General features: G+C 51.2%; 3 protein-coding genes across 14 annotated transcripts; 2 read left to right on the top strand and 1 right to left on the bottom strand.

The window, feature by feature from the left end:
- Positions 1-46,173: 46,173 nt before the first annotated feature.
- On the top strand, positions 46,174-54,016 carry PRICKLE1 (prickle planar cell polarity protein 1). The gene is made up of 7 exons (XM_040978909.1): positions 46,174-46,412; positions 47,348-47,461; positions 48,226-48,363; positions 48,704-48,907; positions 49,706-49,892; positions 50,986-51,849; positions 52,742-54,016. Exons 1-7 carry the CDS (start codon positions 46,281-46,283, stop codon positions 53,593-53,595), a joined length of 2,493 nt encoding a protein of 830 aa, XP_040834843.1. The 5' UTR covers positions 46,174-46,280; the 3' UTR covers positions 53,596-54,016.
- Positions 54,017-57,957: 3,941 nt separating this feature from the next.
- PPHLN1 (periphilin 1) lies at positions 57,958-125,136 on the bottom strand. 11 transcript variants are annotated; one of them, XM_040978897.1, is made up of 11 exons: positions 125,073-125,136; positions 114,455-114,543; positions 106,340-106,501; positions 103,991-104,052; positions 96,762-96,836; positions 88,774-88,985; positions 83,565-83,621; positions 81,379-81,458; positions 77,544-77,675; positions 68,754-68,876; positions 57,958-59,704 (listed from the first exon to the last, which is right to left on the bottom strand). In XM_040978897.1, exons 2-11 carry the CDS (start codon positions 114,527-114,529, stop codon positions 59,510-59,512), a joined length of 1,173 nt encoding a protein of 390 aa, XP_040834831.1. In that variant the 5' UTR covers positions 114,530-114,543; positions 125,073-125,136; the 3' UTR covers positions 57,958-59,509. The 11 variants fall into 11 exon arrangements, with proteins under 11 accessions (XP_040834831.1, XP_040834832.1, XP_040834836.1 ...); XM_040978898.1 differs by having other exon boundaries at positions 125,077-125,106; XM_040978902.1 differs by lacking the exon at positions 77,544-77,675.
- A 108-nt stretch (positions 125,137-125,244) lies between these two features.
- ZCRB1 (zinc finger CCHC-type and RNA binding motif containing 1) lies at positions 125,245-135,803 on the top strand. Of its 2 annotated transcripts, XM_040978895.1 has the most exons (8): positions 125,245-125,337; positions 126,222-126,307; positions 128,897-128,925; positions 131,592-131,703; positions 131,939-132,046; positions 134,864-134,976; positions 135,063-135,138; positions 135,626-135,803. In XM_040978895.1, the coding sequence occupies exons 2-8, from the start codon at positions 126,224-126,226 to the stop codon at positions 135,755-135,757; spliced, it is 654 nt and encodes a 217-aa protein (XP_040834829.1). In that variant the 5' UTR covers positions 125,245-125,337; positions 126,222-126,223; the 3' UTR covers positions 135,758-135,803. The 2 variants fall into 2 exon arrangements, with proteins under 2 accessions (XP_040834829.1, XP_040834830.1); XM_040978896.1 differs by lacking the exon at positions 125,245-125,337 and having other exon boundaries at positions 125,799-126,307.
- Positions 135,804-141,466: the final 5,663 nt, after the last annotated feature.

The raw sequence follows: 141,466 nt of genomic DNA, 5'->3' as shown, positions 1-141,466 counted from the left end.
GGGCAACCCTCCGTGGGACTGGAGGGCAGGACTTCAGCACACAAAGTGTGGAGGTCTCGGTTCTCCCAAGGGCATCATGAAAGAGAACGGGCTCGGGGTGAGTACAGCAGTCAGGACATCACTCAGGAGGCCCGTATTTATGTTAGAGCTCCTTGATGCAAGCCCTGGCTCCTTTCCTGATGTTGTCTTCCTGCCAGGCACTACCTGGGAGACCCAGAGTGAATTCTGGGACCCCAGCTTCAGCCTGGCTAGTCTCAGCTACTTTGAGTGTGTGGAGATCAAGCCAGCAAATGGAAGATCTGTCTCTTGTCAGTCAAAAAGCAAAGATGAATATTTTTACCAAAGATTTAAATGAGAAGAAATTGCCAAAGTGAATCAATTCATTTGTAAAAGGCATGAGACTGTCAGTTTGGAAAGACAAAACCCCATAAAAGAAGACACAAACCCCACAATCAACAAGAATGTTGTTTCAGATCTGTGGGGCTTGGCACAAAGGCCGCTGGTGAGGAGCAGGCGTGTGACAGCATGGCACCATACCTGCCTCCCAGTGCCTGGCGTTCCGTCTTCCCAAGCTGAGGCAGGGACTGCTACCCTGACTTACGCCAGCAAGGTCGACACATCACCCAGCCTCCATCTGGGAGGAGGTGGTCCTGAGACTGGAGGCTAGACTGCTCTGACCACGAACCATCATGTGCACCTGCATGCAAGTCCCGGGTGAAGCCTGCTTGGCCAAGTTGACACAAGGTCCAGAAGCTGCTTGGTGGCGCACAGCCCAGGGAGGCACTGAGCCCCAGCAGGGAACAGCTGCCTCTTACCTGCAGCACCGCCATGCTTGTTCAACCCAGAAAACAGGGGCAGGCACTAAGAAGATGCTCAAGATATGCACATTCCACGTTAGGGGGCCTGCTTTCTTTTTAAAGATTTATTTTATTTTTACTGGAAAGTCAGATATACAAAGAGGAGGAGAGACAGAGAGGAAGATCTTCCCTCCGTTGATTCATTTCCCAAGTGACCGCAACGGCTAGAGCTGAGCTGATCCGAAGCCAGGGCCCAGAGACTTTTCTGGGTCTCCCACGCGGGTGCAGGGTCCCAAGGCTTTGAGCCGTCCTTGACTGCTTTCCCAGGCCACAGGCAGGGAGCAGGATGGGAGGCAGGACCGCTGGGATTAGAAGCAGCACCCATTTGGGATCCAGGTGCTTGCAAGGCGAGGACTTTAGCCACTAGGCTGCCGTGCCTGGCCTTACTCTGCTTTCAAATCCGCTTGCTGCAACCCACATGGAAACCCAGATGAAGTTCCTGGCTCCTCCTTGCTTCAGTGTAGCCTAGCTCCAGCTGTGGCAAGCATTGGGGGAGGGCAGGGGGGGGGATGCTGTGTGCAGGAGCTCTGTCTTCCATGACTGCCTTTCAAATACAATCACAGCAGGAAAATAAAGGCTTAGGACAGGCATCCTACAGCCACATGCTTGTGTTATCAGGCCCATTTCTTACCCCAAGACAGTGCTGCTGCCTCAAATATCCTCTCCCTGGGCTCCTCCCACCCAATTCTGCCTCCACAGCCACCTCCTGGCTCACTGAGCAGGCCTCCACCTGCTGGGAGATTGTGCTAGAGTGAAGGCCCCAAGATGTGCCCACAGTGGACAATGTACCCTTAGAAGTGCTCAATTTCAGGGTCCAGTGCAGTAGCCTAGTGGCTAAAGTCCTTTCCTTGCACGTGCCTGGATCCCACATGGGTACCCCTTCTTATCCCATGGCGCTGCTTCCCATCCGGCCGTCTGCCTATGCACCTGCACAGGAGATCCCTGAAGAAATTCCTGGCTCCTGGCTCTGGATCAGCTGCGCTCAGGCCATTGTGGCCACTTGGGGAGTGAATCATCAGAGGGAAGATCTTCCTGTGTCTCTCCTCCTCTTTGTTTATCTGACTTCCCAATAAAAATAAAATAAAATAAAAAGTGCTCATTTTCCCTAACTGTGCCAATGGGATCTTTTTTCTTGAGCAATGCTGGAAGTTCAACAGAGGCAAAAAGTTTCTAGTTTAATAGATAGTGCCATATCGGGATGAACAGACACGCTAAGGCCAACCCGAAGAAAGCGAGAGGAGCAAGCCTTCTTTCCCGACCTGCATCAGTCGCTGGCACGGGTGCATTTCTAGGCAACTGTCCCCCTTTCCTGATGTCCCCTGAGGGGGGCTGGCAGCTGCTAGCGGGTGCCTGGCAGGGAGTGGAGGGTAGGGGGCTTCCTGGTGCCAAGAGGGTCCTGGCTTTGACCCCTAAACTCCCGTACCTCTGCGCCGGCCCTTCTCATCCTCTGTGTCACAGTCCTGTTTTATTTCTGCCAGAATGCTCCCTGTTTTTAGACCCGGTGAAAATAGAAGACTCCCCGGGCTCTACAAAAGACAGGAGCCGGCAGCTCGGATTTTTCTTAACGGGATAACAATTGCGTCATCCACACCTCCCCCTCCGAGTCCCCGAAGCAGATACAGCCTGGTCATCCTGGAAGCCTCAGGCCCTTCCAAGGCACGAGAAGGGGAGGCTGGGGACGGGGGTGGGGGGCTGCCGAGAGGTTCTCCAGGCACCAGGCTCCACAGACACCTGTCCAGGTGGGGTCGCCAGCTGCCGCCCCCGAGCCACGCGGCTGGGCCAGCCCGCACCAGCAGCGGCTTCGGAGGCAGGAGGGGACCGGGCTGGGTCCAAGTTCGCCCCGGGCCAAGGTGTCTGCCCAACCCTGGGAACTGGGCAGCCGGAAAACGTGGAGAGCCCTTGGCCAGTGTGGCCCGCGGCGATGCTGCGCCCCCCGCGCTGTTGCATTTGGGACGACCAGAGCTGACAAGGAGGGAAGGGCCCAGGGCCGTGGCCATTTGGGGCTCTGGATTGTAAACATCAGCCCTTTGTCGCCGACGCAGACCCAGACCCAGACCCAGACCCAGACAGGCGTGGGGGAGGACGCGAGACAGGGTTGAGGCCGGAAGGGTGCGGGCGAATCGAACTTCACAGAACACCTGGCTCTCCACACAGCCGAAAGCACGGGAACCCAGGGCGCAATCCCGCAGTCGGGGGAGCCCAGGAAAACGGCCCGTGGGTCTGCCCGTCCGTCCCCACCCCCGCCCCGGCTCCGCGCCTCCTGCCCTCCGGTCCACCGGGACTGCCGGTTAAAAAACGGAGAAAAGCCTAAAACGGGGGCGGGGCGGGGGCGGCACCCGCGCAGCACCCGAAGACTTGGGCCGAGCGGGCGAACTTGCCCGCGCCCCACCCCGTGCGGCAGCTCCTGGGCGCGACTGAGCGGGCCCTGCGTCTCTCGGCCCTCCTGCTCGCCCGCACGCCGCGCCCCGCGCCCGTCTCGCCAGCGGCGCCGAGCAGGGCCGCGCGTGGGCGCGCCGGGCGGCCCGGATCCGCGTGCGCGCGCAGGGGCGTCCGCGCTCCGCGTTTTCGCTCGCGCCGGGCCGGGGCCGGGCCGGGGGCGGGGCGCGGGGCCCGAGCGTCTCCGCCGCAGCCCGCAGCCCGCAGCCCGCGCCTCCCGGACGCCGCGCCGCCCGGCGGCTCTCGGGCTCTCCGCGGTCCGCGCCGCCGACGCCGGGACTGCAGCCTGCCGAGCGCCCGCGGTGAGTCCTGCGGGGCCGGGACGGCGGCCGCGGCCGGGCGCGAGGCCGAGGGCCCCGGGGGCCGCGCGGGTCCCAGGCTGCGGTAACGGGCTCCCGAGAGGCGCCCGCAGCCCGGCCGGACTCTGCGCTCCCGCGCGCACTGCCGTCGGGCCCGGGCCGGGGCCGCCTTTCGGAAGCCCGCGGACGCCCAGGGAAGGGGCTGGGTAGTGCTGGCCCGGGAGGCCGCGCGCTTTTGGGCGGGGGGCGCACTCGACTCCCGCGCGTCCCGGCGCTGCGGCTTGCAGAGGGCAGTGCGGACAGGGAGAGAAGGCGGGTGCCTCCTCCCCAGGGCAGAAAAAGTTGGAGAAGCCGGGCGTGTTGGTGACCGCCGGGCGGGGGGAGCGGGATGCCGCGGCAGCGATTCCTAGACCACCACTGCCCTCTAAGGCGAGCGCACGGCGCCGCCCCTGGCTGCCGGCAGGGCCGTGCTATCGGGGGCACTTTGCGAAAATTGTCTCCCGGGGTGACTCCGGGAGGCTGGGAAGGGGCCGGGTGGCTGGCTCCGCTGGGTCCCCCGGCCGCCTGGGGAGGTTGCGGGGCGCGCGCGGGCCGGAGACGCCGCTTCGCCGAGGCGCAGACAGGAGGCCGCTGAGGGTCCAGCCTCTCCTGGCACAGCCGCGACGCGTGCATCCCGGGGGTGGGAAGGAGCCGGCGCCCCTGGGCGTGCAGTGCGCCGGGGCCGGGTGGAGCGTTTTGGTGCCCGCGCCGGCTTGCCTGCCGCACAGCAGACTGCGTTTGCGGCGAATGTTATGTAAGGGCCACGGTGTGCCATCGCATGCCCCACACGCACCCCCTGGAGTCCAGGGACTGCCCGTCTGTGCTGCAGACAGCCCCCAGGTGTGGGCGGCCGAGGGCTGCTCGCGTCTGCCCCCCTCCAGCTCCAGATGTGAGCTCAGCGGTTGCCTGTCAGGGAGGTGATAAGTGGTCTTTTCCCACCGAGCCTGGGGTGGGGGCGGTGGGGGTGGCGGCCTTGCGTGGCCAGCCCTAACTGCAAGTCTGTTTCCAGATTCGGTGAAGGAAAAAATTCCCTGGAGAGCGAGATGGATACATTTTGAGTCGAACACCAACTTAATCCCCAAATTCTGCTTTCATTTAGACAGCGCTGTGAGGATGACGCAGTGTCTGTCCAACCTGTTTTCCCATAGCGATGTTCGCTCCCACCAGGGTATTTTAAACTTAAACAGGAACCATTTATCTTGTGGCCTCAGCCTAGGCGGCAGGACCTAGCCTGGGACAGGAATCTGTCATTGTAGCCCGGCTGGAGGCTGAAGAAAGCAAAATACAGCACCTGCTGGTGCCCCCAGGGTTTCCTCAGGCCTTCAGCCGGCGGGGAACCAGGGGCCAGGGGGCATATTTTACCAGCTCCCCCAGAGCTGTTGATACAAAGGATTTCAAGGTTAGCTATGCATGCGCTCACACATGAAAACTGAGAGGCACTGTACGGCGGTGGGTGTCACCCCACAGCTTGGGGTTAGTGCCCTTGCCAGTAAAGTCCAGCACTTCTTAACTTACAGCAACACAGTGGCGCGCCCACCCAAGTCTGAGGAGGTGGACAGATGCCTGGGCCGGAGGGGGTGGAGTCTGTAAGCTTTGCCGTCTTTTACTTGGTACTGGTTGCTGAGTTGTTCGTCAAAGAGCTGGGTGGTTCCTAACAGAAGGGGCTCCTGTTGGACTCCAGTGTCTGCCTGAGTGCCTGGGCAGCCTAGCAAGTTGGCTGCCTTTTTGTCATCAAGATGTGTACGTCGTTATTTGCATGATTCTGGCGGTGCCATGAGTCAACTGGGGCAATCACGCTGTGGCCGGGGCAGCTGGGGCAGCCGCACCAAGGCCGGGGCAGCCACACCAAGGCCAGGGCAGCTGGGGCAGCCACACCAAGGCCGGGGCAGCCGCGCTGAGGCCAGGGCAGCTGGAGAGAAGGACTCTAAGCCTTCAGCTTACCTCCTGCTTCGGGCACTCTGTCCTGTGGTGCCTGGAAAGGGAAATAAAAAGTTAATATCTCTGGTTTCTTTAGGGATTTTATAAAAGTAAATGGCGTCATCACCCTACAGTTACTTGAAAGGGAGATACTGAGTTGAATACTGGGGCTGTCGTTGATGTTCACGGAAAGAGGGTCTCTGTGTGGTCTCTGCTGATGAGGCCCCTCGCAGCGGTGCACCCCTGGGTCAGGGGTTGCAGGGTCTTGGAAGAGACCTGGAGGAAAGAGTCTTGCGCCTCTGTGTTCTTGCTGCGCTGAATTTCCTGGCTGGAGGGGTGGACTGAGTCCGTTTTCCTTGTAAGAAATCGGGGTGGCTCCCGTCTGCCTGCGGACAGGCTGTGCCTGACCGGGAGAGACTCCTCCCCTTGCAAAAAGAGCTCTCTGTTTTCTCTGTGCTGTTTAAAATACCAGCAGTTATTGAAGCACCAGAATAATAAAGTCGCTGTGGCTGTGTGTGACTGCTGCACACGAGAGGCAGAGAGGGAGCAGGCTTTGCGTTTCGGCTTCCAGGGTGGCTGTCCAGGGACCGCCCAGGCTGCTCTGTTCTCGCCACACTCGCAGCTTCAGGAGGTCAGAAGAACCTGCACTTGTCTGGTGCCACGATGTGCACTGTGGGAGTTCCTCGACCCCGTGGGCAGCATAGGTGAGTGCCAGGAATCAGGATGCCGCCGGAGGAGTACAACTACCCCGGCTGGTGCACTTCTCTGCCTCCTGTGCATCCCAGCCATCTGCACCCAGCTTCCCTGGGGACGTGGCTCCCATGAGCGGCTGGGTGAACACAGGGTGGCAGGGATGTGCCTGTAAGCCTTTGTCACTCTGGCTCCCTGTCCCAAAGGAGGGATGGGCCATGCAGAGACTTGCTGATGTGTCTGGCACAGGACAGGATAATCGTATCACTCCTCTGTGTGCCAGGATGACACGGTTTTTCCAAGCGTGGCTCCTGCCTTGGCGCACTGGCTCTGCCTGCCCCCCCCCGCCCCCCCCCGTGTCTGGAGTGGGGGAGGGGGAGTTGGGCTGTGCAGAGAGAAAGGAGCCGTTTTTCTCAGGCCTGTGCTTGGTCACATTGGAAGGGACTTCTCCTGGAACAAGAATGATTGTCTGAGCTCAGGACACCACTCCAGGCCCATTCCCCTACCCCAGGAGATTTTCACGTTGAAAGTAAAAGTGCCAGCAAGGCAGAAGCCAATGTCAACATTTTAAAACTCAGAGCTGTAAACGATTGAGCTGCTGTCACTTAGCTTTATTTGACTTTCTCCACCCGCCTTGAAGTCGGTCCTGAGTGATCCTGAGATGAACCAACCGGTTACCCTGCAGCTGCGCGTGTCTGTCCAGGAGAACTCTGGGAAGAGACGCTTGCAGGAAAGTTAGCTGTGTCGTCTGGCTTGTCTCGGCCCCAGTTGCCCAGGCCCCTCGGGGCTCCTGAGGGACAGATTTGTCTGTGATGCAGTGAGAATGCTCTGCTTCCACGGGGGCCCCTGAGCAGACAGCTGGGGAGTTGGACTCCAGCTCCCAGCCCTGGTCTCTGACTTGGTAACAGTCCTGTTTGAAATGTTTCCAATTACACACGATTTTGGCGGCGCGTGGCAGCTGTGTGCCAAACAGGGTATCCAAGTGAGTTCCAAGAACCTGGCTGTTATAGTTTTTAGTTTAAAGAACGGCTGTTTGGTTTCCTGTGGTGCTGTTTTGTAACCACCTTTCCCGCCATGTTTGCTGCCCACGGGGTGCGGTGGGGGATGGCCCTGCTTCTTCAGGGTGGCTGTTGACTTTGATGTTGAAAAGAAGCGTTGTGGGGCGGTGGAACTGGGACCGTGGAACAACAACCCAGAATTCGGGGTGAGACAGGGAGTAGGGAAGCGGGGAGGGGTTGCCTGAGAACATCCGTAAGGTGCTCAGACTAGGAGCTCCCTTCCTCCTTAGGGAGGTAGGTGCTAGTTATCTCTGTGGGGGCCACAGGTGCCCCTTGGGCTTCAGATTTCTTCTGTTAATTTTTGCTTATGTGTGAGGAGGTATGGGAAAAAGAGGATGGAAATGGGTTAATGAGAATGTTCTTTCTGTGTGTGTGTGTTTTAAATAAATGGCTGCAGTGGCCAGAGCTGGACTGAGCCAAAGGCATGCACCCTACCTGGGTCTCCCACATGGACCTAGGGGACCATGGCAGGGGACCAAATTCTGGGTCATCTTCCTGCTACCTTCCCAGGTGCACTAGAGGGTGCTGTATCAGAAGTGGAGCAACTAGGACTTGAACCAGCATCCAAGTGGGATGCTGGCACTATAGGCTGTGACTTGATGCCCTGTGCAACAATTCCAGCTGCCATGAGACCATTCCTCAGACAGGGAAGGGATCAGCCAAGGACTTCCCCTCTACGGGAATGAAGCCCTCCTGGTCCGCTTCATCCAAAACCACTGAGTACTGAAGTCTTTTAAAACTATGGTGGTTTAAATCTTTTAATAGCTCTCAGATAATGTTTGATTAAAGCCAAGAATGAAAAAACACACACTTGGGGCCTGGGAGAGAGTGGAGTGATGCCAGGCCTATGGGGTTGTGTTTCCAGCAATTGTCTGACACACTCCAGACATGGCACCTGAGCAGGAAAGGACCCCTTGGCGAGGTGTAGGGACAGACCTCGTGGCTGTGGACTCACGTGGGCCTTTTGAGTCATGGCAGATGCATCCCATTGAATAGAGTGCTGCTTTGGGTGGTGGCAGCCTAAGCGCTGGCAACTCTTCGGATGCTTTTGGAAAGCTTCCACAGTGTCGCAAACAGCACCATGTGATCCAGGTTGGAAAATGCCACGGCCCATGAAGCTCCTGCAGGAGGCAGCTGAAGGTAACACGGGGTGCTGGGGTTGCCACCACCTGGGAGGTTGGGCGACTGCTGCTCCATGGTGCTGCCAGTGTCCGGCAGTGGTCAAGTCAAGGGCAGGGTGTGAGGTCACTGCCCTGTGCTTACGGGTGGCCTTGGAGCCTCTTTGAATTCAGCAGCCCTGCTTGGAGGAAGGGTGCCCAGCACCAGGTTCAATGAGCTGTGTGTGACTTGTGATGGCTCAGCGCCCAGCCCCACTGCCAAAGTGACTAAGTGTGCACACCGGAAATGCTGGAGAATCGGTGGGAACCATTTCTTGAACTGGCCAGCTTGTCTGCCTTGGTTAAAATGCTGCCCGCTGGACACACACACACACACACACACTTTCCATCCGGTAGTAAACCGACTTAAACCACATTGCAGTTTCTGCATTATATGTTTCCTGTATCTCTCTGATGCCCCTGATAAGGAAATGCTATGCTAATCTGCAGCAGGAGCTCCACGGCCGGTCCCTGCCGCTGCTGCTTCCAAGTGCCCTGTGCGTGCTTGGACAGTCCCACTTCCCTCTTTAGGGTCTTCAGCGGCTGGAGGCAGTGCTGTTTTCTTTGGCCAGCCCGTTCTGGGAGCATTTGGATTTTCTGTAAGAAGACTCCTTTGTACCCTAGCCTTGTATCTGTTGTACTGTGTGTGCAAAGGAGATGACATTCGGAATTCTTCTGTGACTAGGTAATTAATAAGTACGTTCAGTACTTGAAATGTATGCACATTACTTAATCTTGAGAAAGATAAAGTGAGGGCTGGGGTGCACTGGACAGTTCCAGATGTTTCTCGTAAGAGACTCCCTGGGTTTGCTGGGAATTTGGAGCTGCTTGCCAGTGCTTTCTTCTTTTTTTTTTTTAACTAATTAATTTTTTAAATTGGTAAGTCAGATATACTTAGAGGAGGAGAGACAGAGAAGACAATGTTCCATTTGTTGATTCACTTCCCAAGTGGCCACAACGGCCAGAGCTGAGCTGATCCAAAGCCAGGAGCCCGAAGCCTCTTCCCAGTCTCCCACGCGGGTGCAGGGTCCCAAGAGTTTGGGCCATCCTTGACTGCTTTCGCAGGCCACAGGCAGGGAGCTGGATAAGAAGCGGGCCTCTGGGTTAGAGCCGGGTGCTTGGCGGTGCTTTGGGTTGTCCTCGATGCTTTCCCAGGCCATGGACAGGGAGCAGGATGGGAAGTGGGGCTGTCGGGTTAGAGCTGGGCCCTTGGGGTGCTTTCTTCCTCACAAGCTTCATGTGGGCAGTCTCGCTGAGCGCTCTTGGTTCTGGGCCTCCGGAACAGGGCTAGAGGGGTCAGAATGTGCCCCCTACCCCCTCACTGTCAGTTGCCTTGTGTGTTTCTGTGCGTGTGAAGTCGGGGAGAAATCGACTGTAAGAGGATGCTTGTGTTTAACTTGGCCGTCTAGGACCCCGACGTGGGCCTGTCCTGGGCGGCGTGGGTTTGCCAGGCTGATAGGCAACCATGTGCCCTCAACATGGTGACAAGCAGACCAGAGCTTTGCCAGAGCGAGGTGTTGTAAATGGATTTTTTAACCTTCTGGATTTTAAGGAACAATCCAGAAAAAAATCTCTCTTTTCCCCCACTTCCTCACCTAAGGAAATCTAAATTATTGTACATGGGCAGGGAGAGAGGATTGGATGTTGACACTCGTGTGTGGGGATGGGGAGGGGGGACCGCGCATGCTGGGGTGTGTGTGTGGGGATGGGGCGGGGGGACCGCGCATGCTGGGGTGTGCGTGAGCGACAGTCCCATCCTGGCTCACTCAGTCTGAGCAGGCCGCTCGGATGGTCCTGGTGCGTGGCTGTGGGTGAGTCTCTAACTTTCTGGTGGCCTAGTTCTCTTCTTCTGAAATGTTGGTGTCTGAAGCCACAAAGCCACACTGCTCCCCAGCCTGCCTGCCTCGTGGGTCCGCTGATTGCTTCTCAGTGTGACATAGAGCACCACAGCTCTCTTTGGACCCAGCTTAGGGGGGTGTGGGTGGGATACCTGTGAGCAGGCAGTGAATGGCACCAGGGAGGAGTCGGGGCTGTGTCCACTGCTGCCTCCTCCTGCCTGGCACAGTGCCTGCCACACAGTTGATGTGCAGAGAATCCACATTTTCCAAATGTTAGCTGTGTTCCCAGTTGCTAGCCTCTTGTCATTGTCCCAGTCAAGCACCCACAGACTGAGAAGGATGCAAGTAGCCATCCGCCTGAAGGGCAGCGTGGTAAAGACAACAGTTTCCTTCTGTTTCAAGACTTTGGGCATGTTCCATGGCGTGCTTAGGGTGTTTTCCGCACTTGGAGGCACCTCCCCTGGAAACACAGCTGAGGAGTGTCAGCCCAAGACTTCGAAGAGCTCCATGTCTGACTCTTCTTGGGGCCTGTGGGTGTGGCCCAGTGGGAGAAGCTGTGACATCAGCCCCCCATGGCGAGTCCTGGCTACTCACTTGTCCAGCTCCCTGCTGCTGCTTCTGGGGACACAGTGGAGGATCTCTCCAGTGCTGGGACCTCCAGCACCCGTTTGGGACACCAGGATGGAGCCCCTGGTGTCAGCCTGGCCCAGTCTTGGTTATTGCAGCCATTTGGGGAATGAGACAGTGGTTGGCAAAGATCTCTGTCTGCCTTTCAAGTAAGCAAATACATTTTTAAAAATGCCCACATCCCATGTTGGAGTGCCTGGGTGCGGTCCTGGTCCACTTCCAGGTCCAGCTTTGTGCGCTCTGGAAGGCAACAGGTCATGGCCAAGGCCTTGCATCCCTACCGTCCACGTGCAAGACCCAGACTGAGGTCCAGGCTCCTGGCTCTGGCCTGGCCCAACTCTCACTGTGGTGGGCATTTGCCAAGTGAACCAATGGATAGAAAAATCTCTGTCTCTGCTTTTTCACACGGAAAATGCAAATAAAATTATATAAAGGATAGTGAGCCTGTTATAAAAAAAATATAGTTAGCCTTTGTAGAAACACATGTTTGTTTCATGTCTCCTCACTTGTACAGTTTGCGTATTAGGTCGGTCAATGACATGGGGTTTTCTATGGTCATGCAGTATGTGTCTTAAGGAACGTAACCCAGATGCATACATTGCCATAAAGGCTTCAAAGCTCACCTGACAAGTTTACACCGTTCTTATAAGGAGAAGTTCCATTTTAAAATTAGATCCCAGAGACTAGAAACTTTAAATAAATCATTATTAACACAGATAATATGTGTGCTCTCTGGTCTGTGCGGGCACTGCCAGCTGTCAGTCCACTGTGTACATTCTGTCTGTGCCAGGAAGACCCTTGACGCTTGCAGCCATGGAAATGCCACGTTGCCTTTTCAGCACCAGTGACACACTGTAAGCTAACTAATTACAGTTGTTTGGTAGAGCTTGCAATCACTGCGAGCCTTTTGCAAACATGATGCCTCTCCTGAGAGATGAGGCACTTTATAACTCTGTCCCTGCCGTACAGGGGTTTGCAACCAGGGTCTGTATAATGTTTTTTTTTACTCAAGATAGAATCAGGGAACTCAGTGGTGCAGCATACACACAGTTTTTCTGGTAATGGTAGTACCTGGACATTTTATTATCATGCATGAAGACATTCTTGGAAATACAGTTTTGTGAAATTGGTTACAAGAATTATTCCTTTGCTTTTTTTTAATCTTTGAAAGTGCTAGGATTTCTTCTTGCTATTGTTGTTGGCAGTGGCTGCTTTACTTCACATCCAGCACTAGCCTTGACCTGACCCAGCCCCAGCTGCAGCATTGGGGGAGTGAACCAGCAGATGAAAGATTTCTCACTGCACTTCCATTTCTTATGTTCCCTCCCTCTTTCCTCACCCCCCTTATCTGTTTTCTGCCTTTTAAACAATAATAAATCTTATTGAAAAAATAATTACAGGCAAATGGAAGCTAATCTTTTGTTGTTGCCTGAGTTAAGATGTCCAGAAATGGGCTTGGATTTTTGTTGTGAGTTCTGGAGTGCTCGGTTAGTTTTGCACTGACCATTCTGAGCTGGTTCTCCCTTTGCTGTGTAGCCAAGCCAGACAGGCACGATGGGGTGGGCGCAGACGCCGAGCCCAAGCCAGCCTCCTTCCCTGCAGCTCAGGGTGGCAGAGGATGCCCTGTGCAGGGAAGGGTTGTCTCCACAAGGAAGCCATAGGAAGCCCTCACAGGGCCACTCTGTGACCTTTTTTTTTTTAAAAAAGATTTATTTTTTTCTTTTGCAAAGTCAGATATACAGAGAGGAGGAGAGACAGAGAGGAAGATCTTCCATCCAATGATTCATGCCCCAAGTGAGCACAGTGGCTGGAGCTGAGCCAGTCCGAAGCCAGGAGCCGGGAACTTCCTCCAGCTTTCCCATCTGGGTGCAGGGTCTCAAGGCTTTGGGCCGTTCTTGACTGCTTTCCTAGGCCACAAGCAGGGAGCTAGACGGGAAGCAGGGCTGCTGGGATTAGAACTAGCACCCATATGGGATCCAGGTGCATTCAAGGCGAGGACTTTCAGCTGCTAGGCCACCTCACCAGGCCCTGCTCTGTGGCCTCTTAGGGGTAGATGGGCTGTATGCTGCCGTGTGTGGGTGAAAACCTGGGTGACAGCCTGTTCTGCCCTCTTGGGATCCCCACATCTGAATTCTGGGGGTGTCAGTTGGCTTGCTAGGAGATCCAGTAACTGGAAATCATTGCTTCATGGTCAGTGCAGGACCTGTGTGGCACTGAGCCATCTTTCTCTTGCAGAGGCTGAGCCAGGTGGGTGTGCAAGGGGATAAAACATGCCCATGACGCCCAGCGTCCTGAGGGGTGTCAGTCCTGGTGCTCCGTCCGTGCTCCATGCTCCTCCTGGGGAAGCAGTGAAGGATGGCTCAAGAGTTTGGTGTGCTGCCATCCATATAGGAGACCCAGATGAAACTCCCGTCTTTGATCTGGGCCAGCCACGCTGATCAGGCTTCTGGGGGAGAGAACCAATGGATGGAAGATCTCTTCTCAGTCCCGCCCTGTCTCTCTCTAACTTTGCCTTCCAAATCTGCTTTAAAAAAAAAATTATTTCTATTGAAAGGAGAGAGAGAGAGAGAGAGAGGGGATGCTGGCTCACTTTCCAAATGGTCACCACAGCCGGAGCTGAGCAGTTCAAGGCCAGGAGCCAGAATGACTTGCAGGTCTCCCATGTGGGTGTGGCGGCCCAAGCACCTGGCCGCCCTCTGCTGCTTTCCCACGCCGTAGGTGGGGAACTGGTTGGGAAGTAGAGTAGCTGGGACACCAGCCAGTTCCCATATGTGATGCTGGTACTTTGCAGGTAGAGGTTAGCCTGTGGAGCCACCACGCTGGCCCCATGCCTTTCAAATCTTAGGAGTGACCATGCTCTCTTGCTTGGGGCCAAATGCCCACCTCAACAGCTATGTTTTAAAGACCCAAGAGAATATACACTTACGTGATTGCAGGTCTGGCAGGTTAGCTTGATGTGCGTGTGGTGTTGGGGAACAGGTCGCTGACCGGCACGGTTACAGCAGTGACGTTGAGCTTGCACTGGACGTTACACATGTGAGGACCGTGTCTGCAGGGGCGTGTGGGAAATTAGCCAGGAGAGCTCGCAGTGATGCGGTCACTTAGGTAATCACATAGTGAATACGGCAGACCAAATTGGAATTAAATCTTAGAAAGTTTAGAAATGTTTACTGGGAAGAACAGTAACTCAGCATGCATTCTAGTTGCATTCCTATTTTAAAGCATGCACGCATCAGCATGCGTTCTAGTTGCGTTCCTATTTTAAAGCATGCACGCGTTTACTTGCAAGGCGCAGTGACAAGGAAGAGGTGAGAGCTTCCCTCCGCTGGTCCCTTGCCGTATCACTGTCGCAGCTGGGTCTGTCTGCCACGTGGATGACGGGGTCTCAAGTCCTTGAGACAATGTGCCCAGCAGGAAGTGCGGAGTGACCAGGCGTTCTCACCCAGAGCAGCAGCCTGGCCTGCTGGGTCACAGTGCCTAGCTCCCCCAAACGCTTTTGTCTGCTTCAGGTTTTGGTGGATGCCCACACTGCCCAGATAGAAGCCGGTCTAACTGTAGTGTGTGCTGACACTCCTATATGACCTCAAAGCTGGCTGTACGCCTTTTAGAGTGGCATTGTATCCATTAAACCGTGAACTCTGCGGCAAGTGCTTGGTTCGGGAGATCTTACTCATGAACATGGCGAGGCAGCGCAGCCACCAGGAAGTTTCTCGCTGTCCATGCTGTAGCTGAGAAGATGGCACCTCTGCCTGGATGGTAGAGCTGTCCACAGACGTGCTGTGCCCACGTCCAGGGCTCGGGCACGGGACACTAATCACCACAGTGTGAATCTGGGTCATTCGGTGACTCAGATCAAACGCACGCAGACAGTAATGAGGGTGTTGGAAGGCTCCGCTTTCTAATGATGCCTTGGCCGCCTTCTCAGCCCGCCTGAAGGGTGGAGCAGCCAGGAGGCCGCCCCGCCCCTCCCTCTGGGCAGGCAGTGGTGCCTGGGGAGTCACTGGGCAAGATTTGGCTGCTGGGGCTCCATCAGTAGATCCTCACAGCCGCTCGTCTCCTGCCCCTCTTCCTGACCACGCAGCTGCTTCACACACCTGTTCTTTTCTGTCCTCCAAAAAGTGAGGGTCCAGCGTGTTTGCTGGCCATTATGTGCTGCAGTTTCTTGCATTAGTTCCACTAGGGGGCATTGCTTTCCTTTCAGCACGCCTGCTCTGAGCACCCATGGGTGGCTAGGCCTGGCATGAGGCTCTGAAAGTACCAGCACTGCTTAGTAGTGATTCTGGGCCAGCGTGGCCTAGCACTTAAGATGCCAGTTAAGATATCTGTGTCTCAGGCCTGGCGCAGTAGCCTAGTGGCTAAAATTCTCACCTTGTATGCACCAGGATCCCATATGGGCGCTGGGAATGGCTACTCCACTTCCCATTCAGCTCCCTCCTTGTGGCCAGGGAAAGCAGTTAAGGACAGTCCAAAGCCTTGGGACCCTGCACCCACATGGGAGACCCGGAGGAGCTCCTGGCTTCTGGCTTCGGATCAGCTCAGCTCTGGCCATTGCGGCCACTTGGGAAGTAAACTAGTAGATGGAAGATCAATCTCTCTGTATCTCCCTTTCTCTGTATACCTGCCTTGCCAATAAATAAATAATAAATAAATAAATATATCATTTTTTAAAAACGTACCTGCGTCTCATGTTCGAGTACAGGGGTTCTGTACTCTTCCTGGTGGTGGGCACTCTGGGAGGTGGGGTGATGGCCACGTCACTTGCGTCCCTACCACCCACATGGGCAGCCTGGCTTCAGCCTGACCCAGGCCTAGCAGTCACTTGGGGAGTAAACCAGTGGATGGGTGATCTTTCTGCTTCTTGAGAAGATAAGAGATTTTTGGTGTTGTCTTTTTTTTTTTTAAGTATTTTTAGTTTTATTTTAAAGTCAGGTACACAGAGAGAAGAGGAGAGACAGAGAGGAAGATCCTGCATCCGATGATCACTCCCCAAATGACCTCAACGGCGGGAGCTTTGCCGATCCAAAGCCAGGAGCCAGGAGCTCCTCCCAGACTCCAACGTGGGTGCAGGGTCCCAAGGTCTTGGGCCATCCTCAACTGCTTTCCCAGGCCACAAGCAGGGAGCTGGATGGGAAGCAGGGCTGCCAGGATTAGAACCAGCGCCCATATGGGATCCCAGCACGCTCAAAGCGAGGACTTTAGCCACTAAGCCATGGCGCCGGGCCCTGGTGTCTTCTTTTTAAGAGCTCACTGCCAGGTAAGGAAGGCATCTTATGGAGAGGGATGTCTGTCGCACAGGTGTGAGCAGTCAGTAGCACAGTGGGGACGTGAGCAGAAGCCCCCGGAGGGGCCTGTGCGAGGGAGGTGGCAAACCCTGGGGACTGGTGGGTGGGCTGAACCTGCTCACTCCACAGTTCCCCTGCAGGGTTTGCACCTCAGCCTGAAGCGTCCGGGCAACGGAGTGAGAGTTCTCATCTCAGGCATCACTTCAGTGAGCGTGAGAGCTCTCCCGTGGGAGCCAGTGGGAGCCCGTGGGAGCCTGTGAGAGCCCGTGGGAGCCTGTGAGAGCCCGTGGGAGCCCTTGGGAGACTGTGGGAGCCCATGGGAGCCCGTGGGAGCACGTGGGAGCCTGTAGGAGCCTGTAGGAGCCCGTGGGAGCCCGTGGGAGCCCGTAGCCTCATGCCCCCACACAGCCTCCAGATGTGTTCTGCTATCTGCTTTGCTTCCATAAAACCAGTTTTACTCTTAAAAAAAAACCTCACCAAGCAGAAGAGCAGACAATGGAGTCAGAGGTCCGAGGGGACTATTTTCTTCATTTCCTGACTTGATTCTTCTTGAACTCTTGTCCAACAGTGATTCAGCCAGAAAAAAAGTATGGAACAAAATGAAGTGCTGTCCTTTGAGAAGGAAAAAAAAAAAAAAAGAAGAGCGAGAATGAGAGGCTGTTCTTTTTTCCCAAGGGGACAGCTTAGATCGGAAGGTTCTGCACCATTTTCACGTGTGGTTCTTGAGAGTGGTAATACAGACATGGCGGTTCAAGGCCTTTTGGAGTCCTTGCCATTTAGTTGTTCACTGAGCAATCAGGATGTCTTCAGGCAGTCTGGCATGTGATAAATATTTTGTGGCATATGTGGCTGAACATGCCAATTTCAAAGAGCTTTGCAAGGCTTAATTAATTTTCACAACAACCAGATGCGCTTTGCTGGTGGAAAGCCACAGACAGTGGGGTGCAGAGTTTGCCGGCATCTTGCAGCCGTGCGGCCCTCAGACTCTGCTTGGCCAAGCGGGCGGTTCCCATACACATGAGATGGTCCGGAGCCTTTGCACGCACAGCGGGCCGTTCTCATAAGGAGGTGGAAAGCTCACTACAAGGCCTGCGTGCTTATACACAAACACCAAGGCACCCAGGCAGGAGACCCGGTTCTGCTTGAATTCCTAGTAAACAGTGAGTAGGTTTTGGGGATAAGCATGTCCCTAATAAAGTGTCAGCTCTCTCTGGGGTTCAGACTCGAGTGTCATCTCATGTTTAAGCCGTCGCGCTGGCTGTTACACTTTCATCGTCATTATCTCCTTGTAGCCAGGTGTGCCTCCCCATTCCTTGAGCTCAGTTTGGAAGCTGTGGATGGGAGCCGTCTGTACGTGCGGAGCAGGAGCCCTCATGTGCTTGTCAGCCCCTCGTTTGGGGAACAGCATCACTTCCCTGACAGCACTGTAGGCCGTGAGACTGAGTACCTGCCACTCTTGGAATGGCTGCGTTGGCCTTGCCTCCTCCTCCCTGCCCTCTCTCCGCCAAGCCTTCAGGACCAGCATCTGGTCAGGGCCCACCTCGGGACACCTGAGCAGGGAGAACGGACGCCTGATGGACAGGTGGCCAGGTGCCGTCTGGAAGCAGGGCTGGGACAGGAGGCTGTGAGGCAGCCAGGGGGAGGTGCCTCTCGCGGGCTTGGCCGTGTCCTCTGGTCTAGTTGGCAGGTGCCCCATGAATGCTCTTGGCTTCGTGACCGTGCCCGCTGCAATCCTTCCGTTGTTTAGCTGCAGCGTTTGAAAGCAGCTCTTGGATGTTACTCTCATTTATCGAGCCAACTCCTCCTCGAAGGACTTTTATTTATCGGGTCGTCCGTTTCTCCATGTGAGCACGGTCTGATTAGCAGTCAGAAGTCACCAAGTTTGCAGAGGACAAACCAGCCCTGGGTGCCCAGGGCACTCCTTATATGAACTGATGTTTAAGAGTCTTTTTTTAAAACTAGGACAGTCAGGGCTACTTGTCCCAGATCTGAGGAGACATGGGTGCCTGGGGTTGTGGGCTTGTATGCCTGCAAGATGCGAATGGTGTTTGTACCCTTCTGGATTTACGTGCTGTAAGGGTGATGTTAGTTGTAAAGTAAGAACACACGTTGGCAGTATGTGCGAGCAGTGGCTTACGTTTTGCCTCCTGGTTAAGACACTTACTTCTCACCTTGAAGCATCTGGGTTTCAGTTCTGGTTCTGGCTCCTGCCATTGCCAACCCTGGGAGGGCGGCAAGGTCAGGTGGTTGGGTTTCTGTCGCCCTCAGGAGAGTTCTAGATGGAGCTCGTGGCTCCCACCTTCAACTCAGGCCAGCCCTGCTGTGGCCATCAGTTAGGAAGTGAACCTGTGCGTCAGAGCACATTCTCTTTTTCCCTATTGTTCTGCCCCTCAAATGAAAAAGTAAATAGTTATTGTAAGAAAGAGATACACAAATACTTGTAACAGTTCATGAAAAACAAATGAAAGGGTTGGGTGCGATGGCCTAGCGGCTAAAGTCCTTCCCTTGGATGTGCCAGGATCCCAAACGGGAGCTAGTTAGTGTCCTGGCTGCTCCACTTCCCAAGCAGCTCCCTGCTTGCGTCCTGGGAAAGCAGTCGAGGATGCCCAAGGCCTTGGGACCATGCACCCGCGTGGGAGACCTGGAAGAAGCTCCTGGCTCTGGCTTTGGATCGGCTCAGCTGCAGCCATTGTGGCCATCTGGGGAGTGAACCAGCAGATGGAAGAGCTTTCTCCCTATATCTCTTTCTCTCTGTATATCTGACTTTTCCATAAAAATAATTTTTTTTGAAAAAACTGAAATGAAAAAGGAAGTGTATTTGGCTGCAAACAATGTTGAAATCCATGCATAATGTTCCCCAGAAACTTTTAGAGGATCCTTCATGTTTTAAACCACATTTCTCTGTCTGAATGTTCCAAAATACCGAGGAAGATCATCTGAGATACAGAGTGTTTTCTAACTGGCAAATGCTTACACATTTTTGAGATAATTTGTCATGTGATAGTTACCCAAATTGCTTCGACTTCGAGATTTAGCTCTCATCCATCGATGTATTGAACTGGGACTTGTTGGGAAGCGTGGTACAGACGGGGGTGAGTGGGCAGGAGAAACCGGCCAGACACGACAGCTCTGCGGCCTGTGCTGGGCAGCCTTCCCTCCCTGCCGCCTTCAGGGGCTACACTGTCATCATGTGGGCTCCATGAGCCTTTTTTTTTTTTTTTTTAATGATTTGTTGTTTTTCTGAAAGGCAGATTTCAGAAAGAATCATCCATCTGCTAGTTTACTCAGTAAATGACCACAGTAGTCAGGGCTCGGCCGGGCCACAGCCAGGCCAGAGCCATGATTTTCTTTTGTCTCCCATGTGGGTGCCAGGGACCTAACAACTTGGGGCAACTTCTGATGCTTTCCCAGGCTATTCTCAGGGAGCTGAATTGGAAGCATCACAGCTAGAATGCAAACTGGCACCAGACTGGATGCTGGCACTGTAGATAATGGCTTCACCTACTTTGCATGATGCTGGTCCCAGGGTCTTTCTCTTCTCTTAATTTCATTTTTCAAAAGATTTATTTATTTGAAAGGCAAAGTTATGGCGGGAGGGGTGATGGTGAGAGGGGCAAAGGAGAGGAAGAGAATGCTGATCAATATTCCTTTTACTGGTTCACCCCTCAGATGGCCTTGTCGGTCCGAAGCTGGGAGCTTCCTCTGGGTGTCCCGTGTGGCTCAGGGCCCAGGCACTTGGGGGATCCTGTGCATGACGCAGGCCATGGGCTGAGAGCTGGATTGGAAGTGCAGCAGCTGCGGCTTGAACTGCATCCATAAGGGTTGCAGGTGGCATTTTAACTCGCTGTGCCCACTGGGCCTTTTCTTTTTCTGTTAACCTGTTATGTTCTCAACTCTATAACCCGAACTAGAACTGTAATATGAAGAAGCTCAAAATATTTGCATTTTTTCTTTGTCATATAACCTCTGGATCATGTTCAGTTCCTTTCACACTTCTATATTTTACTCTTTCTCAGGAGCTGAACGGAGAACTTGATGGGCAGTTTGAGTAGATTTGTGTGATGGAGCCTAGGAAATTACTCTTTATATTTGCTAAGGCAACCTTTGGAGTCCAAGTTAAATCCACATGAGCTGTTGCATTTAAACTGGCCTCTTGTTGCCACAGTGCGAGGTGCTTATGTGGGAAGTGGAATTAAAAGAGAAGTTAATTCTGTGTAGAAAATTTTGAAATCTGTGGATACAAGGAAGTTCATGGAAAAATGCTTGTTATTAAAAAAAAAAAACCCACTATGCGTGGATTCCCAGGTTGTTTGGTTTGATTTCCCAGGCAGCAAATAAGTTTGCCTTTTTATTACATTTTCCCGTGAAGTGCTTGAAGTCACGTCACGTGTAAATAACTGGGAGAGTGATCCCCTAGGTACACAAAGCCGTTGATTTCAAATAAGACTAAGTATCTTCTTCTTTGTACTGATGTGTGATCAGTATTGTGTAGTAGCTTTGAGGAACTGAACTAAGGAACTCTTTCCTTGTTTTGGAAGCGTTTTCTTGGAGGATTTGTTTTATGAAGGGGCCGGTTGTTTTCTGCAAACCAGCTAGCCTCGTCAGCGCTCTGTGCGCGTGGCATCCAGGGAGCTGCCGTGTGCAGTGCTATCTGCAGCCAGGCTGGCGTCTTCCACACCTGAGGACGCCTCCCGTGAACTTCCCAGGAGACCACGTCATTCCTCTCGGATGACAGCCACCCAGACCTGAATATGACAGTTGTTGAACAGCACTTAGTGGAAGTCGTGTACGGTGCTGGGAGGGGAACCGGGTCTGCTTGAGAGGTCCAGGGGACCAGGCAAGTGGACACAGCCACCCAGGTGTCTTGGCACTGTCCGGCAGGCACTGGCTAATGTGCTCATGCAAAGCTCTGCCCATAGCTGCTTTCGGCTTGCCCCGCAGCACCGTGCTGGGATGCCACTTCCACCTGCGTTCTCTCGGCAGTGACTTAAGTCAAGCAGTGACACCTGCTCAGTCCCAGATGTCCTCTGAAAAACTCTGTGGTTTCAGAATCAGAGCCATTCAGCTTTGCCACCAAACCCTGCACATTTTAAGTGTGTGGCAACAGCGGCTCGTTCCCCTCATTTAGTCCTGTGTCCCAGGGACTCATTTGTCTTGTGTTAGGGGTCATGGCTAGTGGTGTGAGCCAGTGAGAGGATGCACTGCTTTTATCCTCCGCAGCCCCCTCAGGCACACAGCGGGAGCTGTAAGAATGGCGCCCTGGTGGGAGAAGGTGGCTGCTGCCTGAAACCAGAGCAAACAGGCCAGTAAAGGCTGAATACCCTACACTGCTGTCCTGCACATTTGCTCTCACTGGCAGTGGGCAGGAAAGTGGCACAGGAGGGCAGCATTAACCCAGATGCCGGCAGCTGTTCCTGCAGCCCCCCAGGAGGCACAAGAGAGCCTCTTGCCCCAGGCAGGCGGCCACTTCTGTTGCTGTAGAGGCTGGACTTGAACTCTGCTCCATAGAAAGTCAGGTGCAAGTGTTCCTGAGCTTAATGGCACAATATAGAACTTTGAAAACAACTCCTGATTTTATTTGATGAGTTTTTAAAATGGCTCTTTTAACTTTTTTTTTAAAGGTCTACTTATTTTCATTTGTTTGAGTGGCAGAGAAACAGAGGGATTTGTAGAAAGATCTTCCACTCTTTGAAAGCCCACGAGTGCCAAGGCTGGACCAGGACAAAGCCGGGAGCCAGGCATGCCCTCTGGATCTCCCATGTGGCAGGCAGGGACTTCCCACCTGAGCTGGCACCGGCTGTCTCTCAGGAAGCTGTGTTGGAATTGGGTTAGCAGGACTGGCATCTAGCAGTCCTATACAGGGAGCCGGCAGGAGTAGAAGCTTAACCATGGTGCTGCAATACCTTGTCCTCACTTGACAGTGCAAAGTAAAAAATTACACAGTAATGTAAAAGTACTATGGAAAGGTACTGAGTGGGAGAGGTTATAGGCTGGTCCAGAGGTGCAGTCTGGGGGGACCTGTGTTTGTGTTTGCCTTGGTCAGCACAGCATCAATCTGCAAAGCCAGCTGCAGGTGGCAGAGCAGTTGTAGAGCTCCCGGCTTCCTCGGGGCAGTCATGGCTCTTCCTTCGGCCCCGTTAGGCGCCAGGACCCAGGGCTTAGCACTGGCTCAGAAGGAATAAGAGAGAGTAAAGACGTGGTGTTTAGTACAGTGACTTAAGTCCTTGCATGGATACCCACATTTTCTACAGGAAGTTTGAGTCCAAGTTGATTCACTTCTGATCCAGACTCCTACCTTTCAATAAAATGAAAATTTTGAAAAATTAAAAAGCAAAAGATGGAGAAGCTGCTGTGAGTGAAAAGCAATCAGGAAACAAAGCACTTGGGGCTGGCCCTGTGCTGGCACGGGCTAAAGTGACCCCGCAGTGACAGCATCCCATGTGGGCGTTTCTTCGAGTCCTGGCAATTCCATTTCCAATCCAGCTCCCTGCTAATGCACAACCCAGGGGCAGAAGTTGGCCCAGGTACTTAGTTCCTTCCACCCACGTGGGAGACCCAGCTGGAGTCTCTGCCTTGCTTTGTCCCTTTAGATCTCACTATCTTTGCCATGTTTGACTGCACCACCTTGGCTGGTCAAAAGTGGTGGTTCCAAGACGTCAGTAATGGAGCTTTTCCGGACTGCTTCCATTTAGTTCGTTGGTGCTGTGTTCTTTCCCAAGTGTGTAAAAATCAGGGTACTCCAAAGAGATGTGGGTGTGGGGTACCAGTGTTGGGCAAAGCCATGGATCCATTGCTGGCATCCTGTGTAGTGCCGATTCATGTCCTGACTGCTTTTCCTGTGCGCCAGCTCCCTGCTAACTGCTTAAGGAAGGCAGTGGAGGGTTGGAAGTGTTTGGACCCTGACATCCACTTGGGAGGCTAGATGAAGCTGTTGGCTCTTGGCCCTTTGCGGCCATTTTGGTGGTGAACCAGTGGGTAGATCTGTCTTTCTCTCCAATAAATCTTATTTGAAAATGCTGATTTTCATACAGAGGAATTGAAATCAATGCACAGTTTTTCATTATACTGATTTTTCATGAACTTTCTTTTTCTTTTTAGAAGAGACAGAATCATCTTTGATTTGGAAGTAGGGACTCCCAATGAAACTGTTAAATCTATCTTGACAATAAGATGCTGGACTCTGCCGTTGTCTATGCCTGCAATGTCAGGCTGCACTTAAATAACAGAACGATAGACTTATGATTGTTTATGAAGGAATATGTTACTAAGTTGTAACGATATCAGAAAAACACTAAGGGAGTGGGGGCCTGAGGAGGGGGGAGGAGAAATCCCTGAGCCTATGGAACTGTATCGTAAAATAATAATAATAAAGAAATGTAAGGAAAAAAACAAAGAATGAGAAAAATAGCTATCTGGAGCACATTTCGAAAACTCTATTTCTTCTTTCGTCTTCATTAATTCCTTGTGAAATGAACTGCATATAGTATCCTCAAGCTCTTAATTAAATGATTTATGGTTATTTACTAAAAAAATAAAAAAGAGAGAGAGACAGAATCAGACTGGAGAACACGCCTGTCATCTGGCTCACATCCTGGATGCCCGCAGCTATGGCTGGACCAGGCCCGAGGCAGCAGCAGGGACACCCAGCCCAGGTCTCCATCCCCGTGGTGTGTGCGGGAAGCTGGAGCAGGGGACTCCAGCCAGGAACCACACCCAGCTGCTCCCTGGGAGCCTGCAGCCTTAGCCGCCAGGCTGAGCCCAAACCCCCTTATAACCGCCAGTCACACGTAGGCTCTCTCTTCGGCAGCTCCGGGATTATTATTGTTTGCCACCATTGCAGTGCAGCCACACAGCTGGATGCTGGACTGGGAGCTATTCTTTTGCTTTTGTTTACATTCCTCTAGGACTGTGGAATCTAAACAATTCTGAAATCCTCCACCTCCCCGACTTCCCCCAATCCTTCTGCAACTGAGCCTTCCAGAGACATGCTTCTTCCAGACGTGCGTTAGTGGCGTGTGGGAGATGTTGTCCCTAGGTCTTAAAATTATGCCCTGAAGAAAGATTTCCTTTGTATTTTAGAAAGAGATGTTTCTTCGAAGTGGGAGAAGGACGCTGTGGTATGTCATGCTTTCCAGATGTCATTTCGCGTGAGAAGTTGCTGCATTCTCAGGTGATGGGGTACACGCTCCCTAATTCTTAGTCACGCTGCGGTACCTTCCGAGTGTCCCAGGATGCATGAGAAATTACATGTCTTCCCTATCTAGATTTAATATAATCTAGACTTCACTTTATGTTTAAGCCTTGCAGAAAAGTGTTGGAAAATTTTACGGGACTTTTTAAAACTGCAGTGTTCACATACTTGGCGATCAGAGTCATTGTTGATCTTCCCATGCTGCTGGGACTCTGCTGGCCACGGGTCACTTCCTGGGTGTGGTGGCCCTGTGGGATTGTGGGTCTTGCTTGCAGTTGAAGGTTTTCGATTGGGCCAGGTCTTTGTTGGTGATGCTGCGTTTCTGGGCAGGGGTCTCCAACAGCCTCAGTGGGACGCTTCTCGCGCTTTCGTTGTGCCACAGGGTGTTGTTGCTGCTGCTAGCATGTGTGGGGAAGTTGGTTAGGTTAATTCCAGGGTGTTGGGGAGGTAGGGAAGCCGGTGTCTACGCGTTTCCTCCGGGGACTTGTCTGCAGGTCCTGTCTTCCTCTCCCTCGTCCACGTCTGTTCCTGAATTCCCACATCGTTGTTTGCTCCTGGGGCCGTCTCGGCCAGTGTTCACTGCTCATCCGCTGCCAGGAATCTTCCAGAGACGCTTTCTTTCAGGATTTGCTACTTTTCTGTGCTGATTTCAGGTGCATTACAAATACATTCAGGGTGGATTTCCTTGTCTGCCCAAGGTCACCATTCCAGTTCCCCTGCCCAGGCTAGCCTTTCCCTTGGTAATATGGCCATGTTTGCATTTGTGCTGTAATCCTCTATCACAAAGAGTAAGATGTTTCCTTTCAGCTGCTGGAGAGATGGGCAAGGCAGCCCATTTTCACCTGTGCTCGTTCAGTGGCCACTCGATGGTCTCTCGTGACCTTGGGGTGATATCTGAAACACTCCGTGGCCCTGCAGAGATGTGACCTTACACAGATGCGGTACATGACCACTGAGTCGTTGTCATGGCAGAGACGTTTCAATTGGAAAGTACATTGAGGTTCATTCCACCTGCTGATATAGTCTCTAGTGAGAATTTGCCATGTGCATGTTAGCTTATACTTAAAAACTGTCTGGAGCCTTCTGAAAATAGGACTTTTAATTTTTAAGGTTTTATTTATTTTTATTTGAAAGACAGATCTTCCATTGGCTGGTTCGCTGGTTCACTCCCTAAATAGCTGTTAATGGCCAGAGCTTAAGCTGGTCTAAAGCCAGGAGCCAGGAGCCTCCTCTAACTCTCCCATGTAGGTAGAGGGACCCAAGGACTTGGGCCTTCTTCCACTATTTTCCTAGGTGCGTTACCAGAGACCTGTGTTGAAAATGGAGAAGCCAGGACATGAACTGGTGCTCATGTGGAATACCAGTGCCGTAGGTGGAAGCCTAACGTATTATACCATGCACCAGTCCCAACATTTGAGCTTAAACCAAATTGTTGTTCATTGAAGCCTAGAAGGGACTGAGTTCACTTGTGCAGTAAGTAGCCGATTGGAAAACACATGCCTGTCGGTAAGCTATGTGACTGCAGCGCAGTGGAGACTTTGGGAGCAGAAGCGATGGGGAGTGCTTAGGAGGGCGTGGCGATGTGAACAGTTCTCATGGGCATCCTTCCCTTGGAGCACACAGAACAAAAGGAAGGCCGTGGAAAGAATATGACTGCACCGAGAGCCAGGCCGGACCCAGCGTCTGCCATGCTGCCGGGAAGTGCCGCTTGCTATTAGCAGTAGGCATGGAAGGATGTCGGTTTGATAAAGTGTCAGCCGGAAGCCACTTCCCTCCCATGAGCCTGCCGACATGCGGGCAAGTTTCTGAGGCTTATCTCATTCTCTTCTGGCACTGTGACAAATGCCTCAGGGAAGCGGGAAGGTTATAACCTGTCTTGAGAGATTTATAGCATTTCATGTATCATCCGGCCTTTGAGACATTTTTGTTCTTTTTGAAGACAAGGTTCTATTAATATTTTTTTGCATTATCAATCCAAGTTAGCAGATGATCAGAACTTGTATGACAGTGGGATTTTGATCTGCCCAGGTTAAAGGGCCAGCCACATCCTTGACATAGGGCTGCCCTGTGTGAGCCGAGTGTCAGGGCCTGGCGGCACAAGGTGGCAGAGAAGGAACTCTAACCACCTCACCCAGAACAGCTCCAAGGGACCCTCCCTCTCCCTCAGCCTTATTCCCACACTACCCTACGAGTGGACGCACACCATGGCAGTGCTGTATGCTTCAATACTGGAACCTGTGTAGGGACCCGGTGACCTGGGGCCCCTCACACTTCCTCCTGCACCTTGCATTTGGAAACCATGGAGCCATGAGAATGGCGGGGTGGGGGGTGTTCATTTTGTGCAATCTTGTTCAAGGGTAGAGTTGCATTTACCTATGATTTGTGTATTGAGACCTGTAGTGTGGGTGCCCAACTACACACACACCTGGAACGTGACATCCCTGCCCTGGGAGCGTGGCAGTTGAGTGACTCGCCGGTGGCCAGCCTGATTCTGAGGAAAGAATGAAGAACTTCCCTTAGCGTGGGAAACCTTCCTTGGGCTTCTTTTGGGGGAGGGGAGCATGTTTGTAAGGCCGCGCAAAAGGGTTAAGTAAATACATAGTGTTGCCTGAAAGCTCAAAGACACAGTTAGAAATGAGATACGAGGCTGGCGTTAGGGTACAATGGGTTAAGCATTATGGCATAGCAAGTCAAGTCATGCCTGCTGTGCCAGCATCCCATATGGATGCCAGTTTGAGTCCTGGCTGCTCCACCTCCACTCCAGCTCCCTGCTGATGGAGCTGGGAAAGCAGCAACAGATGGCCCAAGGGTGCTTGGGGCTCCTCCACCTGTGCGGGAGACGTAGTTGGAGTTCTGCATGTTAGCCTGGTCCTGCCCTGGATGGTGAGGTCATTTAGGATGTGAGCCAGTGGGTGCATAAACTTTCCTTCTCACACTCATCTCTCCCTCGCTCTTGCTCTGACTCTGCCTTTCAAGCTATACATGTCTGACACATCAAGACATCAAGGTGTTGGCAACGCTGAACACAGTGGCTTACCCAGTCTGTTCCACACGGAGCTCTGTGCCCAGCCTGCTTGGTGTTCTGCTGGCTGGCAGGAGCGGTCCTCTGTCTAAGGCCTCTGTGCCCTCCACTTAGGAATTTTGAACTTGGCAGTGTAAATGGCAGTCTGCAAGCTGGGGCCTCCTGCCCACGAGGAGCGACTGTGCAGTCCGTCGTAGCTCCAGGCCACCTGGTTAGTGCCACGTCCCTCTTGTGATTCCCCTGCCTGTCCACTGACCAAGCCTGAGGAAAATTAATCCTGTGCATGCGCCCTTTCCGCTGCGCCTTTGCTTGCTTGCTGTAGCACCATCGGGCTCGAGCGTACGCCATGTCAAGCAGCTCATGGGGGAAAAAAACAAGAATGAAAAGGTTAGTTTATTCGGGTAGGAAAAAAAATGAAAAATTTGTGCCTGCTTTTCCTGGAGTATGTGTTTTCCTTTAACTTGCTTTGAAGACCCACTCCTTGTGGATCAGCTCCAGACGCTGTGTCGGGAAAACCAAGTCCTTTGGAAGAAAATAAGGCCGTAAAAGCCCAGTTGCAGCCCTTGGACGCCTTCTGCAGGAAGGCTTCCACACACAGCACGCCTTTGTAGTTGAGTAACCCAGAGGCCACGGCCAGGCGAGCCCCAGTGCGCGTGCTCGGCGCCACCTCCTGGCTGGCCTCTCACGGCCTGGACCACAGCTGGCCGGGGACCCAGACAAGCTGTGTCCTGTTGGAAACCCTCACTGCGTTTTCCACAACTACTCTGGAATTTTCCTACGGCACTTTCACATCTGGAAATTTAAAGAATACCCTTCCATAAAAAGGTAGTAAATCTTATGAAGCATTGTGCCTTTTCTGCTCTAATTAGCCTGCCACTGCTGTGTGGGCAGTTGTCCCCTCCCGTTTTCACAGAGAGAGCAGCATAGAAAGATGTTCCATGTGCTGGTTTACTCCCTAGTTAGAGCGGAGCCATGCTCAATTCCATCTGGGTCTTTCACGTGGGAGCTTTCCCAGGTACCTTAGCAGGAAACAGGACTGGAAGTGGAACAACCAGGACTCAAACTGGGGCTCCTATCTGATACTGGCATCGCTTGTGGTGGCTGGACCCACTCTGCCACAGTGCCAGCCACCACAAGCAACATTTCCAAACTGTCTCTTCCCAGCATCCACATTGTGCTGCTACTCAAGTGTTTTTCATAAGAAATGAAAAGTTTTAGATCTGTTTTGTTTTATTCAAACTAGAGGGATTTTCATATTAGTGCCAAATGCCTTAGGGAGAGATCTGGCAGAGTGAACTTTTGCATCTGTTTTAGCAATAAAGTTCAATGCCTTAGTTATTTCCACGATTTTACTTTGAGAGGCAAAGCGAGCTCTCCTTTGCTGGTCCATTCCTAGAGCGTCCCAAGTCTGTGCCGGAGCATGTCCCCTACATGGGTGACAGGAACCCGAGCGTTTGAAACTCCCATCTCTACTGCCTCCCAGGACGGGCTCTGCCGGGAGCTGGAGCTGGGAGGAGCTAGGCCTCAACCAGGGACACTCCTGTGTGGATTGCACAGGAGAGACTCCTATCCCCCCCCCCCCCAGGGTCCTTTAGTTTATCTCCTGTGTTTATTTGAGAGGGCGGGAGAACTTCCACCTACTGGTTCACTCCCCAAATGATAGAAGAGCTGGGGCTGAGCCAGGAGTTCCCAAGCCCTTGGGCCACATCTGCTGCTTCCCAGGGAACACAAGAACAAGCTGCTCACAAGCCAAGCAGGCTGGACACCAAGGCCCCGAGCCGTGGGGTGGCCGTGGCCTGCCAGTGACGCTTCATCTTGTCCGAGTGAGAGTTGCCTTATGCCAAACCTCCACTTCTCCAGTGGGAAATCACCCAGGCTCCAATCGCACATTTGCTGTTCCTCCTCTGAGTGTCCCGGGCACTGGAGGCACGGGCCTCAGCTGCCACCTCGGCCACATGCCAGGATCCCGTTCCAGGCTGCTTTTCCAGAGTTAGGACCATAGCCACCATGGTTCCTCCTGTTCAGGGACCTTCTCTGGCCCCAGATTTGATCACTGATAGGCCGTGCTCAGTGCTGGTAGACCTGTCTTTAGAGCTCTAGGACCCCTCACTTCTGCCTTGCTCCTTGTGTCTCCTTACCCATGTGCCGGAGGAGTCCCAGGCGCTGGGTCCCTGGTGGCGCACAGGTGTCGTCTGCCCATTTGGTAAACCGTGTGAGTTAGTCCTGAGACCTTCTCGGGCGTCCACTTACTCAGGGACAGAGGAAGATGATTCGCACGTTGGGTCCCTGTCTACCTGAAACTCCACATGTCTGCCAGCAGGGTGTAGTGTGAATGGCACGGAGCTGGGGACCCGTTTCTGACGTGGTTTGCCAGCAGTATGCATGGCTGCCTTCCTGCAGGCCGGAAAAGGCCGCATGTGGGTCTTAGGTGGAACGCAGCCGCCAGGCTCCCTGCGGACGGCCATTTCTCGCTCTCTGCTCCCACGATAGTCTCGCTGCTCGACCACAGCGAGGCTGTGATCACAGCCATCCGTCCTGCAATTATAGTTATTTCGCCTGCTCTAAGTGCAGAGTGGAGGCTTGCAGACTTGCACATTAACCAACGTGGTGATGACAGATAGCAAGTAGAGGCCGCTGATCACACCAGCGTCTTGAATTAGTGAGGCGATTGGCTTTCATTATTTTTTTTTTAAAAAGTACATGTGTCTAGCAGGCTTCCTCAAGAAGGCGTTGTACACTGACAGCCACGCATTTTTCCCTCTCAATTATTGCAGCGCTCAGCTTTGTCATTAGGCAGATGGTCTCTGTTAATTTCCTCAGAAAGTGAACCAGTGCCATTAGCCATGGACTCAAACCTAAGCGTGTGTAGGGTTCAGTCCGTGTGTGCCAGGCAGGAACACGGAGCCACCTGCCTTGTCCATTCAGCTTTGCAAGCAAGGAGACTTCCGATGGTTTCCCATCGTGTCCCACTTGATGGCTGGGCTCTGAAGGTGCTCACAAGGTTCTGAGAGCTGAGTTAGAGCCACAGTGACACTGCCTTGCTGGCCTACGTGCAGTTTGCTCGTTGTCGGCCTGGACATATGCTGGCTGTGTGTTCCTACGGGGCTGTGCGGGTCAGATACAAACCCCACTGTGGCTGTGTGTCCCTGGGGTGCTGCATGGCTACATCAGAGTCAAAGACAGGGTCCAGAGGGGGCGGTTCCCGTGCAGGTGCCTGCTGCAGAGTCAGTGCCTCGCCTCTAACCAGAGGCTGTGCTCCTCGCCTTTGCACATTTCCCCAGTTTTGTTTGGGTGGTTGCTCTGGGCTGGAGGACAGTGGGTAGACAAGGATTTGACACTGCTTTCTGGGGGCTGACAGGGTGGCCCAGCGTTGGGCACCCTAGCTGGAGGTGCTCTGGGAACACAACAGAGCTGAGACTTGGATCTGTTGGGGGGTGGGGCAGGGCTAGGAACTTGGGGCCCATTGAGTAATTAACTGTTTCCATGATACAGACTTCAAGGCAAATATGTTGGCAGCTCAGCTGAGACTGAAGACTGGGCGACGTAATGATGCCCTCTGAGGCTTTGTTGAGAGCTCCAATTTTATCCTGCAGATGCTGCTCTTGGGGGGGTGGTGTGGCTGGGGGAAGGGGGGACCAGGGCTGGCTCCTGCAGGTCCAGGTGGAACGGCCTATGTGGGCTGGGCAGGCCAGGCCAGACCGGAAGCAGAGGTGCGGTCTGCGATCGGCCCTGCCTGTGGCCGCTGCTCTTGGCTCAGGCTCTTGGCCTAGGGCTCCCGGCCCAGGGCTCCTCCAGCTGTGTCCAGGGCCGCACCCCTACTGCTTTAACTCTCTGCTTCTGAGGCCTCTGAGCAGTGTCAGGCCCTGCGGCCTGGGAAGTGAGGGGCGCACACAGCAGGTGGTGCTCTGTACCGCTGACTTGTTTATCGTGGGGGGGGGGTGTCCTCTACATTGTCACCTTTGGGTCTCCCCTCTTTGTTTTCTATGCTAGTTTATGCACGGGAAAAGCATGATAAAAAAACCTTTGCATCAGCATGCCAGAGGATGCAGAGATGGAAAACTCTTCTGCTTCAGCCCTGTGGTTCACCTTCCCCTCTCAGTGTAAACCTGCCTGCCTTTACTAGCCATGCTTTAACCCATCCAGGAACCTGGGAAGTGGGTTGCCTAAATCGCCTGATGAAAATTGCTCCCAGGTCCTGAGTGTGGGGTGTGTGATTGTATCTGGGCTTCAGAAGCGACATTGTGAGTTAGTGGGACCCTTCCGGAAAAGTCTCCCTCCCTTGACACCAGACTGAGGAGGCACTGTGGGGACAGGGGCCGCGGGCCCACTTCCATGCCACGTGGCGAGGATTTTGCACTTCTTGGGCATCTGGCCTGGCACCTGATCTTCGCCATACCTGCAGCTAGCCTCGCTCACAGATGGATGATGCTTAGCACGCAGCCGAGGCCCCTAGGTCTGGGGGCTCCCGGCTCGTCCTTTTCGGGCCGGATGCCGCTGCGTCCGTCAGCGCTGGGTGCAGCGCCACCGGACGGCTCGGCAGGACTGGGGGCTCCAGGAGCTGGATTGGACAGGAGCCGGCGACCTCAGAACCTGCCACCACAGCTGTCTCTGTCTTCAAAATTGTTAGCAGGCAAGCAAAACAGCCAGCATGAATTTCTCTTTACTCTTCTTGTAAAATAGCTGATATGGGAAAAGAAAGGCCCACAGGCAGACAACAACAGCCAAACTGGAGAAAGTTAGTTCTTGGAAAATCCATAAAACGACATCATTCATCCAGCCAGTAAATGTAGGACACCCCGGGAAGTCCGCTCTGGAAGCCGGCTTGAGAAGCTTCCACGAGGCTGAGTCGGTCGTGCGGGCTGGGGGTGCCGGTGAGGCCTGGTCAGGCCGAAGGCCCTTCCCTCACACAGACCTCTTGCTGTTCTACGTGGGTTTGTATTGCTCAGGCCGTTTGTGTCCCCAGAGCTTAACTTGGTTGGTTACCTTGCATTTGGCTGCCGTGTAATCACTTCTGCACGCGTGTGGTGGGTGCCTTCTCGGCGTGTCCCTCGCCTGCACAGGGCCTCGGCCTGGGGCCTGAGCTCGCCCCAGAGCAGGGGCCGCAGCCCTACCTCTCTGGGCAGCTTTGCTGATCGATGTTCATGCTCCCTTACATCTCAATTTCTCATTTCTGTTAAGCTAATTTTTAAAAACTGGGAAAACTGTCTATTAACCATAGACTTTTTTTTTTAATCAAGTCTTTTAGATTTGTGTCAGGATCATCTTTGTAGAAAACATATTTTAAGGTATTGGGATTCAGAGTTATCCAAAATCATGTGCAGGTAAGATGTGACTGATGCCGTGCCTGTGGCCGGATGGACAGGCCAGCCACCCCGCTTTGTGCATCCAGCTGCTGGCTCCTGGCTTTAGTCAGGCCATTTGGAGAGTGAACCAGCAGATGGAAGAGCTCTTTCTCCGTCTCTCTCCCTAACTCTTTCAAAGAAAATGTATCTTAAAAAGCCCTTAGGTCTAACCAACAGTAAGTGGCATCCAAGGCAGGCTTTCTGGCTCAGGGTTCAAACCATCAGTAGACACAAGCATCTAGAGGGTCTGGGCTTAAGTTACGATTTTGCTCCCAATTCTGTTTTCCTAATTTGCACTTTGAGAGGCAGTGGTAGAGGCTCAAGGAGTTGGGTCCCTAGCACCACGTGGGAGACCTGCATGGCGGTCCTGGTTCCAGCTTCATTTGAGGAGCACACCAGCAGAGAGAAGCTTTCTCTGTCCATCTGTCTCTTTGTTCTTTGCCTTTCAAATAAACACATAGACACAGAGGCATGCATGTGCCTGTACAATGATTTATGCACAGGGAGCACATCCATTTAAGTATGCATACATACCTAAGTATAGGCTTTTGGTTGAAACGTCCTGAGCACTCCTTGTCTGCTGCGTTCAGCACCATGCGGTCAGCCTAGCCTGAAGCGCTTCCAGCAGCCCTGCTTGTGCTTCAGTGTTAGGGCTGCGTGTCCTGAGGCCCACAAGGGCAGGAGGCTGAGTGGGACATTTGTGTCAGGTGCAGGCCATGCCCGGGGCTGGGGGAAGCTGTGGGGAGTTTTCTGAGGCTCCTGCTGTGGAACAAAGGCCACGATCCTTCCACCAGGGAGTGGAGGCTGCAGCAGTCCCAGCACAGACTCACTGGCCCGTGCCATGTGTCAGATACAACACTGTCTCCTTCATTCCTGAAGAATGAAGAATCATGTGTGCAGGCACATGCATGTCTCTGTGTCTCCCTGGGGGTCGGGCATGAGCAGGCCCAGGACCCGGGAGTGAGGCAGGCCCTGGGCAGTGTGGTCACAGAAGGACTCTGTGTTGCGGTCATTCTAGTCAGTGGTACCAGCTGGGCCAGATGCTGCGCTTTCTGCGGCACCTTCCCTCTTTGCTGCTGCTCTAACTCCCTCTGAAGTCCACAGTGAAAACCAGAACCTAGCATACATCTCTTCCGTCCCGTGTACTCAGAATGCATCTTCTCTGAAACGCCGTTCAGGGACTCTTGCATGAGGAGAAATGCATAAATATGTGGCTTTATAAAATGCAAAAATGGCTGACCTTCTAAACTTAGCTGCAGGTTCTTGATAACTGCTTACCAGCAGTGGTCATGGAAACGTCTAGGAAAAACTGGAACTTGCCAGTGGGAAGCTGTCGTAGGAATTTAAGAGGCCCCTGCTGATACTGAGACCCCAGCCAGCTGTCCATTTCAGATAGATGGCTCTATTTTCAGGACAAGATGCAAGGTCTCAGTAATGTGAAGAAACAGATTAAGTTTCTGATGTATTATTTCTGTTACTATTTTAACCATCTAACTTTAAGACAGAAGTTTGATGTCCAATTGTTGGTGCTTTTGCATGAAACTTTGTAGCATTGTAAACAGATTTCAGAGTGACAGCTCTGGTTTTAAAGGGCTGGCTATCTTCCACAATGTAAAAGAAAAGCAACGCTCAACCTGCCATTGATTCTGTGTAATTCTGTAGATGTGTCTGCGTGTGGTGCCGCAGGGCAGACAGCCTGCGTCTGAGCAGCAGACAAAACAGCACAGTGACACGGGGAGGGGCCAGGGATCGTCTTCATGCATCCTCAGGAAGGGTGATACCCCAGGAGCCGTGATTTCAGCTGTTATGATATCTGTAAAGACAGACTTTAAAATGTTGCCACCACTGGGGCCACACGAGTGCCCGTTCCAACTGCTGGCCACCCCGTGCAGAATCCAGCCACAAGCAGGGAGCTGGGTGGGAAGTAGAGCTACCGGGATTAGAACTGGCGCCCATATGGGATCCCAGCGCATTCAAAGTGAGGACACTATCTGCTAGGCCACGCCACCAGGCCCCAGATAATTGATATTTTAAAGGCACAAAGACAGAAACAGAAATTTCCAATCTGCTTGTTCACCTCCCCCAAGTCCCTCTGATACTCAGGTCAGGGCTGGGCCAGGCAGACGCGGGGAGCCAATACTTCATCAGGGTTTCCTGTGTTGGAGGCAGGAACTGCAACTCCTTGGGCCAACACCTGCTGGATCCTGCACGGGGTGGCCAGTACTTGGAACGGGCACTCGTGTGGCCCTAGTGGTGGCATCACTAGCTAACTGCTGTACCAAGCGCTGCCCTCTCAGGGGACAGCCTTGGAGCACTGACAAGGAACATAGTAAATGGAGTCTGATGTAATATGAAAATTTCAGATGATTGAAATTTTTAGTACAAAGTTTCAGCTTTTTTGTCCCTTACTTAGTAAGTAAAGTGGTTTTATGTTATTGTCTTTTAAGAACCATAATGCCTTCTTATGAATGGCATTTTGAGACTCATGTAGAACCAGGCTATCGCTATTATTTGTTCTTTTTAAATGAAGACTTCTTGCAGATGTAGTTTTTCTAGAATCAAAAGTCTCCTTAAACAAAATTTCCATTTGGCCACAGAAAGAATTCCAGATACAGCTTTCCAATGTGAGTGTAAGAATGCCTGTACTTCAGCTTTGGTTGTCCGAATGCTTTACAGAAAGAAAAGGTTGGGTATGCCATAGCAAGAGGAGTTCGTCAGGCTAAGCCAGGAGCACCTGAGTGCCTTAACCACTGCGCCACCGCGCCGGGCCCAGGAGCACCTGAGTGATGGCTCAGTTACCGCATGGGGGTGTGGGGAGCCGGGGGGTCAGTGCTTTCCATTCGCATCTTGCTTCAAGATTTTTCCCCGTTTTGTCCCTTACATTCTCATCTCTGATTTTGACTGTCAGCACACACTCCCACATTGTGACAATTTGTCTGGCTCAGATTGTAGCCATTGCAAGGCCTCACTGTATTGTTAATTGTACACATGCAGCCATTTGATGTCCCACCTACTTTATTATTATTTTTAACCTAAAGCCTCTGTAGGACCCAGCAAGTTAAGATGCTGCCTGCACCCCTGGCATCCCACCTCACGGCCTCGTTTGAGTCAGGGTTCCTGCTCATGTGCCTGGAAGGCAGCTTGGAGAATGGGCAGGCACTGGGACTGCTGCCACCCACCGTGGATGCCAGGATGGAGTTCTACAGCTTGGCATGTGGGGATGAACTCTTGGGTGAAACAGCATGCGTTCTCTTTCTCTCGTCTTTCAAATAAATAATGTCTATTAAAAGGGTTTGTAATTGGCAGCCTATTGATGTAGAAAATGCATGAATCAAGGAGTGGCCTAGTCTGTTGAAAACCACAGGCCCCACCAGCTGTGTGGCATCAATGTAGCTCCCACCACACCGGGCACCCTCCCTGTGTCATGATCATGCTTAGCGCACTCAGGATTCTTGGAGTCCACAGCTCCATTTCCCTTGCGTCGTTAGAACGGCGAGACTCGGGGAGAGTGACGTGATTTCCCCCAATGTAAGGTTCCTGGCTCAAGTTCCATTGCAGTGAAGGGCTCGATGCTCAGACCCCATGGGTACCGATGCCCGGGGCCTGCACCTGTTGCTGCCGCTTCATGGGTTACATTTAAAAGCCCAGAGGGAGAGGTCATCACAGCATGAGGTGAGGTGGAACCTGTTTCGTCTTCCAGGGTCAATTCTACGTCATGGTTAGCCCTCTGTGACCCCCGTGGAAACTGGGTGTCCTGGTAACTGATTCTGCAGACCCAGATATGAGGAGTATAGAGTGACACTCGGTGGTCTTACCCAGGGAGGAGGTGCAGGCTGGGGGTCTTCCACATGGAAGAGGACATACGACGAGGCTGGAGGAGCAGAATGGAAAACCGAGAGGAGTGAAGCAGTGACCTGGGGGCAGCAGGGAACAGCTGGTAGAAGTGGCCCACCCTGGGCAACAGTCACACAGAGGGACAGGACTCGAGTGGGTCTGCCCTTGAAGGCATTCCAGAATGCAAAATAAACATGGAATGAAGACACTGCCCACCAGCCCCCGCAGCGCCGTGCTGAGCCACCCACCCTCGCCTACCCGTTAGCCTCCTGCGGTCTCCTGGCGGTCGGTCAGCTCGTCAGCCACCAGGAACTGAGCAGTGCAGGTGACAGTCTTGCTGCGGGTGAAGCGGAGGAAGAGGCTGCTGTCCCTTCCCCAGAGGTGTGCTGCACCAGGAAGGTGTGCGGTGTTGGCTGTCTGCTCCAAGCCATGCTTGATGCTGGCAGTTGAGGCGATCCTGGGGAGCTGCCAGGGAAATCCTGCCCTAGAGAGAATCCCTGTGAGGCACCAAGTGGACCAAGTGGACTGTGATGGTTCAGAGTGAGGTCCTGGACCGAGTAGGGCAACTGAGGGCCTGTTTGTGGTGCTGGTGGGCTCCTGAGCCAGGCTGTGCTTCCTGGTTACTCCCGCTGGGAGTTACTGCCACAAGGCCAGCCTGGCCTTGGCCCTCAGCCTGTGCTGCCGCCACCTGGCTGATAAGTGCAGCCTGCAGGCCATGGGGATGGATGGCATTGCTGGTGTGCCCATGCCAGCTCCTGCCAAGGGACTCTCTGGGTCATGTGGCTGGATGTTCATGTTGAGTGTTGATGGCAGCAAAACTTCTGTCTGGGCAAATTCAAAAGTGGGAGACAGATGCAAAGGACAAACAGAAAATTCAGGCCCACAGAATTTTTGACTCTCAAATTAAGCTGCAGCTGTTGGGAGTGTCAGACCTTAAATAGCTTCCTTTGTTAAAAATAGCAATAAGCCCACAACATATGGATTTCAGCAAGTTGTGTGTTTATGGTTTGTACTTATTAGGGGAAAGCACTTGAGTTGGACAAATAAATTCTTCAGGGCGTAAGAGTGCGTCCTTGCTAGCAGACCAGTGGTCATGGTCACGGTGAGGTTCCGGGCCTCAGGAGCTTCTGACGTAACCAGCGTGCTGCTGACGGGTGAAGGCGCTGCGTTAGACTGGCTTTTACACTGTGTAAACTCAGCTCCAGGAGGGGCGTCAGAGGGACCTTCTAATTCCCAGCTTGAACCCCCAGGCGTTTGTGCCTATCTGGGGTGCAGAACGATACCATTTGGCATCCTCCTGCAGAGGCCAGGGCAGCAGGGCAGGTCCTGCATGCCGCAGCCAGGGCACAGCTGAGCCGTGCCTGAAGTTGAAACAAGCACGTCCCTGTTGGTGGCCCCTGGGCATTCTGGCAGGTAAGCATGTTGTGCTTGGGCTGTGGCCCCTGAGAAGGTTCCCGGTGCCTTTGTGCTGTACCCAGGTCCCCCGCCCCTTCCCAGCTCTGTGCTTTGCACAAACAGTAAAACCACTCAAGTGTCTTCTCACTGTGGCCTCTTGAGATGGTTGACTTGGCTCAAGCCCCGCAGCGGCAGGCTAGGTGAATAGCCGTCAGCATCTATGCTGGTGAGACTCGTGCAGGCTCGGGGTTGTCACATACTTCTGTGTGTCCACAGGCAAGTCCTAAGCCCTGCCTGTGGCCCTCCTGCCGTCACGCTGCTGGTCAGCTCAGTTTGGTCTTCCCAGAGTGGCCACTGTCACCGTGCGCCTCTATTCCTGGGTGCTGTGGCTTGGTCAATGTCTGTGGACATCGCTTAGAGCCTGCTGTCTGCTTGGTGCCATCCGCGCAGCCCGTGTGATGGTGCCGGGGCACGTTGGGGGTTTTGCCAGCACAGCAGCCCCAGGTCCTCCCAGTTATTGGGGTATCAGCAGCTCTGGAAACCGTGCAGTAAAATTGGAAGGGGCCTTGGGTTGAGTCACCCTGTGTAACAGCATAATCAACTGTGTGTGAGTCCTGTGGGCCTGCTGATACACCTGGGAAAAGCAGCAGCGAGGGCCCCGGCGCGTGGCCCCTGACACTCGCGTGGAAGCCAGCTTGGAGTCCCCATACCCTGGCTCAGCGTTGCCCAGCCCTGGCTGCTGTAACCATCTGGGAAGGGGACCATTGGGTAGATCTCTTTCTTTAAGTATTTCTTATTTTAACTGTGTCTTTCAAATATTTTTTAAAAAGTCTTTTTTATAAAAAAACAAAAAAATTAGAAAACCCAACAAGAGAAAAGGTATACAGCTAATGCAAGAAGGCCAGGAAAGTAACTTTAAGAACAAGGCAGTGCAGGAGGCACCATTGTGAGCAGGTAGAGCCACCCGTCAGTGGACAGTGGACAACGGGGAGGCCGGGCCTGGCCCTCCGAGACGGGCCGGCCCAGTGAGTTAGTGGAGCTCACTACGAGGACTCTGGCCCTTCCTCAGCTGGGCCTGCAGCCACTCAGCTCGGTCTGCCCAGCACCTGTAGCAGGTGTCTCTGTCCCCCCAGAAGACCTGGGATGCTGGGGGGGGACCATCACTGAGCTCTTCTGCCTCTGTGAGGCGCAAGGCTTGGATGGCAAATGTTTTCCGGTAGTAGGTGTTTATTTGCCTGACTGCATTAAAAAAAAAAAAAAGCAGAAAACCTCCGATTCACACAAGCTGTTGTTAGAAGTCAGTGGGATGCGATCTTGACGGTCTGGAAGGGAAGGTCGCCTTCAAGATGGTTGAGGAAGCCGGAAGCGGTCCTGCGTGAGCGCGACTGCGTCTTCCCCCTCCACTTACAGAGACAATCTCGCCTTGTCCTCCAGTTCCTTCAAAGACACAGGCGCCTGTTCACGCCCCAGGGACTTGCTATGTCAGTGGTCTATGCCTTCCCCCACGGCTCTCACCTCCTAGACTCCGGAAGGTGGGGAGAGGCATTCCTGAGCTGCCCGGAATCTTGCTGGAAGCTGCAGAAAGGAAAGCTGATGGACAGCTGCAGGTTGATGAGTCACCGTGTGTCTGGCCCGTGGTGTAAGCTGCAGCCTGAGGCACCAGAGCTGGTGCTGAGGGTGTCTGGTCTGCAAGCCCAGGTGATGTGGGCGCCATTACTGTCACCTGAGTGTGTCGTGACTTTTTCTTGGTTGTCTTAGTGGCAGAATCGCCCAGAAACGCTGCTGGACACACTGTAAATACTCTTGCACATCTCCCACCCCCTTTTGCTGCAGCTAAACCAAGGGCTCTACCCCAGACACCCCGATGAGGGATGCAGGGCCCCCTTACCCCACCAGGTGCCCTGCTTGCAGTCTCGCTTCCTGCTGAGCCTTGGGGCTGGTCCCTGCAGTCCCTGCACTGCCCGAGTCTCGTTGTAGCTCTCCTGTCACCTTTCCTTGGATTTGTCTTGAAAATGATCCCTTACTTAGTGGACAGCAGGCCTCTGACACCCTGACTGTACCGTACGGTTCTGGGGTCTTGGACCCGGGTTGCCGACTGCCCTGTAGCTTTGGGTGCGCTAACCCCCGTTACACAGGCAGCTTGCTGCATCAGGGCGATGGCACCGGGCACTATAGTGGCAGAGGGGGCCAGGCCCTGGCCTTGGGCTCTTTTTAGTCTACACAGAGCCACGATGAAATCCCGACATGAAGAGGGATATTGTGTGTGGTTCAGCCTGCCTAGTTGTTAACTGGGTGGCCACATGTCCACTGCTTAGGAAGAGGTTGGTAGAGGGAGAATAGGAGCCCAGGGCACCACTGGCAGTAGGAGAGGGAACACTGGGAGGCCCGTGCCTTCCCCAGATGCTACTGCAGGTGCTGACTGAGGCTGGGCGTTTGGGCATCCCATGGGGCGTGGTGTCTCCTGGCATGGGAATGGCCCCAGAGAGGATGGAAGGAGCCGAGTCTCAGCGGTGGGGCTGTGAGGTGGGCGGGCACCTGCAGACCCAGGGGAGGCCACCAGCAGGGGCAGTGAGGCAGGCACACTGCTGGGCCTTGTACAACCCAGGGATCCCAGGAGCTGAACATTACCTATAGGCAATGAGAGTTCTTCCAGTAAGTTGACTCTGTGACACTTTGACAAACTTGGTTTGAAAGGCAGAGACAAGAGCCAGGCAGAGATGTGCCGCGTTCACATCCACTCCATGAGTGCCCGCCCCCCCCCCCCCCCGACAGGGCTGGGCCAGGCTGTAGCCAGGAGTCTGGGGCCCAGGCACCTGAGCCACATCCCCATGCATCCTGGGATGCTTTAGCAGGAAGCTGGCTGAGAAGCAGCACAGACAGGCCCCCAGTCAGGTCCCCTGATGGGCCGTGTGTCACAGAGCAGTGTCCCAGCTACGCCCAGTGTTCCCGAGTGTGGCTTTGCTTGTTTTTAAGCTTGATAATACTGGAATCAGTGGATAAAAAGTGAAGATAGGAGTAAACATGTGTGGTAAGTTCAGGGTCCCCAGTCAGCTTCTGTGGAGATGGTTGAACACAGTCACCCACTACTCAGCAGGTGCTGGGGACAGCCTGCTGGGCACCAAGCCAAGGGTCAGGCGCTGAATGGAGTAGTCATGCCGGTCCCACCCAACCCCCTGCCCTGCATTGCTGGAGGGAGGAGACGGAAGCTTCCAGCATAAAAGAGAAAGTCAGTATTTGGAGCTTGGTGCAAACACAACCCCTTATCTCTCAGAGCAGCAAAACAATTTGCATTCCAAACCTTGGCCCCATTGATCTAATTAAAGCTTGTAAGCCTCCCGCAAAATCACCTCCTTGGAATGCCCGTGGTTGCAGAAAGGGCCTTGGGATCTCAGATAAGATAACTAGTGCAAAGCTTAGCTGATCTCTTTCCTCCTGGCAGGAGGCCCCTGCCTGGTGGACCTGGTCCCTGTGGACTAGATGCTGGGCTGGCACCCTTGATGTTGGCTGCCCTGCCACTACCCCCTTCCCCACATCCAGTGCTTCCAGCCCCAGCCATGTTGGTCCCATCCCAACATCCCTTCTGACATGAATTGCTGAATCAACACTTTCTCCTTTCCCTGTGAGGATTCTAGCCAACCCTTGGTCTCAGCATGATTAGTGTGCATGGAGCCTGGCCTGCTGTGGGTGGAGCCTGGCCTGCTGTGGGTGGAGCCTGGCCTGCTGTGCGTGGCCAGAACCAGTCACAGGTCTTGCCCACAGCTCGTGTCTTCTGATCTGACTTTCTTGGGTGGCAAATGACGTGTGGAAACTGGCAGTCTTGAGCCAGGGAAGGTTTGGGTGGAGTGAGAGGGACAGTCCTTTCCCACAGTAACGTTGAGGTGTCTTCCCTGAGTAGACTGGGGGTTGGGGTGAGGGTCTTGGGGCGGGGGCACAGCCAGGATGGCTGTAGTAGTATTTTGGCCATAGCAGTTAGGGTTTAAGCTGGGGATATGAATTTTTGCTTTCACAATTTCCCTCCTTATGTTAATATTTTTAATGTCCCTTAAGTTAATAATCTCTGTTGTTTCTTAAACAGTTATTAATGGTTTCTGCATGAAGAGAAGGTTTACTGAGAGCAAAATGCGGTTATTTAATAAATATTTTCAAATGCTAGTTTTTAACAGTGTCCAGAAGCCGTGACTGGTGTAGAACTTCCATGGCCCGCGGTTCTGCCTTGCGCACACCGAGTGAGCTGAGCAGATTCTGCTTTCTGACAGTGTGACTCAACTGTACACTGGGTTTTGTTTCTTAATATATCTTGGATATCTTTCCTTGAGAGAGCCCTCAAAAGTTATTAGAAGATTATGCATGGTTTCTAAAATCTGGCTCTGAAAGTTGGCATGGGATCAAAGATTTATAAGAGAATAGAAAGGTACAGAACCCAAGGTGACCTACTTAGTTCCATGAGCACATGCATGACTATCCATGAGAACTGCTACATGCTCTCTAGGATGTTCACACCTGGCCTGTGAGTTCACACCTGGCCGGTGTGCTCTCCCAGCCCTCACCCTGCTCACACCTGACATGTTCTTCCTCTTTGGCTGCAGAGTGAACATCGCAACTGTAAACGTATTCCAGTCAATATTGTTATAACCTGCCACTAAGTTTTCAGAGTCTAAAACAGTGGAAAAGGGAGGGCCCTGGGACGGTGCTTGCAGACGGAGGAGGCGTGGGCCCTTTCGCTGTGCACACACCATGGGGGAAGGGAGGGTCAGCCTGCAACTTGGCTTTGCTCTGTGCACTGTTATCTCTGGCTGCCAGGCCAGACATAGCCCGCTGCCACTGGACGAAGGCCACAGCTGTCTGCTCTTGGCGTGGTTCTGATTTTCCAGTGGGACGCCCCGACCCCCTGGTCCAGGAGGGCCTGGGAATGGGAAGCTTTGAGCACCCAGCATTCACTGTGCCCTAAAACCTTGAACTTGGCAGTCCTGGGGAAAGCTGACTGTGTCACTGAACACAGCTGCAGAGCCTAACACCCAAGGGCACCAGAAAGGTGATGGGAGCTGGATTCTGGTGCACACATTCTGAAAACCTGCTGTTCTTTCTTTTTAAAATGTAATCGGCTCTTAAAAGAACTTGCAAAACCCGTGTCTAGGGGCAGGAAGGCCAGGGGCTGGCAGGGGGAGGAGGTTGAGTGCTGTTTGGGGGTGACTCTGGAGCAGACAGCAGGGTGCAGCCCAGGAAATGTGCCCCATGGTGAATTTCTCAGTTGCCTCCTCCCAGTCTGCCTGCAAGTGCGAAGGGCAGAGATGCTGTGAATACCCCACCTGGCTGACACAAAGGCAGGGGGCAGGGGGCAGAGGGCCGGGCCGGGGCTGCTCTGCATTCTACATAATTCACCGGAGGCTCGGAAGGCAGGCTGCAGTCCTTCAATAGAAGGCAGCTGGGAAGTTTCCTCCCCCCAAAACAGCCGGCCAGGGTGGACTGCAGAGCCACAGGTCCGTGACCCGGGACACGCGTGGCTCCCAGGGCTCAGCCCCAGCGTGTGTCCACAGGCAGCCTGGTGACTGTTCCACGGGGAAGGAACCGGGGTCCAGCCTTCCCTAGCCCGAGGGCAGGGCACTTCTGGGACAGAAATCCTCTCCAGAGCCTGACTTTTATGCTTGTGTCTACCACTTTAAGAAAGAAAGGAGGGGAACAACGTTTAGAAAAAAAAGGCTGCATTTCAGCTGCTTAGCTTTGCTGGGGGAGATAAGAGAGTCTGGCCCGTTGTTGACTTCGCCCCTGATCTATTTATGGCAGCCCGCCTGGGTATTTTTGCATCCCGGGTTTCCACTGGCTATTGTTCCAGGCCGCTGTGGGAACCCCGCTGCCAGGAACCAATCCAATGTAGGTCACAGCGGGGCTGTGTAAAAGTTGCCTTTGTTTACTAGAAGTTTCTGCATATCCCCCCTGCCAAGGTGCGCAGAGGTGGAGGTGTGGATCCGCCCCCCCAGGTCCTGCTGCCCCTCAGGGGGTCTTCCGTGCACTCTGGAAGCCGGGACAGCCAGCGGGCCGCTGGGAAAGGTGAGGTGCCTGGCCATGGGGCTTGGGGCTTGGGGCTTGGGTCCGGCTGTCAGACTTGGGCTGAGCAGTGGGGACTGGAAGCCTTGAGGGATTCGCTAGGGAGCAAACCGTGCCTGTCTGTGCGTGCACCTGCGGAGAGGTGGTGCCTGGGCACGGGGGCTCGGGCTAACCCCGCGAGGCCCCTGGCAGCAGCAGGGCTGTCCCAGCTGACCACGGGCGGCTTGCCGGGCGGGGAGGGCGTGTTCTCAGGCCCTCTTGGCGGCCCTGCCATGCCCCGCCCCACGGGCTCCTCCGGAAGGGGTGGGCGAGGATGGCCCGGGTCTACCAGCTGGGCTGCGGTGGCAGGGGCAGGGACACCGCGCAGGAGGACCAGGTGGGAACCCTCAGTGGAACACCGTGCGGAGCACTCACCCTGAGGCCGGTAAGGGGACCAAGTCAGCTACCCTCCTTTGCGTCTCCTTTGGGGGAGTCGGCCCGAGGCGACCCCTCGCGGCCGAGATAGAGTCTCCTATAAAGTGCCAGAACGAGGGAGAGGGTGAGGGCGGGGGACGGGGCCTCTGTGCGTCCCTGGCAGGATTCTGGGGTTCGGGAGTCTGCGAAGCTTGTGTTGGCAGGCACTGGATTGGCCCTGGTGACGGGGTGCAGGATTCGCTCTGAAGCAAACGTGGCAGGCGGGGGGCTCGGGGAGACCGCAGCTCCGTGTGTTTGCAGAACAGTTTGGACCTGCAGTAGTTCCCCTACCCCTGGTTTTATTGCTGGTTTGTGTGCTCTGGGGAGCAGTGAAAGCTGCGGCTTGGGCCCTGGGAGGCCTGGCTGTAGCCACGCTGGAATCCCCCTGCGCATTGGGCTGCCTGTCCCCAGCTCTGCCTCGCTGGTTTGTGGCTCACAGGGTGGCTTCTGGCACCCAGGCCCTTCTGCACGTGGGAACGGGAGGAGTTGAGCGGCTCTCGGGGCTCAGGGACAGGCACTGGGCACCTGTGTTTGACGTCTACATGATTTTGAGGTGGTCTGGTGACTTGGTCTAAGGAAATGACAGATGGGACCTCACCCCGCACCCGCCTGCACCTGCTCTCTGAGCTTCCCGCTCGCTGAGCCGGTGTCTGACCCAGCCTCCCGGTTTAGACCAGTCCCCTCGGCTTCTCCAGCCTCCAGGTGGGAGGGTTTTACTAGCGGCGCTGGGTTTCCACCCACACCACCATGCCAGCCTTCCAGGGCAGGAGTCCCTGGGCACATCCAGAAGCAGGAAGGGAGTAAAGGCCTGGGTGGGCAAGGGGTCTCAGGACTGGGGAGTAGCCCTGTCTGTTAGGGCTGCCACTGCCTCAGCACGAACAGAGCAGCCACAGCTGAGCGATTTGGACTTTTTTGTCTGTTCACCTCAAGCATGTAAGCACTGAGTTTTTAAAAAGGGATTTATTTATTTGAAAGCTGGCTCACTCTCCCAGCTGGGGCTGGGCCAAGGCAAAGCAGGAGGCTGTAGCCCAGCCAGGTCTTCCATGCGGGTGCAGGGAACTGCATGGAAGGGAAGCAGCCAGGGCTTGCCCCGGCGCCCGTGTGGGATGCCGGACCAGGATGGGGAGACAAGGGCAGCACTTGGAAGGGCTGTGGGAGGTGTGGCTCAGCCCCGTGCTGGTCTTCACAGACACTCTGTAATTCAGCAGAGATCAGGGAAGACGATGCAGAAGGAATGTTTTTTCGCTTTGTCATTTTGAAGCAAGCATGCTTTGATGGCATCAAACCTGAGTCAGCCGGGGGCGAGGGGGCATTTTGCAAATCACACAGACCTGGCCATCTTGTCAGTTTTTGCTCAAGACTTACTTTTATTTGAAAGGCAAGTTCCCTACCCCTCAGCCCCAGGAGAAAACTTCCACCCACTGTCTCACTCCACACACAGCCAGAGCTGAGCTGACCTGAAGCCAGGAGGTTCCTCTGGGTCTCCCACGTGGGGTAGAGCCCGGGGGCTTGGGCCAGCATCCACTGCTTTCCCAGGCTGTCAGCCGGGAGCTGTTGAGAAGTGGAGCAGTCTCCAAGTGGTGGCCATGTGGAGTGCGAGTGCCACAGGTGACGGCTTTCCCTGCTACGCCACAGCGAAGGCCATCGTGCTCTCAGGCCTGGAGCCTTCTGTGTAACAAGCACTCTAGAATGTTCTTGGGGCGAGAGGAAGACATTCGGATGTTACTGTGGTGTTGTTTGTGCACAGCACCTGCCGGCGGATGCCCCGAGCCTGAGGAAGCCGTGCACTGACGCCCTCGTCATGCCTTTGGAGATGGAGCCCAAGATGGGCGTGCTCGCCTTCGGGTGCCAGCGGAGCTCCGCCTCTGACGACGACTCGGGCTGCGCGCTGGAGGAGTACGCCTGGGTGCCCCCGGGCCTGCGGCCCGAGCAGGTGGGCACCAGTGGGGGCTCTTCTCTCTTGGGGCCCTGTTGCTCTGATTGGAGCGCCACACGGAGGCTACCTTGAGTTGTGCAGAGCAGATGGGACACATGTGGTTTGTCACATGGACTTCTGATGAGCCCATTTCACACAGTATCAATGATAACAAAACAGCAGGAAGCAGCGAAGGGCCATTCGCAGCAGCCCCTGGGCAGTGCACTGCTTGGAGAGCGAGGCAGAGCTGTGTGTCCATCATGGTTAGCCCGGAGGTAGGACAGGTGGTCTCCCCACACATGGGGGACAGCTGTCATTTCAAGGCCAAGGAGCATGGTCTGTGCACCGACTGCACTTGACCAGTGGCCTGACAGGAGGGCTTCGGCTGCAGGCACCCCGGGGCCCAACACAGACACCAGTGGTCACTGCATGGTCGGAAAAGGCTGTGCGTGTGCAGCTGCTGTCAGGACAGCCCATGCCCAGGGCTGGGCGGCCATGGCAGAGCTGCCCAGGGAGCCTGCCTGCAGGACAACAGCAAACAAACCTGACTTCTCCAACCTGCCTCACAGGAACACAGCCCCACGGAGGCAGAGAGGCTGATGAGAGGGTGTGCCACATTGGACAAAACAGCTTTTGTCTTTGTACAATGCAGAAACTAAGCATGTGCATGTGTGTGTGCAGTGGCCAGGCCTCGGACGGTGTCACCCAGCCCCTGCAGCCGTGTGCACACCCACCTGGCACTGCCGCTTTTGGCTGGCCTTGCCAGGGCTGCACAGTAACACCAGAGTGCCTGCCAGCTGGAACCCCTCGGGAACGCTCGGGAACCCCTCGTTGCCATTGTGGCCATGATGCAGTGGCAGGCTGCTGGCATCCAGGCTCCGTCTGCCCGGTGGGCTCGACGGCCGAGGCCTGAGCGCGCACCGCCCACTGACCACACTGCCTGCCCTGTGTAGGTCCAGCTCTACTTCGCGTGCCTGCCAGAGGACAAGGTCCCCTACGTCAACAGCCCCGGGGAGAAGCATCGCATCAAACAGCTTCTGTACCAGCTGCCCCCGCACGACAATGAGGTAAAGACACACAAGAGGGCCCAGCTCGCTGCACGGCTTGCAGGAAAGCGGCAACTAGCAGTGTGCCCCCGAACCCCTCACGAACCCCACTTTTCTCCAGTTTGGACTGTGTCGTTGCACACAGGTCTTCCTTCCCCGAGACACTTGTCTGTGCCAGGAAGGTAGCCGGGCCAGCTCTGCAGTGTCTGCAGCTGTCCAGGCCGTCAGCAGCCTGAGACCTGGTTCCCCACTGCTCCCAGTAGCGAGGCTGCCAGTAAGCAGGCCTGGCGTGTCTGCACTGCCAGGGAAGTATAGCAAGTGGCAGCTCACAAGTTCCAACATTTTCCAGAAAGGCTGATTGAGCTTCGTTGAGCATCTCTGCTGACAAGGTTTAAATGTTTCTGGGCTGAACCGTATCCCATTGTAGCACAGATTCAGTCCCCGCCACACTACTCCCAGGCCAGCTCTGTGTCCTGAGGGGAGGCAGATGAGGGCCTGTGATGGCAGCTCCCTGCTACCATGTGGGAGACCAGGTGGAGCTCCTGGCTTCAGCCTGGCCAGCCCCTGCTGCTGTAGGCACACGGGAGGAGACAAGTGGATCTTAGAGCTCTCCTCTCTCTCTCAGCCTTTTAAGTAGACGAAAATAAATATTCCCCAGCAGAAAACTTCCAAAGACTTCCTCCAGATTCCCCTTTGACACGGGGATGGGGAGGCAGGCCGGCCCCGCCTGCGCTTCCCACCCAGGATACGGCGCCTGCACATCAGCCACCTGTCGGTTTTCGCAGGTGCGCTACTGCCAGTCTCTGAGTGAAGAGGAGAAAAAGGAGCTGCAGGTGTTCAGTGCCCAGCGCAAGAAAGAAGCCCTGGGCAGAGGAGCCATCAAGCTGCTGTCGCGAGCCGTGCTGCACGCCGTGTGCGAGCAGGTAGCCTGGGTGGGCTGGGCCCTAGCGGCCTTCCCAGGACTAGAACCCCTCACTTCCTGTCGGCACACATCCACAGTGGGCTTCACCACTGTGTCCGATGGGGGAAGCCATCTGGTGGATACCAGGCTCTGCCAGCACACAGGGAGGGGCGGGGCCACACCTGGAACTCACACGACACGATGGACAGTCACTTCCTCCCAGCAGCCCTCAGGACTGCAAGCAGCTTGGGCTGTGCCAAGCAGCTTTTCTTATAGATCCGGGGGTGGATGGCGGAGGCTGGGGGCACAGTCACTCCCTGACAGGGCACTGCTGTGCGGTCACACCAATCTGTCCATTGCAGTGTGGACTGAAGATCAACGGCGGCGAGGTGGCCGTGTTTGCCTCCCGTGCTGGCCCCGGCGTGTGCTGGCACCCGTCCTGTTTTGTCTGTTTCACGTGCAACGAGCTGCTGGTCGACCTCATCTATTTTTATCAGGATGGAAAGATCCACTGTGGTCGGCACCACGCCGAACTGCTCAAGCCCCGGTGCTCGGCATGTGATGAGGTGAACATGGTGGGAGGGAGGCTTAGAGGAGGCTGGCGTCCCAGGGTTCTCAGCGATGTCAGTACCTCCTGGTTTGGTCCTGCGCAGGCGTTTTCAGAACCTGCTCCCTGTTCCGATGGTCTAACGGGTGCTTCTGCTTTGTTGCAGGGGCTCTGAGAAACAGTTCTAGGACAGAGTATAGCAGATGATCTTGCTTTAAAAAATACTTATGTATGTGAAAGTCAGATCTACAGACGGAAAGGGAGACACTCCCCATACAACCACAACATGGGGCTCGGCCAGGCAGAAGTCACGACCCACGAGCTTCTCCCGGCTCTCCCACGTGGGTGCAGAGACCCCAAGCACTTGGGTCATCTTTCTCTGCCTTTCTAGATGCATCCGTGGGGAGCTGGATTGGAAGTGAAGCATCCAGGATTCAAGCAGTGACCGTATGGGGTGCTGGTGTTGCAGGCTACACCATCATGCCAGCCCCCGGTCCTGCTTTTTAGTTTCTGAAAGGCAAAGACAAGGAGACAGAGATCTGGCATCTGCAGGCTTACTGTCAGCCGGGGCTGGGACGGGCCAAGCGCCCAGACCTCCACCCAGGTCTCCCTGGTGGGTGGGACAGGCCCAAGCCCCTGGGCCATCATTGCTGCCTTCCAGGGTGCAGTGTCAGCAGGACACTAGAGCCAGGAGCTACCCCCGGGGGACCACAGCAGCGTCTGCAAACAGCATGTGAGCCCCTGTGCCAGACACCCAGCGGTCGCCCGGCTGCCCTGTGCCATGGTTCAGCATGCTCCCCTCCCCCTCGCCCTGCAGATCATCTTTGCCGACGAGTGCACGGAGGCCGAGGGCCGCCACTGGCACATGAAGCACTTCTGTTGCCTGGAGTGCGAGGCCGCCCTGGGCGGGCAGAGGTACATCATGAAGGACGGCCGCCCCTTCTGCTGCGGCTGCTTCGAGTCGCTCTACGCCGAGTACTGCGAGACTTGCGGGGAGCACATCGGTGAGTCCCGAGTGCGCATGCGCCCCGCCTGCAGACGGAGGCGCCCGTGTGCGTGCCGGAGGCGCCCGTGTGCGTGCCAGATGCACAGAGCCGCCGTGCTTCGGGTTGATGAGTTAGGGCTGGGGGGGGTCCGCTATGGGTTTGCGCTGTTCATGGTAGTAAGGTTTTGTCCAGTGGCTGTGAACTTGAACTTGGACACATTGCCCTGCTGCTGGGGAGGTCGGGGGAAAGACACTGAGCTTCCTAGGACCACCCCCTACCCAGAGCATGCTTCACACGTGTTCTGGCTGGAAGTTGGCGCTGACCCCCCAGCTTAGTGACCACGGGCAGCACCGCAGTGTCACACTGGGGAGCCCTCACCTTTAGTGCCAGTTCAAGTCCTGCTGCCCCCACTTCCCATCCAGCTCCCTGCTAATGGCCTGGGAAAGCAGTGGAGGATGGCCCACATGCTTGGGCCCCCACCTCCATTTGGGAGACTGGGCAGAAGCACCTGGCTTTGGACCAACCCAGCTCCGGCCATGTGGGGAGTGAAGTGAAGATCTGCAGGCATCTCTCCCCTCAAACAAAACTAAATAAATGTTTTAGAGAGAAAGACCGTCCACCTGCGGGTTCCCTCCCAAGATGGCCGCATGGCTAGGGCTGGGCCAGGGTGAGGCGGGGTGCCAGGAGCCGCATCAGCTCTCCGAGTGAGCGGCAGGGCCACTCGGTGCCATCCTCTGCTGCTTTTCCCAGGCACATTAACAACAAACTGGGTTGGAAGTAGAGCAACTGGCACATGAATCAGGCAGCAGCTATACCCACTGTGCCACATCACCCCCTGGGGAGCCAGTGCCCAAAAAACCACAACAAGCTCACACTGCAAACACCACAGGTAGCTGAGAACAAGGGCAGAGGTGGCGTGCCCTGGCCTCAGCTGGCAGTTCCACCGTTCCACACCCTGGCAGACACCTGAGTGCCTCTACTTGGGGATTTCAGGCAAATTCACAGACCACACAGGTGTCAGGAGCCGTGCCTGGACCCCCTCGCCCCTCCCTTGCCCGTCTGCCTGCCCTCCCATCTCTTCCTGACCTGGGGCCATCTTCCTCCCGGGCAGGTGTGGACCACGCGCAGATGGCTTACGATGGGCAGCACTGGCACGCCACAGAGGCCTGCTTCTCGTGTGCTCACTGCAAGGCCTCACTGCTGGGGTGCCCCTTCCTGCCCAAGCAGGGGCAGATCTACTGCTCCAAAACCTGCAGCCTGGGCGAGGACGTTCACGCCTCCGACTCCTCCGACTCGGCCTTCCAGTCGGCACGCTCCAGGGACTCGCGCCGGAGCGTGCGCATGGGCAAGAGCAGCCGGTCGGCAGAGCAGTGCCGCCAGTCGCTGCTCCTGTCCCCGGCCCTCAACTACAAGTTCCCCGGCCTCGCGGGCGCCACCGCCGACACCCTCTCACGCAAGCTGGACGGCCTGAGTCTCTCGGCGCAAGGGGCAGGTCTTGCTGGCGAGGACTTCTGGAAGGGCCGGGTGGAGCAGGAGACCACCGAGGACCCCGAAGAGTGGGCCGAGCACGAAGACTACATGACGCAGCTACTGCTCAAGTTTGGGGACCAGAGCCTCTTCCAGCAGTCACCCAGCGAGCTGGACGTGCGGGCTGGCGACCCCTGGATTTCAGACAGCGTGGTCAAGGCCAAGAGCGAGCTGCAGCAGAACCACCCGAGCCTGGCCAGCAAGAAGTACCAGGCCGACATGTACTGGACTCAGTCCCAGGATGGGCTGGGTGACTCGGCCTACGGCAGCCACCCAGGCCCCGCCAGCAGCAGACGGCTGCAGGAGCTGGACCTGGAGCCTGGGGCAACGGGCTACGACCACGATCCAGCCCCGTGGTACGAGGGCTCCCTGGAGTGTCTGTCTGACCTGAAGCCAGAGCCCAGCATGCGTGATTCCATGGACTCCCTGGCCTTGTCCAACATCACAGGTGCGTACCCCAGGCACGGGGGACACTGGCCACTGCAGCATGGATCTAAAAACTGACATGATGTGACGCCTGTAGGGCTCTCGTCCTTGAAAACTGGGCAGCCTCACAAGACGCTGTGTGCTTCACGTGCCCGAGCGGCATGGATGTGTGTGTCGTAGAGTGGGAGCAGGGACAGGCCCTGCCCTGGTTTAGAGCAGAAACTGTTGGCAGGGGGAGACGGTGCGGGACCACTGCTCCAGGTCGTGCTGTGTGGACTTGATGGTGTTCAAATCGCCCTCTGAGCATTTCGCTCACTCACTCTTTGCCAAGAGGGAGGCTTCCCAGATTCCAGAAAGTTCATCATAGTCCTAGCCACATTTACTTCTGCAGCACAGTCCAAGGCCTATGGAGCTGGGGAAACTGGGCGTGTCAGGAAGCCAATGCCCCACGCTGGGTGGGTCCGAGGGCATGGGGTGCTGAGGGTGGCGGTGTGATGGCCAGGCCCCGTGCTGGGGTCTGTGATGTTTGCAGACACACCCTGGTACTGGTGTCACTGCTGGGGCTGTGCCCGCCGCCTCTGGAGGTGACCCAGGATGTGAGAGCGATTCGGGTTTGGGTCATTTTAAGTAGCCAGCCTCGTGAATAAGGCAGACAGCTGGCTGGAGGCGCAGGGCAGGGCTGGGGAAGACTCCCTGCTCATCAAGGACTGGGTGGTACAGGAGGGTCCCTGCAGGATGCGGCTCCTGGCAGCACTAAGGCAGCTTTGTCCTTGGTGGTGGCCATGTCAGGGCAGGGCACAGCACCCTTGCCTGCCCGGGCCTAGAGCTGTGGGTCGCATGCGCTTTCCTGGAGTGGCCGTCCTGGCACCCGTGCTGCTGGGAGCCACCCTGACTTCTTACTGCTTCTCTCGCAGGGGCCTCGGTGGATGGAGAGGGCAAGCCCAGGCCGCCGCTGTACTCGCTGCAGGACCTGGAGGTGGAAGACTGCGACAAGATGAGCAACATGGGCACGCTCAACTCGTCGCAGCTGCACCGGAGCACCGAGTCCCTCAAGAGCCTGGGCTCGGAGCTGTGCCCCGACAGGACCCTGGCCACCGAGCAGCCCCGGCACCTGCCGGCGCTCCGCAGGTCCAAGTCCCAGTCCCGGCCCCAGCAGGTCAAGTTCTCGGATGACGTCATCGACCGCGGCAGCTACGAGCACGTGGAGGTCCGGCAGGCGCCCATGAGCGAGCGGACACGCAGACGGGTCTACCACTTCGATGAGAGGGGGTCGCGGCCGCACCAGCACCACCACCGGCGCCGGCGGAGCAGGAAGTCGCGCTCTGACAACGCCCTCAATCTCATGGCGGAGAGGAGGTCCCCTTCCAAGGACAGGCTGCGGCTCTGCCCGCCCGACAGCTACGAGAAGTTCCTGCAGCAGCGGGGCGCGTGGGAGATGGGCGCGCGGCTGCCAGGCGCGGAGCCCTATGGCCGCTACCCGCATGCCACGTCCGACTACGCGCTGCAGACCCCGCGCGGGGCGCGCTTCCTGGGCCTCTATGATGACGAGGACGACTCGTGGTGCTCGTCGTCCTCCTCCTCCGACTCCGAGGAGGAGGGCTACTTCTTGGGGCAGCCCATCCCACAGCCCCGGCCGCAGAGACACGCCTACTACACGGACGAGCTGGCCAGCCCCTCGGCTGCATTGCCCACGCCCCAATTTGGTCAGAGGACCACAAGATCCAAGAAGAAACGGGGGCACAAAGGCAAAAACTGCATCATTTCCTAACGTGCAGCAGCGAGGGCACGCTGCAAGCTGGCTGCCCCGCATGTCTGGCTGCTGGTCGCCCCCAGTGCGCGTGGGGCCCCGGCTGCTGTCCACGGGCTCAGGCCATGCCACGGGGGCCTCCGCCAGTGGGGGGTGTGGATGCTGGCACACGGGCGCATTGCAGCCACTTTCGAAAAGTCGTTACCTGGGCCAGGATGTCTGAGGAGGCATGCCCCTGGTCACGGGCCAACTCTGTGAGGCCCACGTGCCCCCTGCGAGCCCGTCAGCCGGTCGGCACTGCATTGAATCAGCTCCAGCCAGTTACACATTGGGGAAAAGAAAACAAAAATAAGTACATTGCTATTTATGATGTATTTCATAGACTAAGTGTATTCCTAATTTAACGGTGCAAATACTAATGTGTATACTGTACAGTTGAGATTTAAAGCTGATATTTTTATATCCCTGCATCACAAGACGTTTGCTGCGGCGCAGTGCCGAGTCCGTCAGGGAACAGTGGTGGCGGCGGGCGGCGCTGGCTTGCATTCAGTCTAGACAGATTTATACTGCCGAGTAATGGAAAGTTTGGGTTCTTTTTTGCTTTCTCAATATTAAAAAGGCTCTGTATGCATGGTGGGGCTGTGTAAATACTCTTAACTATGGCCCTGTTTAAACTTACGAGTGTTATTTATGGGTCAAGCAATGTAAACTGTATAAATGTTAAAAAAAAAAAAAAAAAACTACCAAAACCAAGACCCCACACGCGGATCTACAGCGAATGGGGTGGGCCCCGCCAGACGCGGCGAGGTGCAGCTGACCTCGGGTGGGGGCACGGAACGAGAGCCCACTGGAGGTACGCATACAGCTTGACCTGGGGGAGCAGCCACTCCTTCCCTTCGAGCTGGCGCACTTGCTGGTCTCCAACAGCAAGTTTGCGTTAGAGGAACTGGGCATCCCGGGGAGGGTCCAGCTGGGGGAGTCAACGCTGGGCTGAAGGAATGAACCGCGCTCTCCACGGGTCCTGTTCCTGCATCCACAGCTCCGTCCTGCCTGGAAGGGCCCGGAAGCGTCTAGGAGCTTCAGGGAGGTATTTAATAAACACCTAATAAATGACTTGCTGCTTTGAGTACACATTTCTGTGCGTCCCCTGGGCGTGGTGTAGGCTGCAGCCTTGCCAGGCACTGCCCCTTCCTCCCCTGCACACAGGTCTAAGAAGAACCACCAGCCAGACAGGGCACACCAGGCTCTGAGCCTGCTGCCCAGTGATGGCACAGGCTTGGCACGTTCAACAGTTCCCTGAAAGCAGCAAGGGCCTGCCCACGCAGTTCGCTGGCACAGAAGGGCGAGGAGTTCCTCCTTCTGCCAGGGCCCAGCGTGCCCTTGGTCCCACCTCTGACCAGGTGATGCACTTGGCTTCCTCCCGCCAGGCTGCCCTCAGTGGCACACGTGCACAGAGTCAGCGGGCAGAGTGCATGAATGTTACAGCTGCCAGGTGACAGTACTGGGCTGCTCCAGGCAGCGCGTGCGGGAGCGCCCCACGCGGAGTGCCACATGCCCATGCAGCAAATTGCTCCATTTTTCTTCCCCACTGCATTTCTAAAACTCTTCAAGTGAGAGTCTTACCACCATCTTCCCACTTTGAAGACAGTTACAGACCCCACGCTGGCGCGGCAGGTGCACCCTGGGGCAGAAGGCTACGATAGAGTGGAGGGTCCGCAGAGCGTGAAGCTGCTGCTCGGACCACCTGCATTCCCTCATGGGAACATGGATCGAGTCCTAACTCCACTGCTGACACAGACCCGAGGTATCAGCTGTGGATGACGCGAGTGGGCAGAGGCCGGCCACTTGGGGGCCACTCCCACGTTCTTAACGGCAGCCAGCCGCTGCAGGCATTGGAGGAATGATCCAGAATCAAAGACCTACCTGTCTGCCTGCCTTCCAAATAAGATGAAAATGCTTAAATAAAAACGGCGTAAAGAAGAAAGGATGGGTGGAGCCTGTGAATGGGACACAGGCCTGTCCTCAGAACCACCCTTGTCCCTGGCACACTCACCCTAGTCCTCACTTGTGTCTACATTACACATCGGGCAGCACGGTGGCACGGCAAGCTAAGCCTCCACCTGCAGCACCAGCATCCCATTTCATGTCCCAGCTTCTATACTTCTCTGCTTGAGGCCTGGGAAAGCAGTAGAGGATGGCCAAAGTCACCCATGTAGGAGACTGAGAAGTAGCTCCTGGCTCTGGACCAGCGTAACCTAGGCAGTTGTGGCCATTTAGGGAGTGAAGCAGCAGACGGAAGATCTGTCTCTTTCTGTAACTGACTCCAATGCACACCAGCCAAGGCTCAGAGCCAGGAAGCGGGGCCCATGCTCACCTGGAGCCTAGCAGCAGGACTGTGCACGGGCTGGGCTTCGGGGGAAGGCAGGGAAGCCACTACAAGGAAAACTGGAGTTTCTTCCAGGTCTCCCGAGTAGGTGCAGGGTCCTAAGACCTTGGGCCGCCCTCGACTGCTTTCCCAGGCCATGGACAGGGAGCTGCATGGCAAGCGGGGCCGCCAGGATTAGAACCAGCACCCATATGGGATCCTGGTGTGCGCAAAGTGAGGACTTTAGCCACTAGGCCACCGTGCTAGACCCCTGACTTCCTTTCTTACAAAGTCATCTCTACTTGGGCCAACCTGGAAAGTGCCCCGCGCCCTTAGCTCTCCCACTGAGTAACTACAGCCGTTGAAGCACAAACCCTCCTAGATCCAAGTGATGGTGTGAGCCACAAACAGGGTTGTCCAACCCTGCGCAGGAAGGGATGGTCCCACTCAATTCCACACACCAGTCAGCGAGTTAAACCGCCAGTGTTACACGCCACGTCCAGTACGGTATCCTGGATTCTACTGAAGACCAGAATGCAGCTTCAAGAAAACTCGAAAACCTTGGGCAACGTTAGTCACAATGACCCAGCAATAGAGTACTGCACAGAGCACAAGTGAGGGGACGTGGCCCAAGTGTCCTGAGCTGCTCACAAGGCAAGCTGAGGTGGCCCTGTCCAACCAGCCAAGGTGGGCGATCACAGTGCAGACACGGGACAGGCACTGGTGGAGGCCAACCCCATGGCCACTGGGGCGTCCCACCAGCTCAGCACGCCAGGTCATGCAGTCTGCAAAGCTGTGGCTGCCACCTTGCAAAAGGATCCAACAGCGTGCAGAGACACTCGCACACTCTAGGGTCCCAGCTTGGATAACGGAGGACCTCCCACTCAAGGTGCGACAGCGGCAGTCCCGGGAAGGCAGCTGTGGGACTCCTGGAAACCACCAGCCACCGGTCCACACCCACGCCAGCAATTCCTGCTCACTGCCTGGGTGACCCTGGAGTTTTCTGGACCGTGGGTGGGCTACACCGCCCCCCCCGCCCGCCTGCCCTCCCACAGCAGCTGTCAGCCAGGGACTCCGGGTGAGTGTGCCCTCACATGGCAGGTGTGACCCTCCGGGGAAGCCAGAGCAAGCAGCCCACCACCAATATCTGAGCAGGCCAGTACGCCATCTTCCAAGCCATGGCCCAAAAACTGGGAGAGCCTACCTTAGCGCCCAGCGTCCAGGAGCGAGCAGTGCCTTCTGAAGCTTCTAGATCTGTAGATGGGTTCAGGGTAAGAAAGTGGCTGAGAAATCAGTATTTTGGGCAAGAATACCACTTCCAGAGCTTGCTAATCCCGATGTTTCCGAGAAAGGCTAAGGCCGCACCATTCCATCCCCTTAAGCGGAGTGGCTAACCCTGCCCTCAGCCTTCTCCACTCACACTACAGCACAGCAGCACTCAGCAGTGCCTGGAGGAAGAAGCGACAGAACCAAGGTCAAACAGAGCTGGGCTTCTGTGCAGGGAAACTGCTGGGCAGACCCATTGGCTCCAGAGGCCGTGAGCGGTCTACACCCGGCTTCAGGGGCACGAGGAGGCAGGGAACTCTAGAGGGGCCATGTCCTAGGAGTCTGCACTGCTCCGAGGCAGGCCAAGCAAAGGCAGAGGGCCCCTCCACGCCAACTGCTGCGTACCAGCCCCTCATCTGCTGTAAATACCCTGCTCGCCATTCCCACATGCTCTGCACCAAGATCAGCTCCCCCAGGCCCTCCTTCACATCACCCGTCCTCCTGAACCGCTTCCACAATTGTCCCTGTGCCTCCAGGACAAAGTCTGTGCCTTTGTGAAGCCAGCTCAAGTGGACAAACACGAGCACCGGTGACCTTGTGACCAGCACTGGAGTGGAGCAGCCTCGATTCAAACCAGCAGCAACATGCGATGCTTCCATTTCAGGCGGCGGCGGCTTAACCCGCTGCCCCGTAACACTGGCCCCAAGGCCTGCCACTCAGACTTGGCAAAGCAGCACAAACGACGTCATTACTTAAACTTAGTTGCTTTATTTGCAATTTCAAAATGAACAAAGCATCTTACAGAATGGGGTTTTCCTGTTGACCACTGAAGGCTTCAAAGTCAAATCAAATAACAATTTTTGTAACTGGGCCTACTAAAAATGACAGTGTAAAAGCAAATCTCTTTAACCCAGACTATTCTGCAAAGTACATTCCCAGGTACATACTGAACTGTGCTATCCTACGATTAGACTGGAAAGGCGGCTCCAACCCCCGAGGGATTTAACACTGCAAAGCCCACAGGACTAGGCGCAGAGCAGGCTATTGTGGCCATGTTGGAGAGAGCAGGCATGGAAGTGAAGCCGGGGGTGGTGGGGGGAGCAGGAGGAAGAGGAGGAGGAGGAGGAAGAGGAGGAGGAGGACTGCTGGCCCTGCACTGGCACCATGTGCAACGGAGACTCTCTGTCAGGGTTGCGTTCTCACGTTTCCTTGCAAAGTTGCAACACCTGAAGTACCAGAACACAGTGCTGGACTAGGCAGAAGCAGACCCAGGGCCGCAGGGGCAGCACATGGAGGCCGGGCCAACAGTTCTTGGCCTTTATAATACACACGACAAAACCTGTGACATCAGGGCACAGTGCCAGAGGTGCCTTCATGCCAGTTAGGTCGGCGTAGCATTCGGACGGTGACAGCCCACGGAGCAGTGTTCGTCGCTGCCCTCAACCAGGTTTGAAACTGACCGACGGGGCACCATGCATCTGGAGGCACCCGTCATAGATGGGTCACATTATTCACATTACATTCACTCTGGAGTTGCTCTTTTGACACTTTCAACAAACGTTATCCCCAAACTGGCCATGTTGGAGGAGGGGAGACAGGAGGCTGGATAAGGCCTGGAGAGGAGGCAGCCCGAGTCCTGGGACCGCCTCGCTCTCTGTTGGGATGCCCATGGGCGCAGCCAGTGCCCCAGGAGACCAAGCGGACCTGCAGCACACGGAGGGCAGGGCTGAGAACACCTGCCCTGCCCTGGCACACCCCAGGAACCCTGGGTAACCTGCACATGCTTTAACTGTGGGCATTTTATCAGCCATTTTCTCAAGTGAGAAAGATAGCCTATATAGAAAAATTTAAATTAGACTTCGGGATATTTCAAACATATTTAATGTTCAGGAATTCCCAACTTTAAACCCGAGGCCATCCCCGCGGGGGCCTGCTGGACACCCAGTGCTCCCATGCCCACGTGGCCCATTGATCAGGACACTGCACTCAAACACAGATGAAATGGAATGTCTGGCACTGGGCCTCCAACGCTGCTGCCAAACAGAAACTCCCACAGGAAGGATACACGGGGAGGCCAGCACGTGGCTCTCGGGCACGGACAATCAGCTGCCCACGGCCCCTGCTGGGGGAGAGTGCACACAGCACCCTGCAGGGCGGACGGTTCCACCCGAGAGAGCGGCTGCAGGAGCTTTATTTGACATGGAAAGGTGGTCACCTACCACAAAGGACTTCCATCTATGAAGGACTTACACAGCCCAGGGTTCAGGGCATCTAGAAACACTTTCCTGCTGAGCGAGGAAGCTCCTAGAGCGGCTCTCCGAGCGCAGGAGTGGCAGTGTCATATTCGGCGATGAAGCGTTTCAGCTCCCCCACACAGCGCTCGCCCAGTTCGTGTAAGTTCTGCCGCAGGGCAGGCTGGATGGCCTTGGCCAAGGAAGGGTCCTTCTCCACCAGCATCTTCACAACCAGCCCGAACGTTTCACAGTCTTGCCGGTAAACCTACAGCAGAGAAGCGAGTGCGTCAGCAGGGCGGGGCTGGCAGAAGGCAGCAAGCCAACGGAGCCTTCCTGATGAGCTTGGCTGACCCAGAGGGGGCACAGCCCTCATGGCACCTGCAGGCCCAAAGTGCCCGCTGCTGCCACGGGCATCAAGGAGCCAAAGGAAAGTACAGCCATAGTCCGGCTGGTGCATTCCTGTGAAACAAAGAAGTTTCTGGGTCCCTTAGTGATAATTCCTCCCCTCAGATTGTAGTCAGATCACAAATATGAAGTTCCGCGTAGCACACAACAACCCCCTTCCCGAGTGAAACTGAGCCATACACAATCACACCTTACACACAGGCCCTGGCACGCACACATCTATCTGCACGGACAAGCACACCGACGTTATCTTGCACGTTCCACTTCAACCTACACCTGTCTTCCACTTCAGTAAAGTGTGTGCGCAAACACTGCTGCTTCCTCCACAATGAAAGTCTCTTAGTTTGAACTCACAAGACAAACTTTCACATTGTTCTTCATGCTTTGGCCCCAGGGAGAGCGAGGAGAAGCTGCTGGCTCCTGGCTTTGGATCAGCTCAGCTCTGGCTGCTGCAGCCACTGGGAGAGTGAACCAGCGACCAAAGACCTAACTCTTTCCCTCTCTAATACTTCCAAGCACAATAAGTAAATGTTTTCTAGAAACTGCTCAATTTCTCTTCCCCCCCTTGAAATAAAGAGTAATGTGCAAGTGTTGGTTCTCTAACACAGGCCTGCACTCATTTTGAAAACCTTCACAGATCAGCGACTACAGCACTGCTCACTTCCTGACCGTGTACGCTCCAAGTGCAGTGACAGCAACTGCGATTTAGTACGCATCTCTAATGTTTGCTTTGAATGCTTAAAAATGCCTAAAGAACCCACAATTTTCTACATTGTGACAGAATTTCCTCATACTGTTAAGTTTACTTCATAAATTTAGGTAATTTACTCACTCCAGCACCTGCTGAGGTTCACATTACCCAGAACTGATATTAGCATTGTGAGAAATTGAGAAATGAACCCAGCAACCAGGGCATGGTGCACGGGCGTCCCAAGGACGGCCCCGGCAAGCGGTGCACACACCTGCTCTACCGGGGCTAACGTGCACCACACGTCAAGGGGATGCACGGGGCGGGGGGCAGCCAGGACACAGAACAAGGACGCTTCAGTCCCAGGGGGCGCCTTCCTCACCCAGCCAGCCAGCCCACATACCAACAGCTCCTGCACCACCGAGGCCTCCGCAGGCCACTCCGTGGGTGGTCCGAGCTGCACAGGCTCAGTGAAGTTACACTGAAAATTAACCTGCCAATTCCTTTATGGAAGACTGCTTTTTACCTTACTTTAGGCTACTTACAGAACTTAACTATGTTATAGATTTGCATGTAAAATATGGAACTGCATTAAATGTTTATATATCTATTTAAACGGAAAATGATTACCCTAGCAACAAAACACTCTAAGTGTTAGAAGTTTACACTTTGTTGTCAGTCTGAAAGCATGCTGACAACTCTGTGGGAATGGGTATGCATTCTACATTGTCTGGCAAGAAAACCTAGGTCCAAGTGACGCACCCGACCATGCAGCAGAGAGCATGCGTCTCCCACACAGGGCAGAGTGCGCTGCTGCCGTCAGACAGGAAAGAACTGGTGTTAAAGAAGACCTCACCCTTCAGCACGTGGAACACAACGCACATTTCCGAAATCTGTTCCATGGCAAATCCAAACCCCCGACAGGAAGGGTGTAGTTCCGGGCAGGGGCTTGTGGGCGACAGTCCTGGCTGCAGACCCCGGCCACCTTCACATGTGCCATTCAGAGCCACGCAGGGCTGCCCTTGCCAGGCCTAGTACTCCTGAAAACGCAGGAAGCTGCAGCCCAGGCAGGGGCCACACACAGCTCAGCATGCCTGCTCGGAGTGCCAGCAGAGCAGCAAGCCAAGGCCACGGTCACACACAGTCCTTCCACGCAGCAGCCGGGTCACGGCCCACACAGTCCTTCCACGCAGCAGCCGGGTCACGGCCCACACAGTCCTTCCACGCAGCAGCCGGGTCACGGCCCACACAGTCCTTCCACGCAGCAGCCGGGTCACGGCCCACACAGTCCTTCCACGCAGCAGCCGGGTCACGGCCCACACAGTCCTTCCACGCAGCAGCCGGGTCACGGCCCACACAGTCCTTCCACGCAGCAGCCGGGTCACGGCCCACACAGTCCTTCCACGCAGCAGCACGGCCCACACAGTCCTTCCACGCAGCAGCCGGGTCACGGCCCACACAGTCCTTCCACGCAGCAGCCGGGTCACGGCCCACACAGTCCTTCCACGCAGCAGCCGGGTCACGGCCCACACAGTCCTTCCACGCAGCAGCCGGGTCATGCCTGCACTTGGGCAGAGTACTTGGAATACAACCAGCTAAGCTACCAAGGCCTTGGGCTGATCAATGATGAAAGGAAAAGGAATATCTGCCAAATCCAAATTCAACAGCAAATCTACCCAATGGGAAGCAGCTTACAATGACAAAAGGCACTCCTTGCAAGCACTATTTTAAAAGAGAAATGAAGGTGGCCTTAGCTGCCAGAACACTACACATTCAACTAAAGGGCGTCCAGCACGTGCAGCCCAATTCAGGAAGGGCAGCCGGACAGCCTGTCATCAATCATGAAGGCCACCTGTTTCGGGGGGCTCTGTACCCAAGGGACTTCAGAAAGCCCAAGGAAAAGGAATTAGAAGTGGCTGATATTTTCAGCAGTGCATTAAGAAATCTTGCAGTCCATGCCGTTGTTTCATTGTATGAACTTTCCATGAACTTGCTTCAAGCTCTCATATATATTCACTGGACAATATATGTAATATCTACATATTCATATAAAATTTATGTTACTATTACAAGATAACTAGCCAGCTGCAGAAAGCAAAGCACCACAGCTTCAAGCAGCTGGGAACCAAATGAGAACCCAGTTCTTTCTCTATTTCTAATTCTTGATGATTTCATATCATTTCCTTTATCTCAACAACTCATTTGGTTCAAGTGCCATTATGTCCTGTTCCAGGACATCACCCCTGCACAGAGCCTTAAAAATGCAGCAAGAGCTGCAGAAAGCTTAGGGCGGGTAGCCTAGTGGTTAAAGTCCCCGCCTTCCCGCCTTGCATGTGCCGGGATCCCATTAGATCCCATTAGAGCACTGGTCCATATTCCAGCTGCTCCACTCCCTTCCAGCTAGCAGGTAAAGCCAAGTGTCCCAGCAGAGCACCGTGAGACCCAGAGACGGTGCAGCCCCCGGCAAGGCACCATGAGACCCAGAGACGGTGCAGTCCCCGGCAAGGCACCGTGAGACCCAGAGACGGTGCAGTCCCCGGCAAGGCACCGTGAGACCCAGAGACGGTGCAGTCCCCGGCAAGGCACCGTGAGACCCAGAGACGGTGCAGTCCCCGGCAGAGCAGACGGTGCTGCGATGACTGGCAGCTACATGAAGACTTCTTCTCATTGGCAAGAATTTCTGTGGATGACAACATACGCGCCCCACAGAGATTCCATCTCCACCAGCGGCCTTCCCTGTGCAGGAGAAACGACCACAGCCACATGAGACAACCGCAAAATCCACAAGAGAAGGTGGGAAATGCGGAGCCTCAGCCAGCCCTGGTGTGGAATCTCACATACACACACAGACCGATTCACAAATCTATAGGATTCCAACATGGAATAATTGATCACAATTCTGGTTACCCACTTAAGCTTATTTAACCATAATAAACTAAACAAGTATCAAACATACAACATAATTCACTGATGCTAAAAACTAGATTACCACAGAGCAGTGAGAGGCAGAGGGCAACACAGCAAGCTCCCTCCACTGGGTCGCTTCCCAGTCGCTGGCAGCAGAACCGAGCACTTGGCTTTACCTGCTAGATGCTGAGGGTGGGCTTCACAATTGCTGGGGTCCGTGCAGTAGATGCGGGGCACCCAAAGGTGTGAAGAGTGTTGTTCTCATTGCAGGCAGGGCCGCAAGGAACTTCCGGCTGCACGGCAGGGCCCTGAGGATGTCTCTACAGCCACCTGAATACGGAAGAACTCTAATCCATTCAGGCATCGTTTGCTGCTGTGGGGTTGGTTTTTACTATCAATGTGAGCTTGGAGGTTAATGTCACTATTATTCATGCTGTCTCGGCTGTCCCCAAGGACCTTATGCTAATCAAGGGACCTGTGTTTAGGGTCTCATTCTTTCCTTGATATTTAGGTTCTCCTTTTCTTTGTGATACATTTCTTCCCTTAACTGATTCAAGATTGAGTTGTAGAATAAGAATTGCAGTAGGAACTTCTATTCGGCTTTTAGGTGAAACAAAAGGCAGAATTATTCTTGGATACACCCACTTGACCATGACCTCAAAAGTATGTACCAGAGCTCGTGAGGGTTTCTGTACAAAAAAGGGGACAGCTTTCTTGCATTTGTCCATTGTGATCATGAAATCGCAGTGGTCCATCTCTTTCCTTTTCTATTCCGCACACCCTTCTGGAGTTCCGAACTCAGCTGGAGCTGGCCTCCAGCACACAGTGAAAGTGTTCACACACCGAGAGCACGGAGGCCTGCTCCGAGGACAGAAGGATGTCCGCTGACCCCTAGGCCAAGCTGCCAGCCGGCAGAGTGATGGGACAGGAAGGCCAAGGCAGTGGCTCAGATCTGTCTCCTCTTGGATGTAACTGCAAATTCATCCAAGATGCCTTACAACCCTTCATCTCACACAGATCAAGCCAGACTATAATTTCCCACGATGAAAGCTCAACAGTTACCAGCCCTTGGGGGACAGACTTCACCACCCCCCACAGGAGAAAGCTGTACTGTATCTGATTTCAGTTTATAACATGCAAATGAAGGAAACAGTCAACTTAATCACTCATCTGCCAGAGCAGAAATGTTTCAATGACAGAACATACTGTGAGTGCTTCTACAGTGGAGTCTTCAGCCCAGAACAAAGAATTACACACGAGTTAATGTGACAGGCACAGCTGCGGTTCAGCAAGGGCCTCAGCATCAGCCATGCCAAAAGCAGCTAAAATCCATCAGGGTTTAAAATCATTCATTTGACTTTTCTCTCTAAAGATGTCACGCACACCGTGAACCCAGGTGGTGGGTGCCCCCGGGAGGGGGATCTGGTGGGGTCTGGGTCGTCTGAATTTGGCCCTTAGACCCACCTGTGAGAATTGATCCTCCTCAGTAGTAAAGTTGGAGTAGTGGACGGATGGCTCAGATCCACATAGGGGACACTACAGCCCATGGTGGCCTGCAGAGGACATCTGCTACCATAGCAGGGGAAGAAGAACAGAACAAACTGGACAACTACCCCAGCCCAACGGTGACAGCAAACATCTGGGCGAACGGAGACCCTAAGGTGGACTATGTCAGCCGATGGACGTTCAAAGTGATCCCTCATCCTTGGATTGGTGAGCTGGGCGTTTCAAAACTATCACAACCACCTGAGCATAACCCTCCGTGCGTGTGCCACATCAGGACCCTGGGTTGACATCGGGTGGCTGCTCCCATCCCTGGGTGCTGGAGTGGGTGGGAGGCTGGGGGTGGCTTCTCCCGTCTCTCCCCTCCCCTCAGATACAGGAAAAATAGAAAACTTGGAAAAATGATCACACCCACTTTTCCACGACCTTTGATCCTTCCCACCCTGATCAACTATGTAAGCATCATTCGAAATAAAAATTTAAAAATAGAGTATGCAGTTATCAGAGTCCATAAATCCCATTATGTATGAATGAAAACACATATTTTCAAAATCTATCATTTTTCTTATCTATAATATTAGTAAAACCTGTAGTTACTGGGAAATGATTTCAATTTATTATTTAGTAGTCCACCTGGTGCTACAACTGCACGCTAAGGACTTGGCCGACAGTGACCGAGCTCCTTCCAAGAGCCAGAGGGACACGTGGCAGTCCTGTCTGCCCACACCCACACCAAGGCACCCTACTACCCACAGGCTGTCCTCATTGCACCTACCGGGCACGGCTTCCTCCACAGCATGCCGACGCCGGGAGGAGCTGCTACCCACCAAACAGCAGATCAGTCTTAAAGATAATCTACTTAAAGGTGTGCGTGAGCTGGGGAGTCCAGTCAGCTGAAATTTACATACGGCATATAGGTAATGTTGACATTTACGTTAAACACTGATCAATGGATCCATAACCCAGAATTCTACCACACTACTAAAAACTAACACTGCCGCACACACCTTCAATAAAGCAGCTACTATATGTATTAACTGTCAAAAACGGTGAGCCGTTAGTATAAGTGACTGTTTTTGTGTGGAGTCTGCGTCGTGTTTGTTAGTAAAACAACAGACTGGAACGTCAAATAAACTTAGGTAAGAATAACAGGAAAACTAGAAACAAAATTTTTGTTTGGATTAGCAGCATTTAATACGGGACTGTTTCTAATGCAATGAGGGTCAAAAGGCACCCCTCCCCCAGCTGTGCCGGAAAACCCAGCCGACTGCAGCGTCCCCTCTAACCCTGCTTTGTGTGGCAGCATCACGTGCTCGTGTGGACCCGCCACAGACAGAAGCCTTGCACTGCAGCACACCCGGGGAAAACGCATTACACCACTCCTTTCCGCACGCACACGCCCATTTCCAGGGTCCCGTGACAAGAAAAAAATAAACCTAACACCGTGAGTGCCAAATGTTATCTGCAGTACTTAAAGGTCCAGAAATTATTTTTTACGGGTAAGACTTCTTTCCTGGGCAAATTACTAAATACTTTGTTTAAAAACACTACATTAGGGCCTGGCGCAGTAGCCTAGTGGCTAAAGTCCTTCCCTTGCACGTGTGGGATCCCATCTGAAAGCCAGTTTGTGTCCCATGCTGCTCCACTTCCTTGCAACTCCCTGCTTGTGCCCTGGGAAGGCAGCGGACGGCCCAAAGCCTTAGGACCCTGCACCTGCGTGAGACCCAGAAGAGGTCCCGGGTTCCTGGCTTCAGATTGGCTCAGCCATTGCGGCCGTTATGACCCCTTGGGGAGTGAACCAGAGGATGGAAGATCTATCTGTCTCTGCTTCTCTCTGTAAATCCGACTTTCCAATAGAAATAAATCTTTTCCAAAGCTGCATTACTGAGGGATTATGTTACGGCAGAGCAAGTCAAAATGTCACCCGTGATGCTCACATTCCTTACACAACTCTAGTTCGAGTCCTGGCTACTCCACTTCCAGCCAGGTCCCTCTTACAGGTGTGGAGAAGCAGGAGGACGGCCCAACTCCCCAGGCTCTTGCTCCCGTGTGGGCGACCCGGGAGAAGCTCCTGGTGCTGGCCTCACTCCGCTCCAACCTGAATTGCTGTCATCGTTTGGAGAGTGAACCAGTGGGTCGAAGACATCCGTGCTTGTCTCCACTGCCTTCCCAGGCCACAAGCAGAGCTGGAAGGGAAGTGGAGCCACAGGATACAAACCAGCGCCCACATGGGATCCAGGTGCATGCAAGGCGAAGACTTTAGCCACTAGGATACTGCACCGGGCCCCAAACAGACCTCTTAAAAGCGATCTGTTTATTTAAAGGCAGAGTTAGACAGACATGAAGTGAGGTGTTCCATGTGCTGGTTCGCTTTGTCGTGAGCTGGGCCAGGGTGAAGCCAGGAGCCTGCAGCTTGCCCTGGATCTCCTACATGGCTGCAGGGGCCCAAGCACCTGGACCATCTTCCACGGTTTTCCTGGATCCATCAGCAGGCAGCTGGATATGAACTGAGCAGATGTGACTAGAACTCAAACCCATATGGGAAACCAGTGTCACAAGTGGATGCTTAATTTGCTACACTAGCACACCTGCCCAAATAAATCTTTTTTAAACATGTTATGTTATTCTATAGTTTTTAAAAGGAAAGTGCACATGCTTGCAAAAGAGCAGAGCCTTAGGATCTGCGTCCGGGCCAGGCAGGATGATGACACAGTACCGGAGTGCAGCCAATGACTTGCTCATTGATCACACTCAAGACTGCAGCTCCATCCATGATGCATGGGAGCCTATGGGAATCGCCTGCCACTGCAGGGATGGAGGCAGAGCAGTCCACAGAACACAGTACTCTGTGTGCACCCATTACAGTGTAAGCAGACATGGAAAAACACCACAAGGCGGGGCTTTAAGATAAACCTACAGGGGCTAGAGCTGTGGCATGGCAATTAAAACCACAGCCTGAAGCCGACCAACCATACAGGTTCTGGTTAGGGTCTGAGCTGCTCCACTGGCTGCTGGGAAAGCAAAGCAGCTGATGAGAGACCCCCTACTCTCACTTCCAAACTACTGACATGCATGGAAACCTCCTATTTTAGTTCTGGCTACTTTTTGCCATTGGTGCAACAACGAAACACCTTCAGGTTAAGTCCCCTTTAACCAAGGCAGAGAATTTTTGAATCTATGTGAAAATTACCACCTTGAGAAAAAGTCTTGACTTTCTTACAATTTCTAATGATTTTTACATGATTATATAACAATTTAGGGACATTTACTTCAAACTCTGGAGAGTGAAAACATGAAACTTGCCTATACAACAAGTGACACTGCAGAAAGCATTTCCACATTTAATTCTTGTAAAATTATAACAGCTTATTAGGTGGGTTAAAAATCAAAAAAGACCCTGCTTTTCAGAAACTTACTGCTAAAAATTAGCTTTAAACATTATCTTTTATACTCTATGTAATAGTTGGAAAAAACTTAAACGCACATGAAAAACATGAAATATATCTAACCCTAGTATTAAAAAACATGCTAACATTTTCTTTATAATCTTCCATGCAATGTCTAAGAGTTCTTTTTTAACTAAATAATTGTATTCTCTAAGCAAATAAAAAAAAAATCCTTATTTTATAAAAAAAAAAAAAAAAAAAACAAGGACAGGAAACTACAGTAATCACAATGACTAAAATTAGTTTAAATTAAAAATTTTTTCAACTGCAACTTCAGCACCCCAGCGGGTAAGACCAACGCAATCTAAGAACTCAATGAACGTGTGCGAAGAACACGGACGGACTGGAGAAGAGCGGACTCTCACCTGTTCAATCTCTTTGGTTTTCATCGCTATTGCTTTAGAGCGAGTGCTGAGCTGGCTGTCTTCAAAGAATTCCACGCCTTCAGGTGCGCTGGATTCAGGTTCCTCGGGTGCCGTGGGTTCCGCCTTGAAAAGGAATTCACAGTGGGTCATGATTTTCTCAAAGCACGGGGAATGCTCTGACAGCTGGACTAGGTTACACTCAAGCAAGTGCTAGGACTTGTAATGCAAAAACTTACTTTCTTCAATTTTATTACATACAGGCGCACGGGTGAACAGAATGAAAGAGGAAATACAGCCTTAGAAGTCGTCCAAAGCTGGATTAGTGACTACCCCTTCAGCAATCTAGCTCTACAACCTTCAAACGGAAAAAGCCAACTGCAAATGAGAGGTGTGTACACAAGCAGTTTATTAAAAGGAAAAAGGACAAAAAAGGGGGCCACCACTTTCAGAACTCAAATCATCTTGTTCCAACCACCTGAAAATTGATTAAAACCATTAAAATAAACAATTTCACAAAACAATAATCACACTATTTCACAGCAATATTTTATTAGTAAGTAATCTCACTGGTTGTTCATGATCAATATATTGTCAATTGTGTCCTTCCTCCTGCATCCCTCCCTCCACCAGAGAGAAAGAGGGGGAGAGAGAAGCAGGTAGGCAGCAGACAGTGTACACAAGAACAGAAGTGACAGCACCGCCATCAGTGTGGACAGACAGAGATAATGAGCAGGTCCTGTGTGCTGCAGCATTTTGAGCTGCTACTTAGAATGTCCAGGGCCCAGCGCGGTGGTGCAGTGGTTAAAGGTCCTCGCCTTGCATGCCCGGGATCCCATATGGGCGCTGGTTCTATCCCGGCAGCCCCGCTTCCCATCCAGCTCCCTGCCTGTGGCCCGGGAAAGCAGTCGAGGACGGCCCAAGGCTTTGGGACCCTGCACCCATGTGGGAGACCCGGAAGAGGCTCCTGGCTTCGGATCGGCATAGCATCGGCCGTTGCGGCTCACTTGGGGAGTGAATCATCGGACGGAAGATCTTCCTCTCTGTATATCCACCTTTCCAATAAAAAAATAATAATAATAATAAAAAAATAATGCTATTAAAAAAAAAAAGAATGTCCGCATTTCACAGTTGGTGCCATATTGCCACAGCTGGCCAGTGCAGTGGCTGGCACGCAACAGATGGCTAAAATCCTTCAGTGTGTACCATCCACCTGGAAGACCTGTTTCTTGGCCTATTAGCCCAGGCCAGACTACAGCAGCCATTTGAGGAACTAACCAGCAGACGGAAGACATGCACATAATCGTGTGTCATTGCCACTTCACAACTGAATTAATGCACATTTCCTGTACACTTCTGAGGACTCCTCATATCCTGATGTATTCAACCCCAAAGCCTGAGGATCTCTTGAGAAATCAATTTCAGTTTCAGTGAGGTAGAATTCTAGCATCAAGCCCTTAGATCCACATTACTTTCCTGTAAACTCCCAGTGTCCTCCTAAATTATCTACTTCCACCAGCTCTACCATTTCAGAAGAAATGCAGGGACTAAAGGGCCAGGGCTCCAGGGCTGTAAGAGAAGCAAAGACCACTGGATCGCGGGACAAGGGCCCAGGACTCAGCACAGACAACCGTCCATCCTGGAGACTATCAAAGCACTAAAGCCAAGATCAAGTAAGTCTCTTAGCATTTTGACTAGTTCAATGAAAAAACAGCAAGAACAAAAACAAAAACCTCATGTTCAGAACACACTCAAAATTTAAAATGGGAATTCCAGGTTTCACAGGGACCTGCGGCTGCTATGGGTATAACAGTCCTCCAGAAAAGTCCAACTTCAACTGTCACAGACGCAGGCAGCATCAGGAGGTGACCAGGCCACTGGCTCTTTCTGGTTGCCTGCTACAGGAGGACTAGTGTTCCCTCCTGCTGGGGGCGCTGCACTGCAGGTGCAGAGCTGGCCATGGGCCAGGCCCTCACCAGACACCAAAATCTGCTAGTGGTCTGATCTGGCAGGTCACAGAACAGCAAAAAAATGGGTTAATTGTCAACCAGTAAGTATTCTTTTTTCTAGTGCTTATTTTCATTTCTTTTCATTGACTTGAAGGGCAGAGCAACAGAGTTTAGATGAACTGTGACTGCTCTGAGCGTGGAGAAGGATCCTGTCACCTGCTCACACACTGGCCTGCTCTACCCCTGGTCTGAGTGCCTGACTCGCCTGGCTCTTTACGAAATTCATACTAGGGCTTTGCAGTCAATTAGGACGCTCAGCTCAAAATATTTCTTTCCTTATTTAGATAGCTCAAAGTCAAAGGCAGAAAGACAAAGGGAGCAACACAGAAACTGCATGTGCTTTCACTCTCCACATGGCTGCGTCCAGCCAAAGCCAGGAGCCAGGACGGCCTGTGTCCAGCTGAAGCCAAGAGGGGCTACTTCTGGGTCTCCTATGTGGAAGTCTCAAACATTTATACCATTTTCCGCAACTTTTTCTCCAGACCATCGGCAGGGAGCTGGATCAGGTACACGAACCTGCAAGTCATCCCCTACCAGAGTCCCCACTCTTGAGTCCTGACGACGCCGACTCCACTTCGGCTCCCTCTGACCACTCCTGGAAAGGCAGCAGGACGCTGCCAGCCACATGGGAAACCAAAGCAGCAAAGGAAGGATCTCTCCCTCTCTCTGACACTCTACCTTTCAAATAATTAAATGAATGTTATAAAACTTTAAGGAAAAAATGGTGAGCTTTCCTTCTTCAGCAGGAAGTCCACTGTTTCCAACTTCCAAGAACCCTCACATAATCTGCCTTCCACACAAAACTTTCCCAGCTGCCAATTTACGGACAGTAAATTAGGAAATCTATAAAATCTACTTTCAATCTCCTGACAGCTTGGTTGATGCTTTCTAATGCACTGTTTGCCCCAATTACACTCACAGTGAAGAGTGAATTTAAAGAAACTAGAAGTCAGCACAGTGCTTGCCTCTGAAATTGTATGTGCTGATACCCTAACTCAGAAGAAAATAAATTAATAAAAGCACTGTGAAAATAATTTACAATTAAAAGTTTATAATTCAGGTTCTTTCCTCATAGATCAAGCAACCATATTAATACTTCAGCACCTCTGAAAAGCACAGCATTATGAAGGCCAAACTATCTTTTTTGGGAAAAGGAAGAAAAGCACGCGCGCGCGCACACACACACACACACACACACACACACACACACACACACACACATCTGTTTACTTACCTAGAAAGCAGAGTTTTAGAGAATTTACCAGAAGAGATCCTCTGGTTCACTCCCCAAATGGCTGTACCAACTGGGAATGAACCAGGTCAAAGTCAGCCCTGGGACTCTGTCAGGGTACACAGGGGTGGCAAGGGCCCAAGTACTTTCCCAGCAGCGTCAGCAAGGAACTGGATCAGCAATGCATCAGTCAGGACTTGAACCGGTGCACACACAGGCAACAGCTGGCACAGGCAGCAGCAGCATAAACTGCTCGTCCCAGCTTCCAAACCTCTGTGGGAAGCATTTCTCAAACGTAACAGCCAACAGCTCTTTTTTTTCTGCTTCGGACCATTAACAGCCCTCAGAATCAAGGTCAAGTACTCTCAGAAATCCTCTAACAGGGCCGGAAAGACAAAAGACAAAAACTGAACAGAAGGAAGGGGCATGATATGCTTGAATACTTAGCCATTTTGCTGAATTTATTTTCAAGTTCACTGGACTTTGCAGGGACTACAGAATTTTCCAAATGTTTTAAAACTTTACTGATGGCAGCAGTCAAGTTGGAAACCTCAGTATTCAGCCTCGGTCAGCTCATCAACACCTATCTACCTGCTGGTATTCCTGAGGCGGAGACCACTATTTCAACAGATCTGTATGTGCCCGGACACATGTGAGTACACACAAAAATCACATCCAAGCTCTTCCTCACACTTCAGATCACGCAGGAACCAACAGGACCAGGATCAAGATCCCACTCCCACTGAAGTAACAACTAGCACGCCAAGAGCTCCCTTCTCCCAGCACACTGTTACTATGGTAGATCAAGCACCACGAACACCTCAGAACTGTCCAGTGTGACCAGCACCCATCTGCCTGGACCACCCCTCTGCCTGGACCACCCCTCTGCCTGGACCACCCATCTGCCTGGACCACCCATCTGCCTGGACCACCCACAGCAGCGGGAGGAAGTGACCCTCCCCATCAGCATCCCCCTCGATGGAGACAAGCAACAGTCCCAGCCTTCCTTCACACCCTTTGCCTCCTGTCCTCTCTGTAACTGTGTTTTCAAATTAATGTACCTTTAAAATTAATACATCTTCCTGGGGGGGAGAAAAAAAAAAGACAAAGAAACAGGGTATGGCGAGACTGAAACTCGCTGGAGGCAGTGGCACAAGTGACTGCAATAAAGAACCAGCGACTGAACACAACCCGTCCAAGTGACCTATAGACCTGCGGGCAACACATCTTAAAACTGGCTCTAAGAAGAATCTGCTAACCACATTAGCCATGACCAAGAACAAAAGAAAGATATCCAATGAATATTACTGATGTCTTCCCCGCACAACAGCAAAAGCTTTTGTCAACCTCACAGTTAGCTGAGAAAATGGGGGACAGAAATACTTAAAAACCTTAACAACGTACATGAGTTCAAGGAACTTAAAGAATAGGTTATACAGGAAATAGCAGCAAAGAATCAAATGATATCTGATGCACTAGAAATTAAGACCACAATGGGGCAAACTAAAAATTCAGTGAAAAGCCTCAGCAGTAGAATGAGCAAGCCACAAGAAAGAATCTCTGAACTGGAAGTCATTTCCTTCAGTAATGAGGGAAAAACCAAAAGGCTGGAAAAGAAACTGAGTCAAGCTAGGAAAAGTATTCAAGAATGAAAGGACACCACTAAAAGGCCAAACGTGAGTTACAGGAGTTGCAGAAGGCAAAGAAAGAGAAGCCGGGTTTAAAGATGTACTTAATGAAATAATAAAGGAAAACTTCACTAATTTGGAGGAAGAATTGGGAAACAACATCCAGAAGAGGCTCAGTTTGACCAAAAGCAATCTTTGCCATGAGTAATGATAACCAAGCCCACTTCAGTTGCACAGGGAAAAGATCCCTAAGATCCTTAAATGGGGCCCGTGCAGTGGCCTAGCAGCTAAGTCCACACCTTGAACACACCAGGATCCCACTGGGCACCGGTTCTTTTTGGGTTTTTTTTTTTCTTTATTTTTGACAATCTTTACGTAATAATTAAGGCACAAAGGTTCAAGGGCTACAGGAAAGTGGGTAAGAGTATTATTTCCATATTTTTTTTTCTCCTATATCTGGGGAAAAAGGGGAGGTAAAGGGAGAAGCCCCACCCAGTCTCCTACCCATCCCAGGTTCCTGATATGGGATATGTTCCGAGGGTCTTGCTCAAGTAGCTCTGATAGTTTAACAGTTCTGAATTGCTGCCAGTCTCGCCACTCCAAGCACAATGAGGTTGCTGAAGAATCCACTGATTGACAAAGTCCATCTTAGAGTCTCTGTTTGCCCAGTTTTTCACTGCAAATATATGGCTGGGTGGGCACCAGTTCTAATCCCAGCAGCTCCACTTCCCATCCAGCTCCCTGCTTATGGCCTGGGAAAGCAGTCAAGGACGGCCCAAAGCCTTGGGACCCTGAACCTGAATGGGAGACCTGAAGGAAGTTCCTGGCTCCTGGCTTCAGATCAGCACAGCACCAGCAGGTGCAGTCACTTGGGGAGTGAATCATCAGACAGAAGATCTCCCTCTCTGTCTCTCCTCCTCTCAGTATATCTGACTTTGCAATAAAAGTAAAATAAATCTTAAAAACAACAACAAAACGATTTATTTAAAAAACATTCTTAAATGTAGACATGAAAAAAAAATCAACTGACATATACAGGAATCCCAATCAGTCTCACAGCTCACCTTTCAGAGGAAATGCTACAGGGCATAAGAGAATTGAGTGACATACTCCAAACTCTAAAAGGAAAAAACGGTCAGCCCAGCAGCACTTTCCTTTGTCTTTAAAAATGAAATAAAATTCTTCCACAGCAAATAAAACCTCAAAGAGTTTGCCTCTTTCATACCTGCCCTACAAAAGATACTTAATGTATTCTCTCGACAGAAAAGGAATAACACCCACCAGAGCGAAAGGCAAATGGGTAGAACATCCCAGTAAAAGGACAACAGAAGACTAAATCAAAGAATAACCCATTGCTAAAATGACAGGACTAAACTACCACTTGTCCATATTAATCCTGAATGTAAAAAGGCTTAAACTCATCAATCAAGTGTCATAGATTAGCAGACTGCATCAAAAAACCCCAAATCCACCTAGCTGTTGCCTACAGGAGACACATCTCACCAACAAAGATATGCAGAAACGGAAAGTGAAAGGATGGAAAAAGATCTCCCAGGTTAACGGGAAGGAAAAATGAACTGGTACAGCCATTCTTATATCAGATAACATGGACTTTGACATGGGAAATATTAAAAGAGATGAAGAAGGACCCCACATGATGACCAGAAGATCCATCCGGGAAGAAGGGATTGACTCACCAGGTCTTTAGAATGCTTTCTTTTTCATATCTAATTTCACTTGGTTTTTCTTTCTTGCTTTTTTTTTTTTTTCTTTGCTAGTCTGGCTAAAAGTCTGCTTTGCTCATCTTCTTAAAAAGTGGCTCTTTTTTCTCTTTTTTCTTGCATTCTGTAGTTGTTTAGTCTCAATTCTATCTATTTCTGCTGTGATTTTCATCATTTCTTGTCTCCTTTTTCTTTAATAAGTTCATGAAATGGATTATTAATCATCTGAGATATTTCTATTTTTCTGTAGGCATCTGATATTATAAATGACCCTCTCAATACTGTTTTTTGGTACATCTCATGGGTTTTGATATTTTGTTTTTGTGTCTTCAGAGTTTTTTTTCCTTATTAATTTCTTTAGTGACACACAGGTCATAGACTAGCATCACTTTCCTCAAGAAAGTTTGTTTCTTTTTCATTTCTTCAGTGATATATGAATCATCCAGTAGCATATTATTTAACTTCATGTTGTTAATTTTCTATTTTCTTTCTGTTGTTGATCTTGTTTTATGGCTTTTCATTTAAGGGGATGTATAGTAACTATCATATCCAGATGTGAAGATACAATGCAGTATGCGTCTCTACTTCCAAAGCAAAGATGGCTCCCTATGAAACTTAAATGTATCTTGACAGTAGGATGCTGGACTCTCTGCCACTGTCCACACCTACAATGTCAGGATACAATTAGTAGCAGAATGATGGACTACACTATTGCAGTAATATTAGGGTGGGGCAGTGAGGGGAGTGAAAGGATTTGGGAAGGGGGAAGGGAAATCCCAGAGCCTACGGACCAGTGCCATAAAATAAAATTTTGCTTTAAATTACCACAAAAAAGGAGGTGGGGGGACATGGAGGGAATTAATTACTACTATTGCTGTTCATATTCCACATAAATGAAGCCTGCATAAAGTCTTGCTAATTAAAGATAAAATATTAAGGACATAAGCAGTCTTATTCTAAAAAAGCAATTTATAAAATTATATAATACTTAGTAACATAAAAATCATTATTTTAAATTATTAAATCACCAAAGTGACCATGTCAAAGGTATTTTTCTTTCTACTACATTGTTAACACTGTTCAGTAGTAACGGAAAAATGCCAAAGGGCATGCTGAGCTTTTGGATACAGTTACTCAAACACATGGAAGTATCCACAGGCACAGCTGGAAGCCAGAGCAACCTACACAGCTACAACATCATGTGTTACCTACCCACACAGCCATTCACAAGCAACTGTGTATCCACCCACACAGCTAGAGCCCAGCAAGCACACACACATCTACCCGCAGAGCTACAGTAACAGAGAGGAACTGACCTATTTAAGGACAGTGGGTACCTGAAGGACACATCCATGTTCCTAAAAGACTCAACTCTGACAGGATTTGCTCTTCACATGAGCAGTGCACAAAAAATCTTTTCATAGACTACAAAAACGTACGTAAGCATATTACTTCCACGTGAAATTTCAAAGGCTGATACTCCACAGGCTGTCCAAGTCCACTGCTTAAGAACCAAAGATTCAGCTCCCCAATGCACTTGAGAGAATGGCAGAAGATGGCCCAGGGGCTTGCGGTCCTGCACCTACATACGACACCTGTTTGAAGTTCATGGTCTCAGCTTGACCCAGCCCTGGCTGTTGCACCCATTTGTGTGGTGAACTAGCGGGTGGAAGACATCTTTCTTCTGATACCTAATATCAATAGAGCCCGTAATCCAAGGTCAAATCAATTTTTCAAACCAATGTACTAGTTTGTGATTAGATCCTGTTAGGACCTTCCCTTAATATTGCAAATCAATCTCTCACTAGAATGAACTCACTTAGGTGAAGGAGTAGCCATTTATTTCAGTAGGCTGAAGGGTATTTTCAGGGTGACAGAAGTCCACGTTCCTGTCCTCAAAACCCCCAAAAGAACACACTGGTGATGAACCAAAGGAGGGTTCCCCAGGAACCACCCCCCCCCCCATGAGTTCCCGCACAGCTCTCTCCTCAGTCTCCATCCCAAACAACCCTGACACACAAGCTGCCTGGCTCATTGCTCTCCAGTGATCTCCTGCTGTGGACAGGTAGACCCAGGTGCTAGGTTTCTCTAAAACCGTGTTACACTGTTCTTAAGCTTCCAAACTAGCAGAGACACTGAAAGACAAGGTGATGACAATGGCAGTCACTGCATGCTGGCTATGGCTCTCACAGGGCGGACCTTACCTCATACTTGGAAATATCTGGCAAGTTCCTTTCATCCACCTCCTCCAGCTCCTCAGCAGCCCACTTGCTCGCCCACTTGCTCGCAGCCTCCGCAAGCTCCTTCGCAGTTAGTCTGCTGGGCTTGTCCAGCGTCTGACAAAAGCGAGTGGACCGTTCAGTTACAATTCTCAAGGCTTGCGAGCTTCAGACACAACAAGCAGCAGTCTTCACTTAAGATCGTGAGCCTTCAAATCCACACGGAAGAGATACACTCCAAACAACAAAAGACACTGGCAATTCACACACTAACTGTAAACAGAATACAAAAGACAACACCCCGAACTGAACTCTGCAACACTACCTACATCCCACAAAACAGAATGAAATCTCTTTAGATCAAGCTCACCATTACTACATGTGTAACCCTATAAATCTTACTTCCGCAAGATGTTTTAACTTCCTTTTACAAGTACGTCCTTTCTCCAACCACATTCAATAGTAAATAAACTATAGCTACAGAGTTAGAGAAGACCTCCGGGCTTTTAAACATTTATTTATTTATTTGAAAGCTGGACTGCCAGAGGGAAGGGGCAAAGGAAAGGGAGGGCCATCTTCCACTCACTGGCTCACTCCCCAGATGGCCAGGCCAAAGTCAGGAGTCAGAGACCCCATGTGAGTGGCAGGGCTTGCGTTTAAGCCAGCCCGTTCTTCCTCCCAGGTGCACAGCACACAGTCGGATCCCAGGAGGCATAACCACGCTCCTCCCAGACCCGGCTTTCACTTCACGTGAAGCACACGCCAGGTCTAAGATGACTTTATACACGTACTTTACAACACTGCAATGAAATAGGGCTTAGTAATGTTCATTTCACATAACTGAAAACTAAGAGGTAACAGACGTCAAAGGATCCTGAATAATGCTTGGAAATTCAGCTTTTCTTCCTTTTCCACGTTTTGCTGATGCAAATCCAATGCACAGAAGCCTCCGAGGAGACTCCATTACTTCATGGGGATCAATATAAACATGAAGAAATTAAACTCTGTCCTGGATCACAGATCTTACTTCCCTCAATATTAAGGTCTATGTTAGGATTCCACTTGGTGTCCACACAGCACATTTCCACCCTGTAGGCCCTGGTACTCCACTCTGTGACTGCTTCTCTTCTTTGAAGTCCTGTGATTAATTTTACATATGCCCCATCTCAATGACAGGACAAATACAACTCCAAATCTACAGTTTTCAACATTTTATAAAGTCTTCAAACACAAATGACAAAAGGCATTATCATTAAACACAATTTAATCAAGTGGCACAGGTTAAGTTTTGTTGCTCCAGAAAGGCTCCCTGCCCTGGCTATAGACGTTCCCTCTTTCTCTGGTGTGCCAGGCCTTGGAATCACACTGACGGCAGGGGCCCACACGGAAGGTGCCAGGACCGAGGGAATGCTGGGCCCTGATCAAACAAAAGGACTCTAGCTAGACCTGAGACCACCCCTGCTGTCTCAGGAAACACAATGGGACCTACATGCCACTGCCCAGCACAGGCAGGCCAGTTGACCAGGCCCTGCTCACCTGCAAGGCCAGGGAACCTGGGCCTGAGCCCCAGCAGCCCGCCTCACCTGTGCTCCGCAGGATTCCTGCTATCCCCACCGGCACCCAGCTCACAGCACATGGGAGAGTGCAGCCAGTTCTGGAGCAGGTCTGTAACAATACTTCTTTATTTCCCTCTTTCTTTTTTTTTTTTTTTCTATCTTTCTCTCTCTTTCTTTTGTGAACACAGGAAAGTATTGTAAAACATTCCTGGAAAGCAGATTTGCAAGGTTAAGTGTTATGCAACAGAAAGTTTTTTAAAACTTTACTCAGCTGAGAGATCTTCAGAAAGCTCATGTGAAACATGTATGTCAAAACTACATGTGAGTTTCAACTGGGGAGGAGTGATAAGATAAACATCTTTTAATTCCACTTGTGTCCAGGAACTTAAAAGGCACAATTTTATTATTTATTTTGATTTACCTGAACACCAAAGAAAGAAACCTCCCATTTGTTTGCTTCCTAAATGCCTGCTGGTCTCTGCTTTGTCTAGGGTAACTGTGCGATGAGGGCTGAGCCAGGCCGGGGGCAAAGCTGGAATTGCATTCCCATCTCTCAAGCAGGCAGCATTACCTGCTGCCTCCCAGGGCACATGAGCAGGAAGCCAGGTTCAGCTCAGAGAAGCCGGGACTGAGCGCCAGCCAGGAAATGTTTGCTACCACTCCCCCTTCCCACTCTGACCTGCTTACTAGAGAAACTACAGAGCTCAACAACCAGGGGAGAGGGCTCTGAAAAGCTGTCCTTTTGTAAAAAGGAACGCTCATGTGTATTAGTTAAGCAAGCAATGGCTGAGACATCGTCCAGCCAAGTCTAGACTAGCCAGCGTTTTGCACAGAGGAGACTGAGGCTCAGACATGGACCCAGAAAGAAATGACCGCAGGCAGGCTCAGGAAGGTTTCTAACTGGTCAAAGGGCTATCTATTTAACACAAAGCTTATAATGTACTGTCTCTAAAAACAAGGAAAAAGCTACTATACACCCATGCTCCCGCTCTGCTGACACTGAATCCACACACTGGAAGCATCTCTTGCAGGAAACATCGGTCTGGTGGTGAGCACCAGCAGCCGGAGACTCCGCCAGACACAGCGTCCCACCTGGGCAGCAACAGTGACCCGCAGCTGTGGGTTCCTGCTACTCCGAGGAGAGTCTGCCCCGCTTTCCTGGCTCCTGGTCTGACCCAGCTTGGGCCTAGACCAACCCTAACTGAACTGAGCCAGCAGGCAGGAGTGTTCTCTCTGTCTGTGTCCCAGATTAATAATTTTCTTAAAAAGAGAAGGAAAAAAAAACACCTTTTTCATAGCTCCCGTAAAGAGCTGCACTGTCCCAACACACAAAATAATGAGAAATTTAAAATTCTGGTGTTATGATCCTTTTTTCCAGGCAGGTTTGTACAGCAAAATTGTTACTACGTAACACAAAACTATCGTCAAAATGGCTGACCCCGGTACGGCAGATTCCCACCTGCTCTGTCCTGAAGCCCTGGCACAGAATCTATCACATTGATTTACTTTTCCTGAGCAGGCACCAGCAGCAGCGGTAACTCTGTCACTTACTGCCTGCCAACCCACACTGAGCCCATCTCGCAGGCGGGCAAGGCCCCGGGGTGGAATCCCTGCGCTTGCGGGAAACATGTACTGTTACTGGCTCCTGATTTACTCATGCTAGGAAATCAGGACAGAGCAGACAGAATAACACACAGTGGGGAAAAAAGTAACAACCCATGTTACAGCCAAAAGCAAGGGGTGCCTCCTGGGAACAGAACCACTAAACTGCAGGTTCCTGTGACCAAGCAACAGCCCATCTGTAACTTCTAAGGATCAGAAGCAAGTCCTCAGAGCCTGGGGGAGAATGATGCAGCTAAGCGTGCCTGGGACTGGAGAACGTGGGTCCCCTTCTGAGCCACTGCTACAGAATGCAGACAGGCGCACACCCATGTCTCAGGACTTGTATGAATTGACATAAGCGGAAAATAGCCACCTCGGGATCCAGCAGTTACACAAAAATGTGTGCCCATGAGCCTCCTCCTCCCTAGCCCAGTACAATCCTGAAACCTGTGCATTCATGCCTCCTCGAGCCACGGCTGCAGCATTTACCACTCACAGCAGCACACCATAGGGCACAGTGCACAGAAACACTCTGTCTGGCAGCTGTTCCCCTTGCAAATCTGCCCTGCAGGTGAGATTGAAGAGCAGAATCACCTGCCCAAGACAGCTCATCTCATTTACTTGATCGTTGTTCCTACTCGGATTGCAGAACTAAAACAAACCTTTGATGAAGGAACCGCTGAAGAACTCGATGGCGAAGTGTCTCGTGATGTTTTCAAAGACTGGGCAGGTCTCTCTTTACCTAGATAAGAAAATAGGAGATGCAATCTTCTGGTTTCACTTGGTTATAACTAAGCGGGGTGGGGAGACAGGGAGCGCACACCATCAGCACTGACGTACATGAAGTACGTTCTTGTCTAAAACCACCTGACTCTTTCTGAGGCCAACCCCAGCAAAACTCAGAAACTCAGAAGCAAAGCATGTGCCATCCAGTGCCAGTTAGCAAACAAGTGGCCACAGAGAGTGCCTGGAGGAGGGCAAAGCAGAGCCTGCAGCCAGGGGCTCCCTCTCCCATGTTCCTCGATGCTCACCCAGGGACACTGTCATACACAGTCGAGGGTGGCTCTGACAGTCCCTGTGTGGCTGTGCACCAGACAGCACAGCTATGAGGGCGGGTGGGGAATGCTGTACACAGGCCACTGGGCAGCCCTCCCTCAAATGCACAAGACATTTTCAAAAGTCACAGCAGGAACCAGCAATTCAAAGTGCTGACTCAGGGCCTGGCACTCCTTCCCAGTCTTTGCTACTTAATCACAAACCTGTGAGTCAGTTACCCTGGCCTTTAGCCCCTGTAGTATCCCTTGTTGTATTTCTAGTTGGATACCACACAGTGCTGTAGGTACACAGCATTCTTTACAGAATCTTAAGTACATTTAAACAGTATTACTTTAGCAGGTTCTACCATTTAAAAATAGATTTAGCTAAATTTCATTAAAATTAATAATACTCAATTGTCGGTATTGCAGTTCATAAAATGTTCCATGTGTTCAGTAAAACACAATTCTCTGATCTTAACTGGTGGGCAACTAAGATCAAGTAACAGGAGGAGACGGGAAAAAGACACCAAGTGTGAGGTCGTGCAGACGCTGGTCAAGCTGGATGCGGGCTGAGGTGACGGAAGCAGTGGAGAGCCAAAGCAGAGCCAGAGCTGGAGTGCGTGCCAGCTCTCTGACCACAGGCCAGATGGAGCGTGAGCCCTCTTCCCTGTGTCCTGGCCGCCTGGAGGCATTCTGCAGACCAGAGGTTCAGAGTGGCAGCTTCTGTGCCAGTTGCACACAGACCCCTGGCATCACAACCATGTCTCATAAGCTCCCAAGCGGGCAAGCCACCAGCACACAGTAAGAGGGGGCCAGCAGCCCTGAGATGAGCGACAATGGCTGTAACCAGAGGATTCTAATCTTGAAGCACCTACAATTCTTTAAAAGACACAGCTCTAGAAGGATCCTTTAATTAGCATTACTATAAGCAACCTTCACATTAAGCAAGCTGCAAAGGTCTTGTACACCACGAGAATCAACAGAGGAGTTACACAGAGCACCACTACCCCCCCAAACGGCCAAGACCAGGCTTTATCTCATCGGTGTTTGCTGTTGTTTTATTAAATAGGGCAACTCCACACTGAACTGCGCTAGTGTCTGTCCACCCCTGCATGGCAGAGCTCTTGGGCAACAACTACTACAGCGTCCACAATCCCCAGAGCCACAGAGCTTCAGACCTTACATGAGGGTGACCGCTCGGGACCAGGCCGGGAGGTGACCTCTACCTGAGTACCCACGGTGCCTCTGCAGCATGCACAGAAATAGTCCTTGGGAAGGCGTGGCGGCTGGGCCGATCAGCACAGCGCACAGGGGCTACCAGGATCCCTGAGTGCAGCCCAAGCCCCTGTCCTAACCTCCCGGGCCTGCACGCTGAGAGAGGCGGCTACCAGTCAAACTAAGCAAGCAGAAGTCCTGGGACCTCACGGGCAGGGCAGGAGGCTTACCAAATGTGCACACATATTCCTATATGCCTGCTGCACGTGAGAAGCAAGGCAAGAGGCAGGGCGCAAAGGAGCAGCCGATACCGACAGCAAGAACTGAGAAGCTAACAGAAAAGCGTGACCCTAATCCTAGCCTAACCGGGCTCGGGACTCAGCCAGCCAGCCGACCCCAAGCCCCCCAAGACCCTTCTCGCCAGGGATTCTGCTCTTCACCTCCGGCTACTCAAACTCTTCTCCCTGGCTCTTCACCTATGGCTCTGACAACAGAATAAAGAAAAATTACCAATTTCTCCCTCTACCATAGCTTCTCGTAATTCAAGCCTCCCAACCCTTCACATTTCCAAATCAAAAATCTAGCTGCAAACTCACCTCTTTCTGGCTTTCCTTCATTCTGCCGTTTGTAGAAGGTACCCGCACGCGTGGGCTCTAGGGAAAGGTGGGCAGGGAGCAATTAACACCAGCACCTCTGTGCCCGGGAAGAATGAGAACTCAGAAGTAAAGCAACGGGAAAGGGGACTCCTCTGCTTTTCCTGGTGACCCTAAGTTCCTTCCTACCCTGGCTGCAGCTAAGGAAGAACAGCAGGAAACCTCTGCATCTTCGGAGTCGTAAGAAAGCCATCTCAAACACTCTTCTGTGACATACCTCCACACGGGGCTCTGCAGAGACTGCACTCACAGCAAGGGTTCTAAAATACTGCCCTTCTACGAAGGGAGCTTCCATTTGTCCACACGAGGAAGCAGCAGAGGCAAGCACAGGCTTCCTGAGGCCTCCTGAATCCTCTAAAAACAGATCTACGAGAAACTATCATAAAAATCAAAGGAACCCAGGCAGAGACCCCATGCAGCCAGGCCGGTTCTCTGGGCAGCCCCTAGTCCTCCCAGGGCGGCTCCAAGCTTTCGGAAAGACTGTGTGCAGAAGTAATGCTTCCTGCCCCGCTCCAGGGCTTGCTGCCAGCACCTCCAGGAGCACCAAGCCCCTGTGCAGTGCTATACAAAGTCCAATCGCACAGTATTTCTCAAGTCCTGTATTTTTTGAGGCTCCTGTGTGTACACAGCGAAAAATCTGTGTCGGATCCTGCTGATTGACCTGCTCCTCGGTTTATCGTACAAAGGGAGGAGGGCAGTTCCAACCCCCAGAAAGGACCCAGGCGAGCAGAAGTGCTAAGTGTCGTCAGTCACGAACGGCGCGTGCAGAAAGGAGCCAGAGAAGGAGCACAGCAAGTGAGACTATGGAGAATGAAGATACGACAGTGCTTCAACACGGCAAACCCTACTGACCCACAGCCTGGAAAGCTCTCAGCTAGGCCTCTCTCAGCCCTTCAGCCCTCCCTTTGCACCAAGCACCTCACCTAATTTACTCCAGAAAGCTCACAGAAAGGATCGCCCCTCCTGGTCCCCACACACAAACAATATCAAGGATGAAAGAGGGGCCAACACGTGGCCCAAGTTCCGACAGCCACACGGGACTAGGACTAGGACCATTCCACTTCCGTTCCAGCTCACTGCTAACACACCCTACTGCTCAGGATGGAAACCCTAGCTCCAGGGCCAACGCGCCCAGCCTCTGCTGCTGGGGCCATCTGGGAAGTGAACCAGTGGGTAAAAGACTTCTCTAATTGACTTCCAAATAAATAAATCTTTAAAGCATTCTCTTTTTTTAAAAAAAAAAAGATCCACATCTAACTCCAGAGCCAATGCTATGGCCTTCTGGTGTCAGAATCACATATGGGCAAAGGTTCTAATCGCATCTGCTCCGTGTCCGACCCAGCACCCTGCTTAACACTAGGGAAAGAAGCAAAGGATGGCTTTGGTCCTTGGGACCCTGTGCCCGTGTGAGGCCAGGAAGAAGCTCCTGGCTCCTGGCTTTGGACCGGCTCAGCCCTGGCCACCAAGGCCACTTGGGGAGCGAGCCACTGCATGAGAGATTTCTTGTCTTTCTCCTCACTCTAGACATCTCTCAAATAGAACTTTTCTTAAAAAAAAAAAAAAAAAACAAAAACTTGCAACTCTTTATAGACTCTTGTAGCCTGCCTACGTACAAATAGTTAAGGATAAAGACAGAATCTGTCTTCCATACGGCCCGAATACACTCTTCAGGACACCCACACTTTCCTCTAAGATGCAAACCTGGCATTTATTTCAAATCCTTCTACTGAAGACAGCAATTTCACCTCTTTCTTCTGAGGAAACAGCACTCTTCCCACACTGTCACTGTCACTCTGCCACGAATCCTTCCCTCCTGCAGATCACGGAGCGTTCTTTGGGCCGGATCTGGCCAACCTCCCCGAGCAGCATCTCAGCCAGGATCCCGACACAATCACTGCTCCTTTGCTCTCTGCTTCGGCCAAACCATAGCTCTGCCTACAGCCACTGCTCAGAACTAGCTCGTGTTTTCATTTTCCCATCCTTCTTTTCCCTTTTATCTAAACTCTTTATAACTCTGCTCTTTTGAATTAAGAGTATGAAATACAGTGTTACATACAGAACAGAAGTACAGTGGCCAAAGCACCTTTGTTAGTGGGAGTGACTGCAGGTACCTGTTCCGGAAGTTGTAATCAGCTACATGACATTGGCAGTAAGACCTCCATCACATCCAGGGACAGCAGCCAAGGCTACCAGTCAGATCTCCTTAATCCTGGAGAGATCGGCTCACCCACATCTCGCAGAACGTATCTTAACCAGGTTGCTTCCAAGTCACTGAAGGGGCCGACACACTCACCTGCTCCTTTGAGCATGCCAAGCCTAATCCCAGCTACTCTGTTCTGATCCAGCAACCTGTTTATGCCCTGGGAAAGCAGAGGAGGATGGCTAAGTCCTCGGGCCCCTACATCTGCCTTCCCAATAAAAAAATTAAAATCTTAAAAATATCACAGAATTAGAAAATAATCTGTTACTTTCACCTGCTACTTCTATGAACTAACCAGGTACATGGAAATATTTTGTGTTTACAATAAGACGCTCATCATCTGTCAGAAGTTGTGTTTCTGCCGGAGCACACAGCAAGGGAACGCTGCAGCAACATGTTCCTCAGCTCCTGGAGGAGCGGCACGGGGCCATCAACACGGGCACGTTTATGGTCAGAAGCAAAAACTAGTATCATAAACATATAAAACGACAATTTTTACAGGGCAGTCTCGATTATGCTGAAAACAAGAGAATATCGACACATCTTTGCAGCTTCCCCAGTCAGTAAGGAAGAGATCCACCTAACCTGTGAGTTCTCCCAGAACAAACTCTTTCTAAATGAATAATTTTACTATGAAGGTAAAATAAAGAAAACAGCCAGGCGACATCGAGGGCATCGTGTGCTGTTCCGTCCAGTTTGCAACTCACACTTCAGTCTCCCAATTCTGCCGGCTCCGTGCCCTCACAGCTGTGGAGACGCGGGCCCCAAGGACGAGGGCAGCACCCTGGGGGCATGGACGCAAGAGCATCTGCGGTGACACACGGACACTTCGTGAGACCCAAGGCTGACCAAAGGAAGATGCTCATTCTGTTTGGACAACTGGAAAAAGAGGGCAAGTTCACCAACAACTACCTGTGATCACTTCTCCACTAGCTACCTAACCTCTCTTCTTTATTGTTGCTTTTAACAGAAATAAAACACCATTCCTTTTGGGCCTGGCCCAACAGCCCAGCAGATAAATCCTCATCGTGCACATGCCAGGATCCCATCTGGGGGCCATCCCACACCCTGGCTGCTCCACTTCCCAGTCTTGGCCTTTGAAGCCACCAGGGGAATAAACAAGAGGATGGAAGCCACCTTCTTCTCTTTCCCTCCCTCCCTCCAACTCTGCCTTGAAAATAATTAAAGTGAATCTTAAAAAAATAATAAAATTAAAAAATGGAGGGACTGGGTGCTGACGCAGTTTCACAGCAGGAAGCTCCCCTCCCATTCCTTCCTAACCCCCCAGTGCAGATAAAGAGAAAGAAACCAATAGGAAACGTTTGCCTCCCCTTCCTTCGTTCAAACGTCAACTCTCGCCACCCTAACCAGTGGCCCACGTGGTCACACATCCTTCTCAACTCTGTGAACAGGATGATGAATGAATAAATAAAACAGAGGCATCCACAGTTGTGGTCTAGTGAGTTAAGCTGCCACCTGCAGTGTCAGCACTGTTAACAGACTCTACTTCCCATCCAGTTCCCTGGTGGTGTACCCGAGAGGAGCTTCCAGGGTGGCCCAAGTGCCTGGGCCCTGGACCCCCATGGGTGACACAGGAAAGCTCCTCCTGTTGGCTCCAGCAAGGCCATGTGCTGGCTGTTACAACCATTTAGTGAGTCGACTAGCAAATGCAAAATCAATTTCTAGCTCTGTGGGTCTGGCTTTCAAACAAATAAAATTAATTCTCACGCTCTCACACGCACACTGGAATGGAGTGGGCACTGTGACACAGCAAGGCCCCTTGATGCTTGAGTCCCCATCAAGCACACTGGAGCAGCGGTCTGACTGCTCGGCTTCAGACCCAGTCTCCTGCTAATCCTGCTGGGTGGCAGCTGGTGAGGATCGAGGACCTGAGTGCTGCCACCCAGACAGGAGACCCTCCCAACAAGTTCCTGGCACACCGGGGGCGGGAGAGCAAAGGGAGTTATCTCCTCTCTGCACATTTCTCCACAAGTCACTCTGTCTCTCAAATAAATGACGAATCTTAGAAAAAAGCTGACAGTGGATTCTCTAGCAAAGGGGTACTGACCGATTTATACACTTAGTACTGCGGCCAAGATGACGAGCCAACTCCTGAAACGCACATACCTTTATTCACCCCAAAGTCAAAGCGGAAAACTGGCTAGAGGCTGGGAAAGAAAGAACCTGGGGAGGTTTTAGCTCAAAGTTCTACCAGACTGCAAATGCTTGGGGGAAGCCACTGGTACTGCTTATAAGAAACAGACTATCTGGGCCCGGCGCGGTGGCGCAAGTGGTTAAAGGTCCTCGCCTTGCACGCCCGGGATCCCATATGGGCGCCGGTTCTAATCCCGGCAGCCCCGCTTCCCTTCCAGCTCCCTGCCTGTGGCCTGGGAAAGCAGTGGAGGACAGCCCAAAGCTTTGGGACCCTGTACCCGCGAGGGAGACCCGGAAGAGGCTCCTGGCTTCGGATCGGCATAGCATCGGCCTGTTGCACTCACTTGGGGAGTGAATCATCGGACGGAAGATCTTCCTCTCTGTCTCTCCTCTCTGTCTATCCGCCTTTCCAATGAAAAAATAATAAAAAAAATAAATCTTTAAAAAAAAAAAAAAAGAAACAGACTATCTGACGCACGTGGACACCAGCTGACTACGCAGGATGGAGGGGGCAGGTGGGCGCCTGACGCACCAGCACACAGCGAAGTGTGATCACAGAAGCCTCTCCTAGGAGCTCTGGAACTGAAAAGTGTCTGTCACGTTACAGGGACTACCCACTTCAGGTAACTGGAAAACGTGTGTGTGTATACAGCGTACATTACACTGCTGAGCTCTATGAGCCTGCAGTTTACAAGAGAAGTTGAAAAGCATACTTGCAACAACACCTGCGAGGTAATCAGACTACTGCCCTGTCGTGGGTGGAGGCTGAAAAGCAAAGAAGGTGGGAAGAGCACGTACTGCGATGCTGGGACTGGTGGAAGGAGTAAGTTTTGCTTCTTTCCGGAGAGTAGCTTCTGCTGCTGACGCTGGAGCCGGATCTGCTGTGAGGAGAGTCCTTGCGGCCCACGGGGGAATCGCGCAGGAAAGGAGCGTCTCTTTTATGAGGAGACCGGTCTCTCCCGTAATGGGAAGAGTGGAAACTTTTTCTTCTAAAGCCATCTCTCACGTCCCTTTGAAGAAAAAATAAAATCATTTCAGAGTAGCCTGTTCGCTATAGGAAAACGGCACCCGTCCAGGTCGCAGGAAGGCCACCTCGGGCCTCCTGAGCACCTGACTGCTGAGGTGTCTCTGAACAAAACGGAAGATTTACAGAGCAGCACTTGATCACAGTGCTTAAAGGCAGAAACGGCTCCAAGTAAACCCAAACTCCAAGTGTAAAACACCCAGCATCGACCTCTCATTGCTGTCGCCAGTCTATGTGGACCCTGCAGTGTTCTCAGAGCCCTAGAATGGCAGAGTCCCACGGGCTTTTCCAGGACCTTCACCTTCCCAATGCAGCACACATCCACCTGCCCATGGCGTTTCTGGTGCCCAGCACGGGGAGAGAGGATGCCACAGCTGAGTAGGCACGAGGCCTGCCACCCAAATCCCACAGTGAACCTACCCACAGCTCAAATTGATAATACCAAGGTATATGTTCACTAAATCCTTGCTTCATACATTTTCGCTTCGGAGAGAAACTTGTCAATCTCTAAACATCAGCTTTTCACAAATCGCTACTTTTACAAAGGTCTTTAATGATCAGCAGAAATAACCCAAAGCACCAAACAGACTCTGCAACACAAAATCTTAAAGCATCAAAACAAATCAAAATTATTACAGGGAACCATCAAGGCACAAACTCTATGGACAGAACATGCAGGGATGGGCACGCAGGCTGGCAGAGCCCGTGCCAAGGCCCACTCTGGAGAGCCTCTTCAGCACCTGGCTCCCCTCGTGACTCCAGCTTCTGCTAAAGACCCTGGGGGGCAGCAGGCAACGCTTCACACAAGGGCAGACCAGGAGGGACCTCCCAGCACATGGAAGGGCCACTGTGCGCGCAGTGGGACTGAAGCAGCAAAAGGAAGCACTCCTTTGCTCTTATCCGTTTCTCTGCTTTTCTCAAAAGAACAAAAATTTTTAAATATAATTTTTAACTGATTAGATAATACTATATAATTATATAATTAACATTAAATTTCAGACAGAAAAATAATGAGACAAAACAACAGCGTATTATTTTTTAATGTGCAAGAATTAACTTCAGTGGGCCTGGTGTGGTAGCCTAGTGACTAAATCATCACCCTTACATCTGCCAGGATCCCATTCAGGCACCAATTCCTGTCCCAGCTGCTCCACTTCCCATCCAACTCCCTGCTTATGGCTTTGGGAAAGCAGCAGAAAATACCCCAAAGCCTTGGGACCCTCCACCTGCGTGGGAGACCCAGAAGAAGCTCCTGGATTTGGAATGGCTCAGCTCCAGCCATTGCAGCCATTTAGGGAGTAAAGCAGTGGACAGAAGATCTTTCTGCCTCTCCTTTTCTCTGTAAAACCAAGCAAAAAAAGAATGAATTTCAGCATGGGGTGAGCTCCGATGCTGCCTGGGATGCCCCTCCCTGAGCAGAGTGCTCAAGTTCATGTCCCAGCTACTCGGTTGCCCTCCAGCTTCCTGCCTGTGCACATGTCAAGAGGGGCTCATTAAAAAAAAAAGGAATATATATATGTGTATGCATGTATGTATGCATATTAAAATATCTATGTATAACACCTCGCACACTGACGGCAGTCCCTGCACAACAGGCGGCTGTCCGGAAGCTCCTGTGAATGCTAAGTGATGAACACCTACAAAACACTACTCCTGAAGACACAGTAACATCAACACTGTGTGAAAGACAGAGCATTAATGCCGAAATGCAGTGTTAAGGAATCCTGCTGTACTCTCGCTCACTGCCTGCAAAAGAGCTGATAGCAACCACCACTGCTCTGCCAGCCTGGCGATGGATTAAGCAAATGGTATGCCAGGCACTGCCAGTCCCATTGTGGGGCAACGGCACACACTTGTGCCACCACACAGCTCTCAGTTCAGGAGGCTGATATCAGACCAGGCACCGAGGACACAGGAGCATGGCCAGGCTCAGGGCCAAGAGCCAGTGTGGCGGCTGACATGGGATGCAGGCAGAACGTGCCCAGCGAGGACACAGCCAACACCTGACTAACAGGTGTAAAAGCCAGGGCATGTCCAGGAAACTGCTAGTTCCTACACAACAGCTTGATGAAATGAAAGGGGAGAAAAAAGAAAAAAACAGCTCACCCAAGGACAGGATGCAGTGAGACATACAGGGAGAGCAGAGCACGGCACGTCCGAGGTGACTGTGGGACAGCCCGGTCAGTGCTGACCACAGAGAGGTCAGGCAGGAGTTCGGGCTGTCTATTTGAACTTAGCAAATCATCGGAGAAGATACTGGTGGGGCCGATACAGTGGCGTAGGTTAAGCCTCTAGCTGCAGCATCGCAGCATCCCGTACGAGCATCAGCTGCTCTATCTTTAATCCAGCTCCTTGCCAATGCACCTGGGAAAGCAGCAGGGGACGGTCCAGTTCCAGGTGCCCTTGCACCTACACAGGAGACCAGGAAGAAGCTCTTGGCCCCTGGCTTTAAGTAAGCCTAGCTCCAACCACCTGCAGTCATTTGAGGAATGAACAACAGATAAACCTGTCTTTCTCTTGCTCTAATTTCCCCTTGGAAATTAGATGGAAATGAGCTTATTGATGATTTGCTTCAAGGGATGGAAAAGAGCCAAAGATTGCCCTAAGTCAAAGGATGAGCTACAGTTCCTCAGTCCTGACACCAGAGGGCAGCAAAATCCCATCCCAGAAGGGGTAGCACAGAGTACCAGAGGACAGGATGCACGGGGGCACATTTTAACAGCTTGGAATGGCATTCCTTTCTTCACATCACCCCTTTCTACTGTCTAATTTAAGGAAAACAAAAACCAAAAACACCAAACTCATAAGTTATTCTTAGTATCCTCTTTCTTAAAGTGATGATATTGAGCAGTGCATGTGTCTGTTTTTGTGTGTAAGAGGGAGGGAGGGAAGGAAGGAGAGAAAGAGAGAGGGAGAGAGACAAAGAGAGAGAGAGAGAGGAAGAGGAAAGAGGGAGAAGGAGAGAGGGACAGAAGGAGAGAGGCAGAGGGAGAGAGGGAGGGAGGAGGAGAGAGAGGGAGGGGGAGAGGGACAGAAAGAGAGGGAGGGAGGGAGAGAGAGAGGGAGGGGGAGAGAGAGACAGAAAGAGGGAGGGGGAGAGAGGACCACACAAGTCATGCAAGTGTGCTTAGTGTCCATTATAGGAAAGGAACTAGAGGAATTAACTTGGCTCCCAGATAGCTTACAAATTTGGGAGACGGCAGAAAGGCTGTGGGGAACTGATGTTCAATGCCAGCAGTGCTAATTCAGTAAGAAATATGTATTAGCAGACAAAAACACTGAGCTGGTGTTTCAGGAATGATTAGATTTAGATCAACATGTAACAGAAATACAACTGAACTACATATGCAGACATCATAGAGGGACAAAAACCAGCAGCAGAGAGGATGGCTCAGGTCCTTGGGGCCCCGTGTCCATACAGAATGCCTGGAAGAAGCGCCCGGCCTGTAGCATCAGATCAGCTCAGCTGCATCTACTGCCGCCACAAATGAAGACACAAAAATCTTCAAAATAATAAGTAAAAAAGGAAGGAAAGAAGGAGAGAAAGAAAGACAAAGGAAAGAATGAAATGAGAAAGTAGAAAAGAATTAAGGGCATTATATAAACAAGAACAGAAACTGCAAAACAGACACCTTAAAAATACTGACTCAAAAACAAAGGAAGAAATTGTGGAATGCTCTAGTGGTGGGAACAGGCCTAGGAGCCCGGTAACCCGTGATCCAGGAATCCGACAAAACTCTGAAAACCAAAAACATGGGGAGAAGTGAGGACGCACCTGCTCAAGGGGTGATTCTTGCACCAGGCTGGCAGGGGAGAGGAGGCAGAGGAAGCCATGTGCGTGCAGTTACAAGGGGCTTATCTGAGTCCACCCAGCGGTGAAGGATAGCAAGGGACATCCATGGCAACATCCACGGGAGAAAGTGAGGCAAAGAGGCATCGCAGGAGAAAAGGCTCCTCCAAAGGCCTGTGTCTCAGCAGTCGCCATCCAACCAAGCAGTACAGAGGGGAACAGAGCAGAATGGTTGGAAATGGCCCAAGACGAACACGCCCTCAAACCTAAGGGCCTCGGATCTAGGTCCACAATGCCTGGCCAAGTGTCGACCTGGCCCTGGAGGCAGGGACCCACCCCAGGTCAACCTGGATATCCAAGGAAGTTTTCCAGGATTCCAGATTCTGAATTCTGATTCTGAAACACACAACTTTGAAAGGAATTGAAAAAAGCCCACTGTCATGTGACAGCTGAGGTTACATGAACCGGCCCCAATCCTGAACATAATTCACCACAGACACAGGGAATTCGCAGGGTCTAAACACACCTGTGGAGAGCCAAAGACAAGAGAACATTCAAGAGAAGCAAGGCTTCTGGCACAGATAAGCTACCACCTATGAACACCTATGAGCTACTCCCACCGGTGAACATAAGAACCAGGGCTGGACCTGGGTGGACAAGTGCTGGTACCCACCAGCATAAGTGTGGGCTGGACAATGGAGTCAGTCAATCGGGCTGAACTAGGGTGCACTACCCACTGGTGCGTGTCAAAGCTGAATAGGATATGAGACAGACTGGGCCAGTCTGCTGTACACACTAACATATGCAGGAACTAGGGCTGCGAACAGGCCTGCTGGTGGTTACTGAGGGTCACTCTGACTAGGCTGCAGTTCCCACTGGTGTGCGTGTGGGCCAAGTGTATGCTGGGCAGGGGTGGGTGGGACTCAGCATCCATTAGTCTGTATTGAGCTGAGGCTGGGGACAGAACAGACTGGGAGAGGAATCTGTGCGTGTAGGCTGATGTGGGTGATGGACTGAGCTGGACCCCATACTTGGCACACACAGGAGCCAGGGCTGGGGTCACCTCAGGCAGGGTTTTTGGGGACCATCCCAACTGGCCCTCAGGAATCAAAATTCCAACTACGAGGGAAATAACAAGTTCTGTGGTTTGAGCATGGAGTGCATGTGTCAGAACTGGCTCCTCAGTTGCTGAAGCTGGGGCAGTGGACAGCAGGCCCAGATGCACAAGGGGGATGTGACAGCTCAATGAAGCCTGCAGGGGACATCTAATACCATGGCAGAAAATGGAGGACAGAACAAATTAGAGACCTCTTCCAGCCAAGTGTTGACAGCAAGTATTTGGGCAAATGAAGACTCTGAAGTGGACTACATCAGTAATGGACTTTGGGGGAATTTCCTCAATCCTGGAATAATGAAAGCAAAAGCATCTCAGAACTATGGAAACCACTTAAGCAATATTCCTGGAGCATGTTCCATGTTGGGGACCCTGGGATGAAACCAAGTAGCCTTGCCCCATCCCTGGGAACTGACGCAATTAGGGCCTCTCTCCTTCACTCTTGCTCCTCCAGAAGCAGGAAGAAAAAAAAACAAAAAACATTAGATGAACTGTCTCATCTACTTTCCTCTATACCTCGACCCTTCCACCCTAATCAGTGGTTCACATGAGCACACATCCCTCTCAACTATGTAAGCATCATCAAAAATCACAAGTTTATAAAATCAAAAAAGAGAGAGAGAGAAGGAACAGAAAGGAACAGGAAAGGAAAAAGGAAAAGGCAAGGTAAGAACAGGCAGGCCAAAAGAACTGATGTTAGAAGAGTTGTGCAACCAGGATGACAGGCCACTGGGACGGAGGCGATGGAGAAGCAGCAGGGCGGAAGGCACAGACAGACGGCGGTTCAAAGACGACACCTGAACGGTGGCCTGGAGGGAGTATTTAGGGACAAGAAACATGCCCAGAATTAGTTAAAAATGAAGCAACTGGGCTTAACCACCGCTTACAAAGCCAGCCTCCCGTATCAGAGCACTGGTTAGGATCCCAGTGACTACTTCTGACCCAGCTTTGACGTGCCTGGAAAAGAGCAGAGGCTGGCACAAGTACTTGGTCCACAGACAGGAGCCCTGGAAAAAGCCGGTAGCTCCCGACTCTGACACAGACCAGCTGCTGTGGCCAGATGAAGAACGAATCAGAGGCTGGAGAGTGTCTTTCTCTCTCCCCATCTCCTCGACCCTGCCTTTCAAACACACAAGCAAATCTTAAAAAGGAATCAGGAGGTTAACACAATGGCAGAGGAGTCTAAGCATCTGCCTGAAGCACCAGCATCCCGTATGGGTGCAAGTTCAAGTCCCACCTACTCCACTTCTGATCCAGCATCCTGCTGATGGGTTGGAAGGCAGTGGAGGAGGGCTCAAAGTGCTTGGACACCTGAAAACTCATGGGAGACCTGGAAGAGCTCCTGGCCTCAGGCTGGCACAGCTCCAGCCATTGCAGGGAAGATCTTTTCCTGTCTCCTCTGTCGCTCTCAAATAAAAGTAATGTTGAGGAAGGAAAAAAAGAATCACAAGTTAGGAGGTAAGCTGAGAGCAAAGCAGTTTAATCACTGAAACTCTCATCCAGCCATAAGAGAGGAGACAGAAAATAGACTCTATTTGAGAGACCTGTGAATTACGCAAAGACAAAGCCCTTGCCCCATACAGCATGTCCTCCAGGAAGACAGTCCACAGTACAGAGAACCACTTCAGGGGGACACTCGGAAAGGTGGATGTGAGGCCTACTGCAGGTCTACACTCAAGAAAGAGCTCTCTGGGTCGGGATGCAGGCACACCAGGAGAGCGTAACGGAGAGGTGGTCAGAGGCATGGGCCGGGCTCCAGCACACAGGAGTCAGGGATGCTGCCGGGGAGCTTGGACAGGTGATGAAGAGATCTGGCTTATGTTCACAACCGTCACCCTGAGGCTAGAGGCTTCTCAGACCTCACAGCTTGCGCAGTAATGGTATCCCACATGCAGGGCAGGTGTCTGGCAAGTGGGACAATCAGCTGGTTAAGGTCTTGCCTGGGCTTCTCTTTCCACTCCAGTTTCCCGATAATGCACACCCTAGCCGGGGTCTGGACCATCCCCATGGCGGACCTAGATGCAGGTTTAGTCCTCTGATGTCAGCCTGATCAGTCCCCGCCTGCGTGGGAGTAAACCAGCAGACAGAATGTCTCTGACCCCTTTGTCTTTCAAATAAAATTAAAATAAATCACAGAACAAATTGTTTAAGCTTTAAAAGTAATGCCCTCGTGAGGCAGCCTCCCAGTAGGCCACGAGTCCTGCGCTGTTCCTGCAGCATGCGTCCCAGTGACCAGAGCTGCTGGCATCTGCTTCCCACAGGACAGACTGCAACAAAGTCCATGTCCACAGTTCCAGGTGAGGCTGCTATGCAAACGAAGGAAATACAAAGCAGGACAAGTAGCAGGTGCTGGTAAAGTGAGGGGTGGTAGGAAGCACTGCGACCAAGCACCTAGCACTTCCAGGCTGTGGTTACACAGCTGCAGCACACTGACCCAGGAATAATTACAAAAACAGACCAGCCAGTATGGAACCAAACACTGAGTGCTGCTCAGAGTTCCCAAACACACCAAAGAATCAGGAGGTTACCTACAGTGCATCTTCACAGAACGCCAAGCAATGGACGCATTTCCTTCCACCCTGCCTCTTGACATTATCTTTTAGCTGTGGCGGCTTTACAAGTGTCACTGTGGACTGGAAAGCAAAGTTAAATAACACTAGAAAGGGGGTTAGCTGGCTCGTGTTTTGATTTCTACCAGGTACAGGGTAAAACATCTTTCCCAACATTTGTTACACAGAGTACTAACCCAAAAGGTATTCGTGTGGACTCAGGAGTCCAAGGGTCACCGCAGGGGCCAGCACCACCAGATGCTCCCGTGCTGTGAGACAACGCGGTGTGGGCAGAAAACAGCACTGTACCTTGTGAAGGAGGGAGCTTGCCGTCGCAGGGCCTCTGGAGGAAGAGGGAGTAAGGGCTTCGTGCTTTGCCTCTCCCTGCACAGATCACATGGAGTGGGGGAATGAGTGTGGGAGTGAAACGGTCAATGTTTTACCAGCTGTCATGCCACATCCCAGGAGGTATTCTTCAGTTTTCACCTGCAACGTTTAACCTGAGGCGACACGTGTGTTCTCACTGTCTACGAAGGAAAGCTGCCACAGAAACGAGGCTTGCGGCCCTGCCTCCCTGTTTGAGTGGACGACCTCAGCAGGCCTTGCTGGGTCAACTTCCGCTGTGACTTCTCAAAAATGCTGATTATTTCAATCAAAACCAGCATTTCCCATCCCATCCAATAACCCTGGAGAACAACAAGTTTTCAACACTTAATGCAGTTCTCACAGCATGTCCTACAAACAGATTCAGCGACTAACCGCTCTGCTCACAGTGGCCGTGGGCCACGGGCTGCAGACCGAACGCTCCTCCCCGACCCTTCTAGGCACGGAAATTCTGTCATCAGGGCATCGGCTCTTTGGCTTTTTCTTTACCTGTCATCCCCCAATATGTGGATTAAAATTTTAACATATTTTACATAACTCTGCTATAATCTGGCAAGAACAGGTTTCCTTCGGAAAACACAAAGTCATGATAAACTAAGGTAAATTAAAAAACTAAACTTTGGGAGGAAAATTATAGAAGAGAAAGATTTAAAAAAAACCCATAAACAAAGATGAAACACTGAATATTATGGGAAAGTACCATTTTATAACACAATAGCGAATACAAGGACAGATAATTAGCCTAGTGGTTAGACACACACATTCTGCATCCAAGCCCCTGGATAACCCAGAGCCTCTGCCTCCAGCTTCCCACCAGGTCATACCCTGGAAGGCACTGGCGATGACTCGGAGTGCCTGGCTCCCGACTGGGCCCAACAGGGACTATGCACTGATCAGGGAAGGGGTATAGGAGCACGGGAGGGAGGACCACTGAGGGAGCACATTACAGGTGAGGAACAATTTCTGGAGGACCTCTGCCAAAAAGCCCAGCGCACTTGCAGGTAAGCATGGGGTCTATGACCGAGCACTTTGGAGGAGGGAAGCCAGAGGACCTTTTTGGGTCTGACCAATCCACCTGCCCACATGGGAGACCTGAGCTGGGTTAGTTAGCATCAACAACCACCAACCACCACTCACCGGTGCACATTAAAGTAGGCTGGGAGCCCACCTAGCAGGGCTGTACTAAGTATCTGCGAAAGTCAGTACAGGGGACAGGTCACATTAGGCTGGGACATGAAACTAAACAGCATACGAGAGAATCAGATCTCAGGGGCAGATCCTGTTGGAAATATGCGGGCTCACAACTGTGGGACTGCCATACCAGCTGGTTTGCTCAAGAGCTAAATGTGTGTGTGTGTGTGTGTGTGTGTGTGTGTGTGTGTGTGTGTGTGTGAGAGAGAGAGAGAGAGAGAGAGAGAGAAAGACAGACAGACAGACAGACACACTGAGCTAGGCATGATCATAGAAACCACCCTGCCCTGACACTCCTAGGAACTGCAGTTGAGAACAGGCCAGGCTGGTTCAGGCTGCAGCACTGTAAGGGCACCCCAGAAAAGGGTGTAGGCTGGGCCCAGTCATAACATCCACCAGCACACACAGGATGAGACAGAGAGGACAGACTACAGCATTTAAGGGCCTAGCAGCTACTAGCACACGTGAGATTTGGGTCTGAGAGTGGGGCTGGCAAGGGAAACTTGAGGAACATCCCTGGTGGGCCACAGCTCCTGTTGGTGAGAACATGATTCAAGTCTGGCTGTTGGTTAGACTGGGCAGGGAAACTCCACCTGTCGGCAAATGTGTAGACTAGTGGCAGAGGGGCAGGGGCAGGCAGACCAGGCAAGACCAGGCCAAGCCTTAGCACGCTGGCATGTGCAGGAGCCAGGTGGACGTGGGCCATGCTGGGTTAGGGTACCATAACTACCCGTTTGCATGAATACCAGGGATGGGGGCAAACTGGGCAGGGCTAGGCTGCAGCACCCACCAGTGAGAGTTTGGACTAGAGGTGCACAGGATCAGGCCAGGCTGCAGCATCTGATGGGGAATGGAATACGCCAGGTTGGGCTAGAGCAACCGCCAGCACGTGCAACATCTATTATTTACCAGGCCTGGTCAGGTAGCTAAAGGGATGCCCTGCTGGGCTGCAGTCCCCACTGTTAAGTGCAAGAGCCGGAACAGGGTGGAGAACTGAGCTGGACATGACTGTAATCTACCTTGACATGGGTATGGACTGCATCTTAGGTGAGTCAGGCTGGGCTAGGCTCCAGCACCCACTGGTGCTTGCTAGGTAGTACGGGTTGGGCTAGGTCTCGGCACCCACTGAACCACAAGAGAGCTGTGTCTAGGGATGGACCAGATGTGGCTAGGTTGTAGCAACTAACAGTAAGAGCCACAATGAGTGTGGGCCAGTCGGGCAAGACCGCTGTTCATGCCAGGACAGGAGGTGGGCCAAGTCAGGCTGAGCCAAGCACCCACCTGTGTTTCAAGATATGCCCCTGGGAAGTGACCGGACAGAGGATTAGAGAACTCTTCTGTCACAATGCAGTCCCTGCAGGTGAGCACAAGAATCCAGATTGGGAGCAGCTCAGACCATGCCAGGTTACAGTATCTACCAGCATACTTGAGGGGCAGGTCTGGGGGTGGGTGACGCTGGGCAGGCTCATTACTCCTACTGGCAGACGTGAGAACCAGGATGGGGTGCAGGACACAACACCAGCCAGTTCACATTAGGGCCAGGACTGGGAGCTGGGGAACAACTAGGCTGAGCTAAGCTGCAGCACAAACTAGGAAATGCTGAGGTGAGACGGACCATGTCAGACTAGGCCACAGCTACAACCAACACACATAACACTCGGGGGGTAAGGGGTTGGCGAGCCAGGCAGGGGAGTAGCGTGGGCTCTCCTGCTGGTGAGTGTGAGAGCTGAGACTGGGGGCAGATCAGGCTGGGCAGGGCTACAACACCCATTGGTCCACATGGAAATGCATCCTTCTCAACTATGTAAATATCATCCAAAATAAAAATAAATTTCAAAAAGGATTTTAAGATAGCTCCCCATTCATTACCTCTTCTCCAACAGCCCTCCAGGAATTAAGGCGCAGTATCTCTCTCTCTCTCTCTCTCTCTCTCTCTCTCTCTCTCTCTCTCTCACACACACACACACACACACACACACACACACACTGTTCACTGGTGCCTAACTGGATGTATGAATACTGCATATAGCATTAGTGCCCTGAAATGCTCAGACCTTAAGTGTAAAATACCTGTTTTTACGAATTATGAACACTGATAATACTCAAATGCAGGAATAAGCAGAGAACTCTACTAACAAGGCTCCTTATATAGTACTAGATCTAAAGTGATGACAATTATGCTCACAGAGTCTAAAGATCTATGTAAATGCCACAGCCTGCGGGTGATGCCCAGTGCCCAGGACAGGAGTGCAGGTGATGGTGGCACCATACAGCCCAGCGTGTCCCCAGCACCAATTCGCATCACACGGACAGCCACACACATCTTCCTTTGCTTGACTCATTCTGAGATACAGGTGGGAATATTCAGGAACGTTCCTGGAACCACTTAGCATATCTACTCAATTTCTTTGAGTATCGAGCATCAAACAAGATAACCCTCAATTCTACTAAACACCTAAATTATACATTTTATTTCCGAGTCTGTTGGCACTCTCTTTCCAGGATCTTATGTTATATACTGCCTAGGAACATACAGGCTTTTGGATCCCATGTGCCAACAGCCTTGTCACCTGGCATGTGGGCAATGGTTCGAGTCTGGCTGCTTTCAGATCCAGCTCCTGACAGCCCAAGTACTGGGCCTGTTACCCACATGGGAAACCCTGTCGAGTTCCTGGCCCCCAGTTTTAGCCTGTTGTAGCCCCGGCTGCTGGGGCCACGTGAGGAGCCAATCATTAGATGGAAGATCTCTGTTTCTTCTCTGAAACTCTGCCTTGCAAATAATTAAAACACACAAAGAAAAAGATCGTGTTGCAAATGAAATCAACCCAAACATACAGTTAGAAGAGTTCACATCACTGACTTTCTAGGGAATCTAGATCTGCAGGAGAGGAGCTGTGAGAAGGCAAGCAGAAAACACGCACCTTCTGCTTCACAAACACTTGCCGCAGCCACAATGGATCAGGCCAGAGGGCAGACACCCCAGCGGCTGAGCCAGACTCTTACCCACAGACCTCTTCTGCAGCCCAGGGAGAGCTCATCACCACAGCTAGTGGCTGCAAACTTCACCTCAACAGTCACTACTTGAACCAAACATCACAACTTTATTCACTTCCAAATAATCCTGCTGAAAAACTGGACAAAATGTTTTGCGCCCTCTGTTCAAAGTCGCCAGGCTTCACTCGGGCATCTACAGGACATCCACAGAAGGCAGTAAACACGGGGAGACAGACGCTGTGGCTCAGCACACATCCCATGGGGTTCAAGTCCTGGCTGTTCCTCTGCAGAGCCAGCTCCTTGTTCAGCTGCATGTGTGTCCTTGATCTTCCTGAGCATAATTTTCATGGAGGTTGCTGCCTTTTCTTCAGTCAACGTGAACTTTCACTGAAATTTACTCTTTCCCTTCTGTACAAAGTGAAGAGTCTGACTGTGTATTCTGGTAGCTGATGTCATGAGACTTTGAGACAACAAAGTACGAAACAAATAAAAACCGTTCTCAACAATGACAATATATTCTCTAATACAGAAATCTGTATTCTCTTTCTCTAATTTACACTGGTAGTTGATTTTGGTGTACCGATTCCAACGAAGCTGCAAACAGTTGCAATAGCTTAAATGCTTTCTTAAAATTCCTGCAGAGGGGCCAGACCCATGGCATAGCAGGTAAAGCTGCAGGCTGTAGCACCAGCATCCCTTAGAGACCCTGACTTGAGCTTTAGCCTCTTCACCTCTGATCTACTTTCCTGCTAGTATGCCAAGCAAAGCAGTGGAGGATGGCCCAGGGCCTTGGGGCATACCCAGAAGTTCCTGGCTGCCAGCTTCAGACTTGCCCAGCTCTAGCCCCTCAGACGTCTGGGGTATGAACCAGCGAGTGCAAGATTTCTCTGTCTCTCTTCTCAAATTCTACCTTTCAAATAAATAATTTGTTCAAAAAAAAATTTTTTTTTGATGTTTACATAGTTGATCAGGGTGGGAAGGGTCAAGGATCAGCGGATAGCAGTTGGGAAAAAACTTTTTTTAATTAAAGAATTCTGGAACGAAAATTATCTTCAAATACTTTTTTTGAAGGGGGAGGAGCCAACACGGTGGCACAGTAAGTGCCACTTCATGCCAGGTTGCTCCATTTCCCGCTTCCCATCCGGCTCCCTGCCTGTGGCCTGGGAAAGCAGTGGAGAACGGCCCAAAGCCTTGGGACCCTGCACCCACGTGGGAGACCTAGAAGATGCTGCTGGCTTCAAATCAACCCAGCTCCAGCCGTTGCAGACATTGGAGAATAAGTCAGTTGATGGATGATCCTTCTCCATTTCCCCTCTCTATGAGAAAAAATCTGCCTTTCAAAAAGAAGTAAATCTTTCTAAAAATCATATATTTTATTCCATTCTAGGCATCACCTATACCCTTCTCACTTTTCCGGTCTTAAGGTGGAGGCTGAGAACTTATTACCTAATGCTGAAGCAAAGGTGTGACCGCAGGTGTCACACCTTGGTTCAATTACAAGCAAATGCTACTGTCCACCACACAGTGTATGAGAATTCTCTTTCATTCCAAGTTGCAAAAGTTGTCACTAATTCCTGAGTATCAGATTTTATTAGTACATTTTTTCAGTCTTTCTCCAGTGTTTCTTTTGGTACAGAGTAAGCTGTGAGTTCTCCTTGTCCTAGGGATGCTTTCTGAGTAAGCCAAGTCACACATCTCACTATTCATCCACACTGCACATCTCTGTGGGTGGTTACAGAGACACCCACACAGGTCCAGGTGACCACTCCCAATGCTCACAGACTTGGAAAGAAAGACCACCTTGCTTCTCACTACAAAACAGTGAGCTCCAGTCCTTAAATTCCTCAAGCACAATGCACACCACTGTGTGTACAGCCATATCGCCCAGCCTGGCAGGTGCCATGAAGCTGCTCTGTGCACAAGGCAAACCGCTACACTATGTAGGCGATCACGGAGTGAGAGACCTTCCAAGGGTTCCCTATACAACTCCCAACAGTGACACTATAAACCACTCATAAAACTACCAGTTCCTTTAAATGTGTTCACTGGTAATAAATCTGTATATTAGTCAACTAAGCCCTGTCCATTTGTGTTTTGACAAGAAAATATTATTGATGAAAATAAAGCAACTGAGGGCCTGGAGGTTATACTGCTGCCAGCAACGGACCTGACTCGGCTCCAGGCTGCTGCTCCTCCAACCAGATGGCTCAGGTGCTCAGCCCAGCCACTGCTGCTGCTCAGGGAGTGAAACATCCAGGATCTCTGCGCATCACACCCTCTCTCTGTCACTCTGCCTCTCAAATGAAACAGCCTGGAGCCAGTGTGCTAGCTCAACTGACTAATCTTTGTCAGCATCCCACACAGGCACAGGTTCAGGTCCCAGGTGCTCCACTTCCCATCCAGGTTCCTGCTTGTGGTCTGGAAAAGCAGCAGGATGATCCAACTCTTGGGATCCTACACCCGCGTGGGAGACCCAGAAGAGGCTGCTGGCTCCTAGTGTCACATCAGACAGCTCAACCCTGGCCATTACGGCCTCTTGGAGAGTGAGCCAGCACATGGCAAAAATTTTTCTCTGTCTCTCCTCCCTCTGTCTACCTGCCTTTCCAATAAAAATGTATGAATGTTTAAAAATAAAAAACTGAGCGAACCCACCACAGAAGGCAGTTTGTAAGGAAGCATGTCTGTATCCAGGAAAGTGCTGGAACAAAAGTTGTGCATTCTAACCAGGCAAGAGCGTTCCTCCTGGGCCACTCCACACGTCAATCATCCAACCAGTGTTCAAAACGTCAGTAATTCAAATGTTTCAATACATACTGATATGATCATATTCACAAGAGGAATACAATGCTTGCTGCTTTCAAATTTTATCCTACTAGAAGATGTCGTATCACAGGCCTGGAGGTTAAGTTCCCACACCAAGTCGGCGAGTCACGGATCCCACTGCCGAGATGCCGTGTTTCCTTTCCTACCTGTATTCAGACTGTCGGCTTGCAGAATGCTCCTCTCTGTTCCACCGATGGGCAGAGTCATCCTGGAACAAGAGAAACTGCTTCAATGTGGATTGCCAGTTCCCAGTAAGTCAGCAGGCTGCAAAGAACTGTGGACTGTGAAGTAGGCTGAGACATGTCCCTGCTTCTAAGACACAAGAAAAAAATATCATAGCAACTCACCTATTGCAGCCATAGCAACACAAAACTTATCTCTACTAAAAAAACTCCACGTATTTCCTCCACAGAACCAGTGAAAGGCACATAAGCCAACATCAACAATCAAGAGCTGTTTGAGGAAAAAGAAAAAGCCAAGACAAGCATTTTGTTTCTCAATGTTTCACTTTATTTCTTATTGCTGACCTCTCAGCAGCTTTCAGATTCAAGTTCGATTAAGAACTTGCAACTTTCCCCCATTTTCTTGCTCCAATGTTCTCTTCCCATCTAATCTCCCATTAAAAAATCAGACCTTTTCCCAAAATAGTGACAAACCATCACTACTGAGAAGCTATACTGAAATGTGGCACTAAAATTAAAATCTAAAATGAAGCACAAGTTTGTCCTGTATTTAGAAAGATGTATGAAAAAAAAATCACATAGTAATCCATTCTAAATCACTTTAAAATTAGCCACACAGTACTTGCACAACTCAAAGGTTTCTCAAGTCAGCAAACTGACTCGTTTTCATCCCTGTCTCTGGTATTACGTAAGCTGTTTTAAGTGAATTCACCAAATGACTATTGTTTTCTCTCAACACTATAAACAAACAAAAAACTCAACAGCCATGATAGGTAGTGGATTGGGCCCGGCACGATAGCTTAGTGGTTAAAGTCCTCACCTTGAAAGTGCCAGGATCCCATATGGGCGCTGGTTCTAATCCCAGCGGCCCTGCTGGGATGGGAATCCAGCTCCCTGCTTGTGGCCTGGGAAAGCAGTCGAGGATGGCCCAAAGCCTTGGGACCCTGCACCTGCGCGGGAGACCCGGAAAAAGCTCCTGGCTCCTGGCTTTGGATTGGCTCAGTTCCAGCCGTTGCAGCCACTTGAGGAGTGAACCATCGGACGGAAGATCTTCCTCTCTGTCTCTCCTTCTCTCTGTATATCTGCCTTTCCAATAAAAATAAATCTTTAAAAAAAAAATAGGTAGTGGATCAAATACATATACTCCATTATACAACTGAATCTAGGGTAAGAACTAGTGTCTCCAGATCAAAGTGTATCTGGTAATTTCAGGAAAATTCAAACAAAATATATAGGAGAGAAACATAATCTGTAACAAACTCCAAGTATTACTAGAAAATTTTCAGGGGAAATGTTTCAAATGCAAACCCACCAATAAATACAAAACTCTGTCCATACTAAAAAAAAGAGAGAGATAATACTTATTCAAAGGCTGAATTACTTCTGAAACTACCCAAAGAATGGCTCTGATGGCCGAAACCTCAAGATAATTATCTTTCGCCACCCAACCTCCCTTCTTAAAAGAACTTGTAACATTTTAAAACCGAACAAAATTAAAATTCGTTCTGTAAGAAAGAAACTATTAACACTCCAAACACTGGACACAAGTACAAGAAAACAGTGACCATCTCGTTAGGACTTCCCCAGTGTCAAAGGCCATGACCACGTGACGTCCCCTCCACAGGTAAGCCACCTCACCTCCGTGGCATCAAGTGCAAAGGATGGAAACTAAAGCAGTCAACGTGAGACCAAAGTTTACCAGGAGCTGTGTTTGGAAAGGTACTGTTCATGGCCACATTCCGTTTCAGGCAAGGCAGGAAAAGGGACGAGGTAAGAAAGTCTGGCAGGAAAAGGTTTCAACATGCAAGACAGGGCAGCAGAAAGACGTTGGGGAAGTCTCAGCTCAGGTCAGTAACAGATTCATGCAACAGTCACTACATGAAGCTCACGTTGGTAGTAACAGCAGCTGACCACAAAGCCAGTTAGTACACAGATGTTCACAAAAATCCTAACAAAAAGTGGCGATCAGTGCAACTTCGTTTCATCATGATGGAAACCATTGTTAAGTGGGCACATCCAGTAACAGATCGTTTTCACACAAGTCTGCAAATCTCGGCCAACGTAGGGGGGTAGAAAAGCAGCCCAGGGGAATTCACATGAAGGCAGAACTCTCCAGAGTGCTCGCCCACCTTCTCCAGCACCCCCAGAAGCATGACCCAAGTGCCCCCTGGACAGCTCCACAGGCAGTTCAACAGAGCGAAAGCAGGGAGGGTTTGCTCAGCTATTTTTCACAGCCATCCCATTGATTTCTAAAAACACACGAATTTCAAACTATAAGAAAGAACAATTAGTACACGGGGAAGATTTACATACTCCTCTGTGAGGCGGACCACTCCTCCGATCAGAAAAACTGCGGTCCTCGTCACATTCTCGGTAATCAACATGACTGTAATATCTACTGTAGCTTCCTTCACCCGGTCTGTCTAGCAGTGGTGGTTTCTTTGGCACAATATTAACTACTCTATGGTAGCCATCCTAAAACAGACAAAAAGAAATATATAAAATCACTAACTTCTCTGTTTGGTCCTAAAAAGGTTTTTAAAAAGCACAGGAGTTTTTATCCTTATCAAACACATTAAATGTATAAACAACAAAAACACATCAATGAAACATGCATGTAACTAACAGCAAAGTGTTCACATGGATTAAAGCAAATCAAATTATTCAGTGAAGATAGACAGGGGCTCGAAATAACATGTAGCAAGACATAAAACCAATCCTAAGTAAAACAAAAAGTATCATCTTGATGCAAAATACACTCCAGACAGCAAAAATGTTACACGGAAGGTCTACACCTAGCTGTCTAAGAATTTAGGAGAATCCATCCCACCCAACACAGCACGCGCGCGCGCGCGCGCGCACACACACACACACACACACACTTTGTCGGTGCTTGAATTACACTATTTAGAGAAAAATACACACATAAGATTGGACACAGACGCAGCAGAGCGAGAAGATGCTGTGGTGAGTGTCTCCAGCCCAAGCAGCCCTGAGAGAACTGCAGCGCACTGTGGTCCATGTTTAGGATTCCATGCACGGCTACTTGCCAGCAACTAACCAGGCCCTGGAGAACTCCCAAATGTTCAACGTGAGTGACCTGATGTGGAAGAGAACCTGAAAAACCACAGCTCAACCTTCAATGCTGCTTACCATCCTGTCTCAGCTTTATCTCCTGTGAAACAGAATCCACACTAACGTATTCCTGCTGCAGCGTTCCCGACCAAAGCTGCTAAGCACAGCACAGTGCGCACCAGTACACACGAGCACCATATGTACAGTTCCATCAAAAACACCAAGTTCCAAAAAGTGACTCCTTAGACACTGCTTACTGTTAATCACTAAAATTACTCACTAAAAGTTACTATTTACCACTTCAATTTCCCTATGAACAGGAACCCATGCAATGTCATGAAAAGTAAAATCAAGCACTTGTCTGGGGGCCAAGCGGCAGCAACCGGTTATCACCTGCCAGTGTCAGGTCCAGGCCCATGCCTCCACTTCCGACCCAGCTTCCTGCCAGCACTGTGGGCAAGCAGCAGAGGATGGCTCAAGCCCATGGGCCCCTGCACCCACAAGAGAGACCCAGAAGAAGCTCCTGGCTTCGGATCAGCTCAATTCCAGCCCTTGCAGCCACTTGGGGCACTGAACCAGGGGATGAAAGATCTTTCTCTCTGTAAACCTGCCTTTCCAATGAAATAAATGAATAAAACTTTTAAAAATATATTTTTTGCAAAGAATTTTTTTAAGTTTGTATCTTTTAGAAGGCAAAAATATTCTAATTTTTTCCAAGAGGGGAGAAAACGAATCTCAGCTAAGTCTTCTCATTATAAAATACTTCAAACAGAAACATTAAAAACACTTCAAGTGATATGCACAGACTCACCAACAACTCCCTGCCCGGAGGCACCGTGGCTGTCTTCCATGTGCCACCCGCAGCTCCTGCAGCACCCGCTCTAATGTAGAGTAACTCACAATTCACTCTGGACATGATAAATTTTTAATAAACATGTTTATAACTAAGTGGATTCCCTACTCCATTGCTGTGATACAATCAGAGCAAAAATTAACATTGAGCGTAGCTCATTTTTTTAAAAATGATTTATTTAATTTTTATTGGAAAGGCAGATATACAGGAGGAAAGACAGAGAGGAAGATCTTCTGTCCACTCCCCAAGTAGCTACAACAGCAGGAGCTAAGTCAATCCAAAGCCAGGAGCCAGGAGCTCTCCCAGGTCTCCCACGCGGGTGCAGGTCCCAAGGCTTTGGGCTGTCCTCGAACTGCCTTCCCAGGCCACAAGCAGGGAGCTGGATGGGAAGCAGGGCTGCTGGGACATGAACCAGACCCATATGGGATCCCAGCATGTGCCAGGCGAGGACTTTAACCACTAGGGTACCACACCGGGCACAAGATAGCTCGTTTTTTTAAGAGACTGTCTCAAATAGTATGTACTGTGCTGCAATGTAATAAGCAGTAACTTGCACAAAATCCTTTTTTATAGAGCTAGGGACACCTGCTCAGAACACACACTTTCACATCTGTTCTTAAGAGCCGACGATCGCCAGCTGCCCTGGAACCGTCGTGAAGTAAGTTCTGTCAGCGTGGCATGCAAGGGAAAACCTGCTCAGAACGCACACATTCCAGAGGAGGTTTGTAATCTAGAAAAATGAAATGACTGTTTTATCAGGAAATAATTGTTTCTTAAATTGTTACACATTCTAATTAATGTAATTGCCTGCTATGAGAAATGCTTTCATTTCAGTAAGAAAAAAAGCACCGAGTTTGTTTTTGTTTAACACGTAAATCTGCATCAAACTTTCCACACTAAGGTTAAATTTCATTATTCACTAGGTAATAATCATGTGAATTACTACACTTGTTTCTTTATTTTCAGTACCATTGAAATACAGTTTCCTTTTCTAGTATCAAACAAACTAGATGCAAATGGAGCTACTCTCACCTACAGGTTAGTGACCAAGGGCACAGCAGCAAGATGTGTGCTTTTCTGTTTTTTAAGATTTATTTAATTGTATTTGAAAGAGGGTTACAGAGAGATCTTGCATTGACTAGTGCACTCCTCAAACGGCTCCAACAGCAAGGCGTGGCTGGGGTGGCCAGACGTTGGATCTAGGTATGTGCACTGTCTTTCATTGTTTTCCCAGGCACATAAGCAGGAAGCAGGAAGAGAAGCAGAGCAGCCTGGACTGGCAATGCAGACAGAAAATTAAGAGGGCATCGGGCCCAGTGCGGTGGCCAAGCAGCTAAAGTTCTCATCTTGAACATACCTGGATCCCACTGGGTACCGGTTCTAATCCCGGGAGCCCTGCTTCCCATCCAGCTCCCTGCTTGGGGCCTGGGGAAGCAGTTGAGGATGGTCCAAAGCCTTGGGACCCTGCACTTGTACAGGAGACCTGGAAAAGCTCCTGGCTCAGCTCAGATTGGCACAGCTCCGGCCGTTGCGGTCACTTGGGGAGTTAATCAATGGATGGAAGATCTTCCTCTCTGTCCCTCCTCCTCTACATATATATATACATATATATATATATGTATATGACTTTCCAATAAAAATAGATCTTTTTAAAAAACGTTTAAAAAAAAGAAAAAGAGCGCACCACAGTGCCGGCCCCAGACACAGGACTCGGTCACCATGACAGTCCCATCACATGGACGCTGCTTCAGAGGCCTCCAACTATTTGTCCACACGTCTCACTCCTTTCTAACTGCAGTGATGAAACCGCAACCACTGATACTGAACCACTACTGAAACAGCATGCCAAACCACTTCACAATTTGGATAACTCTCTCCAATGAAGGTCTTCTTTAATTTTACTCATTTTCTGTTACAGATCTGATCCACAGGCTTCACAGCACTGCTCAAGGGGCCAAGACCAAACTCACAGGGCAGAAATGCAGTCTGGGGATGCGAGTAGAGAAGTGCCAAGAGCCATGGGGAAGGAAAACGAGGGGTTCTAGGACTCACCCAGCCAAGATCAGGCCAAATTCACCAAAACAAAAATGAGCAATCCTGGGAAGGAGGGATGGGGAACACAGCAATGTTTCCATCTGCGAGACTGCCTGCGCTGAATGAAGCAGTACACGTGTGCGCAGGTGCCGAGCGCGCAGCAGGCCTGACAGGAGTGCAGGGATGGTCTACGGCCACGCCCGTGTACTGCAGCTTTCATCACTTCACCAGGGAAAATGCCATCCCACTTTTTGTGCATGCGCACAAGCGGCAATGAAATGAAACTGTTTTTTTGTCCCTAGGCTTCACATCAGGCTTAGTGATCGACTTCCAGCCACCTGTCATCACCCAAAATCTTGACTGTAATCGCCTTGAACGCTCTGGGATCCCATATGGGCGCCAGTTCTAGTACCAGCTCCACTTCCCATCCAGCTCCCTGCTTGTGGCCTGGGAAAGCAGTCGAGGACGGCCCAAAGCTTTGGGACCCTGCACCCGCGTGGGAGACCCGGAAAAGGCTCCTGGCTTCGGATCGGCAGAGCATTGGCCGTTGCGCTCACTTGGGGAGTGAATCATCGGATGGAAGATCTTCCTCTCTGTCTCTCCTCCTCTCTGTATATCTGCCTTTCCAATAAATAAATCAATCTTTAAAAAAAAAAAAAAAAGATAGCAGATGAGGACTGAAGCACGTCAGGCCCTGCTACACCAAGGCAAAGCCAGATGAACTTTCTGACCCCTGACCCCTGCACTGAGTGGCCCAGCCCCAACTGTCGGAGCCATTGAGATAGTCAATCAATGGGAGAGATCCCTATGTGTTTTTGTACGAAGTTCCTGTCAGCTGCTCTGCCTTGCAAGTAAATAAATCTTTAAAAAACATTTATCTGGGATTGGATCCATCTGGCAGTACCAAAGAGAGCCCGAGGTGACTTCAGTGTACAGCGTGGATACTGAACCAGGGACGGCACTGTGGCACGGTTGATGTAACAGCCGTCAGCAAAGCCAGCATCCCACACGGGTGCTCTTGGAGGCAGAGCCGCACCATTTAAGGTCCAGCTCCTAGCTGATGACCTGAGAAAAGCAGTGGGAGATGGTTCCGGGTGCTGGGGTCCCTGCCACTCACAAGGGATAGCTTTCTGAAGATCTTGTCTTGGGCCTGACCCAGCCTTAGCCACTGCAGCCATCTGGAGAGTGAACCAGCATATGGAAGGTGTGTGTGCGTGTGCGTGTGTGTGTGTATCTCTGCTCAAATAAATTAATCTGTTCTAAAGAAAAAAAAAAAACACTGCAACACTGCAACAGGATGATCAAGCTTCAAGGTTTTTAAATCTTTCTCCAATAACATTCTCTTCTCACTCTTCACCTGGACACACCGGACACCTTCCATCCTGGAAAGCATACAGTGCAAAATTCTACCTGCCTATCGTTCTGTCACTCATGATCTTCAAACTTACTAAGCCTTTCCTGCTTACCACTTGTCACTTCCTGTGTCCCACTGCTCTCAGAGCTACAATGCTTTCCGCAGCTAACCCTCTCACACCGCACACTGCCCGATCACACTCACTTCCCCTAGCACACCGCACACTGCCCTGACCACGCAATTCCCCTAGCACACCGCACACCACTGCCCTGACCACACTCACTTCCCCTATCACACCGCACACTGCCCTGACCACTCACTTCCCCTATCACACCGCACACTGCCCTGACCACGCAATTCCCCTAGCACACCGCACACTGCCCTGACCACACTCACTTCCCCTATCACACCGCACACTGCCGTGACCACTCACTTCCCCTATCACACCGCACACTGCCCTGACCACTCACTTCCCCTAGCTCACCGCACACTGTCCTGGCCACGCAATTCCCCTAGCACACCGCACACTGCCCTGACCACACTCACTTCCCCTATCACACCGCACACTGCCCTGACCACACTCACTTCCCCTATCACACCGCACACTGCCGTGACCACTCACTTCCCCTATCACACCGCACACTGCCCTGACCACTCACTTCCCCTAGCTCACCGCACACTGACCTGGCCACGCAATTCCCCTAGCTCACCGCACACTGCCCTGGCCACGCAATTCCCCTAGCACACCGCACACTGCCCTGGCCACGCACTTCCCCTAGCACACCGCACACTGCCCTGACCATGCAGTTTAGAACCTTCAACATCTCAAAGCCCTGGACATCCCCTCTCAAGCAAACTCCAATCAGTACAACCATCGACACAGCCCCACTCCCACACTGGGCTTCCTCAGAGAACAGAACACACTATGCAGATGGCCACACAACACTAGCATAACCACACAAATTATAATGTCAAGTTTCTGTGAAATGCAGTATCCAAAATTCCTAAAGGGACACTATCCCAGGCAAGGGTCTGGGTGGTGGCAGGGAGATGGGGGAAGTCTTCAAATATGAACTCGATAAGAAAATTCAACTATTTTTTAAAATAATGTCTTTTAAAGGCAGTGACAAAGACAGCCTCCATCTGCTAATGCTCCAAGTGGCCTTATAGCCGGTGTTATGTCAGAACTAAAGCCAGCAGCAAGGAACATCCTCTGGGTCTCCCAGATGGGTGCACAGAGGCCCAAGGACTTCCACCCCTTTTGCTGCTTTCCCAGGCACAAGAGCGGCGAGCTGGACCAGAAGGGCAGCAGCTGGGGCTTGAACCAGCACCCATATGGGACAATGTTGTCCCTTGGTCCGTTACCACTCACATGTCTCTATCACTGGTACTTTCTTCCAAGTAAGCCATAAAATAGCTTTCTTAAGCTAGAAAAATTTTAATTGGGCTTCTCATTAGAAATATAAAGTTTACAATTTAACTTGGAAAGAAGTAACACCCAGGACAATAAGGACTAAGTCTGCCCACCCCGAAACATGACAGCCTCTGTAGATTTCCATCTGAAAACACTTCCCATCAACTCTAACCTCAGCTGGATGCGACCAAATCAACTTTGAACCCTGAGGACAACATCCCCCATCCAAGTAACTGTAGAATTAAATAATAATCTGACATAGCATCAAGTAGCTGCGCACTCTGCTGTGCAGTGGGAGATGCACACATCTTCAACACCCAGGCCCACACAGAAGCTGAAACTGACAGCCCCTTGACATTTCCTGAATGCTCAGGTCCACCAAGGACTCTGGGGGAAAGGTACACACAGGGATCTTCAGAACATTCCTGCAAAAAGTGTAACATGACAAACTTATGCATATAAACATGTGCCCCAAACTACAGCATCCTCTCATTCCACTTTCCACCAGGTCTCTCAAGTTCTCTCAAATACGCATTTAATCTACACTGAGCTCCAACTATGTACTAGGCACTAGACACAGCACTGCAAACAGTGCCAAAGGAGCCACTGTGCCCAGCAGCAGCAGAGCACACCAGACGCCAGCTGGTCTGAACCGCAGCCCCGTGCCCCTCACGCGCTGCCCAGGCTGCTGGGCACAAAAGCACAGCTGACACAGCCCTGTCTGGACTCTCACAGGACTGAAGTCTAGGAACAGAGACAGCTTCTGCAAAACGGAAAGCCACCAGGGCCCGGGCTTGGTATAAAGGGACGACGCCCAGATGACACCCAGACACCCCATGGGTGCAGATCCCACCCCGCCCTAATTCCAGAAGGAGGTACCAGGTGATAGATCCCTGCTACCAACGTGGGAGACCTGGAATCACATCCCCAGCCCCAGCCCAGTCCCAGCCAGGGATCACTGTGCCATTTGGGAACTGAATCAGCAGACAGCAAAGTGCTTCCTCCCTCTGTAGAATAAACAGAAAGTTTGGTGTGTGTGTGTGTGTGTGTGTTTTAATTGGAGGAGGAGAGACAGAGAGGAAGATCTTCCATCCGTTGATTCATTCTCTAAGCAGCCACAACCGCTGGAGCTGAGCCAATCCGAAGCCAGGAGCCTCTTCCGGGTCTCCCACGTAGGTGCAGGGTCCCAAAGTTTTGGCCCATCCTCAACTACTTTCCCAGGCCACAAGGGAGGTGGATGGGAAATGAGGCAGTCGAGATTAGAACCAGCACCCATATGGGATCCTGGCGCATATGAGGTGAGGACTTTAGCCAGTAGGCTATCGCACCAGGCCCTGTATTTTTTGTTCTGCTTTTTCAGACTAGCCTTTTACAGCTTCATATATTGCATTTATGAACACTTGAACAAAAAAAAAAAAAATAGGGGACAGATGACTCTAGAAACAGGTGCCCAAATACTTCTGAAATGACAAGTCACCCTTAGAGAAGTTAAAACTTCCTTCACCAGTTAAATTCAGTATAAATCCTTCACTTTAAAATGTTGCCACTTATTTTCAAACTTTCAACTTTATTTTAAATGACAAGCTTGATCTACTTTTTATCTCCAAGTGGTGAACTCCCAAGATTCCCTCAGCACACCTCGCTGGACCCGGCTACACGATCAACTGGACAGGAGGTGGGCCGGTCGGAGCGACTTACAGCAGGGTGGCTGCGCGGAGGCCCTCGTTGTCTCGGAGGTCGCTCATGGCTGTAGCGGCCTTCAGACCACATCATCTCCTGTTCCGCCCCTAGACAAGGAAGAGACCCAAAGTTACGGTTCTGACACCCCAGGAGTACAGAAGATGTGAGGGAAATGCTTGCTTTCTCCCACCAAGTGTTTTCCAGAACTCTTAAGGGGAAAAAAAACCCAAGCAACCAAAAGGAAGAGGGATTTTACCAGGATGCCTCTGCCAGACAATGCTGGAATTTTCTGTAAAGATAGATACATACTCAGATAGATACACAGATAGAACGAACGTAAGGCCCCACTTTGCATTTTTCAAGAAACGATTCCAGGAATTACCACACTTCTTTATTCCCACGCAGAGAAAACCAGACTCATTTTAACCATGGACAAGGTCAGCCAGCAAAGTGAGTTACTGACGAGTGATCTGAAGGCGTTAGCTTCCTGCGTCTACAGTGTCAAGGCTCCATTTCCATTCTGTATAGTCAGTAAAATAGTTTCAACTGAAAAATACATTCAATGAACAATCCTACACAAACACAACCTAAGACACACAAGCCACACTTCAGTTCACGAGCTTTCAGTTTCCCTTAACACAAAGGCACGCTCATAAATTCTAAAAGTAAAAACATGTCAGCAATTTTCAGATCTGGCTTGCAGGGAAGAGGATATCTGCTTTTCAGGAAACTGAAAGCTGTTTCCTGCTCTGGGAGCTGAAGGGCAGAAAGCAGACACAGTGCGAGTCCTGAACACAAGAAAGAACTCAAATGGCAGAAGAGCAGCCACAGAGGCAAGAGACTGGAACTCGGGCCACTGCCATGAAGCAAAACCACAGGCTGGGGCTCAGCTTCCGCCAAAGAGCACAGCCAGCATCTCTCACCTTCTCACCGGGACCACAGCACCACATCACCAAGGTCTCTTCAAAGACCACAACAGTAACAATGCCTCACCATCAGAAGCAACTCAGAAATCGAAGCAACAGTCTTGAAACTTCACAGGATACTAGACTTTTTTTTTTAAACTCAGCACTTTTAATTATTTTAACCAATTCACAATGTTCAGAAATTAAAACAGTAGACAGAGCAAAAGCTTGTAACATTTATGAAAACCCGGCAACTAGTAATAAAATAGAATAAAGCAAAAACTAAATACAGGCAGGTGGAAGTTGGAAACAATTGTGAGCAGGAGGACAGCAGGCCCCGCCTAGAGGATCACCCCCACTGGGGAGAGCTAACACAACCGCAGGAGGAGCAAAGCTCCAGGGATGGCTCAAGCAATGGAAGCAGAAGCAAAAGCCTGAAAAAGTAACATGACAGTGCATCTCTCTCCGAACCTTCCTGAACCGGCCAGTGACTTCTGCAGGGCATCAACCAGTGCACTGAACTGGATCTCTACGAGGCACACAGCCCTGGTGAAGTAAACACGGGGGCAGCTGAGCACAAACCCCATGAAGGAAGGGCAGGATACAGCCTCACAGAGTCCCTGCTGCCCTTTACCCCATCCCCCCCAAAAAATCCACTGAACCAGGGGCAGCGGGGGCAGCGGTACAGCTCACATGACAACATAGCTGGTGCTGCAACACAGCAAGCCAATCCTCCACCCTGCAGTGTCGGCATCCTATATGATGCTAGTTTGTGCTTCATGTCCCAGCAGCCCCACTTCCCATCCAGCTCCCTGCTTGTGGTCTGAGAAAGCAGCAGAGGACGGCCCAAGTCTTTGGAACCCTACACACATGTGGTAGACCTGGAAGAAACTTCAGACTCTCAAGTTTGAATCAGCTCAGCTCTGGCCATGGCAGCCATTTAGGAAGTGAACCGGTGGATGGAAGACCTTCTCCTTCTGTCTCTCATTTTCTCTTTGTAAAATCTGCCTTTCAAGTGAAAAAATAATCAAGTTTATGCTGGCTTCTTGAGGATAAAGAAATGCAAGGGAAGGACAAAGAACACTGCAGGCAGAGGGAAGAGCCAATCAAGGCCTTACAGCTCACACACAATGTTGCTGTAGCTCAACCCAAGGAGCCCCGTGCCTCTGTCTACTGGGTAAAATCCCACTGGCCACTGTTGTCTGCAGAGGCTTCAACTCTCAGATAGGGTCAGAAGGTAACCCCCAGAATTTGCTGTTCTTAACAAAGCCTACTCAGCCCTCCCAGACTCCCTGGAGAGCACAGCATCACCTATCAGAAGCAGCTCAGAGGCACCGGGAACCTGGACTCAGCTGAACCTCCCTTCCCCAAACTCATCAGGAGGCCCAGAGATCGGGCGCCTCCCAGCTCCTTGCTCTGGGTGTCCTCCCACCCCATGGCAGGGACTGGTTTTCTGTGCATCAGGCTCGCAGACCCCATGTGAGAGCTCTAGAGCAGCACTTCCAACTAGTCCGGGTGCTGTTTGCCAACATGACTATCACTTCAGCTCTGAGTGATTCTGGAACCTCAATGTGCAAGGTGTCCCAGTGAGTACTTACCCCGACCTTCTAAGAATGACAGAAATCACAGTTGACAGTTAAAAATCCTGAGTAACTGTTCTTTATCTTTTAAAAAAAAGTCAGTTCTTCAAATCCCTGTTTTAGAATTTTAGTTACTAGAAAAATGGTGAATCATCTTAGAAAATTATTTCCTATTACAATGTCCACACAGAACTTAAGCATGTAAGTTATTCTATAAAACACGTTCTTGGAATCAGTTACTGTTTTATTCCATCAAGAACTTGGAGCAGGCACCTGGACAGGCAAGATCCCCGCGCTCCACACAGGAGGAAGAGCCAGGGTGCAACTCTGGCTCCTGACTGCAGCCTTCTGCCTGTGCAGACTCACATGAGGGTCTCCTGCACTGTGCCCTAGCCCAGTGCCCAGTGCCCAGTGCCCAGCCCCGGCTCATGTAATGGGGTTCCTGCACTGTGCCCTAGCCCAGTGCCCAGCCCTAGTTCATGTAACGGGGTTCCTGCACTGTGCCCTAGCCCAGTGCCCAGCCCTGGTTCATGTAATGGGGCTCCTGCACTGTGCCTTAGCTTAGCCCTGGCTCTTTATGGGCATCTGTGGACCGCACCACTGGATGGGAGCACTTTAATTATCTTACTGCTGTATATACTAAATTATTGAATGAATCCCTGTACAGAATCTGCAAGTATTTCATTTTTATGTACACGACTTACCAATTTTACAGCAGTTACAAAACAGCAGCATCACAACACAGCTGTGTTACCTAAACTACTAAACATTTTAATAAAGAATAAAATAAGGGCTGGCCCTGTGGCTCAACAGGCTAGTCCTCCACCTCCAAGTGCCAACATCTTTTATGGGGGCTGGTTTGTGTCCCTGGCACTCCACTTCCCATCCAGTTCCCTGCTTATGGCCTGGGAAAACAGCAGAGAATGGCCCAGTACCTTGGCCCTCTGCATCCATATTGGAGACCCTGAAAAGGCTGCTGGCTTCAAATCAGCTCAACTTCCAACACTGAGTGCCTCTCTCCTTCCTCTGTAAATCTGCTTTTCTAATAAAAATAAATAAATAGATTTTTTAAAATAACAGTTAAGGGAGCAGGTGCATATAATGAAGTGCCTAGGGTAATTACTGCAAAAATATAATGACCAAAACTTAAACTCAAATGAAACTATGTAATCGTCAAAGAACATGAAATCAGCAACCTTCGGATTAATAACATTGTTTGTGACTACCCAGATTTAGGTAACAAACAGCGGCTTAACTGACACAGGCACTGACTCCCAGTGTCTAACGGAGCTGCCTCTGCTCAGCTCCGCAGGAAGCCCCAACAGTCTCAAAAGCTTGCAGGTGAAAATCTCTGACTACAAAGGGATATGCAGGTTGAAGAACACAGCCGGAAACAGGAAGACCACTACATCACAGTTAAAAGAGGAGACCCAGGTGAGGAGGCAGGCTCCATTTGTAAACATACTGGACTAGTTCAAAGTCATGAACCCCCCTCCAGGGCAGGAGGAGCACATAGTGCCCCAGCCATTGCAACGTAACTGCAACTGAGAAAGCAGGAAGAACTTAAGTAAGAGCTTTGCATCCAAAACATCCCATCAAAATTCTCTGTATGAGGCTGTTAGCTTTTGTTGTTGTTTTATTTTTTTTATCCAAACTGCTGAGGTCAGGCCACTGGGCTGTAAGGGTACTTACTCTGCACTTGATTTGTTCATCTTCCATTAAATCCAGGGTCAGGGGCCTAGCAGGTTGGCTCAATGGCTAAACACCTATGTCATCCTCTTGCAAGTGCCAGCATCCTATATGGGTGCCTGTTCTTGACCCCTGCTCCATTTTCCATTCACCTCCCTGCCTGGGGCCTGGGAAAGCAGTGGAGGATGCCCCAAAGCCCTGGGGCCCTACACCAACTTAGGGGAGCACCTGGAATAAGCTCTTGGCTTTGAATTGGCTTAACTTCTGCTACTGTGGCATTTGAGGAGTGAACCAGAAGATGGAAGACTTTTCTGTCTGTTCTCCTCTCCATAAATCTGATCTGCCTTTCCACTAAAAAAAAAAAAAAAAAAAAAAAAAACTTTTTCAGGAAATGCTCACGATAAAAAGCTTACCTCCCAAAGCCCATTCCTTTCACTTTCTATATTCACTGATGCAACTTATTGACAGGTGACTCCAGTCAGTGAAAGAAAAGTCATAAAGTATTGGGGTGTTTGCTACCCCCGAGGGAGACGTGGTCAGACACACAGGCCCTGGCTTCACCTGACCCAGCCACAGGGCCATCTGGTGACTGAGCCAGCAGATGGGAGATCTGTTTCTCCCTTATGCTTCTGCTACTCAAATAACTCTAGAAAGTAACAAGATATTACACATCTTACAGTTAGCACTAGAAACACTGTGTGAACATGAGCGCTCCAGGATTAACACTACGCACAAGCCCACAGAAGTGGCACCACGTGAAAACTTACTTTTCCGAGTGGTGACAGTCACAGCTCCACTTCTACCCCAATACTTCACACAGCCCCAACTCAATGAGCCAGAGCAGCTTTGCACAGGTCTCAGAAGCCAACACCCCTCTGTCCTCCTTGACTAGGTTCATTAGGCTATCAGGCCCAAATCAGAAACTTCAGTCATGAAAAAAAAAAAAACAATCTTGGGGTCTGCACAGTGGCATAGCAGGTAAAGCTGCCATCTGAGGCACAGGCATTCCATTATCAGCAATGGTTCAAGCCTCAGCGGTTCCCCTTCCAATCCAGCTCCTTGCTAACACATCTGTGAAAGCAGCAGAGAATGGCCCAACCCCTTTGCCCCTTGACTCACAATGAAGCCCGGGCTTCCGGCTTTAGATGGGCCCAGCTCTGACCATTGCAGCCATTTAGGGGATTTAACTCCTTAAATCTGCCTTTCATATAAAAATAAACGCAGGCCCAGTGTGGTAACCTAGCTGCTAAAGGCCCTGGGATGCCATATGGGCGCCAGTTCTAATCCCTGCAGCTCCACTTTCCATCCAGCTCCCCGCTTGTGGCCTGGGAAAGCAGTCAAGGACAGCTCAAAGCCTACGGACCCTGCACCTGCGTGGGAGACCGGGAAGAGGCTCAAGGCTCTGGGCTCCTGGCTCCAGATCGATGCAGCTCCAGCAACTGAGGCTGCAAGGGGAGCGAACCAGTAGACAGAAGATCTTCCTATCTCTCCTCCTCTCTGTATACCTGGCTTTTCAATTAAAACAATAAATAAATAAAATAAATTCTCAAATGGCCCTCAAATCCTCAACTTGAAAAAGGCCACTTAGGACTTGGCTGTTGCTTCAGACTCCACTTGAGGCCCTTCTCCAACAGTCTCCAATCCTCCCGTTCTAGCAACCCACTCATCTTTCTAGTAGTGTGCAACTGTGGCCAGCACCACCCCGCAGCACAAACTTCCCTCTCCTCCCAATCATTTGTCAGCACCCCTCGCCCTCAACATCAATCGGCAGCGTAGCAGTTCCACTCTGCAGCCCTCCAAACACTCTACTCGGGCAGACTGATCCACCACTGTCTACCTCTGCATTCCCAGCCGAATCCCACTGTGAGGGCTCTCAGGGAACCCTTCCTGCTCCTATGGCTTAGCCAATAAAAGCAAGTATTAAATACTGGCCACACAAATACAGACGTCTGCAGCTGACCACCATCTGTAGGAGTCCATTTTATTCATAAAACAGCCCACAAGCCCTGTGTGATCCCAGCTCCTGACATGTCCTGGAACCACTCCACTTCTGAGCAAAGCGCACCTTTAGGATCTCAGCTGAAGCATGCAGGTACGGGGAACCATTTTCGTGACTAGGGTCTGGGTACTTATAATTCAGGGCCATTCAGTAAGGGCCAACTGAAAAGTCAGCCCACTGTGGATTTGCTGTGAGTTCCTTGTGCAGTTGTCTTGGCAGGACCAGACCAAATGACTTCCCTGGCGTTCTATGGTCCACAGGCCAAGCAGATCATCTTCTGGATGGCCACACTGGAATCCACAGAGAGCTTCAGAAACCACCACCGTCAAGTTCAATCTGCACAAGGGAGGGGACTCTGGCAGCTTTTTCTCTTCTCTAAAGAGTATTTCTTTTTATTGGAAAGGCAGACTTACAGAAAAGAGACACAGAGAAAAATATTCTGCCCTCATTCTGCAACGGCCAGAGCTGCACAAATCCAAAGCCAGGAGCTTCTTCCAGGTCTCCCACACAGATGCAGGGTCCCAAGGATTTGGGCCGTCTTCTGCTGCTTTCCCAGGCCACAAGCAGGGAGCTGGATGGGATGTGAAGTAGTGGGGACATGAACCAGCGCCCATACAGAATGCCAGCACTGGCAGAGAATTAGTCAGCTGAACCATGGTACCAGTGCCACTCCTTGACAGCTTTTAGATAATTTTAAACTCATGTCAAGTGGCCCAGCCTTGCTAGCTGAAGACTGCAATGTTAGAAGTGTTGGTCTGAGTCCCAGCTGCTCCACTTCGGATCCAACTCCACCCTGGGTCCTGGCACCCATGCAGGAGACCCCAAGGCAAGGTCAGGACCAGGGCTCATCTGGCCCAGTTCCAGCTATTGCAGCTATGTGAAGTGAACCAGCAAGCTGAAGATGTAGCCTCTCTCATCTGTCAACTAGGCCATTCAAATGAACAAATCTAAAAAAAAAAAAAAAAAAAAAAAACAGGGCCCAGCACGATAGCTTAGTGGTTAAAGTCCTCACCTTGAACACACCGGATCCCATATGGGCGATGGTTCTTATCCCAGTGGCCCTGCTTCCCATCAGCTGCTCTTCATTGCCTGGGAAAGCAGTCAAGGACGGCCCAAAGCCTTGGGACCCTACACCCACGCGGGAGACCCAGAAGAGGCTCCTGGCTCCTGGCTTTGAATTGGCACAACTACAGCCATTGCAGCCACTTGAGGAGTGAACCATCGGACGGAAGATCTTCCTCTCTGTCTCTCCTCTTCTCTGTATATCTGACTTTCCAATAAAAAGAAAAAAAAAAAGAAAAAAAAGCAAGCTCACTATATTCCTAACACCCTAAAAAGTACATAACACTATATCTACCGGGGAATGTTTGAAATTCCAGCCAAAAAACTTCAAAAATTTTAGAGTATAATTCAGGTCTTTGAGTTAGGGTGTGAGCTCTAAAGACACGACGACACAGCGCGGTTGCGAGCTCTAAAGACAGGGCGTATGCAAGCCCTCAGTGTCTTGCCCATGCGCAAGAAACCATACAGTTACCGTTCAAATCATATAGGCCCTCTACCCATAAAGTTTCAGTGAAAAAGATTACCTCCCACTCTGCAGATAAAAGCAGCAGTGCTCTGAGAACCTCCACTCCAGAGGCGGAGGGGTCCTGGAGCAGACTCCCTCTACCATTAGCATGCCCTTCACAGACAGAAGAGGCGTGCAAGACCAGAGACCAGAGGGCAGTTCCAAGGGCATCATGCAGCTCAAAAAACAAACAAACAAACAAAACCCCACTAGATGAGGAACTTCATGCAGGCTTTTAAGCTTAGGAATCAGAGATTCAAAAAGAAAGAGGCTTGAGGACCCTGACCGCTTCCACAGGGAACATACAACTCGACATTTAAGTCACTTGACAATGCTGTACGGCTACTAATTTTCCAGCTTTCTGCCAACGTGCACCAGGGCAGGCGCACCAGGGCAGGCGCACCAGGACAGGCAGCACGCCACGGCTCAAGCCCCTGTCACCAAAGCAGGAGGCCTGGACTGGATTCTGGCTGCTGGCTTTGGCCTGGCCCAGCCCTGGTTGTTGCAGACGTATGAAAAGAGAAGTGGCAGATGGAAGATCTTTGTTCTGTGTCCTTCTCCATCTGTCCTTCAAATAAAGTGATAATATAAAAAAATGTTTAATATTTAGTAGGAAATTCTTTACTAAATGAAGCTAGGTAAATGGACAAAAATGTCAAATGTTTACCTGTTTACAAACCCAAATCTTATTTTCCATCTGGTCTCAGCTGGCCAGCCTCCTCCCAGGTTTTACCCTACAAGTTACTTAATAACTGTCAACTGTGTATATTCACAATGAGAAGTTTCCCTAAACAAAAGGATTTGTTACTAACCATATTAATCCCCAAGATCTCAACCCCCACAAGCCTAACAAATCCCCTAATCTCTTCCCTGGAAGCCTCACTCACCCCAAACCACACGGCGCCTGGAGCCCCTTCCTTGCAAAGCTGAAATACCTCTTCCCTTTCTCTCATTCACTTGCAACTTGTCAGCAAGGACAACCCTCTCCCAGAACCACCAAAGCCGAGTATCTGAACACTTCAGGCTGATTCCAAACTGGTGCCTGACAGCCACAGGTAATCCATGACTGGCAAATCAGTATTCAAAATTGTGTTTAGGGCCCGGCGCGGTGGCGCAAGTGGTTAAGGTCCTCGCCTTGCACACCCGGGATCCCATATGGGCGCCGGTTCTAATCCCGGCAGCCCCACTTCCCTTCCAGCTCCCTGCCTGTGGCCCGGGAAAGCAGTTGAGGACGGCCCAAAGCTTTAGGACCCTGCACCTGCGTGGGAGACCCGGAAGAGGCTCCTGGCTTCGGATCGTCAGAGCATTGGCCGTTGCGCTCACTTGGGGAGTGAATCATTGGACGGAAGATCTTCCTCTCTGTCTCTCCTCTCTGTCTATCCACCTTTCCAATAAAAAATAATAAAAATAAATCTTCAAAAAAATTGTGTTTAAAATCTTCACTTAAGCATTTATATTTACTATTTAAATGCTGGAGTATCCCTTAAAAATCATACTTCCAGCTTTTCCTGGGAAAAAAAAATACATGTTCTGACAACTGGCACCACCTTCTCCTACAGCCTCAATAAACCAGTGGGGCATAGGATCCCCACTCCGGGTTCTCACACAGTTAACTCCCTACCCTCTGAGAGCCCCTTCAGCACCAGCACTTATTCTAGAGACACCTGTCTCCTGCTCTGAACTGAATACAACGGTAAACAAAGCAAACCTGACCCCACCACCCTTGCCGGGCTAGCAGGGAAGGCGCAGAAACTAGCACGTGGGGCACAAGACCGATGCCCACCAGGGGATAGGGCGGTGGGTGGCCAGGACATCCAACTGCCTCCACAGGACGCAGGAAATGCCCTCTCTAACACAACAATAGCTAAACGAGGAGTCATTCACAAAGCCAGAGAAAAGATTCTGAGGATGCTTGGTTTAACATGGTTAAAGCCACGCCCAACCTTAGACACAGGTGTCCGCTGGAAGGCTAACAGTGAAAGCCACAAGTTAACTACCCAAAGCCAGCAAGATTACAGAGGCAGAACACACACAAAGGCTGTCAGGCAGAGAACACAACTGGGCTGAGTCAGGAGGACTGAAAGAGGGACCAGGGAAGCAGCGACAACCCGAGCCAAGACAGAAGGACCGGGAAGCAGCACAGGGCTGACGGGGCTCGGGAGACCCGGGGACCACAGGCAACGCGAGGGTGCGCCTAGCCACCAGCGCTCCATGGACGCTGCAGCGCTCAGGAGGGCCGGCACTCGGGCCTGGCCAGAGATGACAGGGACGTGCGGGGACGCAAGGAGGGCCAGCTCGCGGGCCTGTCCAGGGGTGACAGGGATGTGCGGGGGCCCAAGGAGGGCCAGCACGCGGGTCTGCCCGGGGGTGACAGGGACGTGCGAAGGAGGGCCAGCACACGAGCCTGTCTAGAAGGGACAAGGCTGCATAGGCCCCAAAGGGGGCTGGCACCTGGGCCTGCCCCGAGGGACCGCGCTGCTGGCCCACCAGCTCCGCCTGGTCTGTGTTGGGAAGCAGGACGGGAGGGCAATTTAGCACACACCACACGTGATGACCTCCCCACTTCTGCAGTGGGCTAAGGGGGCAGGACGGATGGGTTTACAGTAGGAAAGGAGGCGCCAAGCAGCGCACACGTGTCCACCTCGCCCCGGCAGTGCGGGGCACGGCTCCCATCACGTCCCCAACACGCTCCCGCCGGCCCTGGGGACCCCCGAGGCGCCCCGCCAAGAGAAACAAGAGCCGAGACCTGGCTCGGACCCAACACTTTCTCCGAGTGTCAACTCCACCCTCACGCTCCAACAAGGACCGCGGCGACCTGGCCGCGGAGAAGGCCCCGCCCCGGGCCGGCGTCTCGCCAGCCCTGCCCCGCGACGCCCGCCAACATGGAAGCACTCACCGACTCGGCCGCGGGAAACCAGGAGCCACCGGCCAGCCGCAGCAGCAGCAGCAGCAGCAGCTTCTTCCGGCGCGCGCCGTGACGTCACCGGCGCGCCGCACCGAGGGGTGTGTGGGCCGGCGGCTGGGGCCGGGACCCGTAGACGGCGGCCGGGGAGGCGGAGGAGCCGTGAGAGCTGCGGGAGCCGTGCCTGAGCCCGCTGGGCCGAGGAGCCGCGCCTGAGCCCGCTGGGCCGAGCCTCGCGCGCCGGCCGCCCCGTGGGAAGGTGAGGGCCCTCAGCCACGGCCCCTCCCGGCGGCCGCAGCCGGCACCCTGTTCCGGGGTGGGGCGTCCTGTTCCCCCGGAGTGTGCGGTTCCCTTGCTGTGTGCGTGACGTCCTGTTCCCCCGGAGCGTGCGGGTTCCCTTGCTGTGTGCGTGACGTCCTGTTCCCCCGGAGTGTGCGGGTTCCCTTGCTGTGTGCGGGGCCGCATCCAACCTCACCCCAAATTCCCGCTCCTGTCCGGGCAGTGGGCGCCACGGCCTCCAGAGCTGAAGCGCTTGCCCTGGGTTCAGTGCTTGGGACGTGTTCGTGGCATAGTTTGGATGTGAAAAGTCAAAATAGGATGGTTGGTTTGCCTGTCACATGTTCGTGAATATCAGAAGGGTGGGATGGAAAGAAGTTGATTTGGAGGCAAAGAAGCGCCCTGCGGCTGTCTTTAATAATACTGATTTTGTGTTAACTTTTTGAGGATCCTGCCTGTGCGTGGTTATCAGACTTTCTGCTTCCGAAAGAAGCTTGTTTTGTTTTGTTTTGCTTGGTTTTTCTTTTCAGTTCTGTTTCTCCGAAGTTCTTTCCAGAATCCTGGTACCAGTCGGTATCTCTTTGAGGCACTGAGCCAATTCATAGACTAAAATGGGGTCATTTCATCATTTGGTGCTCATAGGCAAAATGTGTGAATTTAAAGGATTTTACGTGGTCAGAGACTGGCATTTCCTCATGCCTCTGCAGGGAAGTGTCTGTTGAAAAGTTCCAATCTTCACAGAACACCAAGGCTGGCTGGGCGAGGAATCCTCAATTCCTTGGGTTCCTGAAATGTAAGCCAGCGTTGATTTTCGGTGCAATCAAGAATGCCTGCTCTAGAATTCTTCCAAACTTGTTTGTTTTCCAGACATGAGCGGTGGATTGGCCCCAAGCAAAAGCACGGTGTATGTCTCCAACCTTCCTTTTTCCCTGACAAACAATGACTTGTACCGGGTAAGTTCTGTATTCTGTAACTTAAAGATGAACAAAATCTTCTTGTCCATCTGTAAGTTGGTGGACATGGAAGCATCCTAAAGGAGTTGCCATAGAAACCCCACCCCTGCCTGGGTCCACTTCCTGGGAGTGGGTGGTTTTTACCAGTTGCAATCCCATTTCTCAGAGCTAGGCTGTTCCTATCTCTGTTCCAATCTTGCTGAAGGCCAGGTGGGTCCCAATCATCTGGGGCTGCTCTGCCAGTGGTGCTAACTGCTGAGGGTTTGGGGTTCTGATGAAGGAAGCTGTCCAGACAAGGTGTCTTCTGTGGAGAGGGGGGCACAGGGGCCTGTGAGTGTGGTGTTGAGGTGTGAGCTCTAGGGCAACAGGACCAGGAAGGGAGGCTGGGCTGCGAGGGCGGGAGGCTGGCCGCATCTGCGTCCAGCCCCGTGGAGACCTGCGTCTTGGCATCTGTTGCAAACACAGATAAATGGGAGCAGAAAACAAGCTAGAAACTTCCTAGGAGAATTTAGAATGCTTTTATATCTCTTCAAAACAGCGAGTTCTTTGCAAGCGCAGCAAGTGTGTACAGCCTGCCTGGTGCGGTGGGAGCTGGGGCAGGCTGGTTTCCTCCTTGCTGACGTGGCTTTCGGGAGCACTGCTGGGTGGAGGGAGGGTCCGTTGCCTTTTCCTACCCCTCGGGTTTGCACAGGCCTTAGCAAAAGCCTGGCAGTTGGTGTTTGTTTTCACCTCTGCATAAGGATGATTGAGGGGGCATATTCTTTGACCGTGTGACCCCTGTGACACCTGCCCTGCAGACAGGCAGCTGAAAGAACTTGAAGAGTGTGAGCCTGCTTGTCCCTGGCTGCGTGGGTGGATGTTAGTAGAGCTGCTGCTTGGTGACGTACAGTACTGGATTGACATAGGCTGAGTTTGAGAGCTGGCCGCAAGGTCATCCCTTGGTTTGGAAAGAGATTTACTATATTATTGCATGTTAAGTGCTAGGCAGAGCACAGTAGGGTCCTGGTGGCACATCAGTGAGCAAAAACATAAATATTCCTCTGATGTAGCAGGAGAAAGAAAGAATGAAAACAGTACAAAGTCAAGTTATAGATTACATGCTAAGAAAATGCTGACCGTTGCTGGGGAGGAAAGGGGAGGGCTATTCTGTGTGAAGTGCAGCAGATGTAAGATACCCTCAGGAAGGAGGCGACCAGCCTGGGAAGAGCTGCAGCCAGCTCGGGCAGAGCTGCAGCCAGCCCGGGCAGAGCCGCGGCCAGCCCGGGAGAGCTGCGGCCAGCCCGGGAGAGCCGCAGCCAGCCGGGGAGAGCCGCCTGGGGAGAGCCGCAGCCAGCCCTGGAGAGCCACAGCCAGCCGGGGAGAGCCGCCTGGGGAGAGCCACAGCCAGCCCTGGAGAGCCACAGCCAGCCCGGGAGAGCCACAGCCAGCCCGGGAGAGCCGCAGCCAGCCCGGGAGAGCCGCAGCCAGCCGGGGAGAGCCGCAGCCAGCCGGGGAGAGCTGCAGCCAGCCCGGGAGAGCTGCAGCCAGCCCGGGAGAGCCGCAGCCAGCCCGGGAGAGCCGCCTGGGGAGAGCCGCAGCCAGCCCGGGCAGAGCCGCGGCCAGCCTGGGAGAGCTGCGGCCAGCCCGGGAGAGCCACAGCCAGCCGGGGAGAGCCGCAGCCAGCCCGGGAGAGCCGCAGCCAGCCGGGGAGAGCTGCAGCCAGCCGGGGAGAGCCGCAGCCAGCCGGGGAGAGCCGCAGCCAGCCCGGGAGAGCCGCAGCCAGCCGGGGAGAGCTGCAGCCAGCCGGGGAGAGCCGCAGCCAGCCGGGGAGAGCCGCAGCCAGCCCGGGAGAGCCGCAGCCAGCCGGGGAGAGCTGCAGCCAGCCGGGGAGAGCCGCCTGGGGAGAGCCGCAGCCAGCCCGAGAGCTGTGCAGACTCAGTGTGCAGACACTGGAGGAGACCCGGGCTCGGCAGAGGCAATAGGAACCCTCACCTAATCACAGAACTCAAAGCTTACCCTTCATTGCATGCATTCTAAACATCTTTTTCTAAGCAATAAAGGGACTGTTGGCATGGACACTGGCTGAAACTGTAGGAATAGTTGGGATTGCTTAGCAGGAAAATGCAGAGGTGCAGGCACAGCTGGGCCAGCATCACCAGCTTAGGCAAGCCACCAGGAGGAGGACATGAGGGACGTGCATTTTCATTATAGACGCTTCTGTAGTTTGTTTCCTTCCTCTAGAAGCAGTCTGAGGTTCTCACACTGTGTGGATGGTGGGAGGGCTAGGGCTGGTGGTTCCTCACGGTGCTGGAGCTGTGATGCGCAGAGTTCTAGAGCTGAACCTCAGCTGCGTAGTGTCGTCCATAGGTCCAGCTCAGCTGGCTCGTGCAGGCTTGTGTATTCTCTGCACACCTTGCATTGTGAAAAATTAAGAAACTTAGACAATATGTACAATCCCATTAGCAATAAGGGTGTTAATGCTAATTATCAAATCAATTTCTTCCACAGCCTGCTATGTGGAGTGGGCTAACTTGTTTCATCAACTGTAAAATAATTATACAACCTGAAAATGTATTATTCTAAAATAAATTATGTGGTCTTTTGTTTCAGATATTTTCCAAGTATGGAAAAGTTGTGAAGTAAGTATTCATTGATATCTTTTGATTGTTGTAAAAGCTTATCTGAATTTGCTTTTTCATAATTCTTTATGACAGTAGATGGAATTTTTCATGAAATACATATTTGGTATAAAAAATACTGTGAACCTTTTTATAAATATTTGGGTTTTTATTTACATAAACATGTGGACATTTTAAGACATTGTTAACATACAGATGATTTTGTTTGCTTTTTGAGGCTTAACAGTGTATTATAAACCTGTATAGAGAAACCCTATTTTTTTAAATTCATTTAGATATCTTGATATTATATATATATATATGGTCTGTGTAATTTCCTATTATATCTGAAATCTAAGACTAATTCTGCCTAAAGTCTGACTAAACAGATGTTGCTTTTAGAACTTGTGCTACCAGGTACACTGTAAATGGGTCACATGTCACCACAGAAAGGGTAGGAAGATGAGTATGTTGAAGGATGTGACGTCAAGTTTGTGACTCTGATTAACAAAATACAGATTCTTTATAAAAAATAGGACAGGAACCAAAAATTAGAGCAGATCATAATTGCAATTGGAGATAGGAGACATGCAGTAGAAACGCTCCATGGTGCTGTGTTTATTTCACTCTTTTGTCAAACACCTAGCTCTGTTATGAGGCAGAGAAAGTCAAGTGGCAAGTGAAAGTGGTGAGAAGTGAGGGAGATTGGAGCCAAGGTGGACGCTGTCGCACAAAGGATGCTGGGTTTATTTATTCCTTAGTACTTCCGCCAGTAGATGAGAGATTTGTCACCAAGAAACCAGTGAGCCTAGGTCGGTGAACCGTTGAACAGCATTTTGGGCAGGACCGGAGCAGCCAGGCTGGGCTGGGGAACGGAGGCACGGGATTGCTCCCCACGCCTGGTGGGGAAGGCTCAGCAAGATGGTTTGTGGCTTTAACTCACCTTTGCAAATGTGAAAACTTCCATAGAGTAAAAGCAAGTCTGTTGGAACCTGTTTCAGAGCTGGTTGGGCGCTGCGGCAAGCCTGGCTAGCTCTGGCTTTGCCAACCGCCTGTGCCGCTGGAGGGCTTGCTTCTCCTCCGGGCACTGGGAAGTGCCGCCCTGCTCCGTGCCCAGCCGCCCTGCGCTGTTTCAGCAGGTTTCTTCTCTAAATGAAACTCAACAGTGCTTTTCTTAGTGTGGTCTGTGTTCTATCGGTTTTAATTCCATTGCCTAACAGACCCAAAACTAAAATTGAATACAACCTTGCTGCATTCTCTGTCCAGTGTCCTGTAATTTGGGTTTTATGAAATTGTTCAACTTTGCCCTTTTCAACTATTTCTAGATAACTTCAAACTTTAAAAAAAGGTTTCAAATATCCAACATAGCATTTTTCTCCTCTAGTGTCAGTCCACATTTTGAAGCATTACTTGTAGCTGTCCTTTCTTTTTTAACATCCTTTGGATCTGGAACCAGATAGTCACAAGGAATAAAGCCACCGCCCCTGTTTGTTTTCCTTCATTTTTGTTTCTGCTAGTGCATCCTCACAGTGAAATTCAGATGACGTGTTACTGCATGGAGGACAGAGTTCCCCCGCAGCCCGCGTGGAGGCGCACTGTCCCCAGGACTGGGATTGGGTTGGTCATCAGAATGCTATCTCAGGCCCCACTGTGATGTATTAGCCATCTGCCTGGTTCACATAAAAATTTTAATTTGGATTCGGCATATATTGGTGGCTTTTGTAAGATTTATTCTTAAAGGAAAGGCAGATTAATAGAGAAGAGAGACAAAATGATCTGTGTGCTAGGTCACTCCCCAAGTGGCTGCAACGGCCAGAGCTGAGCCATTCCCGAGCCAGGAGCTTCTCCCATGTCTCCTGAGTAGGTGCAGGGTCCCAAGGCTTTGGGCCGTCCTCTACTGCTTTCCCAGGCCACAAGCGGGGAGCTGGATGGAACGTGAAGCAGCCAGGACATGAACCAGCACCCATACCCAGCACATGCCAGGCAAGAATTCAGCCACTAGGCTACCACACTGGGCCTTATCTGAAGATTCTTACCTGACCATGCTTTTGCAAGGGTGATTTTTTTTTCCATATCCACCCCCACCCCATTTACAGTCATTTCTTTGCAGTCACTATGAGAAAGAACTCCCCATACCTCTCACCCATGCCCTTAATTGATGAATGGTGTAGACTTAGCACTCCCTGCTTTCCTACACTTAGAAGAATATAGACTAGCGTACATGATGGTTGGTGTGCTCAGACAGCCCTGGTCGTGGGCTCTCCCCCACCATGTGGCTGACCCACTGGGCCTCGATGTAGGGCTCCACTGAATGGCACCCAGTGAGCCAGTGTCCTCAGGACAGGCTCAGGTGGGGCTGGTGGCAGACAAAAGCAGGGCCTACTCACACCTGTTACCCTGTGGGTGCGGCTAAAATCCAAGGAAACAATATTAAGAAAGGATTAGGTTGTAGAGCCTAAAGGAATAGGCAAACTGGAGAAAACAGCCGAGGCTGTATTGCTGGCTGGCAGGGAGAGTGTGAGCTGCGAAGGAGTGCAGCTGACCCAGCGAGGCCGTGTCTCCTGTTCACTTGGCCTGCTCCGTGGGCTGACTCCTCGTTAGAGCTGCAGGGGCACCTTTTAAAGCATTTGCAAAGCATTACTGTGTTTCTTTTATTGCTTTCTCTAACTGCTTATTTGTGCCTTAAGGGTCACTATAATGAAAGATAAAGATACAAGGAAGAGTAAAGGGGTTGCCTTCATTTTGTTTTTGGATAAAGACTCTGCACAGAACTGCACGAGGGTGATAAACAACAAGCAGGTGAGTGCGCATTCTGTCGGGGTGGGACCCGGAAGCCTCTGCCCACTCCGGCGGCAACTCGGGTGACTGACTTAGGGAAAGCAGAAGCAACCAGAGCTGTGTTGGTGTCCCAAGGCTTTGGTGAAGGGTAGAATGTGTCTCAACCAGCAAAGGATGAAGTGGAGCTGCCGCCCGAAGGAGCCGGGCAGGCGCTGCCCGTGGGGCATCGAGGGCACTGACCTCCTTCTCTGTGCAGTTATTTGGTAGAGTGATTAAAGCAAGCATCGCCATCGACAACGGAAGGGCAGCTGAGTTCATCCGAAGGCGGAACTACTTTGATAAGTCCAAGTGCTACGAATGTGGGGTGAGTGGGGAGAAGACCTGGTGGAGTTTTCCAGAACATACACTAAGGCATTTTGATGTTATCTTCTACTTTTCAAAACTTCTTACTGGCCAAATAAAGCTAGGTAATAAAAGTTGGCTTAGAAACTGCAGACTCTTCACAAGTTTAGCTGAGTAGGGCCACGTACGATGGTTTTCTCTTCCATTGCTAAGTCTGCCTCATTGCCGAAAGATCGTAGGTGACTGATGTTGTGGTATAGTGGGTTGAGCTACTACTTGTTATACCTGCATCCCATATGGGCACTGATTTGAGTCCCAGCTGATCCCTTTCTGGTCCAGCTCCTCGCTAATGTGTCTGGAAAAACAGCCCGAGATAGAACAAGTGCTTGGACCCCTGCAGCCACGCAAGAACTGGGGAAGACACTGCCAGTTCCTGGCTTCAGCATGCTTTGTCTGGCCCTGGCAGTTGTAGCCATGGGAGAGAATCAGCAGATGGAAGGCACCTCTCTTCTGTCTGACACTCTAATTCTACTTCTCAAATAACTATTAGAGAAAAATAATAAATCAAAAAAATTTTGTTCACATGGTAGTCTTGCATCCCAATTCTGTACCCGGCCTTTCTGTTGTTGATGTTTGCCCCACCTTCTGTAGGAAGTTGTCTTCTGAGATGTTTAATTTCCTGTTAGTTTTGCTGGAGGTCTGGCACCAAGCCATCGCCTATGTTGTCTTCCTGCTTCTCCTCATGATCGCTGTATGGTGGGGGGACCAGAGCTTCAGGACACCTGAATAAATTGTACAGTTAGAATAAATGGCCCATTTAAACGGTGAACTTTTATGTCTTGAATCAGGACTTAAATGTTTGCGAAAGAATACTTGTAGCGGCTGGTTTCCAGAGTGTCCCCGTAAATCATACCAGAGCCTGGAGGGTGTTGGGGAACAGGAAACAGACTTTCTGAGAGACGCTGCTTATGGTGTCAAGGTTGTAAGACCTTTCCTGCTCCACTCTCTGTGCTTTCCCTCTTAAGCTCCCTGCCAGGAAAAAAAAAGATACAAAGACAACTAGAGGGTGCAGTGTGGTGCCTAGCGGCTAAAGTCCTCACTTTGCACGCACCAGGATCCCATATGGGCATCTGTTCTAATCCCAGCAGCTCCACTTCCCATCCAGCTCCCTGCTTGTGACCCCGGAAAGCAGTTCAGGACAGCCCAAAGTCTGGGGAACCTGCACCCACATGGGAGACCTGGAAGAGGCTCTGGGCTCCTGGCTTCAGATCAGCTCAGCTTCTGCCGTTGTGGTCACTTGGGGAGTGAATCATGAGAGGATCTCTCTGTCTCTCCTTTCTGTATATCTGCTTTTCCAATAAGAATACATACATCTCTTAAAGAAGACGAATGCATAGGTGGGCAGAAAGGCCAGTAGCCACCTGACTGTACACTTTGTCACTGCCCGACTATGAGCCCGCGTAGGTGAGTGTGTGATCGTGTCCACAGGAAGCTCAGAGTGGGGGAATCCTGGCTCCTGCTCCTCCCCTCCCTTTCCCTGAGGTTTCTCACACTCTGCCAGCCTTGCTGTTCCTGTTGCTAGATCCTTCCCCTCACTGTCACCCTATGCTCAGGTGGTAATGTTTTTGGTGCTCGTGGTTCCGGAACGTGGCGTGGGTGCTCTGTGTTGACACTGACCACCACCTGTCTTCAGCCCTGCCCCGGGGACGCAGGCGCGTGGTGTGTTTGAGGCTTTGTCTCGTACACTTGGGATATCCTCTTTGCCCAGTGTCCTGCACAGCCCATCCTACCTCTTCTCCACGTGTAGTGAGCTGGCAATGTGCAGGTGTAATTCCGAGTGCTCCCGTTCTGTGGCTCGTTACGCACAGCCGTCCTAACGCACAGTGCAAGCCAAATGGAGTTAAGAGAGATCTGTATTTTGGTGCGAAACATTTTGAATTTCATGCATTTTTTTTTCATAATACAAACTCCATGAACTCTTTGAAGACCATGCATGGATATGGTTTTTAATTTTCTAGTATTAACTGAAAGAATTAAACAGGGAAAATTAAGAATAGCTTTTTTATTGAACCCAACATTTATCCAAATCATTGAAATATGATTAATATGTTTCAGTTATTAAGGTCTTTTACCTTCTTGATCAATTAAATCTTCAGAACTCCAATGTATAGTTCACGTTCATGTGCCTCAACTTCATTTTGTTTGAAAGTCAGTTAATAAGCAAGGGAGAGTCACAGAGAGCATCTTCCATCGTCTGGCTCACGTCCCGGATCACCGTGACGGCCACAGCCGGGCCAGGCTGAAGCCAAGGGGTCTCCTGGATGTCCCACACGCTGCCAGGGGCCAGACACTCTGCCACCTTCCCCGGCCGTTGGCAGGTTGCTGAGTCGGGCGGGCACAGTACCTGCTGTCCTGCAGGATGCTGTCCCTCTGTTTGCTATGTAAACAAAAGAATGGATCCTGAAGAGTGACAGGAGTACTTTTCCCAAAGTAACTAAAAGTTTGTACAGTTAGAACAGATGGCCCATGTAAATTGTGCATTTTGTTCTATCTTGAGTCCGGCTGTAAATGTTTGCAGAGAGAGCACTTGTGGTGAGACGGCTAAGCTACTCCCTGCGGTTAAAGAAGCAGACTGAGAGGAAGAGCAACACAGAACGTGCTTCTATCAAAGCAGTGGCTTGTCAATCATTAGTTTCTTCTGTAGATTCTCCATGTGGAAGTAAACCTTATTTTTAAAACCTAGTAACTGCAAGTTACTAGTAAAAGCAAGGTAACTGGCTGGTTTATTCTAACAGCAATACATGTAATTTTTTTTCCCCTTTTAAATTTGATGCAAAAGGAAAGTGGACACTTAAGTTATGCATGTCCAAAAAATATGCTTGGAGAACGGGAACCTCCAAAGAAGAAAGAAAAAAAGAAAAAGAAGAAAGTTCCTGAACCAGAACAAGAAATGTAGGTGCATCTCCTTAGTGAATACATATGTGTCGCTTTTGCCTGTCACAGTGGCTTGATTGCGTTCTGACAATTCTGTTGTTTAGCGAGGAAGTGGAAGACAGTGAAGACGAAGGGGAGGACCCTGCCCTGGACAGCCTCAGCCAGGCGATTGCCTTCCAGGTACTGTGCCACATGCTTCCAAGCCGGCCCACGCTTCCATTTCCCTTGCTGCGTCTCAACTTCCCCTGCAGCCTCTCAGGCAGTAGGGACTGTCTGAAGCCTAGAAGCTTCCACAAGTTCTGCGGGTGTTGGGGCCCCGGCACTGCAGCCTAGAGCATTGTCAGTGGACACTTGCACTGGTTCCTGCAGGTGTCAGGGCCCCAGCACGTTGAGGATCTCATTCTGCTTTCAGTATGCACATGAGCAGAACTATTTGAGTAAAGCGAGCTCAGGTTCACCAAAGAGACGTTTCAGGAAGCCTAGAATAATGTTGAGTGGCTGTTCTGACCGGGCCAGAACCTGGCAGGAGGGGTATCTTACCTGTAGGATTTGGGGGAGCAGAAGTGGCAGTATCTGTCACACAGTGCTGCTGTGTTTTGAATTAATGCACATTAAGAGACTTTTAACGCTCTACTGGTTTTGTTTTGTTTGCTGAACTGCATTCCAGCAAGCCAAAATCGAAGAAGAACAGAAAAGGTGGAAGCCCGGTTCAGGAGGCCCCTCGACGGCGGACGACCCGAGGCGCCCTCGGATAAAGAAGAGCACATACTTCAGTGACGAAGAAGAGCTGAGTGACTGACAAGACGCTTGTGTAAACACCCTAGAATAAACAGAGTCTGGGAGCACAGCCTTCAGCGGACTGAGGTTACTGCTAGCGTCTGACATAGGATGCCTAACACCAAATGATATTTTACTAGCAGACAGTTCATTGCAAATCTTAAAATAACATGTAAAGTGTCATGTTTCTATCTTGCCTTAGCACAGTACGGTTTGGGCATCCCTAATCTGAAATCCTAAATGCTACAAAACCTGGCAGATGTTCAATGCCGATACAGCATCTCAACTAGGACACCACACACATGTGGAGCTCTCAGATGGCTGTGACGTTTCCTTTAGGAAATGGAAAAAAAAAAGTCACACTCAATTTTTTGAAAAGGTCAACAAGGGCCTGACACAGTAGCCTGGTGGCTAGTGTTTGCCTTGTGCGTGCCGAGATCAGGGTTACATAAAGCACCAACAGTGCATGCTTAGCCCGGCTCCCACCCTACGAGAACTCCAGGCCCCAGTGTCTCAGACAGGAGATGGGCAGCGTGTGCTGCCCCTCAGAATCCACCAGTGAGAATACTCACAGTAAGCAATACTATTAATGTCATTGACCCACAAGAAAAAGCTCTTGATCATCTGAGATGCTCATTATAAAATTTCGTTCATGGACTCGGCGTGGTGGCGCAAGTGGTTAAAGGTCCTCGCCTTGCACACCCGGGATCCCATATGGGCGCTGGTTCTAATCCCGGCAGCTCCACTTCCCTTCCAGCTCCCCGTCTGTGGCCCAGGAGAACAGTTGAGGACAGCCCAAAGCTTTGGGACCCTGCACCTGCGTGGGAGACCCGGAAAAGGCTCCTGGCTTCGGATCGGCATAGCATCGGCCGTTGCGCTCACTTGGGGAGTGAATCATTGGACGGAAGATCTTCCTCTCTGTCTCTCCTCTCTGTCTGTCCGCCTTTCCAATAAAAAAAATAATAAAAATAAATCTTTTTAAAAAAATTTTAAAAAAATAAAATTTCGTTCATGTCTGATTATTTTACATGGCTTTTGAAATTTAATCTTCAAAAACTTGATAAAATGCTAATAAACTTTTTAAAAAGAACTTTATGTGTAAATACTGGTGTTTTGTCATCTTGTTTCTTTCAGCTTTATCCCCAATCGGATAGGTTGTGGATACTGTAAATTAGTAAGAAGCTTGGAGAGATGTGATACAGTCTCTATTTGTGGCACTGGCATCCCATTTGAAGTCCTGGATGCTCACATCCAATTCAGCTGCCTGCTGGTGGCCTGAGAAGGCAACAGAGGATGGCACAGGGCCTTGGGCCTCTGTGACCGTGGGAGAGGCCTGCAGGAAGCGGGTCTTAGAAATTAGTAAAAGGCTTGTGACGAGACAAAGCAGTTACTGTCTAGGAGCCAGCTGCTTCCAGATCTCCAACATGGGTGGCAGGGCTCCAAGGACTTGGGCCACCTCCCACTGCTTTTCCCAGATTAGCAGGAGCTGGGTTGGAAGTGCAGAGCTAATTCAGATGGGATACTGGCACTGAGGGTGGCATCTTAACACGACTCTGCCGCCCTGCTGGCCCCTCTGAAGAAGTTCTTGAAGCAGATAGGTCAAATACATCCCACAAAGTAAAGTGGGACAACATTGCACCATGGGTGAAGCCCCCATTTGCAGGCTGGCATGCTGGAGTGGAGTACTGCTTGGGCTTTTGGCTCCTCCACTCTGACCCAGCTTCCTGCAGACGGCCTGAGAAGGTGGTAGACGGCTCGAGCGCCTGGCTTCCTGCCATCCAGGGAGAGGTTTGGTGTTGCCGATTCCCGGCTTCGCTTTGGCTTAGCCCTGGTTGAGACATCTGTGGAGCAAAGCAGCAGTTGAAACTTTCTTTCATTGTACCTTTCCAATAGCCTTGGGACCCTGCACCAGCATGTTAGAGACCACAGTACCGGCCGTTGCGCTCACTTGGGGAGTGAATCTTTGGACAGAATATCTTCCTCTCTGTCTCTCCTCCTCTCTGTATATCCGACTTTGTAATAAAAATAAAATAAATCTTAAACAAACAAACAAGGCCTCCAGAAGTGGAGATAGAATTCGGAAGCCCAGATGATAAAATAACATTTAAAAATTATTTATTTCCTCTCTCTCTTCCCCTCTGTATATCTGGGCTTTGTAATTTTAAAAAAATTATTTATTTGTTTGTTTGAATGGCAGATATATAGAGAAAAAGACAGAGGGAAAGATCTTCCACCTGCTGGTTTATTGCACAAGTGGCCGCAACAGCCAGAGCTGAGTTGATCTGAAGCCAGCAGCCAGGAGCTTCTGGGTCTCCACATGGGTGCAGGGAGCCCAGCACTCAGGTCATCTTCTGCTGGTCTCCCAGAAGTATTAGTGCAGAGCTAGATGAGAAGGGGAGCAGCCAGCACACAAACTGCCTCTGCTATGGGATCTGTACAGGCTTGACTTAATGTGATGCAACACAGCACCGGCCCCTTGCTAGAATGCTTTTTGTTTAAAATACTGTTTTAATGCCTGGCTAAAGGATTTAGTGGCTAAATCCTTGCCTCGAGTATGCCTGCATCTCATCCCATATCGGCACCAGTTTGTATCCCGGTAGCCCCGCTTCCCATCCTGCTTCCTGCTTGTGGCCTGGAGAAGCATAAAGGATGGGCCAAAGTTTGGGGACTCTGCACCCATGCGGGAGACCCGGAAAAAATAGGCTTCAAATCAGCCCAGCTCTAGCAGTTACCGCCATTTGGAGAATGAACCAGTGAATGGAAGCACTCTTTATCTCTGCTTTTGAAGTAAATAATAAAATCTTAAAGCATTTTAAAAAGAAAATAAATTGCCAAAGAGGCTGGTGATATTCGCTATCCAACAAGTTCTCCCTATAAAATCTCTAGCTACTTACATAAACAAAAGAAAGGAAGAGTGAGGGAAGGAGGGAGGGAGGGAATATCGTATTCTTAGCATTATGGGTGTCAGCACAATGATTTAGTTGGCTAATCCTCCACCTCTGTACACCAGCATCCTGTATGGGAGCCAATTTGTATCCTGGCTGCTCTACTTCCTATCCAGCTCCCTGCTTGTTGCCTGGAAGGCAGCAGAGGATGGCCCAAGTCCTTGGGACTCTGCACCCGTGTGGGAGACCTGGAAGAAGCTTTTGGCTTCTGGCTTCACATAGGCTCAGCTCTGACCATTGTGGCCATTTGGGAGTGAACCAGCAGATGGAAGACGTTTCTGTGACTGCTTCTCTCTGCAAATCTGCCTTTCCAATTAAAATTAAAATATTTTTTTAAATGTGGCTATATATTACATTGCAACTATTTTTGTATTAATATTGCACTGATATGTAAAGTACTATATGATTAAAAATAGATAAATATCAATTTGAGCACACATAAAGCAGACATCCTGTGTGATGAAGGAGCCCGTGGTGGATGGTCAAGGTTGTGGAGTGAAGCCATGCCATCTGTTGCAGGCCACACTCCCATATCGCCCACCTGGGAAACAGGTCCTTGTTTTGCTGGTCAGCCTGGGCTGTGACTGGACGCCTTCTGGGCTATCCAGACATCACAGTAACCAAGCCTGCCTCGTGTAAGCTGGGGCCGAACAAAGACACGCCTTCAATCTGAAAAACACAGAATGCAAAGACTTTCCTGCTTTGCCTGACCTGTAACCGTTTAGCAGGGGAATATGGGTAGAACTGATGTAGGATGATTTACGCACCGGGGTTTGCTCACTTAATTTGAGCGTTTGTTTTTTTAGAAATACTCATTTACCCCAGAACCCACTTGAGTCCTGGCTAATCATGTGGTGTTTGTACTGGGCTGTCTTTTATTTATTTATTTATTGTAATAATCTTAGTTGATTAGGGTACAAAGGGTCAAGGGCTACCGGGTGAAAGTGGGTAATACCATTGTTTCCACACTAATATTATCATTTTTCCCTGTATCTGGGGTTAGGGGAGTAACAAAGGGAAAAGCCCCACCCAACCTCCCACCCATCCCCGATCCCCAACAGGAGGTGCGCTCCAAGGGTCCTATTCAAACAGTTTTGATAGTTCATTAGTTCTTGATTGCTGCCAGTCTCACAGTTCCAATCACAATGAGACCTATTCAGAGTCCACTGGCTGACAGTCTCTTGATGGGGTTGCAAGATCAGCAGTTCAGTTGGAGGGATATCCAAAGAAACTTCATCTGAGTTGATCCCAGATCTGATTCTTGAGTGAGTGTGCTAGTACAGACTCCAACACCGTTCGTCACACCAATCAGCTTATGCACATGCTGGTCGTTGTGATTGCTGGGTCCGTTCTGTTTCCAGCCCTGTCTTCCTCATGAGTCAATGGGTGTTGTAGACTGGACTGTCTTAATGTCTTTTTATCTGACATAAACTTAAGCATTTCACATGCAGACTAAACCTGTAGCAACAGTGTTACAAGAACTTGTCAGTTGCTTACAAAACATTTATTCAACCTTTTGTTTTGTTTTGTTTTACTGATATGGGTTGAATTGTGACCCCAATTCACAGGTTGGTATTACTCACTTGTAATACCACAGAAGGTAATTGCATTGAGAGGTAGTATCTTCAAAGAGATAAATTAAATTACAACTAGGTCATTAAGATAATAACCCTTGGCCTAGAACTGGCATTCTGATAAGAGGCCATCTAGGATCAGGACACGCCCAGGAGGAGGTTGCTGAAGTAACTGACTCTGCCACCACCTCGATCTTAGGCTCCCAGCTTCCAGAACTGTGCCAGAATACATCCATCTCAGCTATTCAATACGCAGCACTATGATACAAAACCTCAGAGGAGTAATGTAACTGGCAATATGCACCTTGTATAACTGACACAATCAGTAAAGGTATGCCTACTTTGCAAATACAAGACACCAACCGACTAAAACAAAACAAACTAATCTTTAAAAGTCTAGTTTCATAAGCAGCTTGTCATTACACAGGCTGAGTGAGCATTCCTTACCCCAAAAGAGCCTGGGACCAGAGCCCGGCGACATGGCCTAGTGGCTAATGTCCTCGCCTTGAACATGCTGAGATCACATATTGGTGCTGGTTCTAATCCTGGCAGCTCCACTTCCCATTCAGCTCCCTGCTTGTGGCCTGGGAAAGCTGTCGAGGACGGCCCAAAGCCTTGAGACCCTGCACCCACAAGGGAGACCTGGAGAAGTTCCTGGATTCTGGCTTTGGATTGACTTAGCACTGGCCATTGCGCTCACTTGGGGAGTGAATCATCAGACAGAAGATCTTTCTCTCTGTGTCTCCTCTTCTCTGTATATCTGACTTTTCAATAAAAATCAAATAAATCTTAAAAAAAAAAAAGTCTGGGACCAGAGGTTTCAGAGCTTCTCAGACCGGGGATGTGTGCAGATACACAAGAAGGTGTTTCTGCAACAAAGCCTAGGTCTAAACATGTAAACGAGTCTATGTTCCATGTATTTTTATTCTGGAGCGTGAAGGCAATTTTACACAGCATATCTTCATTCTGTGCAGTAAATGACATTTTTATGGTAGAGTTTTCACTTGTGGTATCAAGTCCACATTCAAGAAGTTTGTGATTTGGGCAACATTTCAGAGATTGGTTTTGGATATTTGGGTTAGGGCTTTGTACTTTGTACTTGAATTTTAGTTCTGTCTCTTGGGAAAGGTTTTCGACTAATTTTTCTCCTTTAGTCATTCCATTTCTCTCACACTCCAGGTGTTAGCTGCCCCTGCCAGATAACTACAGATG

This window comes from Ochotona curzoniae, unplaced genomic scaffold, assembly GCF_017591425.1.
Source record: "Ochotona curzoniae isolate NIBS_2020 unplaced genomic scaffold, NIBS_Ocur_1.0 contig_2927, whole genome shotgun sequence".
NCBI classification, from domain to species: Eukaryota; Metazoa; Chordata; class Mammalia; order Lagomorpha; family Ochotonidae; genus Ochotona; species Ochotona curzoniae.
The sequence above is the reverse complement of the archived record's forward strand: the minus strand, read 5'-3'. Positions and strand labels throughout refer to the sequence as shown.

What these genes read in the sequence shown, in the direction of transcription:
- PRICKLE1 (XM_040978909.1), top strand. Translation starts at nt 46,281, where the DNA reads ATGCCTTTGGAGATGGAGCCCAAGATGGGCGTGCTCGCCTTCGGGTGC. An exon ending in GGTGCTCGGCATGTGATGAG is followed by an intron (nt 48,908 to 49,705) that starts GTGAACATGGTG and finishes CTCGCCCTGCAG; the next exon opens with ATCATCTTTGCCGACGAGTG. An exon ending in GACTTGCGGGGAGCACATCG is followed by an intron (nt 49,893 to 50,985) that starts GTGAGTCCCGAG and finishes CCTCCCGGGCAG; the next exon opens with GTGTGGACCACGCGCAGATG.
- PPHLN1 (XM_040978897.1), bottom strand. Translation starts at nt 114,529, where the DNA reads ATGATGTGGTCTGAAGGCCGCTACAGCCATGAGCGACCTCCGAGACAA. An exon ending in CAGCGGTTCCTTCATCAAAG is followed by an intron (nt 77,676 to 81,378) that starts GTTTGTTTTAGT and finishes CGCTTTTGTCAG; the next exon opens with ACGCTGGACAAGCCCAGCAG. An exon ending in AAACCAAAGAGATTGAACAG is followed by an intron (nt 59,705 to 68,753) that starts GTGAGAGTCCGC and finishes TCTCTGCTGTAG; the next exon opens with GTTTACCGGCAAGACTGTGA.
- ZCRB1 (XM_040978895.1), top strand. Translation starts at nt 126,224, where the DNA reads ATGAGCGGTGGATTGGCCCCAAGCAAAAGCACGGTGTATGTCTCCAAC. An exon ending in CCAAGTGCTACGAATGTGGG is followed by an intron (nt 132,047 to 134,863) that starts GTGAGTGGGGAG and finishes TTGATGCAAAAG; the next exon opens with GAAAGTGGACACTTAAGTTA. An exon ending in CCTGAACCAGAACAAGAAAT is followed by an intron (nt 134,977 to 135,062) that starts GTAGGTGCATCT and finishes TCTGTTGTTTAG; the next exon opens with CGAGGAAGTGGAAGACAGTG.